Raw genomic sequence first — 144,179 nt, forward strand, 5'->3', positions numbered from 1 at the left:
TGTCATTTTGGCAGTTCCCACAGAAATCAATGAAATAAAGGGCTGAGGAGTGAGACTTGCAACATGAAGAGTACTTTCAGGACAAAATGCTAGCTACACATCATTCAAGAAAATGAGTCCCAGGAAGATTTCAGAGCCAAGATCCTTGAGGAGGGAAGCTGTAGGCAGTTAGATTCTGGCAGACATGAGCAGAGCAAGGTCGATGGGTCAGGTGCAGAAGATCACCAGGATGGAAAGGCTCAGGTGCCTAGCAGTGGACAATTAATTGCAGGGCAGAGCCTGGCTCCCAGCGTGGCTTTTCCTCCCCTAGCTTATGCTGGTCATGTGGTTCGGTCCCCCTAACCTTCCCTCCCTAGAGATGACAGCTAGGCCTCAGTTGTATCTCAGCTCCAGGCCCAGATAAGCAACCAAACCAGCCATGGCCAATGTCAGGACCAGCTGCATTGAAGGTCGGCCAATCAACCAGTGGAGACCACAACCCTGAATGGTTGCACCTGGAAAGTTACTAAATATTCTGTTAAGATCTTTCCTGGGACCTTCCAAACCCCTGGGATGGAGGACCCCGTGTGCTCCCCCACCCCAGGCACGTTACCATCAGCTTCCTCACTCCCAAGCTCCAAGGGCCCTTCCTTCACCTCCATAACTTGTTTCCTAAGCCCATTACTCCTAGGAATGACTTCTTCCTCTGTAATTTACCCAATACATGTTCTCTTAAAAAAATAAAATAAAAAACCAGGAAAGGTACCTAATGACACAGTTCCCGCCATGTCAAACAATGTTTACTTTTCATAATAAATGTAATACTATTGCAGGCTTTGACTATTATTCCTTTGTTTTAGCCAGAAAGAGGTCACCATGTTAGTCACTTTTCCCAGGTTGGTCCCTCCACTATGTACTTGAACCCTCCCCCCCCATTCCTACCCCCAAATCCATCACCTCCTGCATCAGTTAATCGCGCCCTGTCTTTGCTTCTCCATCTTTCCCTGGACCTGTAAGAAGTTTCCAGATCTCTTCCTATTCCAGAAAACCTCTCCCTACACCGGGCTCCTTCCCTAAAGTTTGCCCCCAACAGTCATTTCCTCCCCTGCTCGCAGTCTCCATTTCCTCTGTTTTTAACTGTTCCTCAGCTCCGTGCGGCTCTGAAGTGGTTACATTGGTCTGATGCATTATTATATGCATTGTAATTACTCCTGTGCCGCCCACCCTGGCTCTCAGGCTAGCAGCAGAGAAGGGACTCTGCTTACTCATCTTCACATCCACGGAGCCCAGAGCAATGCCTTCCTCTCAGAAGCCGCACTCATTGTGAGCACCAGGAAGCTCTGAGTAAATGACCCCCGGCGCTGGGTCCTGTGACGCAAGAGCACATCCACCTCCTTCCTCACTTGACTGCCCCTCCCTTGGGGTTGGATGTCTCTGACTCAAGTTCCCTTACAGCCAGAGTCTCTCCTGCCATCACTGCATTCCCAACAACCGGCCAGGCACCCAGCCCTTCGCAGGGTTTCATAGCTCTTCCTCTGATAAATGAAGGGATGAATGAATGAAAAAGGAGTGTGGAAGCGAGTCTGACATAGATGGGCAATGTTCTTGGGACTGTTAAAGAGAGAAGACATTCCTTGTTTCTGTCCACTCTGTACCCTAGACTGGAGCAGTGTTCTTCATACTACTCCACAGATCAATTAGCACACTTTGTGAGCCACAATTGACATTTTAAAGTGAAATGGACTAGGATAGAACAGAACAGATAGAGGACTAGAATACAATGGAAGGGGGTGGAGTGGAATGAAATAGCGGGGGAAATAGTTGTAAAGAAAAGCAACAGCCCTAACTAGTTTGGCTCAGTGGATAGAGCATCAGCTTTCGGTCTAAAGGGTCCCAGGTTCGATTCCAGTCAAGGGTATGTACCTTGTTTCCAGGCACCTTCCCAGTAGGAGGTGAGCAGGAGTCTGCTGATTAATGTTTCTCTTTCATCGATGTTTCTAACCCTTCCTCTCTGTAAAAAAAAATAAAAAATAAAAAATAAAAAAACTTTTTTTTAAAGAAAAGCTACATTTCATAAAACCTTTTCTCAATTAGGGGTGTACACACACACACACACACACACACACACACACTTACACTTAATTACCTGTTTTTTAGAGTATTAGTAGGTAGATAGCCACAAGAGAAATTAGGTTATTGTAATGATCAGCAAAGTGTGAGTTGCTTATTATTTTTGTAACCTTTTGGGGTTTTTTTGCAGCACAAAGTCTTCTACACAAATTAATCTTCACCTCAGAGGCACCATTCACTCAAACTGTCTGGAAACTTTTGAAATAGGAGGAGGATAAATCAATTCTCTGTAGAGAATATATTAATGTACCAACGTTTCAAAAACACTCTATATAGGGTCCAGTGTGGAAATTGCATGTGCTACTTTTTGTCTTTGTAAAAATAAATTTTGGTATATTTCAGATATAATTTAATTTATTACATTTAATGTAGTTTAGGAATATTTTTACTTGGCTAAATTCTCAAACTGTTTTCTGGATTGGGTCTGCCTTTACATTTTCCAAATTTATTAGCAGTTTCTTAATGAACTCTCATTTTATTGTCAGACTAGAGATCCAGTGCATGAAATTCTAGGCCTGGCCAGTGATCAGGGCCGATCGGGGCCTTCCAGCTGCCAGCCCAGGCCTTCCTTCATTTTGCACTGCCCCCTGGTAGTTAGCACATGTCATAGTGAGCGATCTAACTACTGGTCTGGTCGAGTTCCCGAGGGGACAATTTGCATATTAGGCTTTAATATATAGATTCTTTAATAGATCTCATTTCCTAGCCATCCTTCCCATCAGATTGGACTGGTGACCTTTCATTGTGATCCGGTCACTTTGATTCTCTTTGACCGTGTTACACTGGAGGTGAAAGTTACATCATAGCACCCGGCACTGGAGCTTGTTCTGCACATGCGTGTGTGCACAAAGCAGCAGACGAGGGTGACATGGTGGCTCCCATCATTGCTGTGCTTGGGCAGAGCCAGGTGGACTGGTGTCACAGATTTTGATTTATTTTGTGACAAAGAAACGACCGAACAGAAGAGAGGGCGTTCCCAGTAGGGTACCTCCCTCCCAGGCTGCACCCCACAGTCAGCTGCTCTCTAACTGCTGACTGGGATACAGGGTGAGCCACACTGATGTGGGAGGCTCAGCCGCCTCATTGCTGATATTCTGTCTATTAAAATATTCTCTTCATGTTTCCTCAATCCAGCTGGCGCTCAGGAGGAGAGGACACCAGCCGAAGCAGTCCAGCCAGGAACCGGACCCAACACGGAGCCCAAACACACACAGGTCTGCAGCTGCGGCAGGCGGCGGGAGGACAGAGCAGGGACTCAGGTGGGTGAGACGTGTTGTACAGGCCGTGGTTATTGCCTGAGCTGGACGGAGAGAATGCCAGCACTGGGGTGGAGGGTGAGTCCATAGCTCCGAGGCCCCTTTCTCTCCTAGAACAGTTTCTAGAAGTTCTTCCAAAGCACACAAACAAGCAACTCCTAGTGCTGCTCAGGTCAGAGCCCCTGTTAAAGGCTCTCGGACAGCCACTGGTCCGGTGGACACATGGCCCCAGGCAGACACGGACAGCAGTCCGGGCCTCCTCCTCTCTCCTGGGCTTTAGGGGACCCACGTGGAAGCCAGGGCGGACTCTAGAGCTTCCTGACGTAAGCTGCGTACACACACTTCAGGAGGGAGGGGGGCGCTGTTTACTGGCCACAAGGTGAGAAAGTTCTGGAGGTCCGCTCCACAGCCACGAGAATATGTGGAAACCAGTGGCCCAGAGTTAGGATGGCTCAGACGGAGAGTTCATGTCTTTTTTGCCAGGGTGAAACCGTCTGTCATTGTGCATGCTTTTAAATACTATGTAAGTAGGAATATTTGATCAGCTCTCTTCTCTTTACTCTTCAATAGTCCTCCATTCAACAAGGGATTACAAATCAAACCAGGTGCCCCCGAGTTCCGTGCCATGTGGTGTCACCCCAATAGTAATGCTGGCTGTGAGACCAGCACACAGCTCTCCTGGTCCTGCCACGCTGCCAGATGCGAAGTGCAACGAGTCCCTCCCCGGCACAGTGGGAGCCGGATGCCCTGGGGGTAGCAGGCAGTTCTCCTGAGCGCCTCCCCAGCGTTGACCAGGGAGGGCTGGGCAGAGAAGGACGGGTAGACTCCATAAAGCAAGGCACCACAGTCAGAGAGCTCTGGTCAGCCTCTTGTCACTCAGCACTGAGTAAAGAGATTACTGGAAACTGGAAACTCCCCAGTGCTCTGGGTCTAGAGCGCCAGGACACTGGGAAGTTCATTGTCACCACGTGGTCTAATGATGGTACACGTAGAGACCATCCCACACAGAGCCAGGCGGCCAGTCTCTGCCTCTGCTGTTTTATAACATATGCAGAGCAGTGCTTGGCATGTAGTCGATATCCGATACATACCTGTCAACTAAATGAATAGTAAGGGCTCAGTAAATGTTAGTTGACAACATCTTGGATTTCTGAAAGAAAAAAGAGGTTTCTATGGAAAATGTGAGAAAATTGACAAAATTGGAACAAATCGTAGCTTAAGGTATTACCCACGAGGAAACTGTTGCAAAAAAATGTGGACTCCGTAAGAAGGACGGTGAAACCTGTGAAAGGTCATACAAGGACACGCGGGGGCCCGGGGCGCGCGGGGTGGGGGGCATGGGCTGCTGTTGGCTGTTCTTGCACAAAGGCAGTGGTCTCAGGGTCTCAGGCTTCCCGTCCTCTGTGGCTCACCTTGCTCAGGACGCACGGACATGCTTCCTGAGGGCAGGCCGGCCTGCCCTGAAGATGTGAGCCCTCGGAGCCCAGCTTGTCCCTGAAGGTCTCACAGAGGGGAATGCTGACCACAATGAAGCAGCATATGGTGCAGATATTGCGTGTGGTCTGGTGACACGAAAGGAGACAGTCGTCCCTGGGTACCTGTGGGCCCCCACCCATACCGACATCCACAGGTGCTCAGGTCCTTCATATAAAATGGGCAGTACAACCTTTGCATCCTTCCGTGTATTGTACATCATCTCTAGGTAGCGGACAATAGCCCATACAATGTGATCAGTGCTGTGAAAATCGTGGTTATGCTGAGTTGTTTGGGGAATAATGACCAGAAAAACGCCTGTGCATGGTCAGTACAGGGCCAGCCATGTTGCCTAGCTACCTAGTGCAGGTCAGCAACAGCATGACATTTTTTCCAGTATTTTCCATCTGTGGTTGGTGGAGTCGTGGCTGTGGAAACCGCGTACTGGACTGTACACTTCAAGCTCAGCGCAGCCATCTGTCTCAGCGCATCCGAGTCCCCGAGGGCCTGTCACAGCACAGACTAGGGGCCCTACCCTTTGGCCCTTTGTCCCAGTGCACCCAGTGGATTCTGGGTGGGGCCCAGAATCTTGTATATCTTGTATATAGGACAAGTTTGGGTGATGATGCACTCTCTGAAAACCACTGGCTTACGGCAATGAAATCTAGTTGGTCTTGGTGATGCACCGGGCTGAGGCTTCTGCAGCGTGCCCGCCCACCTGGGTGCTGAGTGGCGTGGAAGCCATGGAGGGAGGGCGTCCGAGGCTCTGTGTTCACACCACTGCCCCACCACTCCCCACCCCCAAGAAGTCGGACAGGAGTCTTACCCTTTGCAACATGGATGGACCTAGAGGGTATGATGCTCAGTGAAATAAGTCAGACAGATACCATGTGCTTTCACTCACAGGTGGAATCTAAAGAACAAAATAAATGAGCACACAAAACAGACACGTAGATCCAGAGAACAGACTGACTGTTGCTAGATGGGAGGGCTGTTGAGGGTGTGGATGGGAAAAGTGAAGGGATAGATATGCAAACTGGCAGTTACGGAACAGTCACAGGATGTGAGGTACAGCAAAGGGAACCCTGTCGATAACATTGTAATAACTATCGTATGTAGGGGCCAGGTAGGTACTTGGATTATCGGGGGATCATTTGTAAATTATATAAATGCCTAACCACTAGGTTGTACGCCTGAAACTAATATAAAGTAATAATGAATGTCAACTGTGAAAAAAATCTTACTTGGAGCCAGGGCACTGAGGCCGAGCCATGGGGGGGGGGGGGGGCCCCGCGGGGGGAGATAGAAAACCACAGAAACAAATGCTTAATCCCAGAATATGAGGGGCACCTTAGGAAAGTTCCAGGTGAGCCACTGGCTCAGGGGCTCTGAGAGGGACTGGAGGCACAGACTTGGGTATGAATTCAACCCTGCACTTTGATGTGCGTTTGGAAAATCTGCTTAACTCCTCAGCCTGGCTTCTTTATTTGTGATTAGTGGACACCGACATTTTTATTCTCACAGAGTGTACAACGCTGTAGTCAGTATCTGTACGCACACCCTTGCATTAACCTATGACTACTTAGAAGTGATTACTGGATGCAGCATCGCTTAGTCAAAGGCATGAACTTGACTGCCTTCCTACATACTGTCAGCATGTGGGAGGGCTTGCTTCCCAGCATTCTCGATATCATGGCCACTTGTATTTCTTCTTTTGTAAGTTGCCAGTTCATGGCCCATACCCATTTTTCTGTTAGGCTATTTGGCTTTTCCTTACTGTTTTGTAAGATTTCTTTATACACAAAGAGTAGTACATTTTTATTTGCCATAATTTGTAATTTTTTCTTTTATGATGACTTTTCATATATTTAGAAGCTTTAAGGTTTATATGGACTGAATGGTTTCTGATGCTCTTTGAAATTATTCATGGCATGCATTCCTGTGATTTGGGAGAAATGCATTTATATGTACACAGAATTTCTTTGAACCCCATTCCAGGGAGGGCTAGATGTGGAAATATTAGAAAGATATACAGGGTACACAAAAGTCAGAAATGAAGTCACACATATTTATATTATTAAATTTTAATATTTAGAGACATATGTATAAATCAACATAATTCTTGATTTTGAGTATGCTTTTACATACATGTATCAGGCATTTTGGTGTTAAGATATTTAAGTAAGTCATTACTGAGATAAATGATGTAAAGTGCTTTCACAATACATCAACAAAATATTCCATGCTTATACTTATTCAAGCTATAGCAATGTGAAGGAAGCCTAAGAAATATATGAATACTTTTTCTTTTTTCTTAATATATTTTATTGATTTTTTTTTTATAGGGAGGAAGGAAGAGGGATAGAGAGTTAGAAACATCGATGAGAGAGAAACATCGATCAGCTGCCTCCTGCACACCCCCAACTAGGGATGTGCCCGCAACCAAGGTACATGCCCTTGACTGGAATCAAACCTGGGACCTTTCAGTCCGCAGGCCAACGCTCTATCCACTGAGCCACACCAGTCAGGGCTGAATACTTTTTCTAAGACCAGAAAGGATGCTTATGTGTAGGAGAAAATAATATTAAATACAATTGCGATAAATAAGACTCATGTAGCTCTATGTCTATTATCTTCTTTACTCCTTTTTCTTTCCTCTGGCCGAAGCAGTAGGAACTGAGTCAGTCACGTGCTATCTGGTATATTTTTTAATGTGATGTGAATCCTTGGAAGAGGATCCCGAAAAGCACAAAGCACAGCCACCGTGAACCAGCCCATTGCCCGCCTGCAGCAGTGCCCCTGCCCTGGGCCTGTCTGGTGGCCTCTTCTCATAAGCCAGCCCCAGGCTGGCCTCTGCTCAGAAAGGCAGGGGCTGGGGTTCAGAAGGAAAGCTTCAGAGAAGGCTGGGTGGGAGGGACCAAGGCTTCAGAACCTGCTCAGACCTGTTACTTAATTCCATTCTGCCTAAAGCAAGTGATTCTACAAACACAGATGACATTTAGCGACTAGTATTTTGTTTGGGCACTTGAAAATGGAGCAGTAAAAACTAATTTTTATCTCGCTCCTTTTTCTTTGTAAGACATGGATTTCTTTCTCTCACATTGATTCCCTAAAGCAAGAGGGGTAGATTTTCCTTATCCTTGGGTAGAGAACCTGGTATAACCAAGAAAAGCAGCAAGCTATGAAAAACTATCAGCTGTCCTTCCCGTGTGACAGGCCAGCTGATAGAGGTTGGATGAGATAGCGAGGAATCACTTCTTGACTCTGGATCGTTCCATTTGTAAATAGCACAATACCAAGAAGAAAAAAAAAAAAAAAGAAAAGAGTGGAGAGGAATTTAGGGAAATATTAAAATGCACCAGTCCTATCTCCATACTTGACAACAATCCAGCTTTGCTCCAAGTTAGAGGCAGGTGGGTGCTCATGGGAGGCAGCCAGACCAGATGTGCTGATTATACCCACACAGAATGTAGCAGAATGCATTTCTAAATTATATACAGAAATTAACATACCCTCTGACACCTATTCCACCACCTGGAGTCCCTCCCACAAACACAAAGGGGCCCAGGGAAGGACTCTGATTGGCCCTGCTTGAGAAGCATACTCACCAATCACTGAGCCCAGGAGATGGGCGGCTATGATTGGCCAGATCTTGAGTTGGGGATGTGAAGGAAGTGTTGTGGGGAAACAAACACAGGGGTTACCACAATGCCCTGCAGAAAGACCGAAGCAGAGCTGGGGTGAGATTTTTTTTCACAGGAAAAAATTTTAATTTAAATGTAATACACACAGGAAAGTATATGAATTTTAAGTATAGTGTTTCAGGAATGTTTGTAAAGTGAAACCACCCATATAACTATCACCAAGATCAAGACATGAAACATACCATTTGAATTTGTTTTCAAGTTCACTTAAGTCTTGACTGGCTTCATTTGAGCCTCTCTTGGGGCAGTTTTCTCTATATGCTAACTCAATAAATAACTTTTCTCAAAATGGCAAAATTATAATTACCCATGCTTGTGATCAAAGAGCTAACCCCATCTTCCAAATAATAAATACAGAAATCTTTTGGTTATCAAGATTTTTTTTCTATTCTAAGAAGCATTTCCATTAATAAAAGAAATTAAGAGAAAAAGGGCCCTAGCCAGTTTAGCTCAGCAGACAGAGCATTGGTCCTTGGACTGAAGGGTCTCAGATTCGATTTTGGTCAAGGGCATGTACCTCAGTTGCAGGCTCTATCCCCAGCCCTGGTCTGGGTATGTGTGGGAGGCAACGAATCGATGTGTCTCTCTCACATCGATGTTTCTCTCTCTGTCTCTCCTTCTCCCTTCCACTCTCTCCAAAAATCAATGGAAGAAAAAGGATGTGAAACAATCCCCAGAACCTGTATGTCTTCCCTTCATTTATCAATCTCCCAGGTGCTTTCCTTTCTCTTGTTCTGGGGTTTCCTTCGCTTCCTGTTCCCTACAATGCTATAGAATAAGTCAATGGCTTGATAATTATTTTTAATATTTTGCTGTTTTATTTTTTAATTCAGAAATAAAATTATATCAAATAATATCTATTTTCTATATATTTTAGTAAAAGGGAATATGTTTTATTTTCCAAATAAATGTTTTCTGATGTGAAAGTTCATGTCAAAATTTTGAAAGTAACCAAAGGAAGTGTAAAGAAACTGGGAACCATCCATAATCCCTCCGCTTGGAGGATTCCTCGCACACGATACTCTTTGCGGGCTTCCTTCCTCTGTGGACGCTGCTTCTCTCCTTTCGCACAAAGGTCAGACCCTGCCCGTGAAGCATGCTGCCTCTCCCGTTCACCTTCGGAGCCTCACGGCTTGCCATTTCCAAGCAGAAAACACAATGGAAATGTGAGTGGAATGAAACCCACAGCCACTCAGTGAGAGGAAGGCTGTGCAGCTCCCCACAGAGCCTCCGTGGAGCCGGAGACACGAAGGCAGAGGCCTGTGCGTGCCCGGCCCTCCCAGCTGACACCAGCGAGCTCACTGGGTGGACGGTGGATCTCCGTCACCACCACCGCTGAGGACTCAGGGGCGCTTGGGGAGAGGCTGACATTTTGGCCAATTCCCCGTAAGCAACGTGTGGAACAGCCATTGTGTGTCGCACGTGCACAGAAAGCCACACAGCAGGCAATTTCTGAATTAAACTTCCTCTCCTGGGAAATTAATGAGACCATTGAAGAGCTCGTTTAAGATGTGAGCTAATTACTTAGATGGTAATCAAGATTAATCTCTAGGAGCAGGAGCAGCTTCTGCACTTCTGGCTTCTCTGCAGTTACAGGCACGAGGCAGTTTCAAAGGGAACTGAATCTGTTCAAACGTGAAGTTAAATGTGAACATGATAAATGCAGATGGCAAGACCTGTACCGGAGAAGAGAATGTGACAGTCAAACTGTCCAGCTTGTGGGGACTACAGTCAAGGCACAGGTGTACTGAGCTTGGGTTCTCTGACATGGACTTCTTCCTAACAAATGACCAGCAGCCTCACAGACGACCTGGAGACCCGTTTCCTTTAAGAGAAACATTGAAAGAAAAATAGACGCCTTTTAAAATAATTTTGGTTTGGGGAAGGTCTTTCTATACAAGACACCAAAAGCAGAAACCATACAGAAAATAAAAATGATTTGACCATGCTAAAAAAATCTATATATTTCCATACAAAAATCTATACAGAAAAGGATAATACATAAAACAGTACTTGAAAATGTCTGCATGTGGTATAGTATCACACTTCAGGGTTGTTTTTTAAAATATATTTTTATTGGTTTCAGAGAGGGAGACAGAAACATCAATGATGAGAGAATAATTGGTTGTCTGCCTCCTGTATGCCTCCTACTGGGGATGGAGTCCAAAACCTGAGTATGTGCCCTTGACTGGAATTGAACCCAGAACCTTACAGTCTGCAGGCTGACACTTTACCCACTGAGCCTAACCAGCTAGGGCTGTTTGCTTTGTTTTTAATTAGTTTGTTGGGCTGAATTCATTCTAAGCTTCTGACCATGCTGCCAAACAGCTTGTAATTTCTTTTGGGTGGAATATGGGCCTTAGCAATTATATTAAAATAACCTCTCACAGGGTTTTCTAGACAACAAAAATTATACCTCATCGGGTGGCAAATAAATGACAGGGCTGCAGCCCATGCCGGTTTGGCTCAGTGGATAGAGCGTCGGCCTGCGGACCAAAGGATCCTGGGGTCGGTTCTGGCCAAGTCTTATTTGTACTTTGGTTGCAGGCTCCTCCCCAGGCTGGGCCCTGGTTGGGCACATGCAGGAAGCAACCAATCCATGTGTTTCTCTCACACGGATGTTTCTCTCTGTCTTTCCCTCTCTCCTCCACACTCCATAAAAAATCAGTGGAAAAATATCCTTGGGTGAGGATTAACAACAAAAATGACAGGGAGGCAGGTGTGCTCTGCTCAGCGCTCTGTGGCTGTGTGGCTCACAGCGGCTTCACTCCCCAGCTGGCCCGGGGGGCTGCAGGTACCCTGCCCTCCCGACCACAGCTCCTCAGCCTGTGCAGTGGACCATGTGCCCACCACACATGGTCCTCGTGATGATTCAGTGCGGCCATCTACATTAGATTCTGGGGAGAGTACTGGGCAAACAAAACATGTCTAAATACACAGTCACTGCGATACTCTGTACTCCTTGGCGTGGTTGTCAATTAAGAAATCACAGCAGCACTTAAGCAGCACAAACTATATAAAAAAAGAAGCACCTATGAGGCTTGGGGTATGGCTTCCAGAAGACAACAGTAAGGCCAGGCCTCCTGCTCCATCATCAAGACAGTTTTGTCTCAGTGAGATACAAAAGCCATGGGGAAATTTCACAGAGAGAGAAAGAAGCGAAGTGATAAAACATGCCAGGCATTCGGGGTGCATTCAGGTTCTGGAGAAGTGGGAGAGTTGTGATTCTAAAATGGAAATGAAGGGGTTCATCCCGCCTCTCAGTTTCAGTTTTAGGACTTGGGTGGGAAACGTGTGACAGAAACAGCAAACTGGGTCAGAGGTAGGAGTTTTGGCTTTATTCCTCTGGGATTCTCTGTACCATCAAAAGCATATTTTCCAGAAGGCCAGCATCTAACAGAAGGAAACTTAGTGGTGACGTGACATTCTTCACAGCAAGACACGCAGCTCTGAAGGGAAGCGTCCGGCTCTCGGAGGAGGCGGGCGTGCCGCCCGATCAGACCTGCCCGTCTGTGTGATCACAAAGGAGGAAAATGGTTGTCCATTTTTAAATGGCTGACAGTGACATGTGAACATTATAGGAAGCCAGGTTTCACTGTGCACAGATAAATGCCTTTGGGGCACAGCCACACCCACTTGCTAGGTATCTTCTTGCTGCTTTTCCGCTGCCAGGGCAGAATTGAATCATTGTCATGGAAATCTGGCTGGTCCAAAGCTGAAAATATTTACTATCCGACCCTTTACCAAAGAACACTGACCACTGAGCTGGAAATAAGCTTAACTGGAAAACAAAACAGATGGCTACCCTAATTTAGAAGTGGAGAAGGTGTTCTAAGCACACAATCAAGCACAGTGCAGCTATTAAAATGATGAAATGGACCCACGCTAACTCACGTAAAAAGATGTTACTCTATTGCTAAATGAAAAAAGGGCATAATATGATCACATTTAAAAAAATAAAAAACTAGATCAACCAATTAGTTGATAGATAGATCAGAAAAGGGTGATAGTCAACCTATTTTGCCACCAGTAGGCATGGACCCTGGGCCACCAGAACAGTTGCTAGTTGTAAATACTGAATGTGTTTCGAGACCAGCCCTGACACCATATCCACGTGCAAACATTATTTGAAGAATTACACAATAGATGTTAACAATGATTGTCTCTGGTGGAATTTTTCATGTCTTTTTTTTTTATTTACTCATAGTTTTATGCATTTTCAGATACATAATTTATTTCAGAGAGGAAGGGAGAAGGAGAGAGAGAAACATCAATGATGAGAAAGAATCATTAATCGGCTGCTTCCTGCACGTCCCACAGTGGGAATTGAGCCCACAACCCGGGAATGTGCCTTGTCTGAGAATCAAACCGTGACCTCCTTGTTCACAGGTGGACGCTCAACCATTGAGTCACACCGGCAGGGCTCAGATATTTTTAAACTAACAGCATTATTACTCTTAAACTCAGAAGAAAAGCTATATACGGAGCTCAAGGTCTCCAGCCTTCCGGGTTCCTTGTCCACACCTCTCTGCTATTGAAGACAAAGGGCAGCTTCCAACAGGATTCATTTCTGCTTGGGCGGAAAAGGTGTGGTGAACTCTTGTTTGAAAACCCTGAGCAGAATGTCAAATGTGTTTGCATGCTAGGAGAAGGAACACCACATAACCAGACATCCTGAAAAGAGAGACCATGGGGAGACAAAGACATAGCCTGCACATGAAAGAAAAGCAGGCATCACCAGAAAAGGAATTTAACGAGTTAGAGGCAAGCAACCTACCAGAGCAAGAATTCAGAGTAATGATCATAGGATGGCTAAAAAGAATGGAAGAGAAATTTGACAATAACCAAGAAGAAATGAGGAAGAATCATGAGGAATTGAAGAAGAACCAAGAGGAATTGAAAAAGAACCAAGAAGAAATGAAAAATGACATCGCTACCATGAAGAACTCAATAGAAAGCTTCAAGAGTAGACTAGATGAAGCAGAGCACCACATCAGTGAGCTAGAAGACAAGATGGAAAAAAATACCCAATTAGAGCAGCTTCTAGAAAAAAAAATTAAAAAGCAGGAGGAGAGCCTACGGGAGCTTTGGGACAATACAAAACAAAATAATATTAGAATAATAGGGGTTCCAGAAGGAAAGGAAACTGAGGTAGACGTGGAAAAAGTATTTTAAGAAATAATGACAGAAAACTTTCCTGAGATAGAGAAGAAAAAACCCACACAAATCCAAGATGCTTGCAGAGTCCCAAGCAAAATAAATCCCAGAAGATAGATGCCAAGGCACATTATAATTAAATTGGCAAACAACAATGACAAAGTAAGAATCTTAAAAGCAGCCAGAGAGAGACAGAAAATTACATACAAAAGAACCCCCATCAGACTAGCAACTGATTTCTCAACAGAAACTTATCAGGCCAGAAGGGAATGGGATGAAATATACAAAGTCATGCAAAGGAAGGGTCTGAATCCAAGAATACTGTACTATCAATCAAAATTGAAGGGGCAATCAGGAGCTTCACAGACAAAAAAAGACTGCAGGAATTTATCTTCACCAAACCAGCAATGCAAGAAATGCTAAAGAGTCTACTGTAAAAATAAAGAAATAGGAAGCGAAGAAGGAACACAGGTATAGAATAAAAATGGCATCAAATGAGTACCTATCAATAATAACCATATATATATATATATATATATATATATTTATATATTTATATATTTATATATTTATATATTTATATATTTATATATTTATATATTTATATATTTATATATTTATATATTTATTGATTGATTTTGTACAGAGAGGAAGGGAGAGATATAGAGAGTTAGATGAGAGAGAGTCATCGATCAGCTGCGTTTTGCACACCCCCTACTGGGGATATGCCCGCAACCAAGGTACATGCCCTTGACTGGAGTCGAACCCGGGACCTTTCAGTCCCCAAGCCAACTCTCTATCCATTGAGCCAAACCGGTCCCGGCTCAATAATAATCTTAAATGTAAATGGATTAAATGCTCCAATCAAAAGACATAGGGTAACAGATTGGATAAGAAAACAAGACCCATACATCTGTTGTCTACAAGAAACCCACCTCAGAAAAAAAAGACGCACACAGACTGAGGGTGAAGGGATGGAAAAAGGTTTTCCAGGCGAATGGAAATGGAAAAAAAGCTGGAGTAGCAATACTTATATTTGACAAATTAGATCTCAGAGTGAAGGACATAACAAGAGATAATGAAGGCCACTTCATAATACTAAAGGGAGCAATCCAACAAGAAGAAATGACCCTGGTAAATATATATGCACCCAATACGGGAGCACCCAAATACATTTTAAAAAAACAAAACTGCTGGAGGACATTAAGGGAGAGATTAATAGCAATACAATCATAGTAGGAGATTTTAATACCCCACTGTCACCCTTGGACAAATCATCTAAACAAAAAATCAGCAAAGAAATATCAATCCTAAATGACTCACTAGATCAGATGAAATTAATCGACATCTTCAGAACATTCCACCCCAAAGCCACAGAATATACATTCTTCTCAAGTGCACATGGGACATTCTCAAAGATAGACCACATTTTGGGACATAGGCAAAGTCTCTTCAAGTTCAAGAAGATAGAAATCATACCAAACATCTTCTCAGATCATAGTGGCATAAAACTGGAAATTAACTACAATAAAAATAACCCAAAGAAATCAAACACATGGAGACTAAACAGCATGTTATTAAACAAGGACTGGGTTACCAGAGAAATCAAGGAAGAAATTAAAAACATCCTGGAAACAAATGACAATGAAAACACAACAATCCAAAATCTATGGGACACAGCAAAAGCAATTTTGAGAGGGAAGTTCATATCCTACAAGCCTATTGCAAAAAAACAAGAAAAAATGATAACAAATTATCTAACTCTACAACTCAAAGAGTTAGAAAAACAGCAACAAGAAAAGCCTAGTGTAAGCAGAAGGAAGGAAATAACAAAAATCAGAGCGGAGATAAACGACATAGAGACCAAAGAAACAATACATAAGATCAACAAAACCAAGAGCTGATTCTTTGAAAGGATAAACAATATAGATGAACCTCTAGCCAGGCTAACCAAGAAACAAAGAGAGAGGACCCAAATAAACAAAATCAGAAATGAAAGAGGTAAAATAACAACAGACCCCACCTAAATACAATGGATTGTTACAAAATACTACGGACAACTCTATTCCAACAAATTGAACAACATGGAGGAAATGGACATATTTCTAGAAAAATACAAACTTCCAAAACTCAATCAGGAAGAATCTAAAAATCTCAATAGACCAGTGACTTGGGAAGAAATTGAGACAGTCATCAAAAAGCTTCCAGCAAACAAAAGCCCAGGGCCAGATGGCTTCACAGGAGAGTTTTACCAAACATTCAAGGAAGAACTAAAACCTATCCTCCTCAGACTATTCCAAAAAATTCAAGAGGAAGGAACACTTCCAAACTCCTTCTATGAAGCCAGCATCACCCTAATACCAAAACCAGATAAAGACAACTCAATGAAAGAGAATTACAGGCCAATATCCCTCATGAACATAGATACCAAAATCCTCAACAAAATTCTAGCAAATCGGCTCCAGCAGAACATCACAAAGATCATACTCCATGACCAAGTAGGATTTATTCCAGGAATGCAAGGATGGTACAATATCCGCAAATCAATAAACGTGATACATAACATAAACAAATTGAAAGATAAAAATCATATAGTCATATCAATCGATGCAGAAAAAGCATTTGATAAAATCCAACACCCTGTCCTGATAAAAACTCTCAACAAGGTGGGAGTACAAGGATCATACCTCAACATAATAAAAGCTATATATGATAAACCCACAGCCAACATCATACTCAATGGGCAAAAACTAAAACCATTCCCTCTAAGAACAGGAACAAGACAGGGATGCCCACTCTCACCACTCCTGTTTGACATAGTACTGAAACTACTAGCCATTGCAATTAGACAAGAAGAGGAAATAAAAGGCATCCAAATTGGAAAAGAAGAAGTAAAGTTATCCTTATTTGTAGATGACATGATATTGTACATAAAAAAACCAAAAGACTCCATTAAAAAAATTAATTGACTTAATAAATGAATTTGGCAATGTAGCAGGATACAAAATTAACACCAAGAAATCCATGGCATTTCTATACACCAATAGTGAAATTACAGAAATGGAGACTAAAAAAGCAATTCCATTTACCATTGCACCAAAAAAATTAAGATACCTAGGAATAAATTTAACTAAGGAAGTAAAGGACCTATATGCTGAAAACTACACGACACTGAAAAAAGAGATAGAGGAAGATGTAAGGAGATGGAAGAACATACCATGTTCATGGATTGGTAGAATCAACATCATCAAAATGTCCATACTTCCTAAAGCAATGTATAGGTTCAATGCACTCCCCATTAAAATACCAACGGCATATTTCACTGACCTAGAAAGAACTCTCCAAAAGTTCATTTGGAACAATAAAAGACCCTGAATAGCCACAGCAATCCTGAGAAAGAAGAGTAAAGTAGGAGGGATCTCAATACCAGACTTCAAACTGTATTACAAAGCCACTGTTCTCAAAGCAGCCTGGTACTGGCACAAGAACAGACATATAGATCAATGGAATCGAATCGAGAACCCAGATATCAACCCAAATCACTATGCTCAATTAATATTTGACAAAGGAGGCATGAATATACAATGGAGTCATGACAGTCTCTTCAATAAATGGTGTTGGGAAAATTGGACAGATACATGCATAAGAATGAAACTAGATCACCAACTTACACCATACACAAAAATAAACTCAAAATGGATACAGGACTTAAACATCAGATGGGAAACCATAAAAATACTAGAAGCATCCACAGGCAGCAAAATCTCAGACATATGCCAAAAGAACTTCAATGATACTGCCCCTAGGGCAATGGAAGCTAAAGAGAAAATAAACAAATGGGACTACATCAAAATAAAAAGCTTTTTTACAGCAAAAGAAACCATCAACAAAACAACAAGAAAGCCCACTGTGTGGGAGAACATATTTGCAAATGTTACCACTGATAAAGGTTTAACCTCCAACATCTACAGACAGCTTATACCAGCGTTTTTCAACCGCTGTTCCGCGGCACACTAGTGTGCCGCGAGATGTTGCCTGGTGTGCCGTAGGTGCAGACAAGACAAGAATTTTATAATTTTTCACTATTTTGTTTACTTAATATTTCATAATAAAATAATTATAAAATACTTTCTTTGTGTTTATTTGATTCCTATTCAAGAGAATTACTTTATATATAGTCAATATAGGCACAGAGTTAAATTTTTTAACATTTTCTAATGGTGGTGTGCCTCGTGATTTTTTTCATGAAACAAGTGTGCCTTTGCCCAAAAAAGGTTGAAAAACACTGGCTTATACAACTAAATAAAAGGAAGATGAATGATCCAACTAAAAAATGGGCAATGGACCTAAATAGAATATTTTCAACAGAAGACAGAAGGAAGGCCAAAAGGCACATGAAAACATGCTCTAAGTCACTAATTATCCGAGAGATGCAAATCAAAACAACAATGCGGTACCATCTCACACCTGTCAGAATGGCCAACATCAACAAATCAACAAACAACAAGTGTTGGCGAGGTTGCGGAGAAAAAGGAACCCTCGTGCACTGCTGGTGGGAATGTAGACTGGTGCAACCATTGTGGAGAACAGTGTGGAGTTTCCTCAAAAAACTGAAAATGGAACTCCCATTTGACCCAGTAATCCCACTCCTAGGAATATATCCCAAGAAACTAGAAACACCAATCAGAAAGGATATATGCACCCCTATGTTCATAGCAGCACAATCTACAATAGCCAGAATTTGGAAACAGCCTAGGTGCCCGTCAGCAGATGATTGGATCAAAAAACCATGGTACATCTACACAATGGAATACTATGCTGCCATAAAAAAGAAGGAATTCTCATCATTTGCAGCAACCTGGATGGAATTGGAGAACATCATGCTGAGTGAAATAAGCCAATCAATGAAAGAGAAACACATGACCTCACTCATTTATGGATAATAAAGAACATTATAAACTGATGAACCAAAAGATAGATATAGAGACAGTAAAGCAACAAGCAGACTGTCAAATTACAGCAGGTAGGGTAGGGAGATCTGGGGGAAATAATAGATCAACTGAAGGACTTGTATACATGCATATAAGTACAACCAATGGACATAAAACTCTAGGGAGGGAGGGTATGTATGGGAGGGAGGGGGGCAAAAAAAACAATAAAATATATTTTTTAAAAATTAAAAAACAAAACAAAACAAAAACAAAACACAGAAAAGCTATATACGTATATTTGGACAATGAAATAAAGCCAAGGAGAAGATAGCAACCAAATCAACTAAATAACACCATTCCCATAAATCATGAAATGGAACTATGTTTTCTAAACTAATAAATACTTTGATTCTTAACTTTTATCATATAATTTTCTAATAAAATAAAATAAAAAAACCTGCTTGTTGCAGTGGAAAATACACTAAAAGATAAAAAAATAAATTATCCTAAAAGTTAGCATTTTGGTGTACTTACTTTTTTACAGTTTGTGTCTTTTTTCTTAATATTTACACAAAGATAGCCCCGGCCAGTTTGGCTCAGTGGACAGAGCATCAGTCCATGGATTGAAGGATCCCAGATTCCATTTCTAGTCAAAAGCACATACCTCGATTGCAGGCTCCATCTCTGGTCTTGGTCAGGGAGTGTGCGGGAGACAACCAACTGATGTGTTGCTCTCACATCAATATTTCTCTCTGTCTCTCCCCCTCCATACCACTCTCTCTAAAAATCATTAGAAAAATATCCTCGGGTGAGGATTAACAAATAGAGTACCTAATATAATAAGACTGTCATTATTTATTCCTACATAATTGGAAATTACATTACTTTTTATTTTTCTCTTATAAATAACACTCAAAAACATCCTTGTATGAAAATCCTCTCTGCTGTGGGACAGTGTCCTAGGAATGCATTCTGGGACCTGAATTTTAACAACTCTTAAAACACATTGCCAGTGAGCCCACCACATTGCTCAGTGGTTAGCATCTACCTATGAACCAGGAGGTCATGGTTCGATTCCTGGTCAGGGTACATGCCCAGGTTGCAGGCTCAATCCCCAGTAGGGGTATACAGGAGGCAGCTGATCAATGATTTGCTCTCATCATTGATGTTTCTATCTCTCTTGCTCTCTTCCTTCCCCTCTGAAATCATTAAATAATATATTTTAAAAAAACATAAACAAAAAAAGGACTATTTCTGTGGGATATTTTTCATGCAGTGTGTATGTGGTAGCATCAAGTAATGGCAGTGACATGTTTACTTTAAAAAAACAAAAAATCCAAAACTTTAACTTTTAATGTTTAGAGTTAGATGCTTTAATAAAATGACTTAGAAAGGTCAAGCTTTTGAAACAAACACACTAACCTTCCTCACCAAATCTCACCTGCTGTGAGTCACCGAGTGATAACCCTGGTGTAATCTCCAGTCTCAGATAATGTTCCCCTCTCCATTTCTGGGAGTCTTATCTTGGAATCACAGAGTTCTTCCGCTGGTTTTTCTATTTCCACTTCATGTGGGCTGCTAACCCTAATTAAACTCATTCATGTAATGAATCAATGGCTTTGGTTGTCTTTTTTAGCAAGCCCTGATAGCTAGCAATAGAACTGGCTGTTCTGTTCTCTCATCTCACAAAGCAAAACCCAGGAGAAAAGAGCACGTGGCACTCACTGTCCCCTGTGACCAGGGACCTGCCCACACCCTCATCAGCGGGAGGGGCCTGACACTCTGGAAAGCACTTTCTACCCAGTGACCCTGGCCGGCACCGAGACCCACTCCCCTTCCCACTGCCTGCGATGTCTAATTTCACAGACAACTGAGCAGAGAATGCGTCAGAAATACTTTTAGGAAGAAGCTTTTTATTCGTATACAGAACATTTTAGGTCATATTCAAACATTTTTATAAAAAAGATTTAATGTGTTCCATGATAATGGTCACATGAAGATCATTTCAATACTGTACACTAATGTGTCTGCTGAATGAATGTTAAATAATTTCACAAAAGGGATGTCCATCCATTTAAGGAAATCTAGATTTCAATACCAGTAGACAATAAAGATGACAAGATTTTTTTTCACGTATTGATTATTATAAATGACTTGCTATTAACTCCATACATACTGTATTGGAAAAATTGCTTGGAACTGCCTGGTAATTTCATAGCAAGTTCCTAAATAGAGCCTTCGGCCTCTGACGTGTCTTAAGCAGGAACTACTATGAGTCACTTAGAGTCTGGCACCGAACAGGAAACACTGTAATTGCACCGGCTTTCCCTGGTAAGGGCGGCACAGCCCAGGAACTGCTACAACCTCCTGGCAAGAGCACCTGAGCAATCAGCTGGGGGCGGGGGTGGGGGGTGTTCCTTTTTTAAAAGTGTGGGCATCCACCCAGCCCTGTGGCTGTGACGTTCCTGGCAGGGACACCGGCAGTGGGAAGAGTGAAGGTTCTTCAAACCGCTGAGCTCTCTGCTCCAGTGGAAACTAGCAGATGTGCCCCAGGCCTCGGGTTTCCCGCCCTCCCCTCTTTCTCCGCCTGCACCAGTAAGTTTTTGTTCCAGGAGGCATGCAAAGAGAAACTTAAAATCTAACTGTCCTGATTATGAGGACTGTATTGTGTTTATAATTACCTGCTTATAAATGTATATAAATTACAAATATATAAATATATAAATACAGAAACAAAAATCCTTTCTTAGTAGTGGGTGAGAAAGGAGTTATAGTTAGGGATTTTTGTTCATAGAATAGCTTCATCATGAAAATGTGCATCTGGGATCTATGCTAATTTGGTGGTTTTCTACTACCAATCTCCAAACAAGCACCTGGCTACACCTTTAGACTTGGGGAGCCGTTCTAACCAGAAGTGTGAGGTCACAGAGGTCTCTCCTTAGAGCAGGGGCAGTAAAGAGGCATCGAATGCCGACCTGGGTGGAGCACACTTACCTTGGATGTGCCATTCCTGACTTCAACTAAGACGCTTACTGGCACACCCAGATTTGAGTCCAAAGTCTATCACTCAGTAGCTGTGACCTCTTGGCCAAATTCCTTAATCTCCTTAAGTCTCAGTTTCCTCATTTGTAAGGCGGGGATCATAAAAATGCTTGACCTTTTTTATGGTTTTTTCCTTAAGGATTAATGTTAGTATTTAAAGCATGGTCTGGCACTTGATAAGCACTCAAACGCTACGATTACTGTTGTTGTTGTCATCTCCCATGACTGTTTTTAAATTAAGTTGGTGGTTAAGACATTTTTCCAAGCGCAGGCCCTAGCAGCCGAGGAGATGAAAGGGGAGCTTCCAGGTCTGGCTGAGGCCCAGGCCCCACCTGCTCTGCCAGCAAACCCCACACCCAGGAGGCATCTTCAAAGAACCCCTAGGATGCCAGAGCCCATTTTGAAAATCCCCGAAGAACCTTATTTACAAGTGAAAACAATGCCCCTCTTTTGAGGTGTGCTCTGCATTTGTCAGCCAGTTAGGCTTAAATAAGAAAGGTCATAGTCAGGGCGAAAGGCCGCATTCAAGGCAGAAAAACACAGCAAAGAACATGCCCTGGAAGTAAGGTACTCAAAAGCAGGTGGTAAATTCACATGGTTACCTTAGAATAAAAATGTTTACATCAAGATTACTTTTGGCAAATAAAATAGGATTGAAATTCACTTCAGGTTAACTTGAGGGTAAAATGGATCCTTACTTAGCTTTGTATTTATATCTAACACATGGCTAGATTTAGTTAAAAGAAGTTAGGCAGAGCCCTAACCAACTTTGGCTCAGTGGATAGAGCGTCAGCATGCGGATTGAAGGGTCCTGGGTTCAATTCTGACCAGTCCCCAGTGGGGTGTATGCAGGAGGCAGCCAATCAATGATTCTCTCTCATCATTGTTGTTTGTCTTTCTCCCTCTCCGTCTCCATTACTCTCTGAAATCAATATACACTGAGTGGCCAGATTATTTTGACCACCTGATGTTTGTAGGCAAATCAGCTATAATTTCACGCTGAAGTTGTTAGAGGGCCAGACCATTATAAATAGGGAAGCAGGTTGTTTACCACGACAGTATAAGTGATTTTTTTCTGAAGATATGGGTGCTATTCATCAGGCATGGTGTCAGATTCCTCGCATCACTTTTCAACATCTCGTGGAGTCAATGCCAAGAAGAGCCACAGTATTGAAGGCAAAAGGTGGCCAACTGAAGTACTAAAAGGGTGGTCATAATAATCTGGCCACTCAGTATATATATACCGGAGGCCTGGTGCACAAATTTGTGCACAGGTGGGTTCCTCGGCATGGCTGGGGATCAGGGCCCATTGAGGCCATCTTGCTCAGTTGCCATTGGGGCTAGGGAGGTTGGCTGTGGGAGCGCACTGATCAGCGGGGGGCAGCTCCTGTTTTGATCGTCTGCTTGGTCAGTACACGTCATAGTAACTAGTCAACGGGTCATTCTGGTTGGTTGCTTAGGTTTTTATATAGATAGATATAAAATTCAGCCAGAAAAAAATAATGCCCAGTTGGTCTGGACTCATTCTTCAGTTATTCAACAATTATACCTCCTCAAGTAAGTAAAGTTTATATGAAATTCAGTAGTTTATTCTTAAACTTTCTAAGTTACATCTACGTGTCATGAAAACTTTTTTGCAGATCAATACTCTTGTCAATAGATTGTGCAGCAAACTTACAAAAGTGCCTTCCCAGTGGCTCTGAGGAGACATAACACTTTACTTCTCACCAAGCCTGGCTCTCAACTCTGAAACTAAAATACAAAGGCCTAAATATGTCCCGTAGTCCAAAATTCATCCCACAATGGAAACTTAAACCTAAACGATTATGATGGTACTTGATTACAGTCTATTAATCTTTTGTTTCACTGGCTTATGGCTTCTCCTTAATGGCAGGGTTAAGTTTGCTTTCTGTGTGCATATGTGGCTACAAAAATAAAGCTGACAATCTCTTAGGACATACAAAACGCTGGCTTTTGCCTTTGCAGCTGCCTTATTAATCATCTCCAACAACGAATTATGTTAATAAAGTCTGGAATATAAGGAAAAAGATTCTATTAAAAAGTAGGACATCGCCGAAGCCGGTTTGGCTCAGTGGTAGAGCGTCGGTCTGCGGACTGAAAGGTCCTAAGTTCGATTCTGGTCAAGGGCATGTACATTGGTTGCGGGCACATCCCCGGTAGGGGGTGTGCAAGAGGCAGCTGGTCAATGTTTCTCTCTCATCGACATTTCTAGCTCTCTATCTCTCTCCCTTCCTCTCTGTAAAAAAATCAATAAAATATATTATAAAAAAAAAAAAAAAAGTAGGACATCAATGACAGTATGATATATTGGAAAAATTCTTAAATCTGATTTTTCAAGTCACTTCTGTTATATGTGCAGAAAATGTACTTTTACAAGGGAAAATCAGCTAATGCAACTTAGTCACTTTTTTGCTTGCAAAAAAATACTATGTCTGCCTCATGTATGCTTATTTTCCCCAAAATGGCTGTTCTGAGGTCTGGATTACAGTCACAATCATATTATAAAGAAATTGCTTACATTCAACCTAAAAGTTCTAACTATTCTCTCAGAATATGACCTGAATGCCCTGGTGTCGGTGAGCGACAAGTGCCTAAAGAGCAAAGCCATCCCTGCTGCTCCCTGTGCGTCAGCGGCTGGAGTGGCAATGCTGGTCCCCTGGGCACAGTGTGGGAGGGCCGCGCTCCGGCTGTGGTGAGACAGTGAGGGTGTTGTGGTAACTTCACACAGCATGCAGTAAACTTTACAAAAAGCATTTTGGTAGCTATTTTTATGAAATTCCCTCACTCGTATTTTTAAAGTTCAAACATTGAGAACAAAATATTACGCTGATGAGCATTTAATAATTGTTAGGACTTAAGCTGGCCTCCTGAAGAGGACACTGTCCGTCTCTGGGACAGGACGGGCTCCAGCACTGGGCTCTGTATCTTTTTCAAAACAAGGATAAGCAATAACCATGCAGCCATGATATGCATCTGTCTTGATGCATAAAGGAGAGGAGTGGCCTGGGCAGAGGGGCCTGAAGTTTTATAAGAATTTAATAGAAACGAAATATTTCTCACACCTTTCAGAATATGATCTAAAATGCAATTAGAAGAAAAAACTCTCATCTTCCTTGTAATACATTTTCTAAAGAGAACTGAGTCATTAAATTTATATATGGTAAAATTATACTGCATAAAAATCAATTATGAGATTCTTGAAAGCCTGGGATTAAGCAACATTAAAAATTTTATATCAAACTGTGAACAAAATATTGTCTTGGAGAAGCAAGTTTAATTTCATGTTAAGGGTAGTGCAGGCAAATTAACATTCTACTTTTAAGAAATATTTCTGGATGCTTTTCTTTAAAAATCTCGCTTTGGGCATTAGTTTTCCATATTAGTATTAGGCTTAAAATGAAAGTGAAACATTAAACTGGAAAAGGGTAGTCCAGTATGGATTCTGATGTTATTCTAAAGACAGGAAGACACAGAATACTATTTACTGTGAGTGAAAAAAGTTTGAGGCCCTAAGCTCTGCTCAAATACAGTGCACCCCTCCCAGTGTCCACCATCATCCAGACCAGTATGTGGAAGGATATGAATCTCTGGCACCGTGATTTCAACTCGACACAGCTCACAGCGAGGAGGAGAAGGAGGAGGAGGAGTCTCAAGCCCAGATGACCTGCTTTATGAATGTTAACAGAATGAGTTCAGAGATGGGATAAACACACCATGTCCTTGTTTCTAAGGCCCTTCTGTTCAAACAGTCCATGAGTCTGTGCAGTTAGCAGAGATACATACGAGCCGATATTACAGCATAAGGCAGCCAGACACCACCTCATCAAACAGCGTGAACATGGCTGGAGAAAGACTTAAAATCAGTTTTCATTCTTCTAAGGGTGACTTTGCCGGGCTGTGTCAGCTCATAATGAGACTCCATTCAGCAGATGTAAATGTAAAGACCCTTCTGCCCATGAAAGAACCGAGACCCTAATTAGGATTGCGACTAAAACTCCTTTGTGCATCTATCAGTGCACGGTGTTATTACGCAACTATTGTAAACTCCGAAGAGTGGCCAGTGATGGCGTCACCAAGGTGGAAGTCACTGTGGTCACTTGGGACTGAATGAGAACACCAACGGGAAGAACCTGGGAGGGTTCCCCTCAAAGAACGCTTATGGGGTCAAAGAGGAGTCAAAGGAAATTAGTCACGAACAGTGCCAGAGGCCGAAGAGGTGAGGAGCCAGCTGAGTCACTCATGGCCTTGAAGGGAGTAGTTCCTCCGGATACTGAAGCTCAGCCTGTATGCAGTGTATGGGGTGGATGGGCTGCAGATGCTGCTTCTGAGTCCCATCAGGCGTCCTTTCAGAATAGACCTGACATCCCGACTGTGCAATATCCCGTTAGAACAACAAAACTTGTCTAATCACTTAGGATCGGACTATCTGCTCTCATTAATTTCAATCTTAACCTGAAAAACTATTGAAACTATTTTAGATCACTTAAATTGTCTTGAATAGAAATTTTTTCTTTGAGAAATTTTGTAGCGTTTATGAGTCAAACTGGCAACACAGGCTGTGGAGTAAGATCTCAGCCCCGCTCCCCATAGCATTGTGACATGTGTGACTGAGAGCCTCCTATTGGGAGAGACTGAGTGACACAAAGGCCACTAGGTTGTCCTCAGTGTGTCACAACGGGGAGTCACATGCTTGAAACAATGCCACAGGCTCCCAGGTCCGTTGGCTAGTCTTTGGTCTTGGGAATGTTTCAAAAGAACCTTGTTCAGACCAGACACGCTGGTCAGTACCTCACAAGCTCAGCATTTTCAGGCTGTGGCTGAGTAACTGACAGTCCACTGTACTGACACCTTTTATAAATGCAGGCATCAGTGAGACTCCCAAAGCCTGCAGAGTCAATGTCATGTGCAATTAGGGTTGAAGGGCTTCTTTATTGCCAGCATATTGTTTAACATAGGATACACTGGCAATAAAGGGTCTAGAATTAGAAAGACAGTTTTATTGGCAAGTGAAGTCTCTTCTGAAGACTCTTATTATTTAGGCACCAGGGAATGTGGAGGGGCACCTTGTATACTGGGATGTGGGGTTTAATGGCATTCTTACTGTTTAATCAGAGCCCCTGGTATTAATTCTTACTGCTCCTCTACACCTGTAACTCTGGACAGGACAGAAAGGTGGGGAGATGGTGCAGGCAGGAGTTAAGGACAGGGGCCAGCAGCCCGCAGCCTCTAGCCCGCAGCCTCGAGTCCTAAGGGAAGCTTTATCAGAACACAGCCATGCTCTCATATACTGCTTCTGGCTGCTTTCGTGGTGTACCAGCAAAGCTGACTAGCTGCGATAGAGACCTTGTCATCCACAAAGCAAAAGTATTTATTCTCTGGTCCTCTTAGATTCCAGTCAGCTGACTTAGAATCCCACTGAAAGCAAACTATAAAACAAACACCACATACACACACCCCCACCCTCCAAAAAAGACGAGATGAGTGGGATTTTGAGCACTCACATGAATTAGGTCTAGTAATAATTAATGTCGTTTTCTAATACTTTTTAAAATCGAATTTATTTAAACAATACAACAAAATTTAATCAACAATATAGTTGCCGTTGTTTTCTACTACTTGTGCCCAACGCTCAGGAAGCATTTTAATCCCTCTGTTGTAAAATTCTTGTGATTTTGATGCAAAAAATTCAGTCAATGCATTTTTGAGGCATTCTTCACAATTAAATTTTTTTCCAAGAAGAAAGTTTTGCAAAGAACGAAACAAATGGTAATCGGAAGGGGCAATATCAGGAGAATATGCAGGTTGAGGGAGAACTTCCCATTCCAACTGGCGCAGTTTTTCAGCAGTGATTCTTGCAGTATGCGGTCGTGCGTTATCGTGGTGAAGAATTACGCCCTTCCGATTAATCAGCGCGGGTTCTTTTTCTCTTAAAGCTTGGGCTAACCTTTCCAATTGGGCACTATACACTGCACTTGTAATGGTTTGGTTAGATGGTAAAAGTTCATAATGAAGAATTCCTTTAAAATTCCACCAAACACACAACATCACTTTTTTCGCATGCAAGTCAGGTTTTGGCGTGGGCTGCAGAGCCTCATTTTTGTCCAACCATTGAGGCCGCCTTTTCAAATTAACATACAGCACCCATTCTTCATCTCCGGTAACAATTTGCTCTAAAAACGGCAAACGGTTTTGACGAGAGAGGAGCGAACTGCAAATTGTGACTCTTTGATTACGGTTGTTGTCGGTCAACTCATGAGGAACCCATTTTCCAAACTTTTGGACTTTGCCAAGTGCACGCAATTGATTGGAAATTGTTTTTTGTGAACAATTTAAAGTTGTCGCAAGCTCTTGTTGGGTAATTTGAGGATTTTGCACCAAAAGAGCTTGAAGAGCTTCTTGATCAAAATTGGACACACGGCCTCGACCACTCTTGTCATCTAACGAAAAATTTCCCTCGCGAAATTTCTCAAACCAACGCTGGCATTTTCTGGCGCTAACTGCATCTTGACCAAGAGCACTACAGATGTTTTTTGCAGCCTCACTTGCTTTTCTTCCTAATTGGAACTCGTAAAGCATGCAGTGCCGAATATGCTCTTCATCCGCCATCTTCTTAGCCCTAGTTTTGCAACAGAAACCAAACCAAACACAAACTTTTTCAAGCAAAACTTGTTAATTGCACTTCACACGTTCTGTAGATACCACGTGTTTGAAGGTTATGTCAATACAAGTTAACGCCAAGCAAGATTTTAAACGAATGTTGAAAAACGACATTAATTATTACTAGACCCCTAAGAGATTTTTGGTGAAGTGCAAATATGCTTTGCTAAAAAACACATGAAAATTAAGGAAAGGTACATAAGCTACCACTTTCCTTAATAAGCACCTGGGAGGGGGACTCAGCGTGGCTTCACCCTTTGAGAGGAGGTGCCGTTCTTTTCCTGACTGGCACCTTAGGAACAAACAGCTCTCATTGCACTGCTTTCTCGGACAGGAAAGCCCTGCGAGGTCAAAGGCCCTTCATCCAGGCCAACCCCACTAAGTGTCAGCTTCCCCGAGGCCTCACTGCTTCTGAAAAAGAGCTTGTGTAACCCTAGAGTGGTCTAGCAGAGCGAGAATGAGGAGGCACCTAGAAAGTAATATATTCCTGTCCCAGGAAAAGATGCAAGTGGGTAATATAACACTTCTATTTGCCAGTTAAGTGAAAAATATTACGGTCCATGCAAAAATTTAATGGCAACAAATATTTTTCCCCAAAGACTCAAGACATGTTTTCAAGGTGAAAGTATTTTTATTATGTTGAAGGGGAAACAATGAATGCAAAGTGCTGTGTGTGCACTAGCTTACGTCCATCTGCACGGTTCTATTTATAGTCATCCTACCTGTCCACTCCTCCCAATTACTCCTGCTTTTCAAAACCTCTGAAATGAAGGGCCTTTTTGATCAAGTTACCTGTGTGGCTAAACTTGCATCTTGTCCCATCCCATGGCCTGTAGAGCAGTGTTCAGTGTGACCTCATTCCCCATCACAGGGACTGAACATGCATCCGTTGAATACACGTGTGCCCACAGACTGAAAGGGTGTGGCACCTCTCTGAGTGTGCTGTGTCACCAAAAGCAGCAGAGCCGACAGACAGCCTAGGGCGTCCCAGCTTCCAGAAGGCAACTGCAGGATTCTAACCACCACCTTTTAACTTACGCAATAAAATCTTACATGGAGGCACATTTATGATCACCAATGAGAAACTACACACATATAAAACTAGCTGTTTATGTCATCTATAAATAATGTCTTCAATGTCCTTTGCCATGATGAAGATCCGGCCAGGGATCAGGCCTCTTGGAGGCTGATCCATTCTGTAATTGCTGCTCTTTGAAATGAGCTAGCTGTGTTATCTAATGATTTAGGAGACAGTTACTTGACAATTAAGTGTGTAACCTACTTTGGAGAATTGCCCGTGTCTCTATGTAAATACCACCATCCCAGTTTAGTAAACCAAGTGGGTGAGTCAAGATGGGGGGCGGGGTGACAAGTACTAAGCTCCACAAATCCTTCACACAAAGGCTTTTCTCATGTGGTAAATGTAAATGCCATCACCTCGCATGCCTCTTCACAACATGGCAACTAAACCTCCACCCAGCACCTTCATCAGGAACCACTCCTCTGGGTTTCCTTCGCTTTCCACATCTTCCTCGCATACATACAGAGTTTGGACATCTGCGTTAGTGTTGGCCACACTAGTCATTTCAAAACAAGTATTTTGCAGCAAACAACCAACAATCTTGTCACTAAGTATTCCAAGTTATGGAGATGGTGCATATTTAAGACCCCTGCAATGAGCTCTCTAGTAACTGCCAGACTGGGTTTGGTCACTGTGTCTGGCTATGGCCACCTAGGGGTGTATTGGGGAAAAGGGTCCCGAGGGTCCAGGATGTGCTTGACAACATAAAACTACTTCTAGACAAAATATAGCTTGACAGCTATATTGGCAGCTATTAGATATTAGCAGGCAAAATCCTTAAGTTACTGATATCTTTTAAATAATCATTCACTTAATATTGAGCTCAGACTATGTTCCAGGTACTGTATTTGAATATACTTTGTGGTCTCTAATTTCAAAGTTTTCCCTAACCTACTTACTGAATATATGTTTGATGTAGGGGAAGAATATTATAATGGAAGTTCAGGGGCCTTGGGTCCTAAAATTCATGGCAAAGTCACCATAGCAACCTGTCTGGGAATTAATTCTTTATTACTCCTAAAGTTTCTTTCAACCTAAAAACAAACAAACAAAAAAACCCCACCATTACCTTAAAACCATGTTATATGGTTTCCTCTCACCAGCTGTTGGGACATGTGCCAACAAGTAAAAGTCTTTCAACTAAGAGCCTCACACCTAATTGTGTGGGAAGATGGATGCTTTCATACTGCCACACTGGCTGTGCTGGAAAAAAGAATGTCCGGCTGAAGGTCAGGGCGGTTCGCAGCAGCATGGCACCGGGCAGCGAGGAGCCGTTTCCCTCCCGTCAATTCCCGTAACAGAGACCTGTGGTGGCTTTTCTTTCCGTCTTCAGTACAGACACCAGGTGGTTAAGACAGAGCCCGAGCCCGGAAGGACCTCTGCTTCTTATCTAACCACCGATCCAGGAACCCCATTCCCTATACCAGCCTCCGCACATTGTCTGTGAGGACTTGTAGTGAAAAAGAAAAAAGTTCAAGCAGCAATTTTTTCCATAAAGTGAGACATGATTTCTAATGTTAACTGTACCCTTTTTGGTGTCAGAATATCCCCCATTGGATATTTGTTTTTAGTAAAGCAAAGCAAACCACTGGCAACTCTCACAGTCTGAGGAGTTTAAAGCACAGCATCTCCCACAGAAATGCTGGCCAATACTGCCGACGAACAGTACCTCATCCGGAACAGCTCCGTGCACACGGGGACTTTCCTGAAGCAATCCCGTTTCATCTTGGGGTTATTATTAAAAACTGCCTTTTAATCTTGGGAAGTGGTCTCAACTTAAGCCTGGACCCACACAGAATGCACCCAATTCTTCTGCCTCATGACAAAGCGGTGGGGCTTTAGATGCTACATGGGCATCCACCCCGCCTTTACCTCGCCATTCTCCAAACTAAATCGAGACTCTCATCCCTTAGTCAAGCCTGACCATCCGGTCCTTTCTGTGATCTCCTCTGTTCTGTTAACACCACAAAAACCTAAATAACTAGTTAGTATGTTTTCTCATATTACTCAAGTTTTAAAGATGTGAAATTTACATAGTTACTTATAATCCATTAGTATAACATGCAGTAAATATGGGATAAAGTGATTGAGCTTTGCTTTTCAATCCATTCTCCAAGTTATAAGTGTAAATTACAGGGGAAATACTTTGTTTCTAAAACCTGTAGAGAAACCTTCAAGTCGTCATGATGGGACACGTGCTGGTTAGGGCCACTCTGTGCTCCAGAGCAGCTCTCCACGCAGTGTGAGGAGGTAGTTGGAGGCGCTTATATGCACTTCTCTTCATATAAAAATACACAAGCAAAAAGAGTATATAATTCAAACTTGTAAACCTCAACTACAAAGATAACTGAATTGTACATAAGTCAAAGTTTACAAAGGTGTCCCCCACCGCAATTAGCCTAATTGTGTACATTTTGAATGCAAACAAACAAAGAATGAAAAAAATCAAGAGTCAACAAAATTCACAAGCCAGAAGCAGTTTAGTGCTCACAAGTTTATATTTTTAGGTTTGATAAAGATTCTTGTGTATTTTCTAAATACACGGACAAACAGTCTTGGAAGTTTACATACACGTCTTAGGACACTTATACTAGGTAGGTAAATTACATTTAAAAATTGGTCTTCGTAAAAGATCTTACCAAAGAGCTTTTACAAACAGCAGGCAGAGAAAGTGTTCTTTTTATGTTTACAGTGTTAAATGCTGACTCTCCCATTTCATAACGGCCTCAACCACCCTCTCCTCAACCCGGTGTTTCCGGTAGCCAGTGTGCTCCAGCTACATCCCCAGCTCCCGGGGCAGGGCTGCCGTGCCTCTCCCCACAGCCTGGCCGCCTAGCGCTGCCCGCCGCGGGGCAGGGCCACGGCAGGAGCAAAGCTTCCCTCCACTCCCGAAAGGGATGCAGAGAAGCCCGTACCATAGTGAGGTTTAAGGATCTGGGTGACGGACGGCACAAAAGCTGGGGTTCATGTTTCTTTCCTCATTTAAAAATGAAATGCCGCACTGAGGCTGGGTGTCTGGGTGGGGGCAGGTGGTGCAGCAGTGGCTGCGGGGAGGACGTGCACCTGGGGACAGTGGGGAGAAAGGCGTAGACGCTCGATTCCTAAGAGCTGTTCTAAGGGAAATGTCTCCTCAGGGGACTCCTTAAGAGTGAACTCCAAAAGCTGCTGCATGAGGCCCACTGGAGCCCCCGAAGGGCTGGCTGGGAGGAGGCGGAGGGAGCAGCTCGGCCTGGGCCTGGCCCTGTGGCTGCTGCGGCGGCCGGCGCCGCTGGGAGCCTTTCCCTCTGTAAAATGGAGACAATAGCACCTACCTTAGAGAGAACAGATCAAATAAAGCGCAACGGCACGTGGAGGCACTAAAAAATGGTAGCTTCTGGGATTATTATTCAGAAAAATAAACTCTTCATTCTATGTTGACAAAGTCCTAAAAATATAAGTAAAGCTTATCAAAGTTTTAAAATTTGTGATTTTAAAAACCCATCTCGTCATCCTTTCCCATGATTTCACTGCTCCAGTTCTTCTCAGGCCTTTGACACTGTGTTGGAGTGATAGTTTCTAAGCCCTGGTCCTTCCCCGAGATTTTCTCTCTCCCCTTCCTCATTCCCTCTTTCCCTCTTGGCTCCCGTCTATCGCTGAACAACTGCCAGTGTTCTAAGCATCTGACATGAGTCTATGCATCACCTCATTCTTCTCATCAGGATGGCTCTACTCAAACCAGTGAATGTTTCCCCCAAATTTCAAAGCTACTCATGACAGTTCAGTTTCCCTTCCTATAACATCTCTTCTTTTTCAGCTTTTAGTTTCTGTGGTACTGAAATTTAGCAAAACATCCAGTGACTATGAAAAATGAGGGCCAAACCCTGACCGACAGTGTAGGGACCGTGTGGCGGTGACTGTCAGAAGCCTAAGAAACAGTGCATGACCTTGATTTAGCTGAGAGGGTCTGTACTACAGTGAACAGGAAAGAGGCAGTTCATGCTCTTCCCCTTCATTAAAATTAAAAGCTCTGAAATATTTTTAATTTTAAGTAATAAGAAAAAAATTCAGCAAATGTGTAACACACAGTTCTGCCAGGGCCCCACAGACCAAACTATGGGTATTCCGTGTTACCTCTGAGACCAACCCTAAGTTCTTAGCATCTCAACTTCCTGAAGTTGTACTGTAAGTCAGAAAAAGAACATACTTAAAAAAATAGAAACATCCAGTAGTATACCTTAGTACTAAAACTAGTTTTTTAAAATGATCATCTAGAAGGGTAAAGGCAGTCCCTCAAGATTATGGAACAAATAAATTAGGGAGTCAGCAAGTAGAAAAGTTTGTCAGTTCTGTTTCTTGTGAAACGCTTACTTTAAAGAAGAAATTTTTATATAGGCTGAGGCTAATATATTCAAGTGTATAAACATTTTTCCTTTGGATTGCCTTTCTAAAAACAATATGGTAAAGTAAATATAGTCCGATCTGTCATAACACAACATAAAACGCAATGGACAATCATAGAATATCTTAAATTAACAGTAACAAGCCATCTACATCAAACCTTGCCTCCAACTAAACCAAGCAAAAGCACAACAATCCCGTAGTGTACCACATGTGTATTTCAATTTACTGTACGCAATCTAACAGAAATTTGGTCATAATTTACCAGATATACATAAATGATTAAGTAGTAAAGAAAATTCAACTTAACGAGAGTAAATTCATACCTTGGGAAAAGTAAAAAGTACATTAGAGTGTAAAGCCCAGTCCAGTTTCTATGCAATAAGTGACCTGCAGTCTAATAAAGCAGATTTAGCAACTTTCAGATATATATCTTTTCTCTTTAATATATATTTATATATAGACAGATCTACCAATTGTAAACTATGGTTTATTTTAAAGGAGGGGGATAAATGGGATGAAAGAAATCTTTATACTATACTTACATATTCACAATGCAGAACATTTTATGCTTAAAATACTTTTTCATTCATAGTATCTTTACCCAACTAACGTCTACTTTGGACCCCACCAGAACTACATTTTACTTATTTACCTAGAACATTGAGAATAAGATGTGTACTCTTCAGTCTTAAAAACCAAACCAAACTATTTGTGTCAATTTTATAGTTATGCAGAAACTATAATAAAGTTTAGATAATGAAAGATGCATCTGACCATGTAACTGTACTTTATATCTTTGATTTATCTGGGCAGAAACATCAATGTCTAGCATTTAAGCATCATTTTACTGAAATCAAAGATAATGAGAAAGTATGTCTCTTAGAAAAGTATCAATGTTTCGGCCTTGATCAAATGGAGCACCACACAGCAGGAAAATATGCTCAATCTCTATTTAAAAGAAAGCTGAAAGTGATATCCCTCACTCTATATAATATACAATATGTTCCTGATAATGTTGTGCATATTAATTATGTGACATCTTGCTGTCTTACAATTAGCTAATTCATCTATCATCAGGCTAAGTAAACCTGAAAATTTCTACTTTATAATATATCACTCCTTGTCTCCTGAAAAATTCAGTTAATCATAAATTGTAAAGCCTCAATATTTTATTTGTAAGACTTTTGCAGATCACTGAATCAAGGTGACTACTACAAAGACTGCATAACAAGGTGTAGTGAGTAAGGAATTGAAAAAAATAATTGTCTATCATAATTTTAAAACACTGAATATCCCAGTAAATATGAAGCAAAAGAGAATGCAATTTTTGTGTTAATTTTAATGGTAAAAGGGCACAAGAGTAAAAACCTGATAGTTCATTTATATTGCATAACAAGCTAACCAAACTGGACATGGAGGATAAATCATAAAACAAATCATTTTACTTATTTTTCTATGACTCTTCTTTCGATCAGATTTGTGTCTTTTCAAATAGGACTGAGGTATAGTACACTGGCAAAAATAAAAAAAGGCAAACAAGAATAGTGCCAAAGTAACAGATACCCAAAACAGAATACCATGTCAGAAAACGTCATATAGAACCATTTTGTCAGATTAGAGCAGCAAGAGGAAGTGACTTCTAAATCATAATCATTTAGTGGTATTTGTCAACTTCGTCACGGTAACTTTACAACATCATTCTTCATTTGTGAAGTAGTAAAATTCATGTCAAAAAGGAAGGGGGAATGGAGGAAGTCAATTAGTTCATTCCAATAAATTACCTCTCCAGTTCTTATAAACATGCCCATCAGCACAAAACTGAGAAATAATACCTAAGACTAGAAGAGACTTGGTTTAACTTATGAAGCAAATCAAAACGGAAAATACAGAAAAGTACAACCAATGGGGTTGAAAAGGCCCCTCACTGAAAATCTGTATTAAAAAAAATAAAATTAATAAAAATAAAAATAGAAACAAAACTCTACTAGTACAAACTAGCCTGAGTGGTTTGGTGGACAGAGTAGTTGGGCCAGCTGTCACTGTATTCTCATAACTGGATTTTCTTCATTCCGGTTAACTGGTACGTAAACGTCAGCTCTTTACAGACAGGAAATCCATTTTCATTAGGACCCAAAGAGTTACTGTATATCCTATAAATAAAAGTATTTTTACTTTGATAACTGACTGAAGATGTGGGGACTCCATGTAATCCAACCACAAGGTTGGCTGCTGTCAGTCCTGTGCAAATATAAAAAAATTTTGCTATAAGGCTTTGACCCTACAGTTTTCACAGCAACTTAACTACCATCCAGCATGTACCATATTTTGCAAGCCTTCAAGTTCAACAATTCAAATTGTCGCTTCATATTACGTCCCAACGCAGCATCCTTGAGGAGCAGAGTAGGCCAGTCAGTCCTCCTGAGACATACAGACGTCTCCCAGCTCGTCCCATTGTGACGGGTGGTTCGGATCTTCTCCGTCATCAGCCAGCTCTTCTTCAGCTTCTCCCCCTTCGTTCTCCTCGTACTCCTCATCCCGATGGAAATCTGTATCCTCTCCCTGAACTACAATTTGTTGCCTTCCTGGCCGTGGTTTATCTGCACAATCAACACAAATACCATAGCGTCGAGATCCATGTCTTATTCCAACACTGGCAGCTAATATGAAGATCTTCTTACACACCATACATTTGTATTTTTTATCCTTTTTATGCACCTAATTGAAGGGGGGAAAAATCCAGTAAGGACGGTATAAACAATTGAATGCATTTGAACCACTCAAATCACCAGTTGAACCGTGAGTGAATATACCATTTTTTGCTGTATGAGGCTCAGTATCAGACTATAAATCATATTTTCTGTTTAAAGCTATTTAATAATCAGCCTTCCTTAAAACTGCAGGTAACAGTGTTAAAATGCCTTAAATTTTACTGACATTAACATAGTGTAGCTCAAAGATCAGTTATATTTAAAGTTACTTACCAGGGAATGTCTTTTTACATGCTCTCTGCGAGTAAACAGTTTTCCACAAATATCACAGCTAAAGGATCGGACTCCCGTATGAATGAGCAAATGCCTTTTTAGTGTTCGTCTGTATTTGGCTACATAGGTACAATGAGGGCATTTCAACTTGTTCAAGTTTAGAGATGATTCACCTTTGAGAATAAAAAAACATACAGAAAAGCACTTATAATAAACAGAAAACTTGCTCTCAAAAGCTTACCTATCCCTGAGAACAGGGACTGTTGTAGGGCTACTACTGTCCTGATTTAAAAACAAAAACAAAAACAAAAAACCACAACTCAGATGTTTAGTTGACTAATACTTGCCATTTTCCCAGGTTTCTTGTTTTGGCCAAGATTCAGGCAGCAATCCATACTTGAAATCGTTTGCAGCACCTGGTAGCAATCCATACTTGAAATCGTTTGAAGTACCTGGTAGCAATCCATATTTGAAATCACTTGATGGGCCAGGCATCAGGCCATACTTGAAATCATGTGAAGTACCTAATACAATTGAAAAATGATTTCAATATAATAATGGTAATAAAAATCATGTGAAGTACCTAATACAATTGAAAAATGATTTCAATGTAATAATGGTAATAAAAAAAAAACACATGATAAATGAGAATTAAGATAGAAGAGCTTAATTTAAAATAGCTAAATAAAAAGACCTCTACATTTTAATCTAAAACTGGCATGTCTTTATACTTTATTACCTAATTATAATATCCTGATTGGCAGACATCTTAAACAGAAAACAAACTAAAGTTTAAAATACAATTCAACCATAGGGGAAAATTCAGTGAAGTAAATCTAAATACTATTTAATGGTGTGTGGAGGCCACCATGAAAATACTATCTTTCAAACATATTCAACACAGAACAGTCTTAAAATAGTTACTCTTCCTAATTATCCTATCATTACAGACTACCCCCCCACCAACCCCCCAAGCCCAGCTGCGGAACCAGACAGTCTCCTCCTGTCCCCCAAGCAATCACACAGTCTTGTTTTAGACTAACTGGTTTAGAAAAATGGATGAAGGATGAAAAATATAAACATAGAATAAAACCAAGATAGCGGCATAGGTAAACACCTAAACTACTACCTCACACGACAATTTCAAAACTACAACTAAAAGACAAAACGGACATCATCCAGAACCACAGGAAGGCTGGCTGAGTGGAAATTCTACAACTAGAAGGAAAGAGAAAAGCACACTGAGACTCAGGGGAGCTGCAGGAGGCAGAGGTACTGAGATGTGTGCGCGTGTACAGAGGACTGACAACTGAGTACACAGCTTGCTTTCCCAAGCAGGAGGAAGACAAAAGCTCCCGACTGCGCTTAACTCCAGTTCTGGGTAAGACTCTAGGGAGCCAGACTCATATGTGGTGCAACTGGACTGTTAGGATAGAGAAAAGCACACTGAGACTCGGAGGAACTTGTGAAAGGCAGAGGTACCGAGGCGTGCTCGCAGTTAATCTGCAAACATATCTGGGTCCTGGGAACCTTTTCGGCACCCGGGTCACTCCCAGCTGGCCATCAGAGAGGGGGTGGGGAGGGATGGGGGGGAGAGAAGGGGCTGAGCCTGGGACCAGAGGGGTGAGGGGTCTCCCTTCCTAAGCCAAAGCTTGGGGTGGAGGCTTTAGGCTTGGGAAGGGGCCGAGCCTGGGATCAGAGGTGCCAGGGATCCCTTTCGCAAGCCTAAACCTTGTGATGGAGGCTATAGGCTTGGACAGGGGCTGAGCCTGGGATAGGAGGGAAGGGGGAAAAAAATCAATGGAAACGTATGTTCAGGTGAGGATAAAAAGAAAAACAAAGAAATGTCATATCCTATGAAAGACACATCTTGAAAATGCCTGAAGAAAGTTGTCATTTTTTCATGGTGAAGGGACCGGAGTCCGTGCTGATGAAAATACCTTGGTGGCTGCAGCAGTGGGGTGATGGGGCTGGTGCCTTACTGCAAAGGGAGGCCAGACTGCGGGGAGCGATCAGGACATCCCCTGAAGGCTCCCAGGATGTGAGAGGGGGAAGGCTGGGCTGAGGAACCCCTCCCCAGTGCACAAATTTTGTGCACCGGGCCCCCTTCTATATTTATGAGCTTGTCATTCTTCTGTAAAGAAAGCTTTCCCTTTCTAATTGACTCACAATGTATTCATGTAATTCTGTGGAATGTTCATGAATTCGTTGTTTCCCAAAGTACAGCTGATATACCAGGTAAATATTACTATTTAGAATTAACATTTTCTATAGCCAGCAACAACCAATTATTTTATATCAAAGCTAATTCAAATACATTAATCATTTTAATAATTACCATCCTCATGCCATCTATACTTTAACAGAAATCATAATTACTTTTGATACTGAGAGTTTTATTTATTTATTTAAAAATATATTTTATTGATTTTTTTACAGAGAGGAAGGGAAAGATATAGAGAGCTAGAAACATCGATGAGCGAGAAACATCGACCAGCTGCCTCCTGCATAGTCCCTAATGGGGATGTTCCCGCAACTCAGGTACATGCCCTTGACTGGAATCGAATCTGGGACCTTTCAGTGCGCAGACCAACGCTCTACCACTGAGCCAAACCGGTTTCGGCTGATACTGAGAGTTTTAAAATGTCCACTCAACAAAGGAGAAATACCCATCTATTTTTATTTACCAGGCTTCAAAGTCCATCATAATCACAGACTCCACAGATGAAAGTACTTACACATAATCCTCTCCTTTAAGAAAAAGAAATTGCAGTAGGTCCTTAGTAAACATGTATACAAACACTTCTCAAGCCTCAAATCCTCTTAAATGTATTTTTTAAAAATTCTTACTGCACAGGGCGGAGGGGGGTTAAAGGGACACTGTAATACTGTCGACAACAAGACCTGCTGTGCCTACCAGCATCGCCTCCATCCTGCCCCAAGCTGGCTTCTGCCAGCACGTTTGCATTCGCATTCCTGTCACAGTCTGGCCCGGAGAGCAGAGCACCATCCAGATCTGAAAGACATGGAGAAGAATCTGTTATTACAGCCACACCACACCACCACCACTCCCTGCGGGAACTGTTTCTTGGGCACACAGAGCGGCTGTCTGCCAGTGCTGAACAGCTGCTCAACGCCACAGGCACGAAGGGCAGGACGTGATTGTCACCCACAGGAGCAGGGCCGCTCAGCAGCCAGCACGGCGTCCTGGAGAGGCTGGGCGGCAGCGCCCGGTGCTCTGGAGCTCCAGCTCCATCTGCTACTGGCTCCATGAGCCATGACAGTTTCCTCACATGCATCTACTTGTATCAGATTTGATGGAGAAATTAGGTTAATGCAAACCAACTGTTATAATTATATCTAACACACAACAGATGATGACTATTGCTAAGTACTAGATGTATAAAACATCGTATGGCTCAGAGGTGAGAAGGACCGTTTAAAGCTAAAATAAAAAGGAAGCTATCAACTAGAGGCCATTCCCAAGAGTTCATAGTGAACTATGGAAAGGATGTGATAGAAAGCAAAAATAAAAAAAGCACACTAACATGTTAACCCCTTTAAATCTGTTCCATCTGTTCCATCCGTTCGTTTCTCTACCACTGCCTGCAACTGGCACTAGTCTTTACTCTCCTGATTAGTGAGTAAATGACTCCAACAGTTCCTTGCTTCCCAAAAACAGTGCTGCCACCACCACTCTCCTCCCACACACTGCAGAAGAGACCTTTTAAAAACATCAATCTTTACGTTGCTCCTTCACTTAAGATCGCCCATGGTTAACCACAGCTTTTACGATAATCTTCAAACTCCTTAGTTTAGAGTCCAAGGTAATGTTTCAGGTGCCTGCTTAGGAATCCAGACTCACCCACTGGCACAATCTAATCCCTCAAATGAAGTGCGTTTCTGAAAACAGTGTTAAAATGCTGCTTACTATCGACTGTCTCTCCTCTGTCTTCTATTCAAGACCCACCCTTGGTATCACCATTCTGTACTGCTCCGATTCCCAATAGTAAAGGTTAAAAAGTTTATGGTGGGAAAATATAACCATACAATGAAACACTGCCCAGCAGTGGTGCTAGTGCAGCTATAAAGCCAAACCACGCACCAGATTGGTACCATCATACTAAGAGGCCAGTAGGATAACGTACTTCCATAATGACTGAGAGAATAGTTTAATTGATCCCAAGTAGACACAAATAGTCATGTAGACTCCTGCAGGCTTCAGTAAAGAATTTGGCCTTTTTTTTTTTTTTTTTGATAAGAGCAATAAAATGTTTTAAACAGGCTGTTAGTCTCATTTGTCTTTTAAAAAAATAAAAAAATAAACGATTCCTGGTGTTGTAGGAGTGAATTAAAGAAGGGCAAGAGGAGACACTGGGCCGAAGCCAGTTTGGTTCAGTGGATAGAGCATTGGTCTGTAGACCGAAGGGTCCCAGGTTCGATTCCGGTCAAGGGCATGTACATTGGTTGCGGACACATCCCCGGTAGGAGTTGTGCAGGAGGCAACTGGTTGAAGTTTCTCTCTCATCGATGTTTCTAGCTCTCTATCCCTTTCCCTTCCTCTCTGTAAAAAAATCAATAAAATATATTTTTTAAAATATTGTAATTGATGTTCACCTAATGTTGATGGTAATTTCTGAGTGAGCAATTTGGTTTTTCTTTCATTTTTGTATTTTGTATTTATTCATTTTGTATTTATTGTCTGGATTGTTTATAGTCAATATGTTTCCTTTAAAAAAAAATAAAAGTGATTAAGTTAAAAAAAAACACCCTGATATTAAAATATAAAAGGGAAATCCATAATGAAATGTTCTTGTTTATTAGAATAAAACTATATGTCACATGTGTATATGTATAAAAAATGCATAACAAATAAAAAGCTTTTCAAGAAATGTTAAATGCTATTAAATAATATGCCCTTTGCAACATTACTAGTTTAGTTGTTAATTAATAGTGTTTGAAGAATAATTTCTCAGTTTTCAGGTGTATGGCACTAAACACATCCATACACTGAAAAATAAGTGAAACTCAGTAACTTTGTTTTCCTATGAAAAGTTAAATGTATTTTGAAATTCAAAAATAAAATTCAAATCGTTATCCAAACAATGTTATTAAGTTTCTCACTATCTTTTAAAAACAGTAATTCTGAAGCATAGTCTGCTTAGAGGGCGCTTTGTCAACAGGTTTGTAAATATGGGGTATTTCCATTTATGTAACGTTCTACAGTGATTTGTTGAAGGCTTTCCTCTGCTGTTTCTTAAAACAGACATCTCCTGTCTTCTACCTCATCTCGAAAGTATTAGAACTTAATTTGTAATCTTTAATCCTAATGGACACTAAGTATAAAACAGCAACAATAGATGGCTAATGCAGTCTTCCTGTGTGCCTATTTCCTCTCCACACAGAACCACACCCGTGCTAGACGGTAAATCTCTCTGGAGAGGTCCCAGCTACTTGGTTCTTGGTATTAAAAACAAACCTCAGCACAGGTGAGCTCTGCCAGGCTGACAACAGCTTTCCTAAGTAGCATGCGTAATGCATGAGCAATACATCACATCACTTCTGGACCTTAAGTGGCACCAGCCAAACTGCCTAGCAACTCATTTCTCATCAGTTTCGTTGATGTGAGTGGGAGAGAAGCCAGGCAACCAACTGTTCACATGATCTAGGGACGAATTTGCTTTGCTGGGAAGCAAAGGCAGTAAGTCTTCCTCACCAGCTTTTTCTCTAAAACTGTAAGATTAAAAAGTAAACTCTCTAACATATTTGCTTTTCTAACATTCACGACTTTGCTATGGAAATCTTTCACTTTACTTAAACTTAGCAAAAAGAGCTAAGATCTCTCTACAATTGTCAGACCTTTTAAAGAACTATTAAAAGGTTAGTTTCACAACAGCTCTTTCTGAAAGGTAGCAGGTATTATGTGTGCTGTGTAATGATTCAAATAATCAGAGTTAAATGATAAGCCATGTATAATTTCTTCTATTTTTACAAATGTCTTTCTCCCATGAACAGATACTAGCAGACTCCTCCCCCAAAGAAGACAAAGAACAGTTTATGCATCAAGTAGTAAGTCCTTTTGTATATGCTTTCTCTAACTCAAACTTCCCATGTGTCCGTCACAATAGTAAGAATGTTCTTATCCTTATTGTATGCGGGAGCAAAGGTTAAGCTAGAGGCAGAGAGCTACTCTGCTCGCTGACTGAACTGGTATTGTGTGGCCTGGTACACAGCAAGCAACCAAAAAGGGCTCAATTTGCAATGCTGTCTAACATCTTAAACTCACTTTCTAGTAATACTTGATATACTGTTCTGCTGAATGAGCAAAGATAAACCTCACCTACACTGAGCTAAACCAGCATTCAACTTTGTTTCAAAATCTTAAGTGGACCTTAGATGTCAGCTATCACTGTTCTCACAGTTATACATTGTCATCTTTAAAGCATCCTCCAGCCCCGCCTGTTGTTCGGTGGCTGAGCCTCAGTCTATGGGCCATGAGCACACATGCCTGGATTGTGGGTTGGATCCCTATAAGGGTGTGTGGGAAGCAGCTGATCAATGCTTCTCTCATTATTGATGTTTCTATCTCTCCCTCTCCCTTCCTCTCTGAAATCAATAATATAAAAAATAAATAAATAAAGCAATATCCTCCTTAGAATTCATTTTTAGAATAATTCTGATTAACATCTATTGAATTTTTAAAACATGACCTCTTGCTGGTCATGGGCTTTTTAAAAACCTGGTTCACAAGCAATGGAAAGAGCATGTTTTTCAGTTCCCCTCCACGTGGAACTGCGACTCCCAGCCGGGCTCTCCCGTTCCTTGCACCACTCCAAACGCGCATCTCTGCCACGACCAGACCTCACTGGGCTCCTGCTCCATGAACAACACCCTACAAATGCTTTGTGTTACAGGCAAATATAAACAAACCGAATCCCCATTAAAACCTCTCTTCTCAGAATCTAAAAAAATTCGTAGTTACCGCGTCAAACAGAGAATCATAGCCTGGCCCTAACCTACCCACCAACCTCAGGTCCCTGCGACAGTCCCTTTCTGTTTTTCACCCACTAACTTGTCAGCCGCAGTGGGTCAGTCCTCCTCCCTCTCCTGGCAAACTCCGCCATCTGAGGGCCAGCCCCATGCTGCCTCTTCAGGGAGCTCTCCCCCTCTTCTTCCTGATCACCCATCACACCGCGCTGGGCGTCCGGCCACCCCACTGCGAACACGTGTGCTCAGTCTTACATCAGCATCATCTGGCATGTTGCTTAGTTTATCGGGGTTTTAAATAAAACTTCTATTATCACATTTTCTCATGTTACGATATGGAAAACTATTTTGGAGTCCCAGAAATGTAATATTTGGATATAACAACTTTGCTGGAAAGAAAAGCTTTGAAAACTTAAATCTATCTGGTCACCCAGAATATTCAAGTTGTGTCAGAAATCAGTGTTCCTGAAACTCCAATCTGACGTTTTCAGGGTTTGGAAAACGTAATGCCCTTGGCAGGTGGAAACCACAAAGATGGCCTTCTCCCAGGTCCACACAAGCCTCCTCAGCACCCAGACGGGGCTGGCCACCGTCTGTGTCCTCAGGGCCCTCACTTAGGTTAGCACAGCCATCTTTTGGATCAAACAAATATGGCAGACAGGAGAGGAAAGGAATACAGGTGGAGGAAAGATAAAGAAGGGAAAAGAGATGGCAGAACAGGCTTACCACCACATAAATGCCTACTAGCATTTTTTCAAGATTAAATATTGAAGAGCCTTAGGCATGACTATATTTTATAGCCTATTAACTACTGGTGGACATCTTTTTTTTTTTTTTTTTAAATGAGTGTCAGGGCCCTGGCCAGGTTGGCTCAGTTGGCTGGAGTATCATCCCGTACACCAAAAGGTTGCAGGTTCGATTCCCAGTCAGGGCATATACCTAGGTTTCAGTTTAGATTGTTGGTTGGTGCATATATAGGAGGCAACTGATCAATGTTTCTCTCTCAAATCAGTAAACATATCCTAAAAAAAAAAAAAAAAAAGGTTTTATAATGAGCACCAGACTTTCAAACTACTATTTAAAACTCAATTATAGCAGTTTATTTCAAAAGCAATAACATCACCACTTAAATTATATTCAACCAAAAGGATGCTGGGAAAATGAGGAAGAACATCTGGAATCCTTAGAGGAAGAAAACTAGCCCAAGATCCAGGCCCATCACCTGTTATCCAAAGCCCCTGAGGTGAGGTACAGAAGGCAGACAATTCAGGGTTCAGAAAGTAATCAACTACAGCCCTCCTGGTGGGGTTTACGTAGCATTCTGTAATCAGAACAGCACTTCCACAACAAAACACACAGGTTCACATCTAAGGGAGTAAGACTATCAATAGCTGGTTTTGCTGCCAACTAGATATCAGGTTTTGTTATAAAAATGATTAAGAAAAAGCTTTAGGTAGTTTTACAGCTTTCAAGATTTTAGAATTATGACATTTCCCTTCCTTCCTTTCCATTAGGGACATTATGTGGGATAAACTCAGGGCTAGTTAAGTGACAAAACTGAATCCAAAGCCCAAGCTCCATGGTTTTTAAACATATTTTAAACAGTTCATACAGCAAACACATGTGACATGGTCAGAATATTAGAAGTCTCAAATCATATGGCCATTTTTCAAGTGTAAAATGTTTAATAACTTTAAAAATATGGTCACTTAGAAAGCATTTTTAGACTGCAGCACATGAAAATAATGCCAAGTACTACCAAATACCACCCAAAACACAACAGGGCATTAGTGGTGGTCAGCAGGTAACTAATTACAGAGTTTACTCTACTAGAGGAAGTAATTCAAGCATATGTGCCACATTAAGGTATCCTAATACCTTCTTTTCTCATAACTAATAAACACTCAGTTATGTTTTTTTAGACAAAGGGAAATTTTAAAAATTGAAAATATAAAGCTTAAATCCAATTCAACTCAACTCACAAATGTGCAGCTGTTTTCCCATCAGAAATACAGATGAGAGAAAGGAGCTTTTAGATGAACTCTATCCACTGACCACCACCACCTTGTCCCCAAGTATTGGTACAGTATTAAGAAAAATCTAGTCATTGCTATAGGATTCTGTCAGCCTCTATGAAAGACAGAAATCAGTTACACAGCCTACTGCTGCATTACTCGAGAATGCTTTTGAGGACGCTGTCTGTCATACTGGTCGGTGTCAACTTGACAAAACCGCACTGAAGATTCCTTTCAGAATTCAGTGCCAGAAGTCTGTCACCCTGCAGGACGGCTATCCTCTCTGAAAGAAGCTGCTTAGACTATATGGCACTTTGGAAAAGGCAAAACGGAGATGTGAAAGACCCCACTGCTGCCAGGAGTCTGAAGACAGGGAGGGAGGGGCAGAGAGGTGGCACGTGGGACTTTTGGGGCAGTGGAATCAGTCTTGATGTTAGTTCAAAGCGGACCAACTGTGAGTAGTGACTCCAATAACAGACATGCTAGCCTCCAATTTAATCAAGTTCCTGACATCTATGGGCGTGTCTTCTCTCAGGATCTTACAGCATTTTTTGAGGCATCCAAACACCAGCTTCAACAGTATGTGGCAAAAGAGAGCTGTGTATACAAACTGTAGGCGTAAGAAACCCAAAGGTGCCAAGCAATGCTTGGAGAAAAAGTGAAGAGCTCACAACTCTGCAGACATTTAGGTATAGAACCGAAGTTATCTTAAAGCATTTATTGCACTGGAAGCTTCCTCTATTTCCTTAATAAAACGAAAGTATAATCAATGCTTCAGGGTTCATAAAAATGTTTGAAGGATTTAAAGGGACTTGTTTTTTAAAAAGAATAGGTCTTCTAGGCCAAGCATGTCACACTTGTGGCCACGGGTTCCATGCGACCCACAACAAAATTCTTGTGGCCCAACCAATATAACGGTATGCAAGAAGTGTTTTAATAAAAACTTCCTAACTTAATTTTTACAATATTCCGTTATACATAACTATTAACCTGTTAATGGGGGAGTTCCCTTTTTAATTACGCAACGCACAACGGGCGCATACTCTTTCACTAGGACCTGTCAGTATGTCACACCCAGCGGACGTAATTTTATATTATTATTTTTTTTATTTATACTTAATTAAAATAAATGAAATATATATTTTTTCGTTTATATATAAAGCACAAAGGAAAATACAAAATTACAAACAAATAGAAAAGAATACCAACAAAAAAATGGAAACATCGAATTAAAAAAATATAAATTTTACAAACAATTATAAAGATTACAGCCGAAGCCGGTTTGGCTCAGTGGTAGAGCGTCGATCTGCGGACTGAAAGGTCCCAGGTTCGATTCCGGCCAAGGGAATGTACATTGGTTGCGGGCACATTCCCGGTAGGAGGTGTGCAGGAGGCAGCTGGTCGATGTTTCTCTCTCATCGATGTTTCTAACTCTCTATCTCTCTCCCTTCCTCTCTGTAAGAAAATCAATAAAATATATTTTTTAAAAAATTATAAAAAATATATACCGTCCCTCTCAGGGCGCAACATATATTTCAAGGACGTATTCATATGTTCTACCCGTTCCCAATATTGTTTATGTTTGACGTATTTATAGGCCCCGCTCGGTTAACAGATTAATAATGAGCTACTACATTCACTAATGACTGACTACTATAATCATGTTGCATTCATTTCCCTTACTCGCCCTACAGGCAGGTGCACCATTTCTCTCCACTAATACTAGCAGCAAATATTTTAGCAGCTGACTGCCACGTAATTAGTCTTGTACTGACTTGTTTGGTGTGCGCAACAGGAAGTATTCCGCTTTTGGAGAACAAGAAAAATAGGTTTATTTGCGTTGTGCATATTAATTTGTGCAGTTATTCAGTGTCTGATAAGTTAAGTGTCTGACTAAAAAAAAGTATTAATTCTTATTAAAATGTTCTTTTATGTTAAAGATCTCATTTATTTCAGCCCTTTGTATTCAGCATGTCTCTATAGCAGAGGTTCTCAACCTGTGGGTTGTGACCCCTTTCACAGGGGTTGCCTAAGACCATCGGAAAACACAGATATTTACATATGATTCATAACAGTAGCAAAATTACAGTTATGAAGTAGCAATGAAAATAATTTTATGGTTGGGGTCACCACAACATGAGGAGCTGTATTAAAGGATCGCAGCATTAGGAAGGTTGAGAACCACTGCCTTATAGAAATAAACCTACGCTTCTATTAAAATTGAAGCTTTTGATTTTGTGTCCTACACAAACTTAAACCTTATTTGGCCCATGATAGCCCCTGAGTTTGACATGCTTTTACTAGACAGTCTTCACAAAACATGAGTCCTGCCTCTATTATCTCCAGCTGAATGACCTTGAGCAAGGCCTGACCCTCGGTAAACACAGACTCACTGTGTTCTCTGCTGGTTGGAACTTGCCTAAGACTATATTCTGTCCACCAAAACTTCCAGGTGAAACAAGCCAGGTCATGTCTATGACTGGAAGAATCCACAAGGTGGAGGGTATAGCACTTAGCCCAGAAGACTCCAGGGAAATTCTTTAAATGCTAATATCGGAAGAGTTATCATCAGGCAGATTAGAGGTTGGGCTCATGCTATACTACCCAAATGACAAAATTAAGTAGTTAAAGCAAAGCAATTTTTGGCTCAATATAAAGTAACTTCCCAATAATCATAGTTAATTATCCTATATTGGAATAGGCTGCTTATAAAAGTATTCTAAGTATTCAAACTGAAAGTCAAGCTGAAGCTGTAGGACCATTTTATATAGAATTTGGTGGGAATTGCACTGTACTGGAAAACCGATTTTAAATAACCTCAATAGTCTCCCAACTTTAAGAGGGATTAAAATGACCATGATTGCTGTTGTGGTTTTATGCACATTTTAAAGATGAGGAAATTGAGGGTAAGGAGAAGAGCTCATTTTCAAATCCTGAATCTATTAGGGTTCTCTCCCCTGAGTGCTTCTCATCCTTGGCTCACATTATAGTCATCTGTATACGTTGTTACAATCCCACCAACCAGGCCATATCCCAGACCAACTAGCTAGAATAACTTATGGAGAGACCCAAGTGATGCCAACATACAGGCACGACTGACACCCACTGTTCTATACCAAGGGCCGGCAATCCAGCCTTCCTGGAACGCATCCAAGTGCATTTTCCATCCTGTATGACTGCTTTCATGCTACAGTGGCTGTTAAGTAACTGACCTTATGACCAGTAAAGCCAAAATAGTTACTACTGTTTGGCCCTTTACAGTAAAAAATTGCCAATCCCTGGCTTTATATCAATTATGTCCTAACTCTTATAAACCGGATGGAGAAGACCAGCAAACAGTGTTCACTATACACACACCTGATATTCAAACAGCAAAATTTCAACTGATGAAAATTAACCCCAAACCTAAAAAGCCAGAGGAACCATTTCACAGGATTACTATGACATTTTGCCCTTTCCCAAAGGGAAAAGGAAACAAAAGCAGTACCGGTAATTCTTTTTAACAGAAAGTACTCCTCTCCCACATGATCACCATCATGGAAATCAGACACTGAACAGCTACAGAGCTTCGGGGCAAAACAAGCCTTACATCACTCGTGCGGCGCTGGACAAGCCTGGGGGCTGCCGAGAAAACCTCCAACCTGGGCTGCTGCTTCAAATAAAAAGGTAGACACCGGCAGTAAAGTTACATTAAGGAAAAGGTCCAACCTATTTCCACTCCTCAGTAATGCCCTCCATTCTATTATTTTGAAAACCTACACAACAAATGTGATATGCTAAGATTCTTGTACATATTCCTTTGGATATATTGAAAAGTCTCATTTCAAAGGAAAATTTCAGAGGCTTCCCTTAACTAAGGAAAATGATGTGAGAGTGGGACAGATTTAAAATACTCCAGCTTCTGTAATATTTATTGTAAGAACAGCAGCTCTACACAAATGAGAATAACCCTACTACCATTTGCAAGTTCTATAAGCACTTATAAATGTTTAATTTACCCAAAACATTAAAGAGTAAAGGATGCTGCCCAGGCAATGTGGCTCAGTGGTTGAGCATCAACCCATGAACCAGGAGGTTAGAGTTTAATTCTGATCAGGGCATAAGCCTGGGTTGCAGGTTCAATCCCAGTAAGGGCATGTAGGAGGCTGCCAATTAATGCTTCTCTCTCATCATTGATGTTTCTCTTTCTCTGAAGTAAAAAATATATTTTTAAAAAAGCAAAGGATGTTAACTAGGTCTCTAAAATGTTATGAAACGACAAACTACATATTACAACTAAAGAATTTATTGTTCCTAGCACCAAGTGCAAAAAAAGTGAGCAGAGTCCAAAGCAGGAAAGTCAAATTACTAAACCGTGAGCGGCGTCGGCATGCCACACAGCAGTCTGGGCAAATGCCTGATTATTAACACAGCCTTTGATAACCCACATCCACAGGCCTAGAGAAAATACTGACAACAAAATTAGGTGCCTGAATAATTTCACTCTTCTGCTTTAAATTTATTAGTTACGTGTGTTTTATAAAGACAAAAACCCCTAAAAAGCATACTTCAGCATTGTTGCCAATGGGATTAAATGAGAACGGAAATAACCCCATACGCAGTGTTTACCTGGCTCTTCCTTAACGAATGGCATGTCTTCCTCTGGATAGGCAGCAGGCGGCTGCAGCGCGGAGCAATCTTCTAAACCTGCTTCATTATTAGGTGGTATGTTATAAATAAATCTCTTGGCAGTTTGGTTTTTCCTCCTTGTCTTGTTGCCAGTTTCTTGAATTCCCTGAGAGCCCATATTATTCCAAATGAACACTTTTGTTTGAGCTGGGGCTTCGTTTTCAGCCTGTAATTCCGGTGAACCATCCTGGACCCAGCCACTGTCATTCATTTGGTAGTTCTCTATTTGGCCCTCCTCGACGTTACAACCATCATTTTCAGTTTTTACATTACTTGCCAAATTGGTAAGATTCCGTGTTGCCCAAAAACTGGCAATTTTTTGATCCCGCGATGAAGACAGGCCATCTCTATTAACTGGTTTTCTATTGTTATAGTCCACAACCACAGACTCCGGAGCTTCAGATTTAATGCTTATATTTAAGGCATCTTTAATGAAATTTCGGCAAGTCTGAACAACTTCGCTCATTTGCAGATAGCTGGCCACGGTCATCACTTCAATGGCGTTTTGGCTTGTGAGCACCAGGTTACCAGAATACAGGAAGTCCAAGATGACGGAGAAACCTTGAACTGCAGCAATATCTAAGTGGGTAGTATTGTTTTGGTTAGGGCTTTCTTTGTTGGAAAAGCAATATAGAGTCTTAAAGAAACGGCTGCCTGCAACCAGGATGTTCTTATGAGCTTTAAAGATTTTTCCGCTCACCACAATGCTGACATCACAAAGAATACCTTTCTTTCTCTGCTCATTTAATTGTCGAAGAAGTTGATAGCAATAAGAGTTTTCATTTGGCCTACTATTAAAGTCACAGTATCCCTCTTCTGAAGGTATTTCTGGTTCCTGTAAGTGAATGGAAAACATAAATGTTAAACTCAAGTTCTTCATATAAAATGGGTAATACTTGCAAATCCTCCTGTGTACTTTAAATAATCTCTACATTATTTATAATACCCACTACAATAGAAATGCTGTGTAAATAGTTGTTATACTGTGTTGTTCAGGGAATAATGACAAGAAAAAAGTCCGTACATCTTTAGTACAGGCCTAACTCCACAGTACATGTCAGCAACAATGTAATGTTTTCCCACCAACATGTTTGACCTGCGGTTGGTTGAATGGGTGGATGCAGAGCCTGCAGGCGCAGAGGACTGAATGTACACTACTGTTAGTGTGTGTGTGTGTGTGTGTGTGTGTGTGTGTTAGAGGCTCGGTGCAAGAATTTGTGCATGGGTGGGGTCTGGACAGCCTGGCCAGGGGGGGGGGACATGGGCAGTTGATTGGCCTGCCTGCTGGTAGAACTCCTGGTTGAGGGGACAATTTGCACATTAGGCTTTTATTATATAGGATATACACTGACTGAGTGGCCAGATTATTGTGTGTTTAGAGATCATAATAATCTGGCCACTCAGTGTAAGAAAAATCAAACATCTGAATGAGCATCAGCAGGGTTCCATTTACAGAGTAACTGTATCATGTCATTCTTGAATGTAAAATAAAAACATGAATTAAGAATTACTTAAGTTAAAATAAAACACTCAGCAGTGCATTAGCATTTGCAAATCAAGAACTGCTTCAAAATCTGCATATTACGCAGCTGGCACTGCAGGAAGGCCATGGCTATGTCTAACTGTAGTGATCATTTCAGGCTCTGGTCACTGTGTCCTCAATTTCCTGGGCTAATCCCAAGTTCTGAAATTCTCCACCATTACCAGACCAAATAGCCTAATTTTTAAAAATGACTCAAACAAAAGCCTGTACACCAAAATATTTGCCCATTCTATTTTAAACACAAACTGCACAAATCAAGCACAGTTATTCAATCATGATTTTCTCTCGTTACTATTGTATAACAGCGATGTTCCCTGCTTTTACAAGCAACACTAGCAACTTCTTTTCCACTGCTGATAAGAGCACCTATTTAATGTGCCCTTGGCAGAAAATGGTTTACAAGTCAAGTGCGTGTTGCTTTCCAAGGGGAGTATTACTTGAGAATTTGGGTGAAACATAGCTAAAATAAATGGCCATTATTATTTGAACCAAATAAATTATTATACTAAAGGTAAAAAGTTATCACTATTGATCAAGACTCTTAAAGCACTGAGGACTATGACAAGAGCACACAGGAGGTGCATCTAATCCAGGTTTCTCGGAGGTGGGGATGGTGGGGGTTGGAGGAAAGATTTGAGCAGAGCCTTAGAAGATGCAAGAAAAGGATGGAAGGATGTGCATTCTAAGCAAAGTAGACAGTTGGAGAAAAAGGACCAAGATCGCTACAATATCCTTATAATTTGAGATTTCTTAAAATACTCCAGGGTGATCCAAAAACCCAAAATATGCAAATGTGCATTTACTAACACTTTAAAGTTTCTATAGCTTTCATCAGATTATTAACAGATTAGATTCCTGGACAAGATTAAGAATCACTTCTATAGGTGCCAGAGCTTTAGAAGCAGAGTGATCTGATCTGATTGGATTAGCAGAAGAGATGACTGGCAGCTAAGTAGAGGATTAATACTGGGGAACTAGGACTGGAGATACTCTGACCAGCGGAAGCTACTGTGTAACAGTTAACAGTCCTTGCAATAATCACCTTAACTAGGGAAGATGGATAATGTTAATAGGGGGAGAGGTGGTGAAGCAGAGTTTGGAAAAATATTTGGTAGGTAAAAATCAGAACTGAGTGATTAGATTGTGGGTTTGGGGAGAAAAGAATCACAGGGTCCTCAGCATTCTAGCTTGAGGAGCTAGATAATGCCACCAATTTGTAGGGAAATCTACATCCCCCTCTGATAGAGATGACTGCAGTTGCAAGCAGTGAACTCATCTGTAGTTAATCAATAAATAAGAAAATGCTATTTAGCTAAAAACCAACAAGAAATTAGGATTTACTTCCCTTCCCAGGATTATAGTCCCCTTTCAAAAAATGATTACGGATTCAAACACAATGTTAGGACCTACACAAATAATAATATACAAAGTGATTCTTTAATGGGCATAGTTTCATCTTTAATGTTTCTTCTTCTTAGTGAGAGGGTTTTCAGATTTTCCTCCTAAATTGATAAAAACAATAATCCTTGAGCTATATTTTTGCTGAATTCAAAGAAGACTGGTAGCTTTGTTTCACCTTTGCTTTAGTGATGACCTCAATATAGTCACTTATTATGTCACCCAGACCAGATCTGAATTCAGTATTTACTTTCTGGAAAGGCTAAGTAAATGCATAATACCTATACACCTGAGTGCTTGTTTTGGGGCTAGTAAACTGGAAAGGCTTGGCAGAATGTGTGATGTAAACTATGAAATTTCACAAGTGGGTAGAAAATGACCTGAACCAACCGACATGGTATAATCAGTTAAAACAATTTTAAAGTCCTCTAGGCCAAATGGTCAATTCCTGTATGAGCTAATTATTGAACTTGATTCTATACAGACATAGTCAGCTGTTACTCAAAATATAAGGTATAGCCTGACCAGTGTGACTCTGTGATTGAGCGTCAACCTCTAAACCAGGAGGTCACAGTTAGATCCCTGGGGAGGGCACATTCCTGGGGTTGCAGGCTCTATCCCCAGTAGGGGGCGTGCAGGAGGCAGCCAATAGATGATTCTCCTCATTGATGTTTCTCCCTCTCCCTTCCTCTATGCTGTCCCTTACATGTTATACTTCACATAAGCTTATAAAGAACTATAGGCTTCTCTTTGAAATAGAAGGCCAAGGACAGATTCTGAAAGCTTACTTACAGACTCTCTTCCATGAGGAATCCTTAACTAACATACAGTTAATAAGAACATCAAACTTTTTAAGAAGGTGCTATAATGTTTTAGTCACCACCATGAAATTAATGAAAAAGAAATTTACTTACTTACAGGAAAAATAAGAAAAAGTAACCCTTGGTGACATACTAAAATTTGGCCAAACTCCTCTAAAAAAAACAGGCCTCCTTAAAACAGCAAAAAAAAGTGTGTGTGTGTTTAATAAAAGGAGTGAACTAGCCCAACCTCCAACTGAATTCTTGCCTGAAGAACTCTAAAACTCTCATTTCAATGTTTTTAAGATAGGAGAATGTTAATATAAGGCATTTTTTATGAAGCTGAGAAAACTTGCATGTGTGATGAGAAATCTCAGAATGCTCAAAGAACTGGATGGCCAAGGTCTCGGAAGGTATGAAAAAAAGGAACTGGTTTGCTCTCTAGAATCAGTGTGATTGGGTGAGATAAAGTGGCCTCCAAACTGATAAAACTGCTAACACTGAGACAGGAGAGACACCAGGCCACAAAAAGCATCTTGTTACACTTATCTGCAAAGAAAACAGGAATGATAGTTTTCATTTACTAAGTGATTATGTGCTGGCATATATACTTTGCATACATGAGGAAGCTAAGTTTTGCTAGCCAATAAAAAGAATTAGGATTCAGGTCCCCCTAACCTTAAACCCGAAAATGCTCTTACAGTCGGTGTTATACTGCCTCCTACTGGTAATCAAAGACTGCAGGACAATGGAAAAAAGTGAACTCAGTCCACAGGGTAATAAGTCAGTTCTTGAACCTGTCATTCACTTTAACAAGGAGAAATGTAGGTGGTACCTGCAAGGCACATACAATAACAAATTAGCACCCCAAACTAAGATTAGCTAGAATTAAAATAGACAAATAATTAGGATCAGTTCAGAGTGCAAACATCCAAAATCCAACCAAGGGAACCAATATATAGCCTCCAAGTAAACTGTATTCCCTCTGTCTGATGAAAGAATGTCCCAAGAGAAAGAAGATGGGCTGCATATAAGATCTATAAAGAGAGCTTCAAGGGGGCCAAGGAGCCTGGAAGGGAGGGATGATTCAGAGATCAAGTTTAATAAATAATGATTTTATCTAGGAGTGAATTCCCTGATCCGGATGCATGCCTGGGGGGAGAATTCACGCACCACACTAAGTCCGTCATTCGGTGATCTAACTAATTCCCCTTCCTCTGATTTCAGGTTCACTAAGCAGCTAATTATAATTTGCATTTCCATTCAGCTTTGCCTATAGAGAGAGACCATGCTGATAAGAGGAGTAACTGGCCCATTGTATTGTATATTAAGAAAGTCCTTTCTAATAGTCTATTTTAATTTTTCTGAATAACCAACCTACCATTATTTAGAAAAGTCTACTTTCATTTTCACAAGTTTCCCATCTCATCATTTTACTAATTAACTTCAGAAATACATAACTTAACCCTTAAAGCCTCAAACTCCTCTTCTGTAAAATGAGAGCAAAATGATTATTTTGCAGAGTTAAGGTAAATGGGTATTTGGCATATGGAAAACAAGGAAATGTTAGTACTATTTCACTCCACTGCCCAAGCTCACAAAGCTAATAATTGCAGAACACTGAGATCTGAACCCAGATTTGCTCCAAAATCCATTCTTTCCCCATTACAACATTCCTTACAGGCTCTAGTCTCAGTTATCTCCAAGGGCTCTAAGGCTCAGGACAATTTACTTAACCTTTCTGGGCCTTATATCTTTAAATAACCTTCCTTCTGGGCTTAGGCAGTTAAAGTTTGTGCAAAAACTATTGCCACTGTCCCCTGGGAAAAATAAACCTTCGCTTTAAAGTTCAAGCTTAACTTCTGAAAAGGTTCTGGGCGTTACTAGATGCTGCTTAATTAACTCCAGCGTAAGTGTTCTGAGCAGCAAGATCATTCCAATAAACAGGGGGCTCCCAGTACAAGAGCGAGTTCCACCCACCAGCACAGGTTGTCCAAAAAGCCTTACAGGAGAACTGGCCAACCTCTGCTAGGCCTAAAAGGGGATTATCAAAACCGTCAGGACTACTCTACAGAATGGAAATATTAAAACAAAAAAGGAAGAACTAGAGCGCAGCTTACTTGTTTTGTAACTAAGGACTTGCTTTCAAGGAGTTTGGTAAATATGTACTCTACCAGTCAAATTAACTTTTGAAAAAGGCGGATTATATAAAATCTCAACACAGAAATCCTGATAGAAGAAACAGACAAAAACTACAGTAATTTACCCAAAGGAAAGTTCAATAAGTTCAAAGATGAATTTAGCAAAACTATGTAAGGAAAAGGAGTGTTAAGCAAATAGCTTCCACTACATTTACATACTGCTCTCATATTTCAAACTATTCTGACTTGATGTAAAGAATTTCCTGGCTGGATGTTTTCCGAAAAGGGGTAGCGTCAAAGGTTAAGGAAATCGTTTAGTAATTCATTCTTCAAAGAGCTCCCAGGTCCCAGGTTTGACTTCCACCGGCATGCTATAAAACACTGAACCGGAGCTTTTCAAAAATCACAGGCAATGAAACTTTTGACCGCAAAGTCAACCTTTTCGGGTTAAAACATTCCACCTTGCTTTACTAATTTTTTTTTTTTTAACTCAAACATGGGCAAAGAAATAGGAGTTGTAAAACAACGAAATAAGCTCAGCGCTACGATTAATAAATTGACATTCCCCCGTCCTCCCCATCTCACAGATTAACTTCTGGAAACTCTTCCCTGGGCTTTCCGACCTCCCCAGCCCGAGGGGCCCGCACCTCTCCCGGCCCTACGATGCTCCCCGGGAGCGCGGCGCGGGGAGCCGGGCCCTGCGGGAAGGACCGGGAGGCGGGGGCAGGGTCCACCGTACCTGGGCGTTGGCTTCGTGGAGCTTGTGCTCCGTGGAGACGTGGTGCCGCAGGAGCAGCGTCTTCTTGTAGTTGCGGGTCCCTCGCGACAGCTCGTCGTGCCCCAGGGGCGCGAGGTCGGCGCCGGCGCCGTCGGCGGGGGTCCTCTGGCACCAGCCGCAGGACATGAGGCCGGTGTCGGGGCAGTAGCGCAGCCAGGGGAAGTCCCGCAGCCAGGCCGCCTGGAAGGAGCTCTGCAGCTTCTGCATCAGCGACTTGGGCCGCGCGAGCGGGAGCTGCGGGGCGGCCTCGCCGTCGCCGGGCCCCGCGCCGCCCTCCGCCTCGTCCCCGCCGTCGCCGCCCGAGCGCCGGCCGCCGCCTTCCGCGCCGCTGCCGTCGCCCGGGCTCGCCCCCTCCTCGTCGTCCTCGCTGCTGTCGCTCAGGGACGCGCCGTCCGCCGCCGAGTCCTTCCCCTCCGGCGCGTCCGGCTCCGGCTCCGCCGGCCCGCGCCCGCACAGATGCCGGGGCGGCCACGCCGGGGGGTCGGGCCGGCCGCGGCTGCTGCCATTGTTGCCCAGACCCCCGCCGCCGCGGAAGGCCAGCGTCCGACGGTTCCTCTCGGCGAGCAGCGGGCCGGGGCCGCCCGCGTCCGGGGGCAGCGGCGGCTCGGGCGCCTCCTCCGCGGCCGCGGCCTCGGGGTCCCGGGGCGCCCGGCCCTCCGGCTCCGCGTCCCCGTCCGCCCCCCGCCCGTTGGGCTGCGGCGGCGCGGGCGGCCGGGGCTGGCGCGGCGGGGGCTGCGGGGGCCAAGCCGAGGCCTCCCCGCCGGCGGCATTGTTCGCGGAGCCGCCGCCGGCCAGCAGCCCGCCGCCCCGGAACGCCAGCGTCCTGCGGTTCATCTCACTGAACGACATGGCGCGCGCCGCCGCCGCCGCCCGGCCCGGCCCGGCCTGCCGCGGGCCGCGTCCCGCGCCCCCCGCCGCTCTCTCGCGGGGCCGGGCCTCGCCCTCCCGCCGGCCGCCCGCGCGCCCTGCGCCCCCGCCCCGCCGCGCTCCGGGCCGCGTCCCGCGCGGGGAAGGGGCGGCGGGGAGCGAGGCGCGGCGGGCGCGTGCGGCCTGGGGAGTCGGCGGAGCGCGGGCGCCCCTCGCTGCCCTCCGGCCGCCGCGCCGCCCGCCGCCCGCCGGGCCTGCCGCCGCCGCCGGTGCGAGGCGCTGGGGCGCGGGCTGCTCAGAGCGCCGGGCGCCGCCACATAACGCCCGACAATGCAGCGGGCGGAGCGCTTCCGTGCGACCAGGCCCCGGCGGAGGTCGAATGGCAAATGAACAACGGACCGTGCGCCCACAATGCACCGGGGTAGCCGCCACCGCTGGAGGGGAAAGGGTGGGGGCCGGGCGGGGAGGGGGCTGGGCTTGGGGCCGGGCCGCTGGGGTGGGGGCGCCGGGCCCGGCGGGCGGGCGGGGGCGGCGGCGGCGGCCGGCGGGGGGCCGGGGCCGGGCGGGGGCGCGGGCGCGGGCGGCGGGCCGGGGTCTCGGGCGGGGCGGGCGCGGGCGGCCGGCGGGGCTCGGCGGGGACGGGCAGCGGGAGTGACCGGGGTGGCCGCCGCCCGCCGCCCGCTCGCACCTACCAGCGCCCGCGCCGCGCATGTTCTTCCCTCGCCGCGCGCCGGCCGGCCGGGCCGGGGAGGGACGGGAGCGGCGCTCCGCCGCCGGGGCTCGGGGCGGCGGCGCCCGGGGAGGGGAACGTATTGTATTTTGCTCCGCGACTAAGGCGGCGGCCGGGCTGCCGCGGGCGCGGAGGCTCCGCCGCGGACCCCTCCCGGGCGGCGCCTCGCCGCGGGCGAAAGTCTTTCACTGACAACGCGCCGCCCCGAGTGTGTCCTCGCCGTGATGAAATGGAAATTTAAATAAAAGGCCGACACGTGCGTGCGCTGGGAAGTATTGACATGGGCGTTACATCACCGGCAGCCAATCAGAGGGCCGCGGCGGTGTTTATACTCCTACAACCACCTTGTGAGTATTACCCCGTGTCATAACGTTATAAATATTAGCAGGGTTTTCCCCGGGAGGAGGAGCCTGCCCATCGCTGCCTGTCACACACAGACTCCATTTCCAGGGCCGCTTTCTGACCGGCGTACCTGCCTGTGGAATTTAGAATGATCGGAAGAATAGATTGAGCTGGAAATGAAATTCATAAATTTTCCAGCTTAAAGCCCTCATACTGATTTATTTTTAGTGTGCTAAATTTAGCAAATTCTAAAGTGTATAGACTCATTTTAGTAATTTTAAATGTGAAGTAAGTGTCCAATTACTTTTATTCAAACCTAGTTCAGGTAAAATGATGTTCTCAAACTTTGAACAGGGTCTTTTCACTCTTAAGAAATATATTAAAAGTTTAATTACAAACATGTAAAATATATTCAAGATAATTATTGAGTGGAAATGGGTGTTGATTTACGTTGTTACATTAATATATATTATATATAATATATATAATATATATATATATATATATAATACTAGGATGTGCACAGAAAAAATGAGACATGTATAAAGGTTCTTTGCAGGTATGGTTCACCTAAGTGTTAGAGGTTTTGTTTGTTTTTAACATATTTTTATTGATTTCAGAGAGGAAGGGAGAGGGAGAGAGAGAGAGAAGCATCAATGATGAGAGAGAATCACTGATTGGCTGCCTCCTGCATGCCCCACACTGGGATGGAGCCCGCAAGCCTGGCATGTGCCCTGAGCAGGAATCCAGCCCTGACCTCTCGTTCATGGGTCGCTGCTCAGCCACAGAGCCAGGCCAGCTGGGCTGTTAGAGGTTTTAATCTCCTGTACTATATACTAATGGAAAGTTACATATGTTCTGTAAAGAGCATGTGTTACAATATTAAGGCCCTCTAGTTTTATGATTCTGTTAAGAAGTTTCTATTTTTAAAATAATAGTATGTAAAGGTTTGAATATATAATATGGAATATGGTATGTTTTCTTAGATCAACTTTAGAAAACAGATTTTTGGGAGGACATGGGTATTAAAAATGCTACTTAGTGTTTTTTTTTCATTTTTTTAATTAAGATATTATATGTGTACATATCTTACCATTGCCCCCCTACTCCCATACATGCCCTCCCTCCCCAGAGTTTTTCGTCCATTGGTTGTGCTTATATGCATGCATACAAGTCCTTCGGTTGATCTCTTATCTCCCCCATATCTCCCTCCCCTCCCCACTGTAATTTGACAGTCTGCTTGTTGCCTTACTATCTTAGTGTTTTTAAACAAACTACACATGCAGGCATAGCCAGCCTACTATTGATTGTATAGATTTATTCAAAGCAACTTCCACTTCATTCACTGAAAGTTTAGTATCTATATAATAGACAAAACGTAATTTTCATGTAAAGAATGATCCTACCAACCTGCCACAAGAAGGTTTTGGCTTTGGGTTATTTTTCCATAATGATCATATTGCCACCTTTTCATATTGTCACCTGGCCACCAGCTGGAAATTCCAGTGCAGGTCAGATTGGTGCAGCTTGTGGGGTTAAAAAAAAGGTTTGTCCTGTTTTGTGTTAGTGGTTGGGACACTTAGGGCAGTAGAATCTCTGACGTTGACCTAATTTGTACCTTGGAGAAATGAGAGAATTTCGCCTGTCGGGATGCATTTAGTATGTGCTTCCGTGGAATATATGGGAGAATCTATAATAATAAAAGGGTAATATGCTAATTATACCGGAGTCTTTCCGGAGGAAGCCCGGGCTGCGGGGGGCCGAGCCCCCTGCATGAGTTTCGTGCATGGGGCCTCTAAGTGTAATAATAATAGTGTGCTTGGTCCTTAATGCATTTTTAAAATTCCAGGCACTTTGCAAATGAATGCATTGTTTATTTTAACCCGCACTGCCTCCCCCATGCAAAGGAAGAGTTCCTGAAGTTAATTGCTTCTCTAGGGCTAAGGTGATGGGAAAGGAAAATGGACTTGAGAATTTTAATTTCATTCCAAAACTGTTAAATCCATATCTCTGCTTCTTTTCATCTGTGTCTGGTGCATAATAGCCACTAGATAAGTTTACGCTAATGTTATTATTTTTGTTTTCTGCTGACGCCAGGATCACCCACAAGGTTGGAATCCACAATGGCATTTGTGTCCGGAGTGAGTTTTTCTGACACGCATGTCTTACCTTACACTGTCTTGTGTTTGGAATTATATTTAAATGAACAACCATTAGATTCCAGTGGTACAAATAAATGACTTCAATTCTGGGACTACTGAACTCCTAGCAGCCAAGCAGTGTGCTTGTGTGGTGAGTGTGTATTTCTACTTCTATCATCCTAGATGTGTTAATATATGTTCACATGCTTCCTCAAACCCTGAACGAAGGGGACTCAGAAATAAAGTTCAAGAGGCTGGTAACCACAGCTGTCTTGGAGTACCCGCGTGAGGGAACTTTGAGGACCAGAAGGGGATCTCCTGTTCTGTAAATGGAGTTTTTAAGAATTCCCCCACCCCTTCCAGTCTTCTGCTAGCAAGCAGGGATCTGTTCTCCCCTCTGGCCCCTATTTTTACTGTTGGGGTTACACCATATTCAGGGGGATTCCCCCCTGATGCTTACCAGGGGAACCCCTCAAGAATGGGGCATCCCCAACCAGTTTGTCCCCTAATTTCTCCGTAGGCTGAAAAACTACTGCAGACCGCCCTGATACTGTCTGTCCCACCGTCACTCAGTGGTGAGGCTGAGCTCCCATACCTGGCTCCCTGGCCTTGGTGCTCAGACTTGCTGTTCTTTTTTTTTTATATATATATTTTATTGATTTTTTTACAGAGAGGAAGGAAGAGGATAGAGGGCTAGAAACATTGATCAGTTGTTTCCTGCACACCCCCTACTGGGGACCTTCCACAACCAAGATACATGCCCTTGACCGGAATCTAACCCAGGACCCTTCAGTCCGCAGATCGACGCTCTATGCACTGAGCCACACCGGTTTCGGCCGACTTGCCTGTTCTTGACTGCCTTGGTAGAGGCTCGCTCTCTGCCTCTTGAGGGTCTGGGGAGCCTGGCCTGTGCCTCTGCCTGTGCCATCTCCACGGTGCAGGACCTGAGAACAGACTGTGTTACTCTTACAGCACCCAGCCCCAGCCTGGCACACAGGAGGCAGTTAGTAAACGCTTGCTGACTATTTTCTCTTCTCTTACAATCTATTTTGGTAGGCAACTTTTCTTTTTTTAAATTTTCCTTAGCTAATTTAAAAAATATTTTTAAGGTATTGAGCTAATGTTTTCATTGCATTTACACTGAAAGCAACTAAGGAAAGAGAAGGAAATCCTGCCATTTGTAACAACATGCAGCACCTGGAGGGCTCTGTGCCACGTGAAGGGAGTGAAAGCACCAGAGGAAAGGACTCCCTGACTCCACTTGTGTGAGGAATCAGTCAGACTCAGAGGAGCAGCGGGGAATGGCGGCTGCCAGGGGCTGGGGAGAGGGAAGCCAGAGGCATTAGTCAAAGGCACAGAGTTCAGTCAGCAAGACACAGTCCCAGAGTCTGCCTGAAGCTCGGTGCCGGAGCTGTACTCTGCTGTGTACGTGGTTTTGCTAAGAGGGTAGATCTTACGTGTCTTTATCACAAAATAATAATAATAAAGTGGCAGCAGGAAACCTTGAAAGCTACAGGTATGTATATGGCAAAGACTGTAGCGATGGTTTCGGGGTGTGTGCTTATCTCCAAATTCATCTAGTTGTACACAATAATGATGTACAGCTTTTCGTATGTCAGTCATACTCAGTAAAGGGGTTTAAGCAAAAAAAAAAAAAAAGCAATGATGTCATAGTTGAGTATAAATAATATATTATTAGCACCGTTTTCTATGTAGCTTACAGTGTATTACAAACAATAACACAATCTTCCTGTGAGTGAAATCAAAGTAGATATTATTATTTTCATTTAACGTATGAGGAAAGCCAAGTACAAAAGGGTGAAGTGACTTGGTTATTGGATGAAGCACAAGATATAAGGTTGAAGACAAAGGTAATACTCTCTAATCTGGCTACTAAAACGTGTGATACATTTAACAATGTTATATCTGCATAATTATGGGCTACACTAAATTTTAAACTTTTTATTTAAACATGCTCATAAAAGAAAAGGAAAAGATCACCCATTATTTTCAATGCCCAGAACTAACCCACTATTAAGTAAATACAGTTTTCTCTTTCTGTGTCGAGTTAAAATTGTTTTTTGATATGTTGGATATTTGTGCTAAAAGCATATTTGTGTTTTTAGTAATTCATGTTTTAATATGATTAAATCTTGTTAGCAGGTTAATGGCTATGGATATACCATAATTGATTTAACCAATTTTCATTCCATTTTGAACTTTTCATTAACAGTTGGTTGTTTGATCGTTTGTTTTTTTGTGCGGGTTTTTTTATTGTTGTTTTTTGCCATTAAAAACAGCTCTTTAATTAATATCCTTAAAACTAAAACTTTGTGTCTATTATTTCCTTGGAATAAATTCTAAAAGGGGAATTTCTGGCAAAGGGAATGAATATTTTTTAAAAATATTTTTTTTCCTGATTGCCCTCCAGAAACACTTTCAAACATGTCAAAGCACCCTAGCTGGTTTGGCTCAGTGGATAGAGCAATGGCCTGCAGACTGAAAGGTCCTGGGTCCCATTCTGGTCAAGGGCACATAACTCGGTTGCAGGTTCAATCCCCGGTTCCCAACCAATCAAGTTGTCTCTCACATTGTCTGTGTGTCTCTCTCTCCCTTCCACTCTCTCTAAAAATCAATGGAAAAATATCCTTGAGTGAGGATTAACAAAAACAACAAAAATTTTTAAAAGTTTTAAACTTATCCAAAGAGAATACTACTAGGAAGGTGTTTTTATCCTGGAGAGAGAAAGACCTAGTTCCACGGAGAACACAAAAGCCAGAAATCTTAAAGGAGAAGGTTGACAGAACTGATTATATAAATGATAAAACTTTGTTTTTCAAAGACAAAATCAACAAAGGTTTATTTATTTATTTATTTGTTTGTTTATTAAATAGTAGTTTTTTAAAAAAAAACAAAACATTTTTTATTGATTTCAGAGAGGAAGTGAGAGTGAATGATGAGAGAGAATCATTGATCGGCTGCCTCCTGCATGCTCCCTACTGGGGACTGAGCTGGCAACCCAGGGATGTGCCCTTGACCAGAATTGAACCTGGGATGCTTCAGTCTTCAGCCCAACACTCTATCCACTGAGGCAAACCAGCTATGGCAACAAAGGTTTTTAAAAAGTGAAGTAGGAGCTGAAACCGGTTTGGCTCAGTGGATAGAGCATCGACCTGCAGACTGAAGGGTCATGGGTTTGATTCCGGTCAAGGGCATGTACATCAGTGCGGGCACATCTCCAATAGGGGATGTGCAAGAGGCAGCTGGTCAATGATTCTCTCTCGTGGATGTTTCTAACTCTCTCTTCCTCTCTGTAAAAAAATCAATTAAAAAAATTTTTTTTAAGTGAAGTAGGAGAAAGACGTCAGATCTATAGAATGGACAAGGTTTAGTATGACCAGTGTTCAGAGGGCTCCTATAAATCAGGGCTGGGGAGAAGGGAGGGAAGCAGACAGGACGGGGGAGAAAGGAGGCGGGGGGGGGGGGGGGGGAGAAGGGAGGGAAGCAGACAGGACGGGGGAGAAGGGAGGGGGGGGAGAAGGGAGGGAAGCAGGCGGGGCAGCGGAGACCACAGCAGGAAGCCCTACTGCAGGAATCTTCCTGCAACAGGCCTCTAGTCCTATCTAATAATAGAATAATATGCAAATTAGCCATCACTCCGCAACTAAATGGTGGTCCCCATAGCCACAAGATGGCAGTGCCCAGTCCCCTCAGCTCCCCTGCTGGATTGTCTGGCCTGTTCGCAGGAGCAGCGAGGCTGGATCTGCCCCCAGAGGGGTTTTTGATCCACTTCAGACACGGCAGTCAAGACTGGACAGCAGGGCTTGGGAGCTTCCTTAGCACAGCAGTGAAGGGAGCACCCCCAGGCCCAGCAGACAGAGCTAGGACAGCAGGGCTTGGGGGCTTCCTTACTGTAGCAGCAGGGAAGCCCTAGGCCCAGCAAACAGAGCCCAGAGAGCAGGGCATGGGAGCTTCCTTAGCACAGCAGTGAAGGGAGCACTCCCAGGCCCAGCAGACAGAGCCAGGACAACAGGGCTTGGGGGCTTCCTTAGTGTGTTAGTGTCAGCAAAGCCCCCAGGCCTGGCTGGCAGAGCACACTGCAGGGCATTGGGGCTTCCTTCGCATGGCGCGTGGCAAGGCAGGCAGAGAGCGGAGAGCGGGGCGTGGGGGCTTCATCTCCATGGCTGCAGCAAAACCTCAAGGCCTGCAGAGAGCAGAGAGCCATGGGGAATGGGCCTAAGCCATCAGTAGGACATCCCCTGAGAGCTCCTGGATTGTAGAGGGTGCAGGTTGGGCTGAGAGACCCCCGTGCACGAATTTCGTGCACCAAGCCTTTAGTATATAATAAAAGCATACTATGCTAATTAGACTGGATTGCCTGACGACCTTCTAGATCACATGTGTCAAACACAAGGCCCGCGGGCCAAATCCAGCCCTCCAGGCCTTGCAATGTGGCCCGCACCGCGCTGTCATCACTGCACTCCGCTGTCAGTTTATGACATTGTCAGTTTATGACTGTTCAGTAAACCATTCGGCCCGCGATTTAGGCTGGATTTTAGATTTTGGCCCCTTCTCTGATTGAGTTCGACACCCCTATTCTAGATCAAGCTGGGGCTGCAAGGGCCAAGCCCCTTGTACGAATTTTGTGCATTGGGCCTCTAGTGTGTGTCTCTGTGTGTGTCTATATATATATATATATATATATATATATATATATATATATTCCCCCCCCCAAAAAAATGTATATAGTTTTTTTTGTTTTGTTTTATATATATATATGCACTTTTAATAATTATAAAGGCAGTATTTATTAAAATACATTTCAGTTTCAAAATTGAGCGATCAGCTGTTCAAGTGTATATACCAGGTGTACTGTTTAATAATACAGATTTTTTTCAGTAGCTGGAGTTACACACATATTGATATAAATGCAATTTGATATGTATGCTATTTTGTTGTATTGACAGCAAGCTTCAAAACTTCATATGTCAAATTTGCTGAAGGTGTTAACATCATAGATATTTTTATGCTTAAAAATGTCGAATTTCATGCCAAAAAAAGAGCATTTTCTGGAAGTTTTAATTCATTATTTTGAAGAAAAGTGCTGCTGAAAGTTATTGTATACTTTAGGAAGCTTATTGTGAGCATGCTCCATCTCAAGATACTTGTGAACGCTAGTTTAAACACTTTAAACGTGATGGTTTCGATGTGAAAGACAAAGAACATCCAGGTCAACCAAAAAAGTTTGAAGACCAATAATTACAAGCATTATTGGATGAAGATGCATGTCAAACTCAAAAACAACTTGCAGAAAGATTAAACATTGCTCAGCAAACAATTTCTGATCATTTACAAGCAATGGGAAAGATTTTTAAAGGAAGGAAAAAGGTACCACATCAACTGAACGAAAGACAAATGGAAAACTGAAAAGTTACCAATAAAATGTTGCTTCAATGGCACGAAAGAAAGTCTTTTTTGCATCGAATTGTGACTGGTGATGAAAAGTGGACTTACTTTGAAAATCCAAATGCACAAAATCATGGGTTGATCCAGGTCAACAACCATCAACATCAACTTCAAGGTCAAATTGCTTCAGAAAGAAGACAATGCGTTCGGTGGGATCAGGAAAGGTGTGGTGTATTATGAGCTTCTAAAACCAGGTGAAACCATTAATACTGATGGTTACTGACAACAAATAATCAATTTGAACCACGCTTTGATCGTAAAACTGAATGTGCCAGAAGACACGGCAAAATAATTTTGCTTCATGATAACGCACCACCACACACTTCAAAACCAGTTAAAGATCTTGTCTGGGAAGTATTAATCCACCCCCCGTATTCACCAGACCTTGCTCCTTCAGATTACCACTTGTTCTGATCGATGGCACATGCACTTTCTGAGCAGCTCTTCAAAATGTACAAAGAAGTGGAAAATTGGGTGTCTGAATGGTTTGCCTCAAAACAAGAAAAGTTCTATTGGGACAGTATCCACAAATTTCCTGAAAGATGTGGGAAATGTGTAGCTAGCAATGGACATTACTTTGAATAAGGTACTTTTGATGATTCTCTCGAAATTATCATGTTTTCTTTGATTACAAAATCCGCATTATTAACCGGTACACTTTGGGGGGACACCTGTATATTTACTCTCCCAGCAATTTCATTCAGTTCTAGGAATTTATCCTAGACAGGTGTGTTAAGATGTCTGTGCAAGGATGTTCACTGTAGCACTGTTTATAAGCCTAAAACACGTGGGCTCTCATCAATGTGGAGTTATTTACATATATGGAACATGCCCTATAACGCATTGCTGACTGGTCATTAAAAAAGATTGATGTGGCATTTATCTAAGTCCAAGACTTAAATGTTGAGTGAAAAGCACATTATATTAACATATAAAATTGGAATAATGAATTCACCCAATTAATTTTTATTGAGCACCTACTTCGTTGAGCACTGGGCATACATAGATCCTGAACAAAACAGGTGTGGTCCCTAGAGCATGTGCATAGGTGATGTGAATGCAAGCACTGAAGGTGCTTCCCAGCGACATTCCTCAGAATGCAGGCCATCATGGTCTCCGGAATAGAACTGTAGTTTTTAGAAAATTTTATTAATACACTTTCTGTACTGTCTGGCATTCAGAATATAATTTATGTTGAATATAATCAAAAAAAACCCCAAATACAGCTATTTTCCTTTTTGAGGGGAAATGTAACTTTGATCGCTGATGACATGTTTTTCCAGGACTTCTGGGAAGGAGCACAGTGCATTCTTTTTCTCCGCTCACTGTGAAGCAGCTTTGCCCTAACCCCTCCCAAATAAACAAAAAAGATTTAAAAGATAAATACCAGTTGTTTCTTTTCTTAGAAAATTCCAATCCTTTTAAAACGCTTGTTTTCAGAAGCTTACATTTCCATGCGTGTGTCCAAGGGAGTTTCTATCTCAATAAACCCCACATTCTGGCTCTGCCCTCTAATCCACTCCTATGGCAAAGCCAGTAATTTTTTCAAAATGCAAACCTGGTCCTATCACCCCACCCACACTTAAAACCCTACAGAGGTTTCAATTATTTCCTGTTGGTCTACATATCAAAACACTTTTTCCTGCAGAGCCCGGCAGGTCTGGCTGCCTTCCACCACTCCAGCCCACTGGATGGGTTCCCTCCTTCCCCAGCACTCCTCCTCTGCCTCCGCCTTTGCTTTGATCCCTGTCTGCACTTTGCACAAGCTGTTCCTGGTCTGCAAAGCTCTTCCCTCCCTCGGGTTAATCCCTAGATCCCCTCCTCAGGGCAGCTTTCCAGGATCACGCCCCGGCCCCCACGCTCCGGCATCCCGCTGAAGATTCTCCTAAGCTTGTTGAACTCTCCTTCACAGGACTTGTCACAGTTACAGTCTCTACACATGTGTAATTGATTACTTGATGATTGCACGTTCCCTCAATAAACTGATAGCTTCAGGAGGGCAGTGGCCATTTCTGATTTGGCTCAGTATTGAGTTTCCAGCGTTTAGTAACGGTGACTGCCATAGCAGACCGGTAGGATTTGTGGGGTGAATCAGTAAATGAGTGCGCAAATTTGCAACCACCAGGGACACACAACCTTGACCTTTCAACAAAAGATGAAAAACGTAGATGAGAATTTTACGGAATAAACTAGTAGCACAGAAATGTGGAAGAGTTCAAGTGTCTTAAATGTGTGCATGTTATTCCATGTAAGGCATTTCCATGGAGTGTACAGTTGTAGGAAGGTTGTTTTGAAAAATTTTAAAATTAAAACTAAAAACAATTCCAATTGAAACTTCTATAAGGCCATTATAATAGACACAAATAAACATTGCTTTATATGTGAAGATATGCTTTTAAAATTCCAAATTTAACAATAGCTAACCATTTTGGGAGTGCAGTTTTTCTCTATTCCGTTCATTGCAAATAGGAGTTCACTCCCTGAATTTGTAGAGAGATAAAAAATAAAATAGCTCCTTTATTTATATGAGTTGTATAAAAATAGATTCTCATTGCAGAGTGAATTTATATAGATTGCAAAGAATGAGAACAGTGAAGTTAGGGTTCGGTGTTTATTTCTTATTGAAAAGACACATACATTACTGATTTCTGTAGGCGATCCATCTAGCTATTTAGTTTGCAGGTACTGTGGTTCACAGGTTTACTTCCCTGAGTGGTCCATTCCTGAGGCTCTGTTCAGTTGCCACAGATTTGACTTCACCCTCCTCTTTCATAAACTCTCGTGCAAACCAGCCTCAGCAGGACCACGTGGGGGAGAAGGGGCAGAGGCCCAGAGGCCCCGTGCTGGGGAGATACGCCCCAGGGGCCTCCCGGCAGCTTCCTGAGGAGCCTCACCAGGGCCCCACTTCTGCCTTTGGTAACTCCCTTCCCCAGAATTTGGAGGGAATGTCAGAAACTAAAGGCACAGCAGCAGTGTAAGTCATGAGATGGGCCTTTAGAAAAGAAATCCGCCATCCCAGAGTTAGGGTGACTCTCCCACATGCTCTGAGGGCACGTCAGGATTGGATGGAACTTCAAAGAAAACACTTTTGGGTCAGTCCAGTCGCTTCAGACGGGGCTCAGCCCTGGAGCAGCATAAGCGTTGCCGAGGGCGGGCAGCTCACGGCTGAGGCAAAGGCATTGGCAGGCTTTCGACTGCATCTGCACCCTTCACCCCAAGATCGCACTGATGGGAATGCTTCTCCCCCACAGTCTGTCTCCTCCCACCTCCCCCAAAGAGGCAGCCTTCCTCCCCTCCCTGAGGTGTGGCTGCCCGGCCTGGATGGGGCCAGAGACAGAGCGGCCTTCTCCTCTCACCGTTCCTTTCCAGCTTCTCCTTCAACAAAACTGGTGAAGGGTCGAGGGCTTTGGCACATAACTTGGAAGGAGTTTAAAGAATGCGGCACAGCTGACACAAAACCCCTTCTATTCCCGTCATCCGTAATTTTTTATGACCAAGTGTTCTCAGCACGCATTCAGAAGAATAAAAAGGGGAACGAAATGTATGACAACCCCTTTCTCACCGCGGCAAACAGATTCTTGGCACATTGATTGGATGGGAAAAACTCAACTAGCTGAGAAATGTGTTTCCAATAGATGTTTATGTCCCGTTTAATATCAATGTGTTCCTGTTGCTTCAACCAAATGAAGGCGGCTTATCTGTCAGCCCCCCCCCCCCCCCCCCCGCCCCAAATAAACACACACACACCTCTCTGGGGTCCTGAGAGTCCCACTGTCACGGTGCAGTCATTTCACAAACGATGGAGATGACCCGTTTTACATCCTCAGCTTCTAGAACAAGGGCGAGGCTCTTCCTGAAAGTCAGGGTCAGGTCAGCCAACCTCAGATTGGCCTCAAACCTCCAGGCGTTACTCCTGCAACAAGAGCCACAGGGATGGCTGTGCGCTGACGCCTCTGCTCTCGGAGGAGGGCCGGGCAGGGTGGGCGGAGAAGGAAAACTCTACCTTTGGGGAGGCAGACTGCTCATGCACAGGAACTCAGCAGTCTTCTGCGTATTCCGAGAGTGGACGACAGCGGAGCATGTTGTTTTCCTGCCGGTGAAAGACGTCACAGGTTCTGCCTGGAGAGGTCTCTGACTGCCCGGAGAGGTGTGTCCCAGGCCTGCCTCGGGCAGCGTGTGCTGTGCGGGGGCTGCGCTCCTGGCCGGGAGCAGTGAGGCTCACTGAACAGGCACAATCCAGGTGCAGCCTCCTTGTTTCTTCTGTTTGAGCAGCCCAGCCTCACCACCGAGGCACCCTGCTGCTGGCTCTTTTTGTAAAACAGCTTTCAAAGAGAGAGGGGAGAGAGGGAGGTTTGTTGTTTTGCTTACTCACAGGTTCGTGGGTTGAGCCTCGTGCGTGTCCTGATTGAGGACGGAAACACAGCCTCGGCTTATCAGGACGACCACGGAGATACCCAGGCATGGCCTGGGGGTGATGCTTACACATTTCAGGATTTTCAGGTTCACTCACAAGGTGTAAATAAATGATCAGTTTGTGATTCAGAGATTTCTTCCTCCTCCTGTGCTCGGTTACTGGAGGTAACATGCTCGCTTCCCCCAGGAAGCCCACAAGGCACGGGCAGCCGCCTACAGGCAGCTCACTGTGGAGGACGTGAGTTTTCATGTGTGAGATTGGGAAAAAGCCCAGCATCTGTAGACCCTGTTCTCTCATCTGCAGAACGGAGTTGCTCACAGATTGGTAGAACCTCGCAAGGCTGTTGTGAAAATGAATGAGATGATCTTTGCCAAGCACATCTGGCCAGCTCAGTGCCGGGCAAATACAAACCCGCCGGTTAACTCACCTTCCCGAACGCTGACTGCGTGCCCGGGCCTCCCCAGTGCCGGGACCGGGTGGTGACGAGGATGCAGACACGCTTCTTGCTCTCAGGAAGCCAGCAGTCTGAGGGAGGAGGGCGCCCAGCCCAAAATCACAGAAGCAAATGTGAACAGAAGGGGAGGGGGAGGAGGAGGACATGGCGCTTTGGAGCTTTCGATGGAAAGATTCCACTGGACCCTTAGGGTGGTCAAAGTGCCCGCTGGCCTCTGGAGGCTGGTGGAGTGGCCTGGGTGGCGTGGAGAAGGAAGACAGTTTTCCGGCAGTGTGGACGGGGGAGGGGTGGGGGGGGAACGGAGGGAGGCTTGCAGCGCAATGGCTCAGCACAGGCTGGGAGGAGGCATGCAAGCGTGAGGCTGGGCAGCTGAGGGAGCAGGCTGGGCCTGAGGTGGGCGTGAGATGACGTGGGTGTGCCTGGCCCTATAGCAGCTTTAGGGTGGTCTCTGAAAAGAACCATGGAAGCTGCTGAAGGGCTTTAGCATGAGGCCAGATGAGGGGTTTGCATTTTGGGATCCTCTTGGTTGTAGGAAATGGCTGAGAGGACCAGAGGACATGGAGGCTGCCACCGGAGGGGATGAGAGCGTGGCCTGGGTGGCTGCTGGCCCAGGTGGAGAGGACGGACACGCTGGGGGGCTGTTTGGGAGGGGAGATTTGCAGAAGTTGGTGATGGGTTGGCTACGGGCATTAAAAAAAGGAAAGTGTTGAGGATGATTCTTAGGTGTCTGACATCATTCCCTGTGACAGGTGACATCAGAAGAACAAAGTTTGGGGGTAAAATTATGAATTTATTTTTGGGAATTGGATACTGAAGTTCTTTTGAGCTATTTAAGAGGCATCTTAAGTGCGCTAGAGCTCATAGGATAAATGCATGATAAATGAAAGCATATACTGTATGTGCGCGCGCGCGCACACACACACACACACACACACACACACACACACACACACACACACATATATATATATATATATATATATATATATATATAGTGACTTTTTTCCGCTCCAAAGGAATGCTGTCAGAATGGAGCTGGAGATGATGTGCTCTCAGTGCGTTCACAGTGCAGCGGGAGGGGGAGAAGCTGGGTGGGCGGAGACAGGACCAGGCAGGGGCTGTGGAGGGAGGGCTGCAGGGGCCGCAGTGCCAGTCCAGCCTGACACTGGCCACTTTCAGTCACCAGATTCTGTCAGGACCCGCCTTCATGCAGGTGTCTCCTAAATGGTCAGTTACTGCCTCTGAGGCCGGGAAAGGCTCTTATCTACACTCGCTGGTCCGTAAGAGCATTCAAGGGACGTTTTCGTGGAAACTCGTGAGCTCTTAGTGAGGGTCACTGGTCCGAAGTGCTGAGGCCGGAGCACAGGTCCCGGAGCAGGAGAGGGCGGTGGGCATGGGGCGCTGGGAAGGGGTGTTGTGTCGTAGGAGGGGAGAGTGCAGGGGTCACCTGGAGAAGCAGGCGGAAAAGCCCAGCATCTGGGGAGTGACAGGAGATGGCACTGGATAAGTGAGGGGTCAGGGGGTCAGGGGCGGGGCGCGTGCGGGAGGCAACCAATGTGTCTATCTCACATCAAAGTTTCTGTATCTCCCTCCTCCATCCCCTCCACTATAAACAAACAAATAAACAAATAAATAAAATCAATGGAAAAAATATACTTAGGTAAGGATAAAAAATTTTTAAAACAAATGAAAAAAAGAATTTTGTGTAACAGCGTCATTTAATGAGCAGCTGCAAGAAGAGGCACACGAGAAGGTTTCTCATCCGATAATCCTCATTCTCAAAAGTCCTTTCTTACATCCAACTTAGATCTTCCATGCGGTGATCAAAGTTAATTTCTCCGTTCACTCCCCAGCTGGGGGAGAAAGCAGCTGGGCATCATCTTGTGTATGACTGCCCTCCCCAGGCCTGAATACTGTTATTTAGAAACCTGGTAGTCTTCTCCAACTTAGTCTAAATAATTTCTGGCTTCTATTTTCCAACCTTTTAATCATCTCTGTGATTCCCTGCTATGTCCCTTCCACTCTCTCACATCCCTCCCTAAGCTGTAGAGTCCGTTTCTGAAGGTTGTACTTTTGAGATTCGCTTTGAGTATCATGGAACCATTTTCTTAAATGTCTTATATGACAGTTTTACATATCCCGGTGCTGGGCTTGGATTTGCTCCATGTTAAATACAGGATTTCCAGTACACCAGTGTATTTTGTCGATTTAAGTCGAACCAGCTAAGCTTTTGTATGTACTGTTCACGTGAAATCCCGTTGACTGTGGCATTTCAGAGATAACGCTCAGTATTATCCAGAGAGGATTCTCAGATGGAGTGAACTGAGGTGCTCTGGCCCCGGCCGCACTCGTATCGACGTCAGGAGGAGGTGAGAGCTTTGTGCTCCGGGTACTTGCACAGGACGCCAGAGGTTCAGAGTATCTTTTTCCATCTCCCCTTTCTTGTTTTCACTATAAAATCAGATTACACTGTAAATATGAAGGAGCCTTCTTTATTTTACTTATCTGGCATGCCTATCTCCACTGTGAACTCCACTGTGGACTTCTAATTCACGGAAAGCCCATTCCATACTGCCTTAAGTCGAGCGGACAAAGAAGGTCTTGGCCAGCAGTGGCATTCTGAGGAGTTGGTAGTAATTTAGTGGTTGCTGAGCAGGTGATTAGAAGGATTCTGAAGCAGAGTCCTGCATCATAAAAAATGCCAGTGCAAGTTGGAATTGTTGGGGGTCAGAATTCTGTATTGCTACAGCAAATGGTTTGCCTTGGGCGTGGGACATAGGTGAGGCGGTGCGGTGGCCCATACCGGCCGCTGGGAACAGCAGACGTTAGGCCTTCGTGCCTATGCGGTGCCGCGGCCGCAGACTAGGAATGGACAACTCCCATAAGACAGAAAACGGCATTTGGTTCAGTTTATAGAGCACAGTGAAGACAACAGAAAACCTCAGAGGTCATGACCTGCTTAAAAAAAAATCTATCTACCCACTCATTTTGCACAATTGCCCACAGTCTATTTTTAGTTCCTCTTGGAAATGGTGTGAGTGCTGATCTGCATGGTTGCCACACACAGTTCTGACATGTCATTGCAATCGGTTCGTAGTTCTTCCTTGAAGCTGCTGAGAAAATAGTTTTGATTTGACTTAAAAGTCAACAAAAATGAGAGACTTAAAAAAAATTAATTGAAGAATTCTCCTGCCACTTTAAAAGCCCCCGCCCCCAAGAAATCTATCTTATGATGCTATTGCTAATTGTTATCTGATGGCACATTGTCAAATGATTAATAGTGAAATTATTAGATGACTAAGAGATAAATGACATATTTGCTTGACAGAGGCAGAGTTTGGTATAAAAGCTGAACTCAGCAGTAAGACAAATGGAAGAATGCGTGTGTTGGGGTGAGGCTGAACCCCTGGGGTATAAGAAATAGTCCTGAAGAACTGAATGTGCTTTCAATCGTAGACACTTTTGTTGTTCTGTGCTTCTTCCCTTAACGGGAGCTCCATGTGCAGGCTTTGGAGAACAGCCCCAAAGATAAATTAATGACAAAATCAACTCGGTTGACCCACTCCCGGGAGATACTGAATCTAAAGCTCACAGTTACTGATGGGGATGAGCCTTCTGAATGAGTTGAGAGAGAAAATTCGCACCCTATGTTCTAAGTTACTCAACCATTGACATGATTTTTTAAATCTTCACCTGAGGAAACGTTTATTGATTTATTTTTTAATATATATTTTTATTGATTTCAGGAAGTGACGGATGAATGGATTATTCCAACACAACGTATGCTGTGTTGAAGGGACCTAGCAGCCTTGATTGCTTGCCTTTCATTATAGTTTGTATCTTTCAATACAACCAACAGGGTGAGTAATCTTGGGGGACCCATGTGTTTGCATTTTCCTCAAGGCAGGGGCACCCAGAGGCGAGGCACAGGCTCCCAGTGAACACCCGGGGTCTGCACTGCTCAGGCTGTTTGGAAGGCCAGGGAACAGTTCGGGCGCCGCCTTCGGCACTCCCCTGAGTCCCCCTCAGTCTCCCCAAGTTGGAATTCTGATAGACAGGGCGGGCGGCCTTCCACACACTTCCCTTTTACCAGAATGTTCTCCTCACAACTGTCCAGCCAAGTCTCCTGTGCCCCACCGTCTCCCCCCCCCCTTTTTTTTCTGAATATAGAAGCCAGAGGGAGGTGGTGAACGTTCTGCTTTAGAATGTCAGGGTCCGTGAAGTGTTTCCTGCTCCAGCTCCAGTTCCAACTGTACAGACCACAAGAGAAACAAGAGGAGTGGCGGTGAGTTATCTGGGATGCGGAGTGTGAGTGTGCTCCGATGGCTGCTCAGCCTCCGCCATCAGCTTCTGCATCACTCCCCAGGTCACTCCGGGGCCGTCTGGGTCCAGGGCTGTGGCGTCCCCGGGCCCAGATTCTTCATTTCTGGAAGAGGATTGGCCTCTCACCATGCCATGACAGGGTTCAATCTGGCAAGCTAGAACCACGGCAGCCCTGTGGGGGAGAAACACACGCATATCCTCTCCCCCACGTTAACAGTTCGTTGGTCCCAGCCAGTTATTAGTGTCCGCATCTCGCCGCAAGACTTGTGGTTTCAGAGATGGTCATTGAGGTAAAGTGCCTTCTATGGGAGATTGAAAATGATCACTCAAATTTGAAAAATTAGCTGAAACCGGTTTGGCTCAGTGGATAGACCGTCAGCCTGCAGACTGAAAGATCCCAGGTTCGATTCCGGTCAAAGGCATGGACTTTGGTTGCGGGCACATTCCCAGTGGGAAGTGTGCAAGAAGCAGCTGATAGATGTTTCTCTCTCATCGATGTTTCTAGCTCTCTATCCCTCTTCCTTCCTCTCTAAAAAAATCAATAAAATATATTTTTAAAAATTCAAAAAATTAAGGGTTAAAAGTGCTTTAGATAGTTCGATTCCCAGTGTGGGGCATGTCGGTGACAGCCAATCAATGATTCTCTCTCATCATTGATATTTCTCTCTCTCTCTCCCCCTTCATCTCTGAAATCAATAAAAATATTTTTTAAAAATTATTTTTCAAGATATGCACTGAAAAATGTATGGCTGAAATGAAATTATGTATGGGATTTGCTTCAAAATGATGCAGTTCCACCGAAACTGGTTTGGCTCAGTGGATAGAGTCGTCCTGCGGACTGAAAGGTCTCAGGTTCGATTCCCATTGAGGGCATGTATGTTGGTTGTGGGCACATCCCAAGTAGGGGGTGTGCAAGGGGCAGCTGATCAATGATTCTCTCTCATCGAGGTTTCTAACTCTCTATCCCTCTCTCTTCCTCTCTGTAAAAAAATCAATAAAATATATTAAAAAAAAGATTTAAGGTGCTTCATTATTTGTGCCCTTCATGCACTCAGCTTTCCTCCTATTATTACTTTTCTCAACCATTTCGTTCACCACTACACAGGCATGTGATCACCGTAAATCACTATGTCCTCTTTGAAAAGCCAGGGGACCTCATAGAGTTATTGTCTATCTATTTGCAAATCCTCAGGTGATGAGTTTTCATTGCTTACTACTCACCAGGCTCTGCGCTGGGTACCACACGCTCATCAGAACAAGATGGGCGTGGTCTCTGTGGGGGAAGACCATGTAAACTGAAAATGAGGAAACCAGTTTCAAACTGTGACCACAGTTATGAAGGGAACAAGAGAACAAGGAAACGTCAGAAAAGGGCATGTATGACAATATCCTGGCCAGCACTGACAAGGAGCTAGCTTAGGGATGGTGGTAGGGGATGAGCGTGTACAGAATTCTGCCTTTATATTGTTGGAGGAATTCCAAGCACCCAGGCAGAGAGAAGTGAGTAAGGGAGGAGGGGGGTGCTTATGCTGGAGGTGGGCCTTCTAGTCCATAATAAGGCTTAGGGATGTTAGTCTAAGGCTCATGGGGTAGCAGAGGGTTTGAACCAGGGAGTGACATGATCTGATTTAAATTGTTCTACAGAGGTGTGGATAATGGAATAAAACAAAAGCCAAGGCTAACCCAAGACAGCAATGATGAAGGCCGAGACGAAGGGATAGCAGTGTAGACAGAGAGATGTAGACACACCTACGGTGTATTTTGGAGGCGGAAATTGTGAAGACCTACAAAATAACGACTGAGCTAACTTCATACTCACTACAAAATGCTGCCTGTGCTTTTACCATCACTGACCGAGCTGCGCTGCCGGCCATAGGGGCTCCATGCATCTGCTCTTTGAGTCTGTACTGCATCACCTGTCTTGTCCAACCAAATCAGCCCTTTCACAAATTCTACCTTGTTCCTTATTTTTAAATATATTTTTATTGATTTCAGAAAGGAAGAGAGAGAGGGAGAGAAAGCTAGTAACATCAACGATGAGAGAGAATCATTGATTGGCTGCCTCCTGCACACCCCACATTGGGGATCTAACCTGCAACTTGGGCATGACTGGGGGTCAAACCCAGGGCCCTTCAGTCTGCAGCTGAAGTTCTATTCCCTGAGCACCCGCGTGGGCTCTCTACCTTGTTCTTAAAACCTCAACACCAAGTCCACATACTCAAGACACATGCATTGAACAAAAAACATTGAGCTCTTCTCATAAATCCTAATCAGTGACAGATTTGAATATAAATTGACCCAAAGCATAATTCACATGTTATTCTCATGCAGAGATGAACTTGCTCTATCAATGGCTCTTCAAATACAACAGAAGAGACGACGGGAGGTATATGCTGCATAAGCAGAGGTGTTGACGAAAAATGTCAGACCAAATCATAATTTGCACTGGAATTGAAGGTTACTGAGACTCCGTATATTACATCTAAATAAATAATGACAACTGAGTAAAGAAGATTAAGAGTCACCATTTCAGCCCTAGCCGGTTTGGCTCAGTGGATAGAGTATCAACCTGCAGACGAAGGGTCAAAGGCAGGTACCTTAGGTGCAGGCTCCTTCCCAGCCCAGGCCCTGGTCAGGGCCTGCAGGAGGAACCAATCGATGTGTCTCTCACACATCCATGTTTCTCTCCATCTTTCCCTCTCTCTTCCATTCTAAAAATCAATGGAAAAACATCCTCGGGTAAGGATTAAGAAAAAAAAAAAAAAGAGACACCATTGCATAGAAATATATTTTTTTTTATTTTAGAATATTTTATTAATAAATTATACTACAGGAGATTAATTTTAGTGAATTTTTCTATGCCTCAATGAACCCAAATATGCTTCTATACAAACAGGTATACTTACTACCAAAACAAAACAAAATTTAAAAAAATAAAAAGCTTCTTATTTACCCCTAGATTCTTCAGGAGGTTCTGGATTCTGATATATCTAACCACTCCCAAATAATGGCGAATTCCAGCCTATCTGCCTACTTCAGGTCCCAGCCTTTGTACAAAGTTCACGGATTAACATTTTCAACATCGAGACTTTCTGCAATCTAGGTTTGATAGATTATCAGCAATTTAAAGAACCCCCACAACCCTCTGCACATGTGTCAAACACAAGGCCCTCGGGCCAAATCCAGCCCGCCAGGCCTTGCAATGTGGCCCGCACCACGCTGTCATCACTGCACTCCGCTGTCAGTTTATGACATTGTCAGTTTATGACTGTTCAGTAAACCATTCGGCCCGCGATTTAGGCTGGATTTTAGATTTTGGCCCCTTCTCTGATTGAGTTCGACACCCCTACTATAGTTTTCCCTCCTCCCCCTCCCTGCCCCACTTCCCCTCCCCTGCCTTCCCACAACCCCTTCCTCTCCCCAGGAAGATCCTGTGACTCATTTGTTCAAAGGCAGGCGATGGTACCTGCCTTTCCTCACACAGTTGCCAAGTATTTTCATAAATGTTTCATAAATGTTTGCCTAGTAGTGTTTTCAAGTCCAGGTGTCTCTTTAAAATTTTTTATGTGGCAAGAATTAATGTGTTGCTCCTGCTCCTTCCTTGTGGCCTTTTCAGAGCACATCTCAGTACAGGCCGGCGAGCTGCGGCTGGGACCGGAGCCCCTGCTTTCCTGTGTAAGTGTTTCCTGTGCTCTTTAGCTGGATTTGCCCCCGACACGCACCCCACCCCCAAGAAACTGCCCCAACTCTCCTAGCAGGTCCCAGCATGTCATCAGGGACAGAAAGAGTTTCCATGCTGTGACCAGAGCTGCCTTCAAGACACTTCTTTCTTCCAAAGACACGCTCTTTTTGAAGGCTTTTATTTGGACAGACCTCACTTTAATTCTGATTATGCTCTGCTATTGCTGCCTCTGCATTAGACACCCCCCTCCCCCCATTGCTTGACTATTTGGATGAGTGAATGTTCTCTATCTCCGAGTGTTCTCTCAAACACGGAGATTTATAGGCTACATAATGTCATTGTCTCCTTCGTAATGGGAAATTGGGAAACAATTATGGTAGATATCGATCTATGGTTTCTGATATGCAAGGTTGTCGTTATTTTATATCTATCTGTAAAGCATACACATATATTCCTTGACTGTGCCAAACTCCCCGTTGTTCCTGACCCCCTTCCTCCGTCCCTCTGAGCAGACCTCACTTCACACCACTTCTTGCAGGAGGCGGTGGCTCTACCTTCTGACCGCGGTGGCTGTCGGGACGGTGCAGGCCCGAACTGAAGCCCTGACTCCACGCCCTCCCCTGACCGTGATGCTGCGGGGCCCCCGTGCCAGCAGCGGGCGGTGGGGAGCCTGGGAAGGGGAGAGGGGAGGGGAGAGGCAGCCCGTGCCGCCGGAGTGGCCAGAGGCTCAGTCTCAGGCCCGGGGTTCCTTCCAGCCTAAGCTGATGCTTCTAAGCAAGACACTCGGCTTCTCTGAGCCTCAGTGTGCTCTCTGCTAAGTAGGAAGAATACCTCACAGGTTCAAATCAGAGTAGTTCATCAAGCAAAATACTAATGCTAATTGCTGCTGTAATTGAAAAGTTAAGGCAGATGTTGTCAATAAAAGTAGGGCCCTGGCTGGTGTGCTAGAGCAGTGTTTCCCAACCTTCTCTCATGATGAGAATCACCTGGTGGAGTTGTTAAAACACAGATTCCTGAATCCCAACTAAGAAGTGCTAAACTAGAATTTTTGGGAACATATAGGTAAAATTGTATACTTAACTAGTGCTCTAAGACAGATTTTATATACAGAGCACTAAGTTAGGTATGCAATTTTACCTATATGTTCCCAAAAATTCTAGTTTAGCACTTCTTAGTTGGGATTCAGGAATCTGTGTTTTAACAACTCCACGAGGTGATTCTCATCATGAGAGAAGGTTGGGAAACACTGTGCTAGAGTGTTGGCCCAAGCACCAAAGGGCCTTGGGTTCAATTCCCAATCAAGGGCATGTACCTGGGTTGCAGGTTAGATCCTATCCTGGCCCCATCAGGGCACTTGCAGGAGGCAGCCAATCTATCCGTCTCTAGTGTGTGTGTGTGTGTGTGTGTGTGTGTGTGTCTCCTTCCTCCCTCCCTCCCATCCTCTCTCTCTAAAAAATCAATGGGAGCCATAACTGGTTTGGCTTAGGGACTGAAAGATCCCAGGTTTGATTCCAGTCAAGGGCATGTACCTTGGTTGCGGGCACATCCCCTGTAGGAGGTGTGCAGGAGGCGGCTGGGGAAGATTTTAGTATCCCGTCCCTCTGACCCCAGCTCAGGACAGCACCTCGGGAAAGTGTGTCCAGAAAAGCACTAACTCGTTTTCCTCTGATTTATGGTCCGGACAGGACGCTCTTCTCCGGAAAAGGCTGGACCAGACGAGGCACCAGGAGCACGGACAGAAAGCAGGACTGTGAGGATTCATGGCTGTGGCACCAGGTCAGAGCTGCGTCTGGCTGCCCCGCCGCTCCCTCCACAGCTGGTCTGCAGTGAGGAGGGCCCAGCCCAGGGGCTCCCTCCCACCCACCACCCACCAGCCCTTCCCACCCGGACACGTGTGCTCCTCCCAACCAGTAACCAAGTCTCATCATTCTCAGTTCTGAATCCCACCCACTTCTCCCGTCTCCACAGTCTGTCTTCGTTCATTCCGGTCACTATCCGTCCCCCGAGTTATCGCAACAGTTTCCTATGGGCTTCCCTTGTACCCCTGACCCTCCAATGCCTTCTTCACGCTGGTGCCTTCTCTCTCCCGGTTGATCATTCTCCTCCTTAAAATCCTTATTGGATCCTCGTTGTCCTCAGATTGACCTTGAGCTTGTCTGGGGCAGCCAGACGCAGCTCTAACTAGTTGGCTACCCATCTCTAGCCTCTAGCCTGTCCACTGTCCAGTGAGGAAGCATGCCCCCCACCCCCTCATTGGGGAGAATGCCTCGGGCACAGAAATCCGCTGGCCTGAGAACAAGCAACGAGAATAAACTTGGAGGACACAGGGCACGTGTTGAATCCTGGATGCACCTCCCATTCACTGTTTTGCGTCATCCCTTCTCTCTCCTGGCTCCCCATTCTAGCCCACCCCATCCACTCCTGTGCCAGAATCCCTTTGTGCAGATACCAGTTGAGAGGTCTTCCCCCCAGGAAGCTTACCCTGCTCTCCGGCCCCCAGTCCTCCCTGTGTGCTATCACAGTCCTCCCTGCTCCCCTCCCGAACCCTGGTTCCCGCTCAGGGGGAGTCCTGGGAGCTGAGCTCAGGCAGGGCCTGCTCTTAAAGGGCCCTGGCCTGGACTCTCCAGGAACCTGCTTTGCATAATGATTCAGGAAAGCCCCCTGGCTTTCACCGAGAAGCCAGCCTGACCAGGTGGGAGTTCCTCATCCCCAGGTCTCCAGTTCCAAGTTTTATATCCTCTGCATGTCAGGGTGCAGGCCAATCTCAGCACCGCCTCACTCTCCGCCCCACAGACCCCAAGGCCTCTCCTCGGGAGGTGATTCCCACGTCCCAGCGAGTGCCCCAGGGCACATGGCGCAAGGAGCGGGAAATTGGCTTATTGCCACGAAAAACACGAACTCAGCAGATTTTTCTTTCCTCCTAAATTTAACCAGGCCAAAAAGTACTTACATCACCAAAGCTCCGGAGACCCCCGAGCCTTCGCTGACAGCCGACTTCGCAATCTCTCCCCCCGGATCACGGAGGGAAAGGCCTGTGGCTGCCGGACTCATGCGCCACCCGTGGGGGAAGGGGCTTCAGAACCGCACATGTCCATGAAGGCCCATGCAAGTCACACCTTCTCCCTTCACGTGTGAGCTGCCCACACGCAGAAGACATGGAAGCAGCCTCCCTCGGTGGGGAGAAGGCCTCGGGCACAGGAATTGGGCTGATGTGAGAACAATGAGAATACACCCAGAGCGCACAGCACCGTGACCTTGTGCTCCGAGTCTCGGGTCAGACCTGGACGTCTCACGGCCACAGCAGCCAGCTGGCAAATGCTGCTGTTTGCACCGGTGCCCTCCAGCTAAAGAGGAAACAGCACTGCCTGGGGTCCGAGCTCAGCCGCCCCATGTTCTCTGTGGGTTTCATCTGGGGTTGGCGGAGAAGGGTGCCGTGAAGGCCCAAGCTTCTGCTGATACACAGTAGACAAGCTATCTAAACAGGCGTTATATAAATTAGGCTGGGACTCCGTAACGGGTCACGACTGAACAGGAGGAGGTTGCTCGCTCAGGTGAGGCCTGGTGCGGAGACCGAGACCCAGGCAGGGAGGCCTGCCAGGGCCGGTGCTGCGGCTCAGATGGCCCCAGAGCGGACACAGGCGGGGGCCCCAGAGTGGACACAGGCAGGGCGGCCCAGAGCGGACACAGGCAGGGCGGCCCAGAGCGGACACAGGCAGGGGACCCCAGAGAGGACACAGGCAGGGGGGCCCAGAGCGGACACAGGCAGGGGGACACAGGCAGGGGGGCCCAGAGCGGACACAGGCAGGGGGACACTGGCAGGCGGGCCCAGAGCGGACACAGGCAGGGGGACCCCAGAGAGGACACAGGCAGGGGACCCCAGAGAGGACACAGGCAGGGGGACACAGGCAGGGGGGCCCAGAGTGGACACAGGCAGTGGGACACAGGCAGGGGGCCCCAGAGCGGACACAGGCAGGGCGGCCCAGAGCGGACACAGGCAGTGGGACACAGGCAGGGGCGGCCCAGAGTGGACACAGGCAGGGGGGCCCAGAGCGGACACAGGCAGGGGGCCCCAGAGAGGACACAGGCAGGGGGCCCCAGAGCGGACACAGGCAGGGGGCCCCAGAGCGGACACAGGCAGGGAGCCGGGGCCCAGTGAGTCAGGTGTGGATCCCGGCCCCCCACAGGGTGCCTCCTCATGCGATTTCAATCACGCACTGGGCCTTTAGTATTAGAATACCCTTCATGCTTGGGAAAATGTTCAGCAGGCAGTGTTCTTTCTGTATTCTGAAAGGTCCGTATCTGTGTAACTATTGCCTGAGTAGGTATATGGGAAACACAGGTGCTCGTTCGCAGGCAGCGCCGTTAGCCAGTACTGAGTAGATTCGATGGACAGTCGCCTACCCTCGCCACGTTCTCCCGCTGTGATTAGAAGGAAACCCCTGAAGTCCCACAGTGCGGGGTCTGGTCTGCCCCCCCTCCCTGCCCCGGGTGCTGCCTTCACGGACTCCCTTCAGGTCCGCACACAGGGCTTCTCTCCGGGCGGGGCCTGTGCATTGCCGGCGCCTGTCTCTGGAATGCTGTCCCTCACCTCTTTCCATGCTGGCTGCTGCTTAGACCTCAGAGCTTGGTCTGAACGTCGTTTTCCTGGAAAAGCCTTGTGTGATCTGCTTCCTTCTCTGCTGCTGTTTTCCAGCACAGCTCTGTTTTCCCGCCCCCAGGGCTCACCCAGTCCTAGTTATTTGCTTGTTGAGTCTTTCCTCTGGACTGTAAACACCTCGAGGGCAGGAGCCACATCTAACCTGTTCGCTGACTCCCTGGTACATGCCAGGGCCTGGTCCGTACGAGGCTCTCAATATACATTTGTTGAGTGAATGTCTGAATATGTGTATTGAAAATATATATAATGACACCAGTTCTGTGCATTAAGTATTCCTTTAAGTGGATATCCATTTTATTAATCTCAGATATCACTGTACATTAAAATATTAATATAGTGTCATCATTGAATTAGACATGCATAGATAGGCTACAGGAGAAGGTTAAAGATAAATTTCAATAGTTTTTAAAAAATACGTTTTTATTGCCTAGCCAGCGTGGCTCAGTGGTTGAGCGTCGACCTGTGAACCAGGAGTGCTGGGGAGCACCTGAGGTTTGACTGGAAAGTTGTGAGGAGGACATTCTGGTAACAGGGAAGTGTGTGGAAGCCGCCCGCCCTGTTTATCGGAATTCCGACTTCGGGGAGACTTAGGGGAGTGCCGAAGCCGGCCCCCCTAACTGTTCCCTGACCTTTCCAAACAGTCTTTCCCAACCCCCTGGTGTTTACGGAACCCCACGCTCACTCCCCGGTGCCCTTGTCTAGAGGACAATGTAAACACGTGTGTCCTCCCAAGATCACTCACCTACTGATTGTATCTAAAGACAAAAACTCCAACAAAAGGCCTAAGGAGGCAGGCAATCGAGGCTGCTCTGGCCCCTAGAGCTGGTCAAACCCCTAGCCCTCTCCTCCACAGTGAGGCTGTGTCTGAATCTGTTCCTCCGTCCTTCAGGGCTGCGGTCAGCCCCGCACAGGAGGCTAAGGTTCAATTCCCAGTCAGGGCACATGGCCAGCTGCAAACTCAATCCCCAGCGTAGGGCATGCAGGAGGCAGCTGACCCATGATTCTCTCTCATCACTGATGTTTCTCTCCCTCCCTCCCTCTTCCTTCCTCTCTGAAATTAATAAAGAAAATATGTTTTTAAAAGTGTATTTATTGATTTTTTAAAATATATTTTATTGCTTTTTTACAGAGGAAGGAAGAGGGATAGAGAGTTAGAAACATCGATGAGAGAGAAACATGGACCAGCTGCCTCCTGCACACTTCCCACCGGGGATGTGCCCGCAACCAAGGTACATGCCTTTGACCAGAATTGAACCTGGGACCTTTCAGTCCACAGGCTGACACTCTATCCACTGAGCCAAACCAGTTTGAGCTTAAAAAGTGTATTTATTGATTTTAGATAGGGAGGAAGGGAGAGGAAGAGAATGAAAGAACATTGATGGGCTGCCTCTTGCAGGCCCCAAATGAGGATTGAGTCTACAACCCAGGTGGGAATCATGTGACTTAACTGACTGGCCACACTGGCCAGGGCAACTTTCATCTCTCTGAGGAACCCCATCTCTCTGGGGATTGGTGGAAGCCATATAGAGGGTTTGGAAGATTGTGTGAAATCTTTTTTAAAAAAATATATTTTATTGATTTTTTTTTTACAGAGAGAAAGAGAGAGTTAGAAACATTGATGAAAGAGAATCATCGATCAGCTGCCTCCTGCACACCCCCTACTAGGGATGTGCCCGCAACCAAGGTACATGCCCTTGACCGGAATAGAACCTGGGACCTTTCAGTTCGCAGGCCGATGCTCTATCCACTGAGCAAAACCGGTTTCAGCAGATTGTGTGGAATCTTGGTATGGTATGACATACCCTAGAAATTGCCTTTTCATCTTTCATTCATTGTAAGAGCTCCTTGGTAAAAACATTTTCTTCCTTCTTGAGATTTTTTTTTTTAAACATAAGCAATATAACTCTTTTTTATCCATAAATTCTAACAAATTCAGAGTTAGTTGGTTCTCATTGATTGAGGTTACTTGCATGTAACAGTCACTGAAGTCTAACCTTTGCTTTTCTGTAATTTCATTTCCTTATGCAAATGCCTTGTTTCCTGATTTAACCTTTATTGAACTCCCACCAGAGGCTGTGAAGACAAAGATGAGCTCTGTCTAGTGGTCCAGGGCCCAACGGGGACCAGCATGAACAGTTCTAGTCAACACGGTCCAGGTCCAGGGAGGGGGTATGCCCCCAGCAGGACCTCAGCGACAGAGGGCTTCCGACCTTTCCTACAGGAAGTGGCACCTAACGGGAAGGAAGTGCAGGGCCGGGGGTGGGGGCTGGGTGGGTTGGGGCATGGTGTGCACAAAACCTCAAAACAAGAGGCACTGTGCTGAGCTCCAGGAATTACAACCCTTGGATTCCGGAGGACTGCAGGGCGTGGGCGCGGGAGAGGGCGAGAGCGAGGTGGCAGGGGCCTGTGCCTCATGAGAGCCTGGACTTTATCCTGGGCGGTGGGGACCCACCAGCGGGTTTTGTGGGAACCGTTGTTAATGGTTAATCTCCCAGAGCGCGTGAGCCGAAGGAGTTTATGGAAATGACTTTCCATTTTTATGCTGCTCGCAGTTGGAAGAGATGTCTCCGAAAGAAGCACTTCAAAGGCTCCCAATCCGGCCCCCTTTTAACTGTGTTTATTCCACACCAGAACGGGCGTCTGAATGAGTGAGTCTGGTCCTGGGGAGGGGTCCATCTTTGGTCCTGATGTTTGCTTAGTAGAAAGACTCAAAAACCATCCAATTATTCTTGGAAAATGTGCATGAATGTGTGGTATTTGGAACTCTATTTTAGAACCCGAATGTCATAGACATCTGGACACAAATTATGCAAGAAAGACCTTCAGCAATGTGTTCCTAATTCCCGGCTCCGCGCCGGCCCCGCCTGGCTGCAGCCGGTATCAGCGCCGCAGCCGCCCGCGCTGTTCTCACACGCGATGGCTGATTTCATAAGGTGTTCTTCACAGCTCGCACCACAAACTCTTCATAGAGTTCACGATAAAGCCATCCCCAGAAAAAATGAATTACGTTAGTGTTGATGCCTGAACAAAACAGTAGCTTAGAAAAAAATGTACAAGGAAGGAAAAGGAGAAATGAGCACGCCAGCTGGAGGACTAGGGGAAACTGAGGGCTTTGTGGGGAATGGGATTCTAGTGCTGGCCTTGGAATTTACAAATCTGTGTTTTAATCTCTACTGTGATCTAATTTTATCTCCCACAACATGAAAAGTTATACTTTACTAGAGGCCTGGGGCATGAAAGTTGTGTACAGGGGGGAAGGGGACCCTCAGTCCAGCCTGTACCCTCTCCAGTCTGGGACCCCTTGGGGGATGTCTGACTGCAGGTTTAGGCCTGGACCACTGGCTCCTAATTGCTCACCCACCTGTCTGCCTGGTGGCCCCTAACTGCCTATCCCCTGCCAGCCTGATCACCCCTAACTGCCCCCTTGCCAGCTTAGTTGCCCCCAACTGCACTCTCCACCAGCCTGGTTGCCCTAACTGCCTCCCCCCACTGGCCTGGTCATCTCTTACTACCCCCCTTTTGGCCTGGTTGCCCCAACTGTCCCACCTGCTGGCTTGGTCACTCCTCACGGCCCCCCCGTCGGCCTGGTCACCCCACACAGCCTGCTGTTCAGTTGTTTAGTCGTCCCTCACTAACCCCCTTGCAGGCCTGGCCATAGGCAGCCATCTTGTGAGGGCATGATGGTCAATTTGCACATTACTTCGTTATTATATAGGATAGTATTTAAGGCCTCTTTCTCTTCTAAAATATAATTTATAATAAAAGGCTAATATGCAAATTGACCAAACAGCAGAACGACCAGTGGCTATGATGTGCACTGACCACAGGGGGAGCGCTGCTCAGCCAGAAGCCAGGCTTATGGCTGGCAAGTGCAGCAGTGGTGGCAGGAACTTCTCCTGCCTCTGTGGCAGCGCTAAGGATGTCCCACTGCTCCCCCAAGGGCTCCGGGACTGTGAGAGGGTGCAGGCCAGGCTGAGGGACTCTCCCCTCTCCCCAGTGCACGGATTTTGTGCACTGGGGCCACTAGTAATTTACAAGAGTTAAAATGTCATGAATTCAGCCCTGGCTGATGGACTGCTAATTGAAGCATCATTCCATTCACTAAAAGGTGGTGGGTTTGATCTTGGTCAAGGCACATGCTGGAAGCAACTGATCAATGTTTTTCTCTTTGTCTCTCTCTTTTCCTTCCTCTCTCTAAAAAACAAAGCAGACAACAAAACAAAACAAAAAAACTTCAATTAAAAAATATCATGAATTCAACTGCTATTAACTCTCTATGCACCAGGAGCAGTGCTCGGGGATGGTATCTAAGAAAAGAGCAGGGTCCCAGGTGAGCTAAAATTCTGGTGGGCAGGGAAGACAGAGAGACAGCTACATGTGAAATGATTGCAGAAGGAAACGAGATGGGGTCACAGTCCTCAGAGGGACTGGATGGCCCGGCGACAGCGTCAGAGATGAGCAGGGCATGGCTGAGAAGACAGGGAAGAGTCCGGATTTGTGAGGCCTGGGAGCCAGGCAGCATTCCTGGCAGAAGTGACAGTGCCGAAGGCCTGGGCAGGGGACACGCTAGGCTTCCCGAGAAACACAGCCAGGCCTGTGGGGCTGGCTTATGGAAATGAGTGAAGGAGGGCAAGGAAAGAGCTCAACTAGGTCATGGGGCTCCCGTTGGTCAGGGAAGGAGTTTGAATTTTATTTCAGTGCAATTTAATTTATTTGAAAATGTCACTTTGACCATTGTGTGGAGACTTGATTGCAGAAGCAAAGAAACCAATTTCAGAAGCTGCTGCAAAATGCCAGGTGAGAGATCACGGTAAGCTGGCCTCCGGGGGGAGGGAGGCCTGCCCAGTAGGAGGGTGAGGTATTGGTCTAAATCCTGGTGCTCAGGTGCCTTCCATGGTAATGCAGCGCTTTAGAAACCGACTCAGACTGACTAATACATTTGGTAACCTTGATTTGAATTCAATAAAAAAAAAAAAAAAAATGAAGGGATCAGCCAGGATATAAAGGTCATGCCGAATAAATGTCATTATTTTCTGGAAATTTTTGTGCTGGATTTGGGGCCAGGCACATTTGGGGATTTTCACTCACAGTCCTAAATAAGTTAGGGAGAAACAATAGTGTACTTAGAAGGAAGAAAGCACGTGTCTTTAGGATAGCTAGATAACTTTTCCAATAGGTGTTGCTGTCCGGCTCTATAAACATGTGAATTTATTCAGCCATCTATTTTGTGGGGCATTGCATCAGATCTTTTCAGGGATTGATCACTTGACTTTATTTTTATTGACTTCAGAGAGGAAGTTAGAGGGAGAGAGAGATAGAAGTATCAATGATGAGAGAGAATTATTGATCAGCTGCCTTCTGCATGTCCCCTACTGAGGATGGAGCCCACAACAGGGGCATATGCTCTTGACCAGAATTGAACCTGGGACCCTTCAGTCCGAAGGCCTATGCTCTATCCACTGAGCCAAACCAGTTAGGGCATGGTCACTTGACTTTAAACAACTCTAAACCATTTTGATGCAATAACAACTGAAACTATCCTTGAAAAATACAAGATATATCAATTTCTACTGCTTTTTCATTTCATTTCTTTTTAAAATTTTATAGCTTTGGGGACGGGGGGAGAGAGAGACAGACAGACAGACAATGATTTGTTGTTGCACTTATTTATGCACTCACTGGTTGTTTCTTGTATGTGCCCTGCCCAGAGCTCTAACCACCAGCCTTGGCCTATCGGGATTGAGCTACCCGCTGAGCTACCCGGCCAGGGCTTCATTACCTTTTGTAAGTCATCCAGGAGAAACTCTGGCAATGGCAGTAGAAAATCCAGACCCGTACTTTGTTTGGGGGCAGTTCAGGAATAGCGGTGTTCTAGCTGCCTGTTTCTTACTTGAAGACATCAGCCTGCTGTATCAATATGTACAATATAAGCTCAGGCACGGCCCAAGTTCACAAGTGTCATTTGTGTGCGGCTTGCTTACACCCCAGGAATCCGTTTCCTGCAGCCACTACATCGCCTCCCAGGCCAGCCCACACTCTCTGCTTACCCAGCGCCCAGTCAGTGGTGGGAGGTGCCGGGAGGTACGGCCACAGGAGGCGTCAGCCAGGCCCCTTCTGCAGGAGGAAGGTGAAGAAGAACAGCAGCTCCATGCTTCCTCCGGATGTAGGCCCAGGGCCGGAAAACTGTTTCTCTATGATTCTGGGGTTCTACCTGAACCCTGTGCTCCCGGGTCACTTGGGCACCCACTAGTTGGTTGGACCCAATACCGCACCCTCCCCAAATTGCTCGTTACCCCTCCATTACTGCCCCCTCTCCTGGCCAAGCTCTCCGGGCTCCTCGCTGTCCTTCCGAAGGCAGGAAGCAGTCGGATCGGCCTGAGCGTGTCTGGAGGGGAAGGAAACTGCAGAGCTGTGAGCCTCCCAAGCCTGGCTGCCTGGATCCCACCTGATGGGAACAGGCGCTCTAGCGTACGGGAGTCTCCTGCCCAGGCTGGGGCAGGATACACTGGAGGGAGAAAGAATAGTCTATTTTTCCCCCTATTTTCCCAATTCCAGAGCCTCAGGTTCTGTAACAGCACCATGAAGACATTCCTTTATGCATTTTACCCAAAATGGTCATTTTGAAAAAATGTAGCATACAATATTATACTACTTTCAAGGGTACAATACAGTGATTCAACATGTATGTAACTTACTGTATGCCATACCAAGTGGAGTGATCAACTCTCACTGTGCAAACCTATCGCAGTATTCCTGGCTGTGCTCCCTGGCCTTTTCCACACCCGAGCCCCCCCCCCCCCCCCCCACATGTTAATCTTCACTGCGGTATGTGAGAGGGTAAGAGCCTCCATCTACAGGAGAAATGGGCACATCTGGTTAAAATTCCTCAGGCGGAGGACCTGCCCCTTAGCATGCCCCCCGGCGAGCTTGTCCCCACGCAGGACTGCGTCCCAGTTCTTCATCTCAGCCGCAAGCCACCTCCCCCACCTCCCCCACCTCCCCCACCTCTCCCACCTCCCCCACCTCCCCCACCTTCCCCACCTTCCCCACCTTCCCCACCTCCCCCACCTTCCCCACCTTCCCCACCTTCCCCACCCCTCACCTTCCCCACCTTCCCCACCTTCCCCACCTTCCCCACCTTCCCCACCTCCCCCACCTTCCCCACCCTCCCCACCTCCCCCACCTTCCCCACCTTCCCCACCCCTCACCTTCCCCACCTTCCCCACCTTCCCCACCTTCCCACCTTCCCCACCTCCCCCACCTCCCCCACCTTCCCCACCTCCCCCACCTTCCCCACCTTCCCCACCTCCCCCACCTTCCCCACCTCCCCCACCTTCCCCACCTTCCCCACCTCCCCCACCTTCCCCACCTTCCCCACCTCCCCCACCTTCCGTCGAGGCCTCCCCTGCTCGCTGCAGAGGCTCCGAGGCTGCAGGGGACGGGCACTGCTTGCGGGACGCCCTGGTCTGGACCCAAGAGGGCCCTTGACTGTGCCTCCTACTCCGTGAGACACAGGAAGAGGCCCTAGACAGTTTCTGTGTTTTGTGCCGGTGCTGGCCTCCCCGGAGAGGTCACTTCTGTCTTCTCTGTCCCTGATTCCTTCCCCACTGGAAGGTGTGTGGGGGGCGCGGGGGGTTGGGGGGTGGGGGGAGCGCAAGTGTGTATACACCCACCTCATCTTCTCTCCCGAATTGGGTCCATTCAAGATGCTGTGTCCAATAACTCTCTGAATGAATTCAAAGTGCCTTAGTTCTGAAACTTAGTTCATCGAGTCCTCACTCTGTTCAGGCCCTGTGCTCAGTGTGGTGTGTGGTTTATGTATTTAATCAATAAACAAGAGGTATTAACCCCATTTTACAGAAGAGCAAGCAGAGGCTTAGATCAGTTCAATGCTAAAGGTCCGAAGGATGCAGTCGCATAAGTGAGTGGGGGGACCTCAGCCCGGAGCCCGGGCCTGCCTGGCTGCGATGCCCGGGTCTTCACCCTGGGTTCAAAGACCACCCATCCCAGCCATGAAGTCAGTGTTACCTGCGCATCTACTTTTATTACCTACACTTCTACTCTCCTCCCCAGCACAGAGATGCTGAGTCTACTTTGCTGGTTCTGCAGTGACTCACTCTCCCCACCGTGCTGCTCCTATGTCCCACAGGGTGAACTCGGGAACTGTGAGCTGACTGGAGACCAGCCGTAGGAGAGCTTCCTGTGTGGTCTCCGTGGCCCTCGCACCGATGGGTGGACGGTCCTCCTGAGTGTGCACGAGGAGGAGGAGGGATCAGGAAGCAAGGCTGGGGGACGGGTGTGAGTAAAGCTGTTGGAAAGAACCCACAGGATAAAGATCCTTCCAGGAACAACGCAAGTGTAGCCGTGTCCAGGCTCGTGCGGTGTGAAAGGACGTTAAGCTCTGTGTGGGTGCAGGGAGGTTGTCACTCACTGAAAGAGGCCAGGGAGGTGTGACGAGGCCGGTGTAACTAACTAGAACCACAGGACGGGCCCAAAGGCTGTGGCCAGGGCGAAAGCCAGGATGAAACAACACTCTGGCCAGTGCTTTCTCCGCGGAGCTGGCGCTGTGTGGCGGACTGAGACCAGGGTGCTTTGTGGGGTTTTGTTAATCCTCTCCCGAGGACACCATGGTGTTTTCCCTTGGGTTTTTAGAGAGCGTGGGAGGGAGAGGCAGAGACAGAGAGGAACATCAATTGCCCCAAGCCTGCAATGAGGAACGTGCCCTCGAACCCGGACCCTTCAATCCGTGGGCTGAGCCAAACCGGCTGGACAGGACCAGGTGATTTGTTTGGCCTCTTCTGCGGTGTGAGAGACGATGAGACAATGCCCCGCTATGCCCTTCGAGGCCAACAATCGTGGCCAACCTTGAGCAAGAAGCCAGGCATCTCAAGAGTGGATTTAAACAATACCCGCAGCCAGCGTGTGGCCACAGAGAGAAGCCTGTGCGCCCGCTGCTCTGAGCCGCTGTGGCCACGGGAACCGCGAGGGAGGCGTGGACGGCCTCTCATGGCTGCCGGAGCCGGACCTCTCTGCCCAACGTCACTGTGGAGGCCACCCCCACCTTCTGCTCCTCCGAGTGTCCGCAGAAAGGGAAGTGTTTGGGAGGGCCAGTGTGAGGAAAGGCAGCTCTTCGTGTTTACGTTTCCTCTTCCTCTTCGGGAACTTGTGCCAAGACCGCCACGCGCCAAGGAGGGTCGGTACCGGGGACGGTGGCAAGGCGCCTCCAGAACGCTCTTCTCCGAGTAACATCAGAACTGGCGGCGAGCCGTGCCTTCTCTAGAGAGGCAGACGTCACCGCGCGCTGACGGGGCTGTGGCCGGCCAGATCTTCTCCGGGGACGGCCTCGCTGCTGGCCTGCTGGAAGGTGACTCAGAGGAAGTGACCGGGATGGCCAGGCCGGGCCAGGGAGAGGCCAGGCGGCCGGGTGGTTGGGAAAGTCCAGAGTGAGGGCACGCTGCTCACTCAGCGTCCAAACAAAGCAAAACAGCAGGCAAGACCCCAGGCGGTGGGAGGGGGCGGGCCCAGCGCCACACGGAGAGGCCGCAGCTGGCGCTGCGCGGCGGGAGGAAGTCACCCTGCAGAGCGGCCTTCCGCCTCGCGGAGACAACGCCCCCCGGGGGGAGGCCGAGGGGCAGATGGACGTGAGACAGACAGTGGATGCCCCGGGGGCACAGGGCTCTGGGGGCTGAGACAGTTTCGACTCCCAGCATTGCTTTCAGAGCATCGGTATGAGCGCTAAGCAACGTTCCAGAGCAGGGGTCCTCAAACTTTTTAAAGTGGGGGCCAGATCACGCTCCCTCAGAGAGCTGGAGGGCCGGACTATATGAACTACTAATTCCTACTGTAACACCTCGGCTGCGCTCACTGCCCAAAAAACCTGGCGGGCAGGATCAGACTCCTCTGCGGGCCGCATGTGGCCCGCGGGCCGTAGTTTGAAGACCCCTGTTCCAAAGTGTCCACGCCGAGTAACGTCGGACTCGGCCAAAGCCCATTTCTGCAGCATCGATGAGTGCGATGGCTCCTGAAAGCATGCGTGCCATGTAGTGCCAGGCCGGGTGGGCAATGCCTGGGAGTCAAACCGAACCAGGCGTACGGACAGTGACCGCAATGACCAGTGACGGGCGGTGAGGTCCCGTCCGAGGCACAGGGAACGAGGCTCGGAAGGAAACGCAGTGTAGTTCCTTCCGGCCGAGGAGGAGGAGGGGATTCCGGTGGGGGAGGCGCTGGAGCAGAGCTGGGCGGTCTGAGTCCATCGGCCCCACAGCAAGACGCGGGAATACTGTGGAGCCACGGGAAGAGGTGGGGCTTCACCGGGAGGGGGCTGGGAGCTGGTTGGCAACATTTAAAACGGGAACAGAACAATATTCAGAAAAGCCGTTGCCATGACAATGGGCGGGGAAAGGACCACCGGGGAGTCCAGGTCCTGAACTGAGGCCCTGGCATGAGATGGGGAAGGACACGCGGGGCAAGGATGCCGGCCAGAGTCCGCAGGGCCTGGTGACGGCTGGTGCTCGGGGGCGAGAGTGAGGAACGGCATAAATCCCAAACTGCTGGCCTTGGCACGCAGGAGCTCTCATTATACGTCTCCAAACCACCGCGTGTACATTATTCACCGTGAGGAAAGCTGCGCCCGCATCACGGAACATCTCGGTTTCCGACGAAGGGAGCCGCTCGGTGGGACATCACCACTCCCATCCACCCCCGCCTTCTTTCTACCGGGTAAAGAATAATGAAGCAAGTGCGTGTTATTCTAAACAGATATTTTAGGGATGAATGAGGGCTCACAGACGTCTACGAATATTACTTCTCCACCTGTGCCCGTGGGGTCTCCTCCGGCCTCTGTGCCCGGCTCCGCGCGGCCCTGGGCAGGCGGCGGGCGTGCGGCCAGGAGCTCACTCTGCAGCCGGAGTGTCGATCTGAAGCACTGGTGCAGCCGTCACTCTGTCTCCGGCCGCTCCGTCGGGTGTTCCCATTATCTTGTCACAGACACACACACGGAACTAATAACCCTGGCACGATTTCCGAGGAGAGCCCAGGCCCAGCAGGGTGGTTATGCCCAGATGGCTGGGGCCCTATGCAGAGGGTGTGCACTGGGACAGCATGTGTTTCTGAACAATTTCGGAATATCATCAGGTGACGCTGTGAGAGCGAGTGCTCCAAGGAGAAAGGACACTCATTCAGGACAAAGGGACGGAGAAATGGAACAGCAGCTGGAGAACCTGTGCACAGTTCAGGGCCGCGCGAAGCTAAGCGGTGGCCATTGGGGCATCGGGCTGAGCAGCCATCCATTTAAGCGAGAATCGCTGTTTTGCTTTTCCTACCAGGATGACCTTGAGTTTCGTCCGTCCGTTTTAAGAATGCACCCCTGTGATTAGAGTGTGCAAAGTAGTTGGCCCCACAGCCCTTTCCAGGATTCCAGGGCTTGTGCTTGAACCCGAGCCCCAGCGCACCAGGCTCCTTTGGTGAAGCCCTAACCCCATCAAACCCCAAACACCCTTTCCCTGAGTGTGAGCCGAACGAAAGAGAAGGTTTTGTTTGTTAGGCAAAGAGAGAGAGAGAACTAGTACAATTAGAAACAAACCTTTTGGCTTTTTAAAATGCAAGATTATGGTTCTTAACACATCAATTTATCTTAAAAAACACAAAGCTCAGTAATAAGCCGTTGACGGAAATATTAAGGTCGTAAAGCCCCTCGGAGCGTGGGTCCCAGCAAGAAGCAGCATTCCGCTCCCAGCGTTCAAATCAAGACCCTGCAGTGAAGAGACTTCTCACAGAGATCGGGGGGCAGCTAAGGGAGCAAGAGCGGGTGTTGTCCAGGAGACCAGCATCAGCAGACGGCATTGCCACCCTTGCCCCGGCCCCAGGAGGCTGAGCGGCGGCCGCGGTGCTGACCGGGCCGGGGAGAAGGGGAGCCCCGGAATAGGAGGTGGTGTCAGGGAGCACCCCAGCGCACACGTCAGGACAGCTGGTCAGTCCAGAGGAAGTGGCAGGAATGCCGGCCTCGCTCTCCTCTTAGGCTCTGTGTCTCTTGCTGACGCCTCCCCCATCTGAATGGAAAGTGAGGGTCCAGGGCCCCTGACTGACCTGCAGGGCCCGCCTCTGGGCGGAGCAGGGCAGGCGGTGGCGGCGGAGGGAGCCCCCAGCTCGCTCACGGCCCCTTTTGCAGAGTGAACGCTGGACGCTGATGGAGTGTTGACGCTGAGTTAATGTGTGCGAACTTCCCAGAAAAGTCCCTGGCTCGCAGGAAGCGTTGCCCCTCACTCTCAGCTGTTCTCAGGCTGCAGGCTCCGCCCTGGTTCACGGAGAAAGCCGGAGGCTGGGGGACGTGGAGCCGCTTCCTGGTCAGCATCAGTGACAGCCACACTCACAGCCAGGCTCCCAGACTCCGGCGGCTCCACTCTGTGGGAGCGGAGCCTGCAGTGTCCGACACGTGTGAGCGGATGGGTGGCCTACTTCATGTGACAGCTTATTGCAGGAAAAAGCACCTGTGTCCTCCCAACCTGACTGAAGAGGTCTGAAACCCAGCCAACATCTTAGACACGAAAACAGCAGCCACACTTCCAAGACAATTCTGCATGTTCCGTACCAACAGGGCCAGTGGTGGCGATGTTAGTGATGGTTAGAGTGTTTGAATGGGTAATAGATGTTCACCACTGTATTTTTTTCTAGCTCGTACTCAGATAGTCCATGTCACCGCTTTTTAATTTCTTGTTCATTCCTTCAGGTCTTTTTAAAAATCGAAGCTCATCTACCTTGGGGGATTTTGTAATGGGTGACTCTGCTGGCCCTGGTGTAACCATTTCAGGTTTTATAAGATCGCTTCAAATGTCTATATTATATCCTAAATAACAATGCGTTTCCCTGTAGCTGGAGGAGAATGTGTTCACCCCATTATCCTGCCCTGATGGGAAATTAGCCTTCAGGTCGGAGGCAGGGGCTGGCCACACATCCAGTTTGCTTGCGTGAAATAAGACATCCGGAACATAAACATAGTTAGCATCTTATTTGTAACAGATCAGCTTGTTTTTGGCAGCAGATTTTAAACAACTAGGTAGCATTTACCCCCAGGTCTTTGCATTTCAGTTAGTTATTTAAAATATATTTTTATTGATGTCAGAGAGGAAGGGAGAGGGAGAGAGAGATAGAAACATCAATGATGAGAGAGAATCATTGATTGGTTGCCTCCTACATGCCCCCCACTGGGGATCAAGCCCACAACCCAGGTATGTGCCCTGACCAGAACTGAATCTGGGACCCTTCAGTCTGCAGATTGATGCTCTGTCCCTAGCCACACCAGCTAGGCCGCATTTCAGCTTTTTAGAGTTTCCACTCACAGAGGGTATAACCAGTGCCCCGAAACTCCACATGCACCTTCCCACCAGCTACAGCCACAGGCAAGAAAGGTCTCTCCCAGCGGTAGGTTCCACCCTGTCCCACTGCCTGCCAGCTTCTCTCCGAGGATGGGAGCAAGTCTCGGACCAGGGAACGCGAACCAGCGGCTCGCACAAAGCAGGCTCTCCGTGCAGTCGAGGCCCCACGCTGTCAGGAAACAAGTCTGCGGAGCAGCGGTGCGAGCCCCGTGGAAGGAAAAGACCTGCCCACAGACTCGGCGCTCACTCTGTGGCTGGTTAGGGCGTTGGCTGCCCAGAAGCAATGGCCCGATCACAGCACAGGCTGAACCATGTACAACTGCCACTAACTGGCCAGCAGTTGATGGTCAGATGCTGGGCTGACAGGAGCCAGCCTTTCCCTGGTCCCAGGAAGCCAGCCTGTAGCGCCGGCGTTCAGTTCCAGCCTCCTCAAACTCACCCCATGGACGCATTGCTTTTCCACATTCTACCAGTGAAGGCCACTTCTGACTTCCCCCTCCTGTTGAGGATTTCAGGTGTATGTGAAGGTGCGAGAAGTCTGCAAGAAACTGAGACCGTAAGCGACTTATGTGGTCAATTTCCTGCCGCCTAGTAAGTGCTCTCCCAGGAGTCAGCAGCGTGAGAAACTCTGATCACAACAGTAACATACCGTGCACTGCCTTCACGGGTTACCTCGTCATTGAGACACATCATCTTGCTTAGTTTAGACTCAAATCAGGAAAAAACCCATTCCTGGCACATTCAGTGACATGTCCAAGTGCATTGCACGTGTTTTTAAGGTGGTGTTGGAGGAGGCTCTAAATCCTCTTCCCACAGAGCAGAGTGAACAGAGCAGTTGAAAACAGGAACGGATTTCCATGCACTTGTAGGAAATGGATATTAGAAGATGTCACCACTGTGATGATTTCTCCTAGTGAGCTGGGAGAGGTTCCTTCCTTACACACAGGTGTCTATCTCCTGGTGAACGGACTTAACGATTAACAAGGACACATTGTACTTATAAACTTGGAAAGTTTTGAAGACCAAGATACAGATTTAATTTTTAATTGTTTGATATATATTTTATTGATTTGAGAGGGAGAGGGAGAGGGAGAGGAAAAGGGAGCAAAACACCAACGATGAGAGAGAATCATTGATCAGCTGCCTCCTGCACGCCCCACACTGGGGACTGAGCCTGCAACCTGGGCTCACTGGTCCCCAACCACATGGGGGCCCGGGTCACTGTCCTGCCCTTTCTCTCCTGCCCCTTGCCTCTCCCGCGTGGTTCCTCTTGGTGTCTCAGCACGGCGTGTCCCAGGCGGTACAGGCCTGGCCTTCACTCAGGGGGAGTCTAATCAACGCTGGAGCCCTCTTTAGGACAAGAATCCAAGTGCTCAAACACGTACGACTTGAGGATACGTTACTGGGGCCTCTCAGAGGACCTTGGGAGGGGCCGTGTGAACGAGGGGGTGTGGGTGGGTCCTGAAGCTTAAGCTGCCTTAGCCCTGGGACTGCCACCTCTGCATCCAACTGCTTCCTGTGGTTGGGATTGGTGATATCATCCATGAGGTGATGGGATTTCCCCGACTGCCAGGCCTGGGGCCGCGGCTGCCTGCTCTCCCCGCTGAGCGTGGGCACCGGGTTTCCCACGCTCTGCTGTTAGGAAGCCTGCCTGTTTCCCGGGATCAGTGGGAACTCAGCTTCCTGGGGACGGGCCATTCTTTGACAGCAGAACCGCCACTCGCTATTCTGCTGGAGAAGCTGGCCAGACTTCGGACTTTCTCCGGACTGTATTTTGAAACGAAGACATTGCCTTCCAGCACCACCATCTCGAAGTCTTCCAAGACGTGTTCCAAATATGTCCTCCTCATTGGAAACTTCCCTGTGAAATCATGGACTTCGAATTCAGTCTATCTTCTTTTTGATAATCTTCCGAGAAACCTTCGGATCGCTGGACTTACAAGAGGAAGCCCCCTGTGAAACCACGAGACGCCGCTGTGGTTTCGCGTAGCTTTGAAATATACAGACATTTCACTGGACGTGCTTCATCAGAAAAGGTTCCTGACATCCAATAGCATTTGCTGAGCGGTGGGTGGTCTCCTGTCTAACGTTGGTCCCCACCCAGTCACTCCAGGGTCACCTAGGGGTTGCATTCCTAGCACTAATGCCAAACGGTTCCTCTCCTGCTCACATCTCTGCTTCCGGTTTGTCCAGGCTCCTCCCGGACGATGGGCAAATCTCTGTCAGTGTGGACTCTTCTTCAGTGCTGCCACGGGTGGCAAAGACTCTCCATTTTCCCCGGGTCATTAGAGTCTCTAAAAACACTGTGTCACACTCAGACCACCTCCCCGGGCTGATTCTTGCAGGCTTATCACCCCAAAGGGCTCCGCTTCCAGGAGCCCCTCAACCCTGGAGCTCTCAGTGTTAGCTGGCCCGCCTCCTGCCTCTGCAAGCAACACGTGAGGGTGGGTGATGGCACTGACCCTCCCTAAGAGATGGTCTGTGATATGAAGCTGAGGGGGTTGGGGGCCTGGTGTCCTGGCTGCCTTGTGCTCCTCACTCCCTTCACCTTGCGTTTTCCCAGACCGCGCCCAGCCCCGGAGAGGGAAGCTTGGGCTCACAGCTCTCCTTCCTTCCAGCCTGTGGTCTTGCCTGGGCCTTGCTGAGCCTCAGTGTCCTTGTCTGTAGCCTGTAGACACTATGAGAACTCCCCTAGGGGTGTAGCGCACAGTAGGCCTTCACTAACCAGCAGCGGTTATCATCACTGTAGTGGTTCATTGCTTTCAAGCTTTCCCTCCTTGGCTTATCTCCAATAATTGTTTATCATTATTGACAACTGAAAAACCACTATCCAAAGCTGTGTACTCTTTGCTTTTGAATTAGAGTTAAGCCGTCTGAAGGCCAGTCTGTCACTCCCTGTGTCCTGGCGGGTCCTGCTGTTGCTGCCTGTGTCACAGTCTCAGTGGCTCTTCTGGAACTGAGGCTGCAGAAGCCTTCCCCTGGAGAGAGAGCAAAGGGAGGGGCCCTGATGTGTTTGCTTCTGTAAGATTTTAAGTCACGTAACTAGCGTTAATCTCAAACGGGGCTTACTTTTAAGGCTCCATCACACGGTGTCACTGACCTTGGCTGTCAATGCCTGGGGACTACAGAGAGGTGACCCCTGAGAACTAATCTCGGAGCGGCCAGAATCCGGGGGTGACAGGATTAACCCGCCCTAAGAGATAACCTGTGCGTATAACGCAGGGGATTAGGGAGCGGCGGGATTTTACCTGGAGGCTACCGGGACAGAAGCCTCCGGGTAAAATGTTACACCTAACGAAGACAGGGCGTGCTAATTAAGAACTGGGGAGGTGGACTGCGTAGAATGTTAAAGAGGGGAAAAGCCCGTGAGGCAGACTTGGGCACAGCTAATCCAATACCCTCCTGGAGGAGGTGGTCCCGTGCCGGAACCGCCACACCGGAGTTACAGACGGCGGGTTCTCCAGGGGAACGCGGGCTGAGGGACACGGGCAGTGCGGGAGCCAGGGAGCCCTGCAGGGGAGCGGGGAGCTCTGGGCGGCCTGGGGTTGGAGGTGGGGGGTGAGGGAGCAGCTCTACTCAAGTGGGCTGATTAGCCCATCTCGGAGGGAGCGACGAAGGGCCGGGAGCCTCGTGACCCGAGGGATGAGTGTGATGGACGGCGCGGGCAGCACCGCGGGGAACAGTGGGCCTGGACTGAGCAGACAGAGGCCTGACCTCCGGGGGTGGTGGGAGAGAGGAGCGGGCAGTGGTGGCTGATACAATCACCGGGGTCAACAGTGCTTTTGACCACATGATGGAGGGACAGCGGGCAGGGAGGGCAGTGGCTGGAGGCCAGGAAGAGGGGTGATACCGTGTTCGACCCCCTGGACTCTGGCACGGCTGCTCACCAAGACAGAAGGTTGGGAAGACGCGTCATTTCGGGGGGGAAGATGTTAGATGTGAGGTTCCTATGGGGCAGCCAGTGCGGAAGCCCAACAACTAGACAATCACCTCAGGGGAACTCACACTGCAAGCACCTGACCATGGTTTGCCATGCAAATGGCCGCCGGCAGTGGCTCCCTCACGGAGGGCTGCGGGCTGAGGCCCCGGGAGGCCTGCTGCCGGTGCTGGGACAGAGGCCACTGGAACTCAGCACCCCGGCCCTGCTCTGGCCCCGGGAGGCCTGCTGCCGGTGCTGGGACAGAGGCCACCGGAACTCAGCACCCAGGCCCTGCTCTGGCCGAGCAGCCCTCCCTTCCACCGGGCTGGCTTGCAAGGAGGCAGAGATCGCAAGTGAATCCTGAGTTCTGCTTCTTGGGCACCTGGGGGTAATCTCCATCCCATCCCCCCCGTTGCTGGGGCCAGCAAAGTCCGTCCACTTGCCCAAGGTGACCCAGTCAGACAGAGAGGCAGACCCGTAAGCGTCTGGTCTTGCCAAAAGGGAGAAAGCGAGCCTGTGTTTGGGAAGTTGGAGTTTAATGCAGGGTCTGTAGGGGCTGGGCTGGGGTGGCAGGAACCTCGGGGGCACCCTCTGGAGAAGTTCCCTCCCCGTGTCCCCTGAGCCCAGGGTACGGGGACCTTAGGGTGAGCACACACTGGCATTGGCGCACCCACAGTCTTACGGGCAAACTGTGCGAAGAGTGGCCGGCGCCATGGTGAGCTCTCAGCTCCCCGGGAATCAGCAGCTGCCGGCCAGGCCAGCCGGGCACGGGCGGTGAGGAAGGAAGCCATTCTGCCCGAAAAGAGCACACTGCGCCCTGCACGGCGGGGGCTGGGATGCAAACAGCAACTGGGCCTCCCCACTGCCCTGACAGCTGGGCAGCCGGGAGCACAGCCTGACGGAGGAGGAGAAGGAGGAGAAGGAGGGGGAGGGGGAGGAGGGGGAGGAGGAGAAGGGGGAGGAGGAGGAGGAGGAGGGGGAGGGGGAGGAGGGGGAGGAGGAGAAGGGGGAGGAGGAGGAGGGGGAGGGGGAGGAGGAGGAGGGGGAGGGGGAGGAGGAGCCCTGCGGGCAGGTCACCTGCGGCCGGGCATGTGGACGCACTGGGGCAAACAGCAGGCACCAGGAAACAGCCAAACACTCCAGGGCCAGATGAGAGATTGGTCAGCGTGAGCTTGTGTAAGAGCCCGAGCAGCTTTGATGATCCCGGTGAGTCAGGATGACGAGGGCGCTGGGGAAGCGATGCGGGCCGGAGCGCCGCCGGCGGGGCCGGGACTCGGGGTCAGGCAGCGGCCCTTCTCTCCCCCGATGCTGGTAATAGCGGGATCCTGTGTTTCAGTTATGTGCGTCGCCAAGGTCTACTCAACGCTTACTCTTCGCCGGGCGATGGGCTCCACGATCCCACAAATTCACACAGCCTGCCTCGGGGGTGTCCTGTCGGCCTCGGGGGTGTCCTGCCCGCCTCGGGGGTGTCCTGTCCCTGCCTCCGGTTTGTAGATAAGGACACTGACCCTCAGGGAGGCTGGGCCAGGAAGTGGGGGCAGGGGGAGGGGAAGGGGAGTCACCAGGAGCAGAGCCAGGGCGTCTGACCCACTCGGCTGGGAATGCTGTTGCTGAAATTCGCTCTTGAAAAACGGGGCCTGGAGAACACAGGGAGCCGCTGGGAGGATCCAGGAAACCAAGCACACGAGGAAGGGTAATGGGTGGTGACGGAAGCCCAACGATGGAGGCCCAGCACCGCTCCGGGCGGAGCCAGACCGGCCATTTAAAGAACCGGAGGGAGATGAAGTCTGTTTCCAGATGTCTTCTCTGCAGAGTAACTGTGTCCCTGATGGGCCTGGCCGCCCTGGGCCACGTGCCCACCTCCGCGGGGAGTGCCACGGAGGCCAACCACCGCCGAAAGGGAAGAGGCAACGCCCAGCCTCCCTGGTGAGGCCGTGGCAAGGCACCTCCGTGGCATGTTCTGGATGTGGCACTTGCAGGGAGGCGCTCAGGTCAGGCCTGGGGTGCAGGAAGCACGAAGGAACTAGAGCACATGTGTCAAACACAAGGCCCGCGGGCCAAATCCAGCCCGCCAGGCCTTGCAATGTGGCCCACACCGCGCTGTCATCACTGCACTCCGCTGTCAGTTTATGACATTGTCAGTCTATGACTGTTCAGTAAACCATTCGGCCCGCGATTTAGGCTGGATTTTAGATTTTGGCCCCTTCTCTGATTGAGTTCGACACCCCTAAACTAGAGTGTGAGGAGATGAAGGGGGGGAGGGGGCAGAGGAAATGTAGAACCAAAGATCTCGATCATCTCTTTTCTGGAGGAACCAGGAAGGTGACCGTGTCTGGGTGTGCAGCCTCTAAATGGAGCTCCTGTGCCTCCATTGTTGCCTTAATCAATTATATAGTAACTTTATTGTACGACATTGAAAAGCAGGTTCTCAAGAGCAAGGTTAGTCAGGGACCTCTCCCGCTTCCTTTAACAGGCGCAGCAGAGCCTTTACACCACAGGAAGTTAGGGTGCCGTGTGACGTCACAGGTCCCTCCGCTGCCTCACTCTCCACCGCTAATCCCAGAGCAAACTGAAGCCTCACGGCCAGGCCAGCGCCTTCCGCTTCTCAGCAAACTTCTGGAAAGAAAGATATTGATAAGAACCGCAATGACCCGGTTTACTGCCCATTGTAAATTAACAGAAGTGATTGGGCGATTAAAACCCGGGAGCATTCGTTGTTAGGTTGGCAAGCACTGCTTTTATGGCGGCCTTTTTCCTCGTCCTACACACCTGGGGGCAGAGGGCCGTGTTAATCTCCGTGTGAACTGATAACAGTTCATTCCTCACTCGAGGGCTCTCCTGTCTGTTCATTAAGAAACAAGAACACGGCTTGTTGTGAATAGAGCCAACTCTAGAACTTTACTGTCTGGCCTGCTGAGAGAGAGAGAGAGAGAGAGAGAGAGAGAGAGAGAGAAAGAGAGAGAGAGAGGGAGAGAGAGAAACCCGCTGCCTCCCATACACCCTGACCAGGGATCAAAACCCAAATTCTGGGCATGTGCATGCGCCCTGACTGAGAATCAACAGGCCTCCCTTTTAGAACAAGGCCCGCTCGGGCTTCCGGCCGGCAACTGGAGCCAGCCTCTGCTCCCTTCTCCCCAGAACATCTGCATCGAAATCATTGGCAGGTCAACTGCAGGGCTGATCTGCGAGCAGCACCCCTGTTTGCCACCACTCTGGTGTGGGCATCTCGTCCGGTTACACCGCTGCCAACTCGAGCCTGCTGGCTTTCCTGCCTCCGTTCTCAACGCCCTGCCCTCCGTGGAGCACACAGAAACATCTGTTTAAATGACAAAGGGCTGTCCTTTCTCTTGCGGTGGAATCCAAACTCCATCCCAGGGACCGGAGCTGAGAACGTCTGCTCACTGTCTCCCCCACCAGAGATGGGAGCAGAACCCCGAGCACGGGAAGGTCATGATGAGAAGGGACTTGACCCTGAGAGAAAAGCAGAGGCAGCGAAGAGGTTGAAGCAAGGAAGAGCAGAATGGGTTACACTCACCGCAGCTCTGTGGCAGAACAGTGTGTGCGTGAAGAGCGTGTGCAGAGTGGCAAGAGGGAGACCCCTCAGATGTCCGAGAGGGAGCATCCGCCAGGTGTGGTGGTCAGGCGGCCTCCGCATGCCGCCTGCGGTGGGAAGAACTAGATGGGTTTAAGGGACATCCAGAGGCTGCAGCACAGTGATGTTTGCAGGGAGAGAAGGAGAAGAGGAAACCCAGGGGACCCCGTCTCTGGCTGGGCAAGAAGGAACGCATTGCCTTTGCTGCCTGGGGCTGCAGGGTGAGGAGCGCTCTTGCGGGTCAGTGCAAGGTCAGTGCTTGGGATAGACTGAGTCTGAGGATCATGAGGGCAGAGGCAGCCTGCTGACAGTCAGAATCCTCCAAAACACATTTGGCCTGGAAGTATAGGTGCTTAGTCTATGTGTGCCATTTGAAATATACAAATGAAGACTATTGCTATTAATCATAGTATCAACAAATGGTAGCCAAAGTGTCATTAAATATGCCAAGAATATTAATACTTATTTTTTAAAAAAATATATATTTTATTGATTTTGTACAGAGAGGAAGGGAGAGAGATAGAGAGCTAGAAACATTGATGAGAGAGAGTCATTGATCAGCTGCCTCTTGCACACCCCCCGCTGGGAATGTGCCCGCAACCAAAGTACATGCCCTTGACCGGAATCAAACTCGGGACCTTTCAGTCCCCAAGCCGACGCTCTATCCATTGAGCCAAACCGGTTTCGGCAAGAATATTAATACTTATTGAGGTCCACTGGGGATGCGGGGGGCACAGAGGTTAAGAGTCACTAAGAGTCCCCACTGTGGGCCCTGACAAGTTGCTCTGCCTTTTGGAGATTGGATTCTTTACCGTCACCTGGAACACCTCTCCCTACCCGCGGGTTGGGCAGAGTGACCACAATGGCACGTGTGGTGCTCAGCGCGCAGGGAGGGCTCCGTGGAGTTTGTTTACTGCCACCCTCCCCGCCAGAGCACCTGCCTGCACTCACGGCGGAAAAGAAGTGCTAGCCCGGCCCTCTGCGAAGGTCAATGGCCTGTAAAGCTCGTTCCCGCTCAGGGGGAGGTCAGGCAGGGCTAATGTAATTTTTTTCTGATATACAAGACCTTATTTGGGATTAGAACTGTAGGCATTCTCACTGAATTGACACAGACGTCCACAAAAGGCTGTCACGGTTTCACAAGCCCAGATGCCCCCAAGCAAAGGGGATATGTGGACGAGGGGATGCCCCAGCTTAAGTGTGTCAATGCCAGGAGCAGCTGAGGCACAATGGAGGGAGAAAAAAAATGTAGGAGTAGGAGGCTTAGACACCTGCTTGCAGGGCAGGGTTCAAAGGCTTCTTACTTTCTTTTTTTACTTACTTTTTCATTGAATTTATTGGGGTGACATTGGTTAATGAAATTATATAGGTTTCAGGTGCGCAGTTCTATAACACGTCATCTGTATATTGTTTGGTGTTCACCACCCCGAGTCAAATATATTTCTATCGCCACAGATCCCCCCTGTACCCTCCCCCCCTCCCCACCTCCTTGCCCTCTGGTCTGTGTCAGGTCCAAAGGCCCCTTTCTATGGCCTGTGGTGCTATGGGAAGGGGGGATGTTCGCAGAGACCCCTCTGCCCAGGGGGACACTCTACCAAAGCAATTCCAACCGCGCTGGGGATCACAGAAGCCACTCCCTCTGAGGGTGCTCCCTCCCCGTGCTGTCATGCAGCTGGGCCACCGGTGGGTTGGGGCTAACGAGGAATGTTCTTAGTGCCCGCCGCACCCGCTGTGACATCTACCCTTCCTCTCCTCCCTCCCCGAGGTTCTGTTTTAGATCTAAACTACACTTTTCTTCTCCAGGGTAATTATAAGGATAAAAGAGCAGGAGGGAGTGTATATTTTATCAAGAAAACATGTAACAGGCTTGGGAAGTTTTTTCCTCACTAATTTTGGCCCTAGCATTTTTCTGGCCTTTGTGGAAATCTGGAGGTTTGCGTGTATGACTGCCATGAAGTCACTAATCCTTCTCCATTTGTTTAGGCAAGAAGAGTGGCTATCCAGTAAGTGGCAGCAAACGGCTTATCAGTTCATCTTTTCTGACTTCCTAGCTCTCAGGTTCTGGTGAATGAAGCAGAATCACTGACTGCTCGTGGAAATGAACTTAACCCCAGAGGACGCACACGGCGACTCTCCCGAGAAGCAAGTAAGACTGTCCCTTCCTCTCCTCCGAGGCGTATGTCTGGGCAGGAGCGTGTTCTGAGCGCCGGACAGACACCGTGAGGCATTTTCTGCAGGACTTCATCCTTTCTCAGTCACAAAGGACAGCCTCTGACAACTTACTCTGACCAGTTTGAATGCATAACCCTGCACTGCTCACGGCAAGGAATTGCAGAGTATTTGTTTAAAGGGGAATAAAAAGAGGGAAATGCTACAATAGTCATGGTCACTGCATGTCCGAGATTTCCTGGGACAGTCCCAGCTCCAAAGGTTCTATTTTGTTACTCTTTTCATTATCTCCTTGTTATCACACCATGTATTCAGGTTTGGAGAATATGTTCTTTAAAGGTTCTCTGTGTTATTAGGTACATATTAATTAATAGTTCCAGAATAAGAGAAAGGATCTTTTTTTTTTTTTTTTTTTTTTTTTTTTTTTTTTTTTAATCCTCACCTCAGGATATTTTTCCATTGATTTTTAGGGAAAGACAGAGATAAACATCATTGTGAGAGAAACACATCCATTGGTTGCCTACTGTGTGAGCCCTGACCAGGATCCAGGCCAGGGAGGACCCTGCAGCCAAGCTATGTGCCCTTGACCAGAATTGAACCCGGGACCTTTCAGTCTGCAGGCGACGCTCTCTCCACTGAGCCAAACAGGCCAGGGCCAAAGAAAGCATCTTAAAAATATTATATGAATTAAAAGAAATGCCCCAGGAAAAGTAAATTCCTTTCTTACAAATTATGAGAAAGCAGTCTGAACAACCAGTTCTTGGCATAGATCCGTGATGATGCAGCAGTTCTCCTATCTTTGCAGTGGGGTTGGAACTAGGGGGTTTTATGATTGTCAGACTCTGAAATGTTTCTGATGGACATCTAAGAGGTAGCATTTTAGTGAACTCAATTCCTGCTGCTACTTCCTAGAATCTGAAAGAAACAGTGAAAGAAGTTCTGGCGTGTCCATGAGAAAGTTGCTACTCGGGAACAATAGAACTATTTTTGTCTGTTGTTGATTTTGTTGTTGTTGGAAATAATAAGATATTTAGACTAGATTTTATTCAAATGGCCAGGAGATGACCTCAAAAATCACATTTAAACCAAAAAAGGTCAACATTTTTATGACAATTGTAACGTAAAGTTTATAGACTGCTGAGATTTGATTTGGATTAAAAGTGAACCTTCGGGTAGCCTCTCTAGAAATGGGATTCATGGAAAAATGTGAAAGATTCCACCAAATTCCTGTATGCTTTTGAACTAATTTTGGAAAGAGACAGTTTAGCCTACAGAAATGCTACTTCCCTATTTACATTAAACTTGCCAAAGAATTCAGGGCTTGTTAGGTACGCTCTGGTAAACGGGTAACATTGTATGTTTTGCAAGAAGTGTTGTTGGTGTCATTGAAGAGCATCCGTTGTGTTCTTCCATGACGGTCCAACACTCACATTGTTGTTAGGACAGCACTTTGCATCATCGTGTTCACAGCGCCAGGGAGCTTACCTTGCTTTCCCGCTTATTTCGAAAAAAGCTGATTTGCACAGAATTTCTGCATTCATCTTTCCCCTGCCCTACCACTGAGGTTTTATTTCTATGACACTGTTGGTACATTGAAGAGGTCAAAGGTGTGTGTGCCGATGGACTAGAATGCTTTTCTCCTTCCAGAACATTCCCTTCCCTCCCAAGGCCAGGGGTAAGATCCAGACATTTTGGGTGTGTTTTCTGAATTTTCATCCTTATTTAGTCTAAGAGAAATGCAGTGATCACCATGGCAGAGTGGAAAGAACAGGGGTTTCTAATAACACAAACCAGGGCTCAAATTCCTGTTCTGTCGCTTACTGCTTGCAACTACATTTCAAGACACCCAAGGACTCGGTTTTGACATCTGTAATATGGGGACAACCCTAAGCTCATGCAATATTTTTGAAGATCCAGCTTTAGTACTTGGCTCATAGTGGGCTTGGAACAAATGCTAGCTGGTTTGTTTAGATGATAAACAATCATTATAAGTGTACAACACAGAAGAGAGTTTAATGGTAACCAACAAGGCGTCTTGGGTGCCAATGTAGTATGACCTATAGTGGGAGGAGTTGGGATTTAGTGGCCAACCTGTCTCCATCAGGTTTCCCATCAGATGTGCATTATTTCTCTAATCTGTGAAAATGAGCATAATCACAGGGCTTCATGGAGTTCTTTGGGTAGAGTCATGCCCATTGTGTGAATATAATAGATCTTAGTTCCCCTTTTCTTGCTTCTCCTTTATATATATATTATATTCTCTGTCCAGAGACTAGCCTATAATTTACTATCACTCTCATGATGTTTGAAGGATAAGAGAAAGGAAACCATGCTGAAAGCAATTTAAGTTCTTGCTTATATTTCTGGGGAGAGAAATATATTTATAGTGGCAATAACATGTCTATTTTGTCTGTGGGTCTCGGCTCTGAGGCAGGTGACTGAGGATTGTAAAGTGAATGAGGCAAAGACCCGGCTGTTCTGATTTACTGCTTGCAGCTCATTCATTCAACTTCTCTATATTACCTGCCAACTGAGTGCAGGCATTATATTAGGTGCTGGGCTGCAACTACGAATAGAACAGTTCTCACCAAGAGAGACAAATCTTTGCAGCAATGTGATAAGTAGAAAAATCCATTTCGTTACTTAATCAGGATTCACTGAGTTCCTGTTAGATACCAGGGGCACTGCCAGTGCCTGGGCACAGTAGGAGAGAAGAGAGGCCTGTCCTTGACCCGAGTAGGTCTATTGGGGAAGAGAAACAATTTCTCAAGTAGAAACAATGAAGGATTGTGATAAGGGAGAATGGAAAGCCACAAGTGACCCTAGAGAAAGGGGACTCAGGTCGGTGTAGGATTAAGCAGGCCTCCTACAGGAAGGGGTGTTTAGGCTGGCACTGAAAGACAGGGATGGGGAAAGAAAGTCCCAGGTAGAGGAAGGTGTGTGTGCATAGTTTGGTGTATCTAAGGAACTGACCAAAGTTAGACATGGCTGGACAGAGTCTGGAAGCCGCGTGGACCCAGATGCTGTGGAGGTTCGGGAGAAGGTGCACTCACCTGTGCCATGGAGAAAGGAAAGGATGCCCGGAGGGAGGGAGTCAGAACTGAAGGATGAGCATGTGCTCGCCTGTCTGACCGGGGGAAGGAAGGAGTGTGCTGCCCAAAGTTGGGAATGAGACAGTCCTAAAACTGACGCTCAGCTATGGTTTGAGTGAAAGGATGGGTGGTGGGCACAGTGATGGGAGCAGACAGGCAGGGGTTAGATCAGCAGGGACTTTGTTTTAAGGAATTTGGACACAAAGCTGTGAACCAGGATGGGGACTCAGAGAGAGTCAGATGCTAACATAATTGTGTGTCTAGGAGAGTAATATGGAAGGTGGACAGCAGGGTGGGCCAGACTGGATGCCAGAAGGGCAGCTGAGAGCTAATGCCATCGTCCAGGTGGCATAATGACAGTGAAGGAGATGGGGAAATTTACACAAAATCGTCAGGTCAAGATACCTGATTAGATGAAGGCATGAAGAGCAGGAGGGGTCAGGGATGACTCTGATCATGACCCCAGTGCAGACATGGCTGTGGAAGGAAGAGCAGATTTTGGAGAAAAGACAGACTCTGCAGAGAAGGTGGGGAATTAAGGTATCTGTGGTCATCCAAGTGTGGACAGTCTGCACCCAGGAGGACATGTAGGCCTGGGACCCAGAAGAGGAGTTTGGCTCAAGGTGTGGATTTGGGAGTCACCAACAGGAAGTGATCAGTAATAAGTGGGAGAGTCAGAGGAAGCGAGAAGACAAAAGTCCTTTCCTGAGTATGTCTGATTTTCTCCTTTTGCTAAATTGTGTGTATAATATTATTGTGTAAAAATTTAAACACATTATTTCCAACGCTCTTACACGTCAGGAGGAACACCTGGTGTTCTGAGAACAAGAGAAAGGATACCACTGAGCTATACATTAGTTTGCAGGCAAGAGGAGGAAAGGTAGACCAGAACATTAAAAAAGTGGCCTCCATTTTTTTACTTCCAGGAAATGGCTGCAGATAGCTGCCCGCCAAAGCGGGCAGGGACTGGGGAGAGTGCCCACATGGGCAGGGCCCATACAGAGGGGAGATGAACAGGGAGTTGTCCAAAGGTATGTTTAAAAAGCTGAAATGGACCTACCAGCAGAAATGTTCTTAGCAGACAATGGGACCGAGTCATTGACTCAGGCTGCACGTGGTTTTTCCGGAAAACCACACGGATCACACTGCGTGGCATTACTTACAGAACGCAGCACACCCCACAAGTTAACTGTCGTCATTGCACCAAGACGACAGACACCGTGCTCGCTCCCAGAGCTCAGTGAGCAATCCTTATGGAAACTCTGCCTTTGATCACAAGCACTGGGAACCAAGAGACTCGTACATCTGCAAATTTAACAAGGTTAGGCCCCCTCCGAGGCCATCACATGGAAACTTGTAAGAGCACGTGTCTTCAAAATGAATTCTTAGGTCACAGGGAAAGAACATGGGTGTGGCCTACAGTGTTGATATGGCAAGAATTCTCCATCTCTTTAGAGGACTTCAGCCAAGTCCCAATGGGTGTGTATGGCTACTTCCAGCCGAGGGAGGCTGACTCACTCAGTGAGAGGATTGATTGGATTTTAACATGTTTTCCTTTTGTGATTCTTCTGACCCAGAAATATGCTTCCTATTCCTGCGACTCTCTCCAAACAGCTGCATGGATGAGAGCTTCCAAACAATCACTGTTCACTATAAATCAAAATGTTATGTTGCCCCAGCGGTGCTAAGATCTTCCGTTTGTTTTCTTTCTATCACAAGTGAAGTATAATCTGCCACCAGAATTATGATGAGAGGCATTCTACCAAAAATATTTACCCTGTTCGTGGCAAGCACGTGTCATCTCTAACTTGAGTTGACCAGCCAACCCTTGCGTAAGTGTCCTCTGCTGCTGTGTGATATACAGGCATCTGAAATTTATTCTCTGATTCCCCTTCTAATTATAGCTTCATTTATCAACCACACATTTTAAAGATGGTTATCCCTAGTGGACTTGTGCGTTACAAAATATACTAGAAGTATTCATCTCAAAATAATAGTGTTTCACTCTTCCAAGGGGTAAATATCACACTTATGTCTATATAATTTTTTCTCTGTATACTCAGTTGTATGACTTCTAACCTTTGTTTTCCAAAATTGTCTCCCTAACCCAACATCTTGCCCAATCTCAGTAAAAAAAATCTCAATGCTCAGTATGACACTCTGCTCCATGCAGACTGCTGGCTATGACCTTCAGAACTGGCAGGGCCTTGGGCATCATTAGTTCAATGGCACATAAGACTCCTTGAGTCTTTTTTTAAAATTTTATTGGTTGACTTTAGAAAGAGGAAGGGAGAGAGAGAGAGTAACATTGGTCAGTTGTCTCTCTCATGTACTTCCAGGGATCAAACCCACAACCTGGGTATGTGCTCTGAACTGAAATTAAACCCTCCACTTTTTTATGTACAAGATGACGTTTCAACCAACTGAACCACACTAGCCAGGGCTCTCCTTGAGTCTTTTTAAAAAAAATTTATTCTTTATTGTTTGAAGTATTACATATGTCTCCTTTCCCCCCATTGACCTCTCTCCAGCCGTCCACCAACCCCCCCAGGACATGCCCTCACCCCCTACTGTTTGTGTCCGTGGGCTATGCTCATACGCATGCATATAAGTCCTTTGGTTGCTCTCTTACCACCCCCAACTCCTTGAGTCTTAAAAGAAGATTTAGGGACTTCAGTCCCAGAGATTATGATTTAGTCACTCTGGGGTAGAGCCCAGGAATGTACATAAAAAGGAAAAAAAAAAAAAAAAAACAAGTTGCAAAATCATAAAAATCCTAGAAGAAAACATAGGGAGTAAAATCTCAGACATCTCATGTAGCAGAATTTTCACCGATACATCTCCTAGGGCAAGAGAAACAACGGAAAAAATAACCAAATGGACTACATCAAACTAAAAAGACTCTGCACAGCAAAAGAAACCATCCTCAACATGATAAGGGAGTCCACTACATGGGAGAACATATTTGACAATTATACATCTGATAAAGGGTTAATGGGGGGAGAGGGGACATATGTAATACTTTCAACAATAAAGAATTATGTTTTAAAATTGGAACTGCCATTTGACCCAGAGATCCCACTTCTGGGAATATATCCTAAGAAACCAAAAACATCAGCCAGAAAGGATAAATGCACCTCAAGTAATTGTGAGCCCAAAGATCACACATGGCAAAGCCCTAAATCACTTCAAACTCCATAGGTAAGGATGAAGAGGGTAGAAAGTGTGATCTGTCTGTGATCATTGGCAATCTAATTAATGTAGCTGTCATCAGAGTGTTTCCACCGCTATTCTTCACATCTCTGCTTATATTCGGAAAAAACAGGGATCAAATGTGGTTGCCTTCTTAGAAAAAGCTTCCACCCTGCCATAAGAGAAGAGGCAGGGTTGGGAATTTGTGAAAGAATTCACACACTGTTGTCTGCAACGTAGTTTAATCCAATGTTGACATCATCAAAAAGCAAGAACCAAATAGTATATGAATAATTATGTGTTCTTCTAACAATATTTATGGACTGAGAGTAGGTAATGAATGAATAAATGAATGAATGAGTTACACAGCGAATAAATGAATGAGTAAGTCAGTGAGTCCTGCCGAAAGACAGAATGGAGAAGGTTCAGACAGTGTGAGACTGTCCAGGGTACCCAAAAATTCCCATCCCAGCCTATCAAGATTCAGGCCTATTAGGGAGCAGGAGTGTGAGCTCATCCTTAGAAACATGTTTAGTGAGTATGGTTCTATTATCTCAGCAGCTTCTTTTTATCCCTTGAAAATAGCTGGAAGATAGTGCAAATTTCAATCAGTTAGATAAAGTATCCTATCTAGCAAAAGAGTGATATGCAAATTGACCATACCTCCACTACACCCACAAGACACACCCACCAGCCAATCAGGAGTGAGTATGCAAATAAATCCCAACCAAGATGGCTGCGGCCACAGAGAGCAGGAGGGAGGCTTGTGTTTCCCTGGTGATGGAGGAAGCCAAGCTTTTTGCCTGCCCTTGCTGGTCCTGGCCTCCACTCTAGGCTATAAAGTTTTAATTATAGAAGATACATAAATCCCAACAGAAATGGCTGCCACCATGGAGTAAGCAGGTGGCTTGGCTCCACTCCAGGTTACAAAGTTTCAATTGTAGAAGATAAATAAACCCCAGATACCAGAGTCTCTGCTTGGGTTGCTGGGGGCGTGGCTGTCCTGCAAACCACCACAGGCTCCTCGCCCAGGCCAGCCCACACCCCAAGGGAACCTCCCTCCCACCCCCTGATCTGGGACACCCTTTAGGACAAATCAGCTGGCCTCCACCCATGCACCAGGCCTCTATCTTATCTAATAAAAAAGTAGTATGCAAATTGACCATCACTCTAACACACAAGATGGCTGCCCCCATGAGGTCAAAGATCCTGCCCCCATGTGGACACAAGATGGCCACCACAAGATGGCCAGCAGGGTAGGGCAGTTGGGAGGAACAAGGCCTGGAAGGGAGGGCAGCTGTGGACCATCAGGCAAGCAGGAGAGGGCAGTTGTGAGGCACCAGGCCGGAAGAGGAGGAAAGTTAGGGGTGACCAGGCCTGCAGGAAAGGGCAGTTGGAGGGGGATCCAGGCCAGCAGTGAAGAGCAGTTTGGGGGGACCAGGCCAGCAGGAGAGGGCAGTTAGGGGCAACCAGGCCTGCAGGGAAGGGCAGTTGAGGGCAACTGGCCCAGCAGGGGAGGGCAATTGGGGGCGATTGGGCCAGCAGGAGAAAGCAGTTGGGGGCAATAGGGACAGCAGGGGAACAGTTAAGCATTGATCAGGCTTGCATGTGAGTGGTTAGGGGGTGATCAGGCTGGCAGGAAGGTGAGCAGTTGGGAGCCAGCAGTTCTGGATTATGAGAGAGATTCCAGATTGGAGAGGGTGCAGGCTGGGCTGAGGGACACCCCCCACCCCCAGTGCATGAATTTCATGCACCAGGCCTCTAGTCGGGTTATAATTGGATTGGTTAGAAGAGAGCTTCTCTTCCTTTCTCTCCTTTCTTACCTTCGTGGAGGGGAAGGTGACAGTGTGGGCGGTTTCACTCTTTATCTGGTTGACTTATGCTGATGAAGAGGTTACCTCAGTTTGTTTGATTTCTTGATCTACTCATTCATCTGCAGTTTTGCTTTTAGTCAAAACACAAAGCCACTGTAGTTCGTCACCTTTTAATGCCGGGTGATGGCAGGAAGCTGGGTTTCATTTGTTTTCCTCTTTGAAGTGATACCGTGGAGTGGGCAGGCAGCAGAATTTCATTCTAGCCAGAAAGTGGGCTTCTCCTCAGAGAAACAGCGAATGCATTGAGGACCGGCAGCCTGTTGGGCTTGGCTTCTGCAGAATCATTGGAGGAGAAGATATGTACGTGTGGGATGGTTCCAGAAAATTCTGGAAGAAGCACGCCAGTGAGTTCAGAAACACAAGCCTCGCTAAAATGTGCCCTGTGAGCCATATGGACCTCTGGCCTCCCTCAGATCTTCCATCCTAATTTAGATTCTCTGCGATTGTGAATGAAGCGCCGGCACTAACAAAAACAAGGTTCCTCTCCGACACTTGGCGGAGACGCCCACCGGCAGCTCTGTTGGTGGGCATCATCCAGGGCCCAGAGGTTCCCGGTTCAATTCCTGAGCAGGACACATGCAGGGTTTCAGGCTCGATCCCCAGTAGGGGCTGTGCAGGAGGCAGCCAACCCATGTTTTACTCTCACATGGATGTTTCTCACCCCGCCCCCCCCCCCCGCCCATGTCTTTTCCTCTCTCTCTAAAGACCAGTTTAAAAATCTAAAAAAAAAAAAAAAAAAGGGCCCAAACTCAGTGCCAGTGAGCACCAGATGGGACCGGCGAAGGAGTGAGGCGGGATCCTGGAAGCTGCCAGAGCTCGCCGCTCACCCACACCTTCATGTAACCTTCACGCTGGTGATGTCGACTCGTTTTCGGCACCCTATGCTTCCTAGATTGTCACGAAACCTCCTCTCTGGAGCCAAAGCTTTTGTGTTCCGCAGTCTAGAGTCGACTTCATTCTATAAACGAAGTAAACTCGGGGTCTTTTGCCAGATTTCCGTATCAGCCCCCAGAATCACTTATGGAAAGAATTCTGTGTGATGTCTGTGAAGAATGTGAGGGACACGTGAGGTCTCTGGGTGGAGCGGTGGAGCGAGGAAAGCGCTGTGCTGACCAAGAGCCAGCAGACCGGCACTCCCGCTGATGATCTCGCCGTAAGAATGAACGCAGGACAGCAGATCACTGCTCTTCACAGCGGCGTCTCCGTGGCCTCCCCAGTGTGGCCTCCCCAGCGTGGCCTCCCCACGACGCAGACCCGTGCCCTCTCCTGCTTGGGGCCGTCAGTCGCCCACCACGAGTTCCCTGTGGCTTAAATCCAACCTCCTCGCCCTGTCTCTTTTTCCCTACTCATCTCTGTTGCTCCAACTTTTTTGCTCAAATCTAATGAAGCTAATGCTTATCCACAACGAAATGCACAAAATTTATGTGTACGATTCAGCGAGTTTTGAAAAATGTATAATGTGTAACCAGGTTCCCTGCCAAGATCTAGAACATTCCATCCGCCGTGAGTTTTCTTTGTGCCCCCTTCTCCTTTAAGCTGCAGGCCCTACTCTCCATCTCCACAGTGAGTGTCGCCCGCTCCCGGCTTCCTGTAGGTGGAGCCACACAGGGTGGCCCCACAGCCTCCTGTGTGTCAGGTGTTCGCTTCTTACAGCTGCTGAGGCGTATCCCGTGGCAGAAATGCATCGAGATGTCTTCGCTTCAGGGACATTTAAATTGTTCCATGTTCTGGCTACTATGGATCAAACTACCGAGAGCATTCGTATGCATGCCTTTTAGTGGACTCTGCTTTTATTCTCCTTAAAGAAACAAGCACCTAGAAGTGGAATCGATGTTTGTTTGTTTGTTTGGAATTGCCAAGCAGTTTTCAAAGTGTTTGCACCACTGCACCTGCCCATCAGCGATGTGTGAGCGTTCCAGTTTATTCCACATGATGAGCGGCACTTGGCGCTGCCAGTTTTTAAAACATTAGTTATTCTGTGAGTGGAAATGGAGTCTCACCATGGTTGTATCTTGCATTTCTCTGATGACCGAGTGATGAGTACCTTTCGATGCGCTTTGACCTTTGTTAGTCTTTTGTGAGGGGCCTGTTCAGGTCGTGCTCATTTATTCATCGGCCTGTCTCTATGTTCCTGAGTTTGTAGTTCTTGATCTATTCTGGGAATATTGTTAGACTTGGGTTAAATGAGAGAGAATAATATTCTGAGCATAGAGAAGACTGGTGATATACTGGGTTTCTCCTCCCATTCCTCCTCTGAACATGTATGACTTCAACTGGTGAAAAGATACATGTGCTGCCCACACAGAATCCGGCTGCTCAATGGATATCCATTCTCTTATGCCCTTATGGTCCCTATTACCCACTAGATTCCCCTGTCACCTCATTTCTATTTCTGTGAGTCTCTAACTTTCAAAATTATTTAATTTTATTGGAATGCTTTAAAAATATTTAGGAAAAAAACATTTTCTTTAAGAACCTACTTATGCTATAAACCAGTTTTGTGGCAGGTTGTAAAGTACAGGTACCTTGTTGGGGTGTGGGGAGAGCCATGTTTAAGCTTTTGTTGTGTTGAGAGAAGTGAGTTCCTGACCTCCAGCAGATCTTACATCTCACATACCAGGCGGTGAAGAACAGGAAATTAAGGAGCCTGAGAGCGTTGTTTTGCCAAGGAGAACAGAGGGAGTCTCAGAATCCATGGGTGAAGCAGGATTCCTCTGGCCAAAAAGAACAATGTTTTAATAAAACCACCACGCGTCCTCATGAAACAAGACCATGCTGTGTTCTAGGTAAAGTGCGGAAGGCAGGTGAGGTCACGGGGTACTTCCCTCGCGAAGCCGGCCCCAGTGTCACCTCACCCCACGTGGCTTGCTTTGGCCTCGGTGCCTCAGGCTTTGTCACCGGTGTGGCCTGGACAGACTCCTTCCCAATCCCTGGCCACCCGCCTCTGCATTCCCAATTCCGTGTCTGCCCCCCACGCCGAGGAAGCCCGAGCTGGCTTTGGCGTGTGGCTCCACCACCGGCCTCTTTCCTAAGCAGAGCCTTGTTCCACTGCGCACTGCGTGTGTGTGTGTGTGCGCGCGCGTGTGTGTGTGTGTGTGTGTGTGTGTGTGTGTGTGTGTGTGCCCAGCAGCCAGCCCCGATCTAATCACTGTTTAGGGAGGAGAGAGAGGAGGGCTGTTTGGATGGAAAGAAAGGCAGCGGAGGACAAGACAGCTCCATGGATCTGTCATAGCACTTCTCTCCACCACAGCCACCACTCTCACCTCCAGGTTCAGACAACGGGTGTCGCCGAATTCCGACTCAAGAAAGGAAAAATCCAAGTTTAACTATGACAGTTGACAATGAATGATTAATAAAATGTATTGTGAGAAAAAGCACTGGTCTATATAGGGTATGTGTGTGTTTGTTTTCAGAACATATTCTTTGCTAGTTTTATAAACAAAGCAAGAAAGATCAAGAGTAGTAGGAGGATGCCGAAACTGGTTTGGCTCAGTGGATAGAGTGTCGGTCTGCGGACTGAAAGGTCCCGGGTTCGATTCCGGTCAGGGGCATGCACATCGATTGCGGGCACATCCCCCGTGGGGGGTGTGCAAGAGGCAGCTGGTTGATGTTTCTCTCTCATCGATGTTTCTAGCCTCTATCCCCTCTCTTCCTCTCTGTAAAAAAATCAATAAAATATATATATTTTTTAAAAAGAGTAGTAGGAGGAATAAATTGGAATCACAGAAAAATAAAGGCGATTATGCATATTGGTAAACACTGTATTAAACAGATCATATTTTATTAATCCTCAATTTCCACGGATGCACACCCCTGAATTAGTAGCTGCGTGGTTAGGTGGCCTTAGAAATTATTTTCTCCCTTCTCACATAGCTTGGAATGTCTTCTTCCTCCCTTTCTGATACCTGGGCTTCCTGCAGTGTCAAAATTATTCACCGGGAATAAAAGAAATAAATAAATAAATAAATAAATAAATAAACAAACAAACAAATAAACAATTCGCCTGGTCCCGATGCCTAGACCGGCAGAGGAGCTGTGAGGCAGGACAATGCCCCCAGGGAGAGCTGCAGGAAGGGAAGTGGGAAGACCTTCCGGGACACCCCCTTCCCCTCCCGCTGCTCTCTGAATCTGCTTTGGCCTCCCAGGAGGCCACACCTGTGCAGAGGGCGCTCCAGGGGAAGCCGATAGAAACGTCCTTCCTGAGCTAAGCCCACTGAGTCAGAATCTCCATCTGGGAACATTTTTAGGGTGGCCATCTGCTTGTTAGGTATGTTCATTATTGTATTTTTTAAATAATAATATAGTCATGTGGTTCAAAAGTAAACCATTTTACAAAGGCACATGGTGAAATTTTTTTCTTCCACCCATTTTCTCTCTTCCCAGCTTCCCAATTCCTCATTATCAACTATTGCTACCACTTTCTTATTTATCTTTTCAGAACCTCCCCCCCCCATCTCTCTATAATCTATAATCTATTTGTCTATCTATCTATAGCTCTGCTTGTTCTCCACTCATTTTACACAGGAAAGGCATAGAAGCATGCCATGCACATTGCCCGCTGCTACGCTTTATTAACTTATTAACATCTCTTGGAAATATTTTCATATTAGTACAAGGGAGTTACTAAATTTAACAACTGGATATTTTTTCACTGAATGGTCATACTATGTGATATGTGTGTTTTTTTACCAAAATTTATTCTTCATCTTTTTTGGTCATGCTGTTTTTATGCCATTCAGACTGTAAAAATCCTTTTATGAAGTCAAAATGATCTGTCTTTTCTCTTAGGCCTTCTGGAGTTGGAATTATATTTAGGGAAATGTCAGTCATTTTTCTGGGTACTTACCCATACTATATTATCTAAAACTTTTTTTGCTGTATAATTTCAGTTAGAAAGCATTCAACAGGATAAAATGACTACCATCCATCAATGTTTTAAATGTATCTCGTGTGGCTAAGTCCATTTAAGCTCATATAGGAATAGGAATCCACCCCTGATTACTAGTTTATAGTCTTCTCTTTCTTTCTTTCTTTTTTTTTTTTTTTAACACTTAAATCTTTGCTTTTGTGTTTTAGCAAATCCCCTAGAAGATTCTTGTATAAATCAAAAAGTGAGCTCTTATCCCCCCTCACCTCAGAAAGTCTCATCCAGCCTCAAACACCACTGTTATCGCCACTGTGGTCGGTATTTCCCTGTGAGAAGACGGCGTGGCATCGAGAAAAGCCCGCTTCCATGGTTTAGGGGCAGTCACTTAGGCAAGTGGTGCTGCTTGTCTCAGGAGCAGAACCGAGACACCCGAGTGCGTGCAAACACACCTTCTCTGCTGTGGTCTCGGAAGGCACTTTGAGCTCTAAGAACCTCAGTTCCTGGGTGGGAGACAGCAACGCCCAGCTCCAGGCTATGGTAAGAACTAAACAATATTAGGATATTCAGTGCGTGGTGGAGTGCCCGACACCTGGTGAGCAGTGGGTAGCGCCAGCTGGTGTGAACCAGGTGGGCCAGTGGAGAGCGGTCTTCCGCCCCTCGCTGTACCGAGGGAGGGCATGACAGGTGCTCCCAGTGGGGGGAAGCGGCGGCCAGCCCCGGTGCTCAGAGAGAAAGGGCGGAGGGAGCAGGCTGAAGACCTGGAACGTCCGCTGGGCTTTCTGCTGGCAGGAGGCCTCGGCCGCCCACAGCTGCTCACCTACCGACTCTCTGGCATTTTAGATTCCAGGCACGAGATGATTAATAGGGTTGCTTGAGAGGTGGTGAATAATGAAGAAATAAAATATCCATAAGAAGACCAATTTAGCAAAACTTCTGTTTTTTCTCTCTTTGTTGGTGGTGCCCCGCCAAGACCTCCATCCATACTTGGCTCCCTGCTCCTCTGCTCTGTGGCCCCACACTCCCTGGTGAGGCCACCAGCTGGTGTCTGTCCCCTCCACGCTGCCTGTCAGGGCCCGCCCCGGCCCCTGCGGGTGGCTGCTTGGGGCCGCTGGGCCGTGAACGTGAGCCCCACAGACGGGGTCCCCGGCTGCTTGGTCCAGACCATGAGGAAAACCTGGCCTGCAAGCTCCCCTGAAACTGCGGGCAGAAGAAGCAACTGATCACTCCCCACCACATGCCTGGCTCCCCGCCAGCCGGGCAGCTGCTCCCTCTGTGAGGCAGAGTCCAGTGGCCACGCTTCCACAGGGACATGTTGATTGTAGGGCATGTTTAAAGGCGGGTGGAAATCACAGTGCCATTATGCAAATTAACCATACATTTAGGATGAGAAAAAAATGAGCTTAGAAGCTTAAAAGAAACTGGCTGACTGCCCATCAAACATCCTTAAAAAAAAAGTAACGGCCTTGTCTAGTGATTACTATTTTTCAAATTACTAGTCCTTACTGCTAATAGGGTGACAGACTGAGCAAATGGAAATACAAGGAGTCTCCAAATATTACAGGGGATAGATTTATATTAAAAATGATGTGTTGTTTATTTAAAATTCAGATTTAACTAGACGTTGTATAGTTTATCTGACAGGCTTAATTTAGATGCATGTTTTCACTATGATGCCAAAAATTATGAGAAGGGCAGGGTAACATTTTAAAACTCTGATGAGACAGTTAAACCTCTTTGCTGGGTCAACAGATAATACTGACCTTTGCTTTTTGCCATTCATTCTCTACTAAACCCAATTTTATATTTTATTTTTAAAAAAATATATATTTTATTGATTTTTTACAGAGAGGAAGGGAGAGGGATAGAGAGTTAGAAACATCGATCAGCTGCCTCCTGCACACCCCCCACTGGGGATGTGTCCGCAACCAAGGTACATGCCTTTGACCGGAATCGAACCTGGAACTCTTCAGTCCACAGGCTGACGCTCTATCCACTGAGCCAAACCGGTTTTGGCCCAATTTCACATTTTCCACCAAGTTTTAGATCTAGGGTTTTCATTATTCTCTTAAAATCTGTGTGAAGGAAACTATATGTATTGAGTACTTACCCGATGCCCAGCACCTTTCTAAGCACTTTAGATATTATGTCACTTACAAATTCTTTTCCTGTGTGATTTCAGGTTGAGAGGACTCAGCACAATAAAGCTGTTCCCACCTGAACGGGCCTTCCTGCTGTGTGCAGTCAGGCACTGTGCCAGACCATAGCCCTAATGGCGGATAACGTTTATTCCTTTATCTTTAGGAAAAGCAGTCTTCGTCTCAGATACTAATGCCCTTACTTGCACAGACCATCGGCGTTCAAGCTTGAGAGGAAAAGAGTAGGTGGACTTTAACAAATGTGCTAATCACTCTTGCTTGTGGATGTAATCACGTCCTCAGCCCGCATTTGTTGAGTGGACATGAGTACCAGGCAAAGAGGCAGAGGCCACGGTCCCCGAACACGCGCTCTCACAGTCCGGTCGGCTCATGAACTTGTTTGCAAGGGACCTCCTAAGGTGTGAACACAACTGTGCCTTCCACGGGCCTCACAGGCAGCCAGTGCCCCATGCGAGGGCGCCTGGAAGCTGGTGCCCCGTTGGCACAGCCTGGGCATCTGAAGGATTACAATGGGAGCGGGGGTGGGGTGGGGGGAGGGGGGATTCTCGGTGAGTTAGAGTAAATACAATTTACAGGAATCGCTCTGGTGGCTGACGTCAGACTATGCAACGCAAGTACACTTTGTGCTAATTGGACTGATAATATCACCTTGGTCGACGAGTCCACCTGGGTATAATTTCACTTCCATTCCTCCAGCAGCCTGTCACAGGCAGGCGGAGCACTCCACGGCGAGGGGTGTGCTGTGCTCAGTGTTCTCCATGCGGGCGTCTGCGGGCATCCTGGTGGGAACCGTTTGTTTGCTATGGCGTGTTCGACAACAAAGACAAGAGGTGCACGCTTTCCAGAGCTGCACGTCTCACGTGATCATCTGTGTGAATCCCCGCCCACTCCTCCCCCCCACACACACACCACCTACAGCACCACAAACCTTGTCACAAACTGACCGCACCAGGGCCACCTCCCACTGTCATTGCTCGATATAAACACAAAGCTGATCTGACAATAGTCGCTGGCATTCGTGTTCTGAAAGTCCCAGGTGCCTAGGGTGTCGGAGATGCTGAGGTGGACAGGCTGAATGAAACCAGGTGTGCGGTGGAAAGTGGAGTACTGAGACAATCCTCCAATTTCACCTAAATTAAAAAAAAATTAAGTTCAGATAATCGAGCTAACATGTTTAGAGACCAATTTCTCAGACTGCATAGCTAGTAGGTTTTTCCTCTCACACACGTTCCTTAATATGACCATGAAATGTATCATTGAGGACATTGACATCATAGAGGAGGAGAGAGGGAGAGATAGAAACATCAATGAGAGAGAGTCATTAATCGGCAGCCTCTTGCATGCCCCCCACTGGGGATTGAGCCTGTAACGCAGGCATGTGCCCTTGACTGGATTTGAACCCGGGACCCTTCAGTCCGCAGGCTGATGCTCTATCCACTGAGCCAAACGAGGGAGGGCAAGGACATGGGCATTTCAATCAGCCTGGGTGTCCATGTGGCTAAGCATCTAGTGGGTTCACTCGTGACATTCGGCACCAGGCTCCAGTTCTCCCACATCAGCTGAGGTGTGGTGACTGGGAACACATGCCATGATGTGTCCAGGTTGCCCCGGGACCACCTCCATGACAATCAGTAAGGGGAAGCCTGGTCAGGCGGAAAGTCATCAGAGGCAGAGTGCAGAACAAGATGTCCGTGGGCAGGAGGGAGCAGAAGCCCTGTGCGCTGTGATGAGAAAGCGGGTGAGATGCGTGTGAACGTGGGGTCCTTCATCCACCTGGTGCCTTCCATCTCTCTCGAATATCTGCGCGGAGTCTTCCCTGCCTTACTTTAAGTCGGCATCCAGTTAGAATGAACTCACACTTCCTACTTATTTCCTGGCTATAGTCTACTTGAGACTCTAATTCTACTGCCTCCCAACATTTTGGCAATCATCAACTGAAGACTAAGAGCAAAGTAACTACCAGACATCCTGCCACAGCGGAATTTGCTTTTTCGGTCATCTATACAGAGCCTCAATTCATTTTTTTTTTACCAAGCAATTCGTCTCCACTGAAGACTTTCTGTCCCTGTTCCGTTTGATGCCACAGGCGAGAGCCTGCTTGGGCAGGAGACCGAGCGGTGCTGCTCCCATTCAGACGGGTAAGGATCCCCCGCAGGCCGCTCATCTGCAGCTCGAGGCTGGGGAGAACTTTTTTTTTTTTTAATAAACCTTTATTGTTCATATTATTACAAAAGTTCCTCATTCCCCCCCCCCCTTCCACCAGGTTCCTACCTCACCCTCTGCCCTTTCCCCACCCCCCATTGTCCTCATCCAAAGGTGCACAGTTTATGTTCAGTTTCTTCCCGCATCCACCACTCCCCTTTTCCCCAAGAATCATCAGTTCACTCCCCTTCCATACGTCTGATTCTATTATATTCACCAGTTAATATTGTTCATCAGATTTATTTTTATTTATTTTTATTTTTTTCTTGCTGCCCGGCCCGCTCCCCCGCCCTGTTCATCAGGTTTTTTAATTCCCTTGGTTTTTAGATTCACTTGTTGATAGTTATGTATTTGTTGTTCATAATTTTTATCTTTATTTTCTTTCTCTTCCGAAAGAACCCACTTCAGCAATTCATATAATTCTGGTTTGGCGGTGATGAACTCCTTTAACTTTTTTTTATTAGTGAAGCTCTTTATCTGGCCTTCGATTCTGAGTGATAGTTTTGCTGGGTAGAGTATTTTTGGCTGTAGGTTCTTACTATTCATCACTTTGAATATTTCTTGCCATTCCCATCTGGCCTGCATGGTTTCTGTTGAGAAATCAGCTGACAATCGTATAGGTGCTCCTTTATAGGTATCTACCTGCTTTGCTCTTGCTGTTTTTAATATTCTCTCTTTGTCTTTTGCTCTTGGAATTTTAATTATGATGTGTCTTGGTGTGGTCCTCTTTGGATTCCTTTTGTTTGGGGTTCTGTGCGCTTCCTGGACTTGTAGGTCTAATTCTTTCACCAGGTGGGGGAAGTTTTCTGTCACTATTTCTTCCAGCATTCTCTCGGTATCTTGCTCTCTCTCTTCTTCTGGGACCCCCATAATTCTGATGCTGGTTCACTTGAAGTTGTCCCAGAGGTTTCTTACATTATCTTCAACTTTCCGGATTCGCTTGTCTTCTTGCTTCTGCAGAGGAGTATCTTCTGGCTCTTTATGTTCGTTCCAAATCTTTGACTTGATTCTTGCGATCTTCCATTCTGTTTTTAGGACTCTGTATAATATTTTTTATTTCAGACAATGTATTCTTTATTTCTTGTTGATCCCTTATTATTTCTTGTTGATCCCTTATTATTTCTAGTTGATCCCTTTTCATATCCTCATAGGTCTTATCGACCTTTTCTAGGAAATTCTTGAAAAACCTTATAAGTATGGTTTTGAACTCTATATCCAGTCGCTTTTTGTCCTCCATTTCTTGTTTGTGATCTGTTTCCTTGTCTCAGCATTTTCGCAGCTTCTCTGAGTTGGTAGCCTTAAAACTCTCTGTGTTCAGCTTGGATGGGGCAGAGTTTCAGGGTGGAGCCTACAGCCTTGGCTTCCGTCAGCCACGCCCTATGAGGCTCCTGAGTCTCAGTATTCCTCAGGGTCCTTCAGTACTCATTGCAAGCACCTCTGAGAAAAAGGTGCCCTCGAGTTTCGCCCGCTACCAAACAGTCTAGGTTCTCCCCCAATGAGCCCGGAACTGGGGTTCAGTTCAGTTGGAAGTGGGGTTCAGAGCAGTCTGGAAGTTTTGTCTCCTTCCCGCTAGGGCAATCCAGTGGCAGTCAACCGCCCGTTCTCTGTGCACAATGTGCGCTCCTCCGGGACTTTCTTTCGCCGCTCCAGTTTCCGCCTTACACCCCAGGCTCCCTCTGTATGAGCCTGTGTCCCCAGGGCCTGGCCTAGAACTGGGGTTCAGTGCAGTCCAGAGCTTTTGTCTCCTTCCCACTAGGGCAATCTAGCAGCAGAGTCAACAGTCCGTCCTCTGTGAGGAATATGCGCGCCTCTGGGGGTTCTGCCTTTTGCTGCTCCCCTGAGATTCAGCCTAACAGCGAATGAGCCTGGGTCCCCAGGGTCTGGCCCAGAACTGGTGTTCAGTGCTGTTGGATCTGGGGTTCAGCACAGTCGGAGCTTTTATCTCCTTCCCGCTAGGGAACGCCAGCCAGGCACTCAGCCTCCCCCTCCTCTCCAGCTCCGTCCTCTCAGAGTGCACAACGTGTCTCCATACCTTAGGCTTTTACAGCTCCTCTGATTTTCCTTCTGGTTTTCTCTTTCCTTCTCGTGGTAGAATTTCCAGTCAGTCAACTTTCCTGTAGTTCTGGGTAATGTCCATTTTGTATTTTAGTTGTATTTTATTGAAATTGTTCTGTGAGGCTGCAGTTAGGTGTTATCTATGCCGCCATCTTGGATTCTGTGGGGAGAACTTTATAAGCCACGTGCCTCACTTCTCCGAGGTGAACTTCCTGGTAAACAGAAAACTTCATACGTACAAGTTAGCTAAGACAAGCCACCTATCCCAAAGCACACTTTTCATTTATGGCTTTCAAAGTGCTGTCTGAACCTAACCGGAAGTTTGAGGAAGGTGAGTTACAGAGTTAGAAATCACAGCTGGGCCTCCGCCCAGGACAGGGATGCCCCTCCGGCCTCCGCACAGGAAGTGGGGGAGGGGGCAGGAAGCTGCAGGCACCTCTGGGCCACCCAACACCACGCTCACCAACGCCTCCTTCACTGTGTGGCTCGGCCTCGAGGTCCAAAGAGCTTTCATTACTGAGAACTGGGCTAATTCCAGGGTTTTTAAAGGAACAGATAAAGCAACATTCACAACTACACACAAGTTTGCTAAGATACTCAGCTCCAGGCATATAATCCAAGGCAAACCTTTTTTGCTTTTGTTTTTGTTTAAATGAGAGCTCATAATCACATCATTGGATGCGATGGGTAAAAGGAAATTTGGGGCCATTTGGTCCTATGAGAAACACATGAATATACAGGTATCCTTTAAAAAATATTAATCTTTATTGTTGAAAGTATTACATATGTCCCTTTCCCCCCTCAACTAATCGCCTCCTCCCTGTAAACACCCCCCACCCCCACCCCCAGGCCTTCACTGCACTATTGTCTGTGCCCAAGGGCTCTGCACAAATGCATATAAATTATTTGGCTAATCTCCCCCACCACCACCACCACCACCAGGTATCCTTCTAAGTCATATAGATAGAGAATTTGGAAGTATAGGGGTCCCTCTGTTATGAGTGGGGTATCTCTGAATGTTGAGTTTGTGTGTGCGATTTTTTCTCTGGGATTTTGCTTATTTCTGTGACTTTTGCCCATGAATACCTAACCAGGAAAAAATGTTAATCATGTTCTTTTGTCAGGAGCACGTGGATGTGGGAACAAGAATAAATAGGTCCTTCTTGTGCTGTTACACCAGCACAAAGACCAAACAGACAAGCAAGCCTCTGGTTAAAAAGGCTCAAGACAACAGAATGTCATGACTCGAACTAGAGCCTTGGACCAGGACTGGTGAAAGCCAGTGGGAGGTTATGGGTCTATAAACCAGGGCGTTGTATTTGCATGAATTTCATGGGGAAATGTCTGTGATAAATGTTATATAACCTCCTGTACACTATGAACCCTTTTATGCTAGGAAGGATTTATATTCTATGCTCCTCAAAGTATTTTGCTTTATTCTGAACGTGGGATTATATGGAAAATATCACTTTCCTGTTTTAGGTACTGTATCAGTTTGCTAGGGCTGCCATAAATACCAGACCAGTGACTTAAACAACAGAAATTTATTTCTCAGAATTCTGGGGACTAGAAGTGCAAGACCAAGGTGTCGGCAGGTTCGGTTTTTTTCTGGGTACTCTCTCCTTGCCTGGCAGCGGCGCCTTCTCTCTGCGTCTTTACACAGGAGTCCCTTAGTCTGTGTGTGTGTCCTAACCTCCGCCTCTTAGAAAGACACGAGTCAGATTGGATTAGGACTGATTCTACCAGCCTTACGTAAACATAATCATCTCTCCAAAGACTTTGTCTACAAATAAGGTCACGTCTTGAGGTACTAGGATTAGGACTTCAAGGTATAGATTCCATGGAGGAAGGGAGGGCATAATTTTGTCTTTCATGAGCTTGCAATCAAGTTGAGGACAAACAGATAAGAAAAGTAAAACCGTGACTAGTGCAAGGCAGTAAGGAAGGAATGGTAAGTTATGACTGGTGTGACAGGTGTATGAAAGTGTAAGTCAATGTGGATTGGGATAATCAGGGACATACCAGGAAGGAGCTGTGATTACAACCAGGTCTTGAAGAACTGACAGTCATGGACAGAGGGAAGGAGGTAGAACTTTCCAGCTGAGGGGTAATAGGAGAATGAGGGTAGGAACAATGGTAGTGAGAACGGAACACTTTTATTTTATTTTTTCAAATATTTTTATGGATTTCAAAAAGAGAGAGAGTGAAACATCAATGATGAGAGAGAGTCATTGATCAGGTGCCTCCTGCATCAGGGACGGAGCCTGCAACCCGGGCGTGTGCCCTGACCAGGAATGGAACTGTGACCTCCTGGTTCATAGTTGGATGCTCAACCACTGGGCTAGGTGAGCTTTCTTAACGATGAGTGTAGTGCTTTATTATTATTATTTTTAAATATATTTCTCTCTCTGTTTTATGGAGTACTTTTTAATGCAAAAATAAGGAAAAGAAAAAGCATTTAAAACCATGTATTATAGGGAAAAATAATTGGCTATATAAGTTGTTGCCCACAGTACAAAGTTGATGTCACTGTCGTAATAAGAAACACGTCTTGTCGTCGGAAATGTTTTAAAGCCCCGCTTCCTGCCTCGGGGGAGGGGGGGGGCGTGGCCTCATCCTGCAGATTCCGGGAAGTGACGCGCGCCCTTGGCTCTTGTCCTGAGGGGAGACGGTGTTCCTGTCGGTGTCCAGCCTCCAGGAGCGTGGGACCAGGCTGTGGGCCTGAGGGGACAGGCTGGGTCATGGTGACCTGCTGACCCCACACCCGCTCCGCTCAGGCAGCACAGAGCGTGACCTGGCCCGACGACGCCCCCGAGGGCTGGCGGAGTCTTCTCAGCTCCGCCTGCAGAAATGTTTCTCCTCTGGTTCAGACGGTGCCCTGGTCCCTAACGCTGAGGACTCGGATGGCAAATAGGGGGCTTCACAGCTGAACTCTGACACCCACCTGAGGGGAGTCAACGGAAAGAGAGGACGGGGACGCCACAGCAGCACCCATCCCACTGACAGCTGTGCCCACAGGTAGTGATGGGGTGACTCCGGCCCCCGTCAGACTTGCTGGCGGCCACACTGTGAAGCACTATCACTGTGTACCCCGAGTCCATGGTCCTGCATTCATGACTTACAGGTCCCATTGGGTTGGTGTTCCCCCCAAACACAAACCTTTTAAAAATATATATTCTATTGATTTTTACAGAGAGGAAGGGAGAGGGCTAGAGAGTTGGAAACATCGATGAGAGAGAAACATTGATCAGCTGTGTTCTGCACGCCTCCTACTGGGGGGGTGCCCTCAACCAAAGTACATGGCCTTGACCAGAATCAAACCTGGGACCTCTTGGTCCGCAGGCCGACGCTCTATCCACTGAGCCAAACCGGTTAGGGCCAAACTCTTCTTTTCTACAGTCTGATCTTTTGGAGTCAATGTGTTCTGTACGCAATTCTATTTTGTCACATTTGTTCGGCCCAGAACCATCACTTCACAGAGACCTTGTTCTCACTGCACTGGCTCCACAATGAATGTGCCCTCTCTGGACACATGGCCATTGTCACCTTCTCACCTCTGAATCACCAACATCAGTGTCACTGTGACGCAATATCGAGAAAATATGAAATAAATCTTTGTAGAACCTGTTTAAATTCTCAGCTCTTTTAAGGCAAATTCTTAGTTCCTACACCATTGAAATCTTTTGCTTCATGCCTGCAAAATGCAACCAATGAATTCTCTTTATAAAATTCCAGACAGAGCATCTAGGCTTTTTGGTATTAAAAAAATAAAATAAAAAGTCTCTTAAACTCCATGGTCCTCAATATCCTCATCTTTAAAATGAAAGGATGAAATCATGGCTGGCGTGGCTCTGTTGGGTGGAGCATCATCCTTTACACGAAAGGGCAGCTGATTCAATTCTCGGTAAGGGCACACACATGCCCAGGTTGCTGGTTCGATCCCTGGTTGGGAATGGGAGGCAAATGATGGATATTTTTCTCTCACACATCAATATTTTTCTCTGTGTTTTCCCCATTTCTCGCTAAAATCAATAATAATAATAATAATAATAATAAACTAAACTAAAAAAAATAACAAACACATATCCCTGGATGAGGATTAAAAAATAATAATAATGGTGAAAATAAAATAAAATGAAGGGGTCAAGAAAAACAATCAAGCCTCATCTGGTATTCCTTAATCCGTGAGAACCAACCCCAACAATACATATTTGGGATGTTTCTAAGAAAACACATTTATCCATGAGACATAATATATGTCTTAATGAGTTTTTTTTGTTTGTTTGTTTGTTTTGTTTTTAGAGAGAAAAAAAGGCACTTCCTCTTTCCAATAAAATCTAAAGAGCTTATTTCAAGTCCTGGTTCTACTACCAAGTCATCTGACCTTGGACAAGGGGCCGAGGTGGCTCAGCTTCCACAAAACCACTGCCACTTCTCTCAGAAGTGGTTTCAATGCTGAAATACTTACGAGTGAGATGACTGAGAAGAAAAGAAAGAAACGTTTGGGATTTCTTTTCAAAATAACCCCAGAGTGACAGTTCAGGTCTATTATAATGAAATGCCCCATGTGTTGAAAATTACTGAAGTTCCGGTTTATTTCTATTGTCACTGTGAGGATAAAATTAGATAAAATGAACAAAACCTCTGAAAGGTTAAAAAGAAATCTTTAACATCTTTACCAATGCAGGGTTTCTTTAGCAAATCTTGATTGACATGTGTGAGCTAATATAGACATCTCCTATGCTTTCTTTTCTTTTTTTTTTTTTTTTACACCTCATCAGAGGATATGTTTTTTATTAATTTTAGAGAGAGAAAAATGGCAATCAGTTGCCTCTCTATTGGGGATCAAATCCACAACCTATGTATGTGCCCTGACCAAGAATTGAACCCACAGACTTTTGGTGAACAGGACAATGCTCCAACTAACAGCCATCCAGCCAGGGCTCTTCCGTGCCTTTCTGATATGAGAAACGGCTAAAGAAGGTGATTTTCTCAATGCAATCAATTCTAAATGGAAAAGTATTTGTCACCTGGGCAGTATAACGGTATTTCACCTCTGAAGAGTAATGCGTATGCTCACTAATTTAATCTTTGACAGGAAAGGCAGGAATTTGCAATCCCATTTTTCAGATGAGAAAACTGAGACCGAGTCTGGCTTTTCATTAGGCCAGAACAGTTTCTTACTTGTTCCACGGGTACCGTGCTTACCAGGATCTTTGAGCGAGACGTGTTTGTTTGTTTTTAGTTCTAATCTAGTTTAGGATCGCTCGTCCGATTTTAAACCGGGTTATGCTAGTCCACGTCATGTGCATGCCCTCGGCGGCCGGAGCTGTGGACGGCTGTGCTTCAGAGACAAGCCCTGAAGCCCCGAAGGCCCTTCTTGCTGCCGGGGAAGTAGGTTCAATCCAGGCCAAACTGGAAAATCGTGTTGTGACCGTACTTGCTTGTCTGAGATCTAACTTGAGAAAAGGTTAATTGTAAATATTTCCAGAGGAATTTGGTCCTGGAGGAATGTGAAACGGTGGGTATAAACAGCCACGCCCTTGGGGAGAGCGTCCCGTGGCCGGGAGCATCAGGCCGGGGGTTTCCAGGGTGGTGACAGGCCTGTCCGCCGCCCATGAGGCCAGCGGGGATTCTCCCAGTGCGAAGGGGCCTCAGGACTTCCCCCGCACCCACATGGGGATCCCCGGGCACGGGGACTCCTGATGGCTCCGTTAGGCTGGGGTTCCTGGCCCCGGCTGCACTTGGGAGTTTGTAAAATACTGAACCCCCGCTCACCCGGGCCAATGACATCAGCCCGGCAGGGCGGGAGGGAGGCCCAAGCTCAGGGCCACAATCACAGGAGAAAGGGGAGTGTGGAGGTTTGGGGCTGACACCATTTTCCTTCCGTCCCTCGCCAGCCCTCCTCGAGGTCCCTCCCAGGCCGCCTCCCCTGCGGGCATCAGCTCCTGGGAAACGCTGAGGAATCCATTTACATGGAAACGTATGAAACTGATGGCCCAGTACGATCACACTCTCTGGGGTCTCCGTGTCGGACTTGGGGACCATAGGACGAAGCCCAGGGAACTGAGCCCTAACTCCCCGAGGACCCGGGCTCTGGCGGGCCTCCGTGCCACCTCCCTCGGTACCCCCGTGTTGAGGACACATGGCGTGGTCCCCAGACGGCGCCCGCGTCCTCTGCCCTCTGGTCACTGTGCCCAGCGCTCCACGAGGCCCAGCGTGTGCGGCCATCCCCCGGCAGCCTCCTGCGAAGCCCCGAAGGAGCAGAGAAGCAGAGAGGAGCGCTCGGGGATCCCGGGCGTCTGCTGCCTGACAAGCCACCAGAGGCGGACTGGTTCTGCCACGCCGGCGCCAGCGTTCTGTTCCTGGGACAGGCCCGCGCCCAGAGCAAGCAGGGGGGGGATTACGATTCAGGAGTGAAATAAGGAAGCGAATAGACAGGCAGCGAGATGCTGCTTCGCCGCATGACGAGGAGTCAAAACCACGCTGCGTGTCCTGTGTGGTCTGAAGCGAAGCTGCGGACGAGTGAGAGTGCGAGGCTGAGTCACTTCCTGCTCCGGAGGAGCGCTGGCAGCGCCGCCCAGCCTGCTCCTCCCAGGGCGGCCCCCTCCTCCGGAGCACTCACCGGGAGCACAGCGAGGCTGGGACCTGTGGCTGAGGTGTGAGTGGCTGCTTCAGAGGCTCATGAATGAAATCAGCCCACGTGTGAGCCCCGATCGCGCATCGAATTGCAGTCCAGGATTCCGAATGTGACGAGCTGCTGACCGGTGACCTATGAGACAACGGAGGACATGAGCCGGGCTGCTCACTCGCCCCAAAGCTCTGCCTGTGACCTGTCGTCAGGGGCGGCGTGTAGGGCGGCGGTGTGACGGTAAATCTCCGTTCTGTCCCAGGGGCTGGCCCGTGACTGAGGGATGGCGGCCACGGCCGAGGGCGAGAACAAACAAGCGTCCCAGGGACCCGTTACACTCACAGAGACGCTTCCAGCCCCGGCGCGGTGGACGGCGGCAGCCCCCGCCAGGACGCTTTTAGACGGCCCTTTTGTGGTAAAAATAATTGGAGGTTGTGCTATTCTTAGAAGTTGGGAAGGACTCTGTTGACATGCGGCTCTAACAAATTACCAACGCCCCGGAATTTCTGTTAGGAAAACACGCCGTCCCCTGAGGTGGTGGCTCCTGGCTGCTGGGAGGCCTCGGCAGCAGCGGCTGAATAACCAGCACAGGGACCCGGCCGGCCTCCGACTGTTCTAGAAACGCTGTTCACCTGGCCTGTGGGCAGAGCCGCCCGCAGCCGTCAAGTTCACCCCAGTGATGGCCATGAAGTCATCGCAAACTCACGAAGCCCCACCTGGGTGCCAAGGATTGTGCCCGAGGCCTGCGTATGCTCACATAACGTTACTGTTATCTTCCTGTCGCCCCCGCGGAGAGCAGCTGTGGGGGCTGCGGGCCTCACACTCAGGGCTGTCTGTGTCACCCATCCCCACCCCTCACCCCCTGCCTGTCTCCCGATGAAGAAGCGCTGGCTGACGAAGACAAGGCGGTTGGTCTGTCTGCTGGGGCTGTAGTGAGAGAGGGTAGACGTTGGCAGTTTGGTTGTATGCAAACATCTCTCTAGCTCTTTGTAGCACTCAGAAGCATCTTACTTTATTTCATTTTACTTTACTTTACTTTATGGGAGACAGAATAAAATCATCAAAATATACATTTTTGACACAGGAGAGAAGCTTTACAAGGTTGAGGCTAGCAAAGGTTCCTCAGAACACAAGCTCAAAATAATCATACGCTGGTAAGTCGAACTTCATTAAAAAATTACAAATGTCTTCTCTTCAAAAGGAACCATTAAGAAAATCAAAAGCAATTTGTGCATCGGGAGAGAACTCTAACAACTCAGCAAGAAAACAGTAACCCAGTTAAAAGCATGGGCCTGTGGTCTGGACCGACACCTACAAAGAAGCGACAGAGGCTGACGAGCAAAGGAGGAGACGCTGAGCTGGCCACGCGGAGACAGTGCGCATGGAAGCCCGGGAGAGGCCGCCGCCCGCCCCCCAGAGAGAGGGACCGAGAGGGCAAGTGAGAGGGGTCGGAGGACACCTGGGACGCGGGCACGCTGCTGCTGGGAACAGAGAAGGGAGCCATAGCTTTGCAAACCACTTGGCAGTCTCTTAAAAAGATAAATACACACTTACCGCGTCTAAGCCAGCAACTCCAGCGAGGTACTGACTGAAGAGCAATGGAAACACAGCCGGGCAAAATTTTGTCTGTGAATGTCCAGTTAGTGTTTATTCCACTTTATTCGTAAGAGTCCCAACTTGGAAACAACCCAGAGGACCATCAGCTGGTGGAATTAATAAACAAGTTGTGATTCATCCTTAAATGGAACCTACTCCGAAATAAAATGCGTGCAGCACCCTGGGTGAATGTGAAAAACGCTGTGCTCACCAGAGATGCCTCATTCTTGTGAAATGCTGGAAAAGGCAAACATGCTCTCTAGTGCTCTGCATCATCTGTTTTTCTTCTCTACCGGGCCTTTCCCACTGGAATGAAACGTTTCTCTCTTTCACTCCCACCCTCTTGGTTGAAAAGCTCATCAGCTGCTGCCTAGAGCCCGTTGGGGAGACAAATGTACAGCAAAGAAAGGGGAGCAGGGCAAGTCTGACAAAATAGAAACACTCTGCCCCTTCATTGTGGTGGCAGTTACATGCACATGAGTTTCTAGACTCATCAACATACACAAAATGGATATTTTAAATCATATATAAATTGTACATAATTACATAATATATGCAATGTCATATCTATATCTATATCTATATATAAATATCTATAGATATAGATATGCATTTTGTAAATGTATTCTCTTCAAAAGACACCATTAAGCCCTGGCCGGGTAGCTCAGTTGGTTAGAGCATCGTCCTGATATGCCAAGATTTTGGGTTTGATTCCCAGTCAGGGCACACACATGAATGCATCCAAAGTGGAACAACAAATCATTCTGTCTTCCTCCTCCTCTCTAAAATAAAATAAATAAAAAGTTTTAGAAGATACCATTTATATACAGGGTGGGGCAAAAGTGGGGTTACAGTTGTGACTACAGGAAACAGTTTATTCTTATGTTATTGCTCCTGAATGATTGTGTTATTTTCCATAGGAATGACTGTAACCCTATTGCGCCCCACCCTGTGTATGGAGCTGCATTTATAGCTTTCTGTATGTGTAGAAAGCTCACTGGCATAAATGGGAGAGAAAAGCCAGGCAGGCAGAGGCTGCTGTGCGTGGCCATGTGGTTTGGGTGTCGTTTTTAAGAGGCCGAGGCGGGGTGACCGAGTGGGCGCCTGGCAATAATCCAGGAGGGAGACTCAGAGCGGACGATGGCAGCAGGGAATGGGGAGTGGTCGGACCCTGAAGGCAGAGGCAGCAGGATGTGCTCTGACCCTTTGGGGTGTGGGTGAAGGGGGCCGTCCAGGTGTGAGGAGCACGAGTCCAGGCTGTGAAGTCTGAGCAGCTGGGCGATGGCCTGAGGTGGGAACTTCCCGAGAGGCGGGCAGGGAAAGACCAGGGTTCCTCCGGAACGCCACGCTGGAGCTGTGCGCTGCCCAGCGAGGAGAGGGAGGGGTGGCCACGACCCTGGAGCTCAGCGGAGTGTTCTGCCCTGGAAACAGGAGCTGGCAGGTCTTGGTTTTGTAAGCACGGGTGGGGTGAGCTCACCAAGGGCGGAGAGGGGGGAAAGGGCTTCCCAGCTCGGAGCCTCAGCGTCCAGGAGCCAAGGGGTGAAGAGGAATCAGGACTGAGAGGGCCCTCTTCCTGGAGGCCTGGAAGGTGGCGGGGGGGGGGCGGGGGGGGGGCGGGTGGTGGTGGGGAGATAAAGGAGTGAACAGCGGTGCTAAACGCCATGACAGGTCCATGAAACGGGGGACGGGAGTTGGCCGAGGCGCAGCAATGCCATGGTCGGGGCAGCCTGTGGACAGCAGCTGGGAGGGGCCAGGGCAGAAGCCTCGCTGCAGAGGTCCGCTGAGAACGGGAGGGAGTCACTCGAGACAGTGAGCAGAAAGCTTCTCGCAGGCTCTGTGGTCACGGGAGACCTGAAATGGCACCGAGCCCTCGGGACCAGGGTGATGGAGAAGGGGCTCGGGAGACAGGAGAGGGAACAGGGCTGATGCCATGGAGGATGCAGTAGAGAGGAGAGTGGGATGATGGGGGAGAGGTGAGAACAGTGTCTCGGGATGGGAGAGATGCAGGACAGGGGACCCTCCAGGGACACGTGTGTTGTGATTGCCTGGGGGTCCCGGGGCAGCTCTGGCTCCATGCCTCCCCACTGCGGACCGTTGTAGATAAAGAAAAACCTCCTGAACATCCGGGGACCATGTTTGCTGACCTCTCCCCTCACTGTGACCCTGGCTGCCCAGCATGAGGTCCACCACCAAGTGTCTGAATGCTGCAAACACTTCCTCTGACGTCTGCGATGTGGCTTTTCCTTAAAAGCAGCAGATATATGGCTTTTCCTCCCAGTTTTGATGTTTTCGCATTTGATTGTCCTTCTCCCCAAGGCTCTCTGGTGGATGACACCACGTGAGCCTCCTTTAGCTGCTGCTTTCCTGCAGGGTCCTCATAGTCAACCCAGCTCAGGCCGAGGCCGCGGGAGCGGCTGGTGCTGGTGGGCGTGTCCCTCACCAGGACACACACGGGTCAGGGAGCCGCCCTGGCGAGTCCACCGAAACCACCAAGTTAAAAAAGATTGTAAACAAAGCTACTGGAGAAGCGGCAAGGGTGACCCAGGCTCTGACCGCCAGCATGTCACTGGGTTCGGAAGGAAAGGATTGAGCTGAAAAGCCCCGGGTCTCCAGGGCTGCAGGGTGAAGCCCTAACCGTGCCACTGTTGTGACCACTGTGGCTGGCCCTGACCGCCAGGAGCATGCATGTGTATTTTTAATAATTTATCATTCAGAGTGTTACATGTGTCCTCTTTTTCCCCCATTAGCCCCCTCCAGCTTCTCCCTACTCCCCCACTCCCCACCCCAGGCCTTCAGCACCCCATTGTCTGTGTCCATGGGCCATGCATATACACATACAGGGTCTTTGGCTGATCACCTCCCACCCACCACCCTCCCCCACCTTCTCTATCAGCTGCCTCCTATACACCTCCTACTGGGGATGTACCCGCAACCCAGGAACATGCCCCTGACCGGAATCAAACCTAGGACCTTTCAGTCTGTATGTAGGCTGACTCTCTATACACTGAGTCAAACCAGTTTTGGCATGTTTTTTTCCTATACATTTTGTACTTTGGTACTGAGACCCAAACCATCCATACCCATAGAGTTTGCAGCTACGTTAACATGACTTGATTTGCATTACTAGAGCTTGACAATTCCAAGAAACCCTTGCGGGTGAAAATGAGGTTGAAAATTGCTTTATTGTTATTGGGACTTACCCAGCTCTGTCTATCTGAACCATAGACTACTCAGCTAACCCTCAGCAGCAGTCCCTTGCTGGGCATTCGATATTTCATCAGTGACTGTTCTTCCTTGCTGTGTCCTCCAATCTTAAACTATTACGCCGTGAATTGGGCCTCATCCCAGTTCGGTCCCCACCTTGAAAGACCCCCCAAACATCGTAAGTACCTGCCTTTGCACTTCGGTCTCTAAGACACTATTAAGACTGTTGGACAGACTTTCTCACTGCAAAAAGCCACGAAGTCACTGCGTCTGTTAGAATGGCTCTGAGTGAATTCTCCTGTATGGACAGGCTGTTCCAGTGGGATGGGGGTGGGATGGGGAAGGAGGGCAGGTCCTCACAGGGTCCGAGATCACGTATGGTGACCACTAACTCCTGGCAGAAGCAGTGTGGGCTGATCTGGCTTCTCACACATTTTGGGAAGCTGGAGGCCAATGTTTGTCCTCCTTCTACACAGGGGCTGAGTATGACACAGACGCCAAGGCTTTCGTTTCAGTCATTTGCCACTTTAACTTTTTTTAAAAATGTGTTTTTATTGATTTTAGAGAGAGAGGAAGGGAGAGGAACAGAGAGATAGAAGCATCAAGGAGAGAGAAACATGACTGCCCGCCTCCTGCACGCCCCACATCAAGGATGGAGCAGAGCCCGGAATTGAACTGGTGCCTGTGGAATTCATGGGTCGACACTCAACCACTGAGCTATGCCAGCCGGGCAGCTATTGGCCATTTTAAAGGTTGAGGAACCTTTGAAAAGATTGTGAAGGATGCAGTGATACTTCCCAAACTTTCTCCCTGAAGATAGAAGGTAAACCGGGATAGTTTGGATTGGAGTTTACTCTCATTTGACGTTGTAAAACACAGAAATCCCGTGAGAGCTCCTGAGCGTGAGGCGAGGCGCTGGGCTCCTCGGGCCCGCAGGAAGGGCAGTGGGGCCCCGTTTATTTTACCGACAACGGCCGCGTCTCCAGAGGGAGGTGCTCCCGGCAATAATTCCCTCTTTTCAGAGCCCTGCTCACTAAACCGGGGATCGTCTGGACAGAACCTAGAGAGACAAGATGCTTAAACACTGCCAGCCACGGTGGCTGGGCAGCGTCTACCATCATCCTGGTCAGAAATCACAATCTGAAGTGACAGTTAAAGTTGAACCCCGATGGATGGCTCTCGGTGGGGGTGGGGTGGGGTGGGGGTGGGGGTGGGGGTGGGGGACGGTCCTGCCCCTCAGTGGACATTTGACCATATTTGGAGCCACTGAGGCTGTCTCTGTGGGGCCGGGAGCACAGGCTGCTGCCAGCACCCAGCGGGGAGAGGCAGGCTGGTCACAGCACTATGGGCCCCTCTCCTGTCCCTCGCCCTGCTCTTCCTCAGGTCCTCAGTGTCCTTCTGAAGGTGATCGATACCCTGTCATCCAGCCCCAGGCCGGCCCTGTCCTGCACCGTGGCCTGCAGGATTCCCTGGGGGAGGGGGTTCGGCTCTCTAGAACACCCCTCCCCCTTCCCCAAAGTCATTTATCCAAACCAAACAAACCTCCGGGGGAAACTGGGCTTATTTGGCCAACACAGCCTCAAAGCAAAACAGTGTCTCCAGCCCATGGGAGCCCCTGCCCGTCCTGTCCATACACACTCTGAAGTCTCCGCCTGGCCCCTTCCGGACACCGCGGGGGAGGGGCGCAGGCCCCAGGGTCTGACACCTCATTAACACCTTGTTTTAAAGAGCCCGCTCTTTGACCTTGGCACTTCTTCCAGAAAAGTGAGTTCTTTCTTTCTTCTTAAGGGGCCACAGATGCCTGCCAGCAGCTGCCCCCGGCTTGGCGTGTTTTATTAAGGAGCCAGGTGTCCCCGGTGAGTTTCAGGCATCACCCCCGGCAGCGGAGCCCAGAGAACAGACCGGCAGGCAGCGGTGTGCAGGGCTTCCCGGCCTCTGTGGATTGGCTCTGTTTCCTGGCGTTGGCATGCAGAGGCTAAGAAGGACCCCGCCCCCTCCTCTGCAATGTAAACAACCGATGGATTCACAGGCCTTTCCTCCGCCCCGAACCCCGAACCCCTCCCTCTGCCCAGGACCCAGGAGTCCTTCCCGAAAGCTATTGGAGTGGAGTTGACTGTTTATATCTCCGGACAACCGTGCCCTTTGATGCAGAGGCGTTTACAGGCGCTGCCTGTGTGCTCCGCGGGCGCGGGGCGTGTGTGTGTGTGGGGGGGGGGGGGGGGGGAGTGTGTGTGTGTGTGTGTGGGGGAGTGTGTGTGGGGAATGTGTGTGTGTGTGTGTGTGTGTGCGGGGAGTGTGTGTGTGTGTGTGTGGGGGGAGTGTGTGTGTGTGTGTGTGTGTGTGCCGGGAGGGGGTGTGTGTGTGTGTGTGTGTGCGCGGGGAGTGTGTGTGTGCGGGGGGAGTGTGTGTGTGTGTGGGGGGAGTGTGTGTGTGTGTGTGTGTGCGGGGAGTGTGTGTGTGTGTGGAGTGTGTGTGTGTGTGTGTGTGTGTGGAGTGTGTGTGTGTGTGTGCGCGGGGAGTGTGTGTGTGTGTGTGTGTGTGTGTGCGGGGAGTGTGTGTGTGTGTGTGTGTGTGTGTAGTGTGTGTGTGTGTGTGTGTGCGGGGAGTGTGTGTGTGCGGGGAGTGTGTGTGCGGGATGTGTGTGTGTGTGCGGGGAGTGTGTGTGTGTGTGTGTGTGCGCGGGGAGTGTGTGTGTGTGTGTGTGTGTGTGCGCGGGGCGTGTGTGTGTGTGTGTGTGTGCGCGCGGGGAGTGTGTGTGTGTGTGCGGGGAGTGTGTGTGTGTGTGTGTGTGTGTGTGTAGTGTGTGTGTGTGTGTGTGTGTGTGTGCGCGGGGAGTGTGTGTGTGTGTGTGTGTGTGTGTGTGTGTGCGGGGAGTGTGTGTGTGTGTGCGGGGAGTGTGTGTGTGTGTGTGTGTGTGTGCGGGGAGTGTGTGTGTGTGTGTGTGTGTGTGTGCGGGGAGTGTGTGTGGGGGGGGGCAGAGTGTGAGTGGCTGTGGATCGAAGCACATCTCGCTCTCCGCGGGGTCGCCCTTTCTCCCACGTGGGCATGTCCACGGCGGGCCCGCCGGTCGAAGCTCTTGGCTGTGGAGACGTGGCACAGACCCACGCAGGTGGGCAGCTGGCAGGGAGGCAGTGGCACCTTGGGCCGCGGGCACGCAGGTCAGCAGGCGCGAAGCAGACGCCCCGCCCGCCGCCCTGGCCCAGCGGATGGGGCGGCAGCGCGTTCTCCCTCCCGGTGGTTTGACAGCAGCCGCCCCCAGCCCTGGCTCCGGGGCTCGCAGTAACAGTTTAAGAGAAGGCGGGAAGAGCCTTGCGGGTCCTGAGGGCCTGGGGTTCTTTCCTTTTCCACCTGTCGGGTCTGGGTCTGGGCGCTCCCCTCGGTGCTGGATTCTGGAAGTGTCCTGGCCGCAGACCCTGGGACCAGGGGGCTGCGACCTCAAGGAGGAGGAGGGGGCTGGTGCCGGGCCGTCCCCCTTTCCTCGCTCTTCCTTCGGGAGCTCCGGGGGGTCCTCTCGTCCCTCCCCTTGGGCATCGGAGGGTCTGCGGACTCATCTTACCCGGTTTTATTTCTACAAAACCATCCGGGGCGACTGGCTGAGGCCCCGCGGGAGCCCCAACCACAGCTCAGCTCGGGGTGCAGCCCGGGTCCGCGGCCCTGGCGGCGCCCTGGCTCCGGAACCGGGCCTCCGATTGCTGGAGGCTTTCACCATCCGCCGGGGAAGCCGAGGGGGTTCCGGGCACCGGGCACCGGAAAGGGGCATCACGGCGGCGCGGGCGGCGAGGTCCTGGCAGCGCCTCCCCAGCGAGGCCCACTTTCACGGCGGCGCCCGTTTGTTTGCTTTGGAGAGAGAGTGTGAAATTCTTCCGTTACTTCCGCCGCTTCCCCGCGGGCTGATGTGCAAGGAGCTCAGCCGGCGAGAAAGGGCCTCTGTGGGTCTGCGGGAGCCCAGGGGGACCGCGGGTGAAGGATGTGATGGGTACCCCGCTGGAGGCTCTGTGCACCGAGCCCTGGAAGCGGCCTCCCGCCCGGACAGGGAGGGCGAAACAGCTTAGCCAGGAATTCCCGGGGCCTTGACAGTCCTGGTTCACGTCAGAGGAAGCAGGAAGTCCACCTGGGATTTAGAAATTGCACCCCAGCAAAAGATGCAACAGATGAGGGCAGTGGTCAGGGGTGTGGAATTTGGAGTCAAATGTCCAGGCTTGAGCTGGCTCTGTCCCGTGCTTGACCTGTGACCTTGGAGAAAGTACCCAAACTTAGTTGCCTCATCTCCACCAGGAGGGTAACGGTAGTACCCACTTCACAGGGTAATTGTGAGGGTAAAGTGAAATATTGCATGTTGAGTGCTCAGAGCAGTGTCCTACACAGAAGAAACTCTGCAAAAACATAAATACCATTAATAATAAGATTAATGGAGCAGGGTGTGGGGAGGAGCTGGTGAAGGTTCAGAGCCTAGGACTCATGTGTGTATGATCATGGTTCCCGTTAAAGATTTTCCCCTAAGGTGAATATACTTACTGTCTTGAGGATTCTGTACATTCAACCTATCCCAATAGGGCAGGGGTCTTCAAACTACGGCCCGCGGGCCACATGCGGCCCGCAGAGGAGTCTGATCCGGCCCGCCAGGTTTTTTGGGCAATGAGCGCAGCCGAGGTATTACAGTAGGAATTAGTAGTTCATATAGTCCGGCCCTCCAGCTCTCTGAGGGACCGTGATCTGGCCCCCACTTTAAAAAGTTTGAGGACCCCTGCAATAGGGGATTGGGAATTCCTTTGCATTCCTAGCTGCAGGGTGAAATCTGACAGGTATTATCGCTTTATCCATTTAAGCTTGTAGGGGCCTTTCCCTGCTCCTATGAACTTGACCTTGGTGCCCGAGATGCCTCACAGCAGCAGTAATGCCCAAAGGGACTGCAGACAGGCAGGCAGCTCTCACTCCCACTCCGAGTCTTCTGTTTCCCGCAGTTAATGATGTAGCTATGCAGTAAAGCCGCCAGGTATAAATGCTGAGTAATAATGGTAAAACCAAATTTCTATATATAATATAAAGGCTAAGTGACGACCACCCATCCGTCCAAACACCTGACCAACCAACCGGCTTGTACATATGATACACACTGGAAATTTAAAAATAAATGTTGACTTGCGCATGCGTGATGCATATAAAGCTCTCACTGGCGCCAATTGCACACATGTGTTTCCATCTGTCATTGTGGATCATGAATTTGGTAGTTTTTGTTGGCGTTTCTATTACAGAGAAAGGGTGGGCTCTCTGCTCTCAGACTAAGTTGGCTTTGTCTTTTCCAGTGTTGCCTCTGCTCTTTGGTTTTCTGATTCCCCATTCTATTTAAAAAGAGAAGATAGAGACAATAAAGCAACAAGCCGACTGTCAAATTACAGCGGGGAGGTTAGGGAGATGGGGGAGGGGGGGGGAGATAAGAGATCAACCGAAGGACTTATATACATGCATATAAGTACAACCAATGGACACAAAACTCTGGAGAGGGAGGGCTTGTATGGGGGGGGGGGCAATGGTATATGTACAAAGATAATAATTTAATTAAAAAAAAAAAACTAAAAAAAAAAAAATTTGACTGTACCAAGGTATGGCACAGATCCTCACCTCCCCAACGTTACACTCACCCTTCTGAGGGAGGTCTCCTGCCCCATGGCTGCTTCATGCTTCCCATGCCCAGCTCAAATACGGACCCAGGCAACAGAGATGTGGCCCAGCTACAAACACAGACTTGGCCCACCTAGCTCATATTGAGACCCGGGCAACAGAGAAGTGGTTGATGGCAGCTGCCCTATATCTAAATCCAGTCTAACACCAGGAATGCTTGGAACTTTCTCAAGGATGTATATAATCCTTTCCATTAATATTTTCAGGGTAAACTAAGTTTGTCATTAAAGTATTAAATTTGACAGTAAAAAAATAAAATAATAAAAAGAGAAGAAATTCGCCAGGCTAGAGTGGCTCAGGTGTCTGAGTGTCATCCTGTGCACTGAAAGGCTGCTGGTCTGACTCCTAGTCGGCCACATACCTGGGTTTTGGGTTTGATCCCA

At 46.9% G+C, this 144,179-nt stretch overlaps 1 protein-coding gene and 2 long non-coding RNA genes across 5 annotated transcripts; 2 read left to right on the forward strand and 1 right to left on the reverse strand.

Moving 5' to 3' along the window:
- Positions 1–8,360: 8,360 nt before the first annotated feature.
- Positions 8,361–58,402, reverse strand: ZBTB10 (zinc finger and BTB domain containing 10). Of its 3 annotated transcripts, none has more exons than XM_084864998.1 (6): positions 57,084–58,082; positions 50,403–51,297; positions 39,710–39,808; positions 37,140–37,316; positions 36,793–36,965; positions 8,361–8,551 (listed from the first exon to the last, which is right to left on the reverse strand). In XM_084864998.1, exons 1-6 carry the CDS (start codon positions 57,969–57,971, stop codon positions 8,474–8,476), a joined length of 2,310 nt encoding a protein of 769 aa, XP_084721124.1. In that variant the 5' UTR covers positions 57,972–58,082; the 3' UTR covers positions 8,361–8,473. The 3 variants fall into 3 exon arrangements, with proteins under 3 accessions (XP_084721124.1, XP_084721123.1, XP_084721125.1); XM_084864997.1 differs by lacking the exon at positions 8,361–8,551 and adding an exon at positions 35,133–36,526 and having other exon boundaries at positions 57,084–58,402; XM_084864999.1 differs by lacking the exon at positions 8,361–8,551 and adding an exon at positions 35,133–36,408.
- A 208-nt stretch (positions 58,403–58,610) lies between these two features.
- LOC311612158 lies at positions 58,611–75,900 on the forward strand. Its single transcript, XR_014793235.1, has 3 exons — positions 58,611–59,066; positions 75,283–75,396; positions 75,707–75,900. It is a non-coding gene; the product is annotated as an uncharacterized lncRNA (long non-coding RNA).
- LOC311612159 lies at positions 61,882–62,861 on the forward strand. The gene is made up of 2 exons (XR_014793236.1): positions 61,882–62,254; positions 62,350–62,861. It is a non-coding gene; the product is annotated as an uncharacterized lncRNA (long non-coding RNA).
- Positions 75,901–144,179: the final 68,279 nt, after the last annotated feature.

The sequence above is a fragment of the Pipistrellus hanaki genome (genome assembly GCF_964339955.1).
Source record: "Pipistrellus hanaki genome assembly, chromosome: 17".
In the NCBI taxonomy this organism is placed as follows: Eukaryota; Metazoa; Chordata; class Mammalia; order Chiroptera; family Vespertilionidae; genus Pipistrellus; species Pipistrellus hanaki.

Bases quoted from the DNA above. Each gene is read 5' to 3' on its own strand.
- ZBTB10 (XM_084864997.1), bottom strand. From the start codon at position 57,971: ATGTCGTTCAGTGAGATGAACCGCAGGACGCTGGCGTTCCGGGGCGGC. The intron at 51,298-57,083 runs GTACGGTGGACC...ATTCACTTACAG, and splicing joins TCCACGAAGCCAACGCCCAG to GAACCAGAAATACCTTCAGA. The intron at 37,317-39,709 runs GTAGGCACAGCA...CAATTGTATTAG, and splicing joins GCAGGATGGAGGCGATGCTG to GTACTTCACATGATTTCAAG.